The 121,896-nt window shown below is 49.6% G+C and overlaps 1 protein-coding gene across 6 annotated transcripts; it reads left to right on the forward strand.

Annotated features, from left to right (window-relative positions):
- Positions 1 to 22,001: 22,001 nt before the first annotated feature.
- Positions 22,002 to 120,907, forward strand: RAB11FIP5 (RAB11 family interacting protein 5). 6 transcript variants are annotated; one of them, XM_039540211.1, is made up of 6 exons: positions 22,009 to 22,757; positions 81,341 to 81,798; positions 83,412 to 84,156; positions 106,862 to 109,546; positions 117,311 to 117,470; positions 118,920 to 120,907. In XM_039540211.1, exons 1-6 carry the CDS (start codon positions 22,333 to 22,335, stop codon positions 119,130 to 119,132), a joined length of 4,686 nt encoding a protein of 1,561 aa, XP_039396145.1. In that variant the 5' UTR covers positions 22,009 to 22,332; the 3' UTR covers positions 119,133 to 120,907. The 6 variants fall into 6 exon arrangements, with proteins under 6 accessions (XP_039396150.1, XP_039396149.1, XP_039396145.1 ...); XM_039540216.1 differs by lacking the exons at positions 117,311 to 117,470; positions 118,920 to 120,907 and adding an exon at positions 106,595 to 106,613 and having other exon boundaries at positions 22,002 to 22,757; positions 106,862 to 107,053; XM_039540215.1 differs by lacking the exon at positions 106,862 to 109,546 and having other exon boundaries at positions 22,005 to 22,757.
- Positions 120,908 to 121,896: the final 989 nt, after the last annotated feature.

Genomic DNA, 121,896 nt, shown 5'->3' on the forward strand with positions numbered 1-121,896 from the left:
CAGGTGCCGACTCAGGCGAGAAGCTAAATCGCCTTTGAAAAATGTGTCCCCTTCATGACTAACATCATACAAAATTACCTGCATGAGTGCTTCTCTCTCTGCCTGGCTCTGTATGCAGGACGCTGTGTAAATGTATGGAGCTATATAAATGATTAATGAAGATAATATAGATCTGCCCAGAGATAACGAGAATAGAGATTATGGCTGTAGCAGGGGGGTTGCTACAGACATCTCTATGCTTCCAGAAGCTAACTAGGAGGAGGCTGTGTAAGTAGTGAGGGAGATTGAAAAGACAGTGGATGTTTGATTTAGGGAGGAGAAGGATAAGAGAAGATGTGATAGAGGTATACAAACTAATGAAAGGGACAGAGAAGGGAATTTGGGCACTTCTGTCTAACCTAAATGGGGGGAAGCGATTTCTGATTGTAGACAGCATTTTAGTATATCATGAAAGAAAGAAAGAAAGAAAGAAAGAAGGCTCCATCTGGACTATGGGAGACATGCTAAACAAGCATCGGATTAGATACCTGAGGGAGGAAAGAGAAAGCAAGGAAGGCCAAGGAGGAACGAGCAGAAGACAGTGACAGAGAAGACTGAATGCACTGGCATCACCTGGGAAGAAGCGCTACAACTAGCGAGCGACAGTAATCAATGGAGAATCCGGACTGCCTGTTGTGTCAGCGACCCGGGAGGAAATAAGAGCAGAGCGAAAGGCATAACACGAACCAGTGGATGGAAGCTGAAGCTAGACTAATTCAGACTCAAAATGAGGTGCACGTTGTTAACAACCCCCCAACCTGAAGCAAATACTCACCAGCAACCACACATCACTGAACAAAACCACTAACCCAGGAACCTATCCTTGCAACAAAGCCCAATGCCAACTCTGTCCACCTATCTATTCAAGGGACACCATCATAGGACCTAATCACATCAGCCACGCTATCAGGGGCTCGTTCACCTGCACATCTACCAATGTGATATATGCCATCATGTGCCAGCAGTGCCCCTCTGCCATGTACATTGGCCAAACCGGACAGTCTCTACGCAAAAGAATAAACGGACACAAATCTGACATCAGGAATCATAACACTCAAAAGCCAGTAGGAGAACCCTTCAATCTCTCTGGCCACTCAGTAACAGACCTGCGGGTGGCAATTTTGCAACAGAAAAGCTTCAAAAACAGACTCCAACCAGAAACTGCTGAGGTGGAATTGATATGCAAACTAGATACAATCAACTTAGGTTTGAATAGGGCCTGGGAATGGCTGAGCCATTACAAACATTGAATCTATCTCCCCTTGTAAGTATTCTCACACTTCTTATCAAACTGTCTGTACTGGGCTATCTTGATTATCACTTCAAAAGTCTTTTTCTTACTTAATTGGCCTCTCAGAGTTGGTAAGACAACTCCCACCTTTTCATGCTCTCTGTATGTGTATATATATCTCCTCAATATATGTTCCATTCTATGCATCCGAAGAAGTGGGCTGTAGCCCACGAAAGCTTATGCTGAAATAAATTTGTTAGTCTCTAAGGTGCCACAAGTCCTCCTGTTCTTTTTGTTGTTAACACTGAGGGTAATTAACCGTTGGAAGAACTTATCTAAGGACTTAGTGGATTCTCTGCCACTTGGAGTCTATGTCTCTCTAAACGATGATGCTTTAGTTCAAGTTATCGGTTTGATGCAGAAATTACTGAGTACGTTTTTATGGCCTGTGTTATGCAGGAAGTCAGAGCAGGTGCTCAAAATGGTCCCCTCTGATCTTAAAGCCTTCGAAATCTATAAAACCTGTGGCACTCATTGCCACTAGACACTAAGCCCAAGAGCTTAAGGTAATTCAGAGAGGGATCAGACGTGTCTGTGTTTGGTAGGGGGTTGGACTCTGTCGGCTGTGGAACTGCTTTTTGTTATTGTAGAAACCCAAAGGAACACTAACGTCAGTAATGAGACAGTCCACCACTGCACTGCTAGGACCAGGGGGGCTGGGGAGGCATATGTGCACTCCTGCTTCAGGGTATAAGACAATCACTGTCTGACAGGCCTAGGATGCTGCTGCCCCTAGGGAGTTCCATGTGCCGTTGTCTAAGTAGTAACTGGTCCTGGCCTCTGTCAAAGACAGGGACCCTGGTCTGCCCCAGTCTGGTGGGTCCAGTCCAGGATTGTACGAGTGGGTTGGTTGAGAGAGCAGGGGGCTGGATTTGATCACCCAGCAGGTCCCTTCCAATCTTATGTCCTATGTTCCTAGTTCCCATGCTGGAGGCAGATGGAGGGGGGTAGGTTATTGCTGTAGCTGTGTTGAGGACGGGTCTCCCTCACTGATCACCTCTTCACACCGTAGAGGATTGTTACCAAAGGAGAAAAACAGCCTGCAAGGGCCTGCTATTGACCACTGGCTGCCTGCTTTCAGGGCACAGGGAATGGTGGATGTAAACCCTGGTCATCCAAGCACTTGCTGTGGGAATTGGATCCCTAGACGTTCAATGTAATGGCCGTCTAATTGCACCAATGAGATGGGAAGCTGGGTTTCAAACCCAGAGCCTAAGAAAGGGTTTCCATCCACCTGCTACCCAGACTGTACGTCATTGTCACCAAATGGAATTAAACCCAAGCAAAGACGCCACTGCGGTGGGTGAGATTAAAGCCATCAACATTCTGAGCCCTGTGTGTGTATTACAAAAGCATCTAGAGGCCTCGACCGAGATCAGGGGCTCCATTGTGCCAGGCGCTGTGGGAGAAGAGCTGACAATCTGAATAGACAAGGCAAACAAAGTGGGGAGAGAGATGAAGTGTGTGATCGCCACATTACAGGTAGTCCAAGAAACTCAGTGACTTCCCCAAGGTCACAAGGGAGTCAGTGGTGGAGCCAGGATGTGAATTCTGATCTCCTGAGTCCCAACCCACTGCCTAAAACCCAAGGCCATCCACCCTCTTTACTGGAGCAATGTACGAAGAGACTCCTGCCAAACAAGAAAGGGGGGTTAGGGTGGGGCTGTGTCCTTAGCACCTCCCTGTGCAGCTGATACATCAGTGGCCTCACTGTAAATGAAATAGGGGCCCATTATCTACAGAGGACCTGGTCGTACATGCATGATAACTTCTCAAGGAATCCAGCGCAGGCTCAAGACGTACATGGATTCTCTCTTTCTCTCTCTCACACACACACACACACTCTCTCTCTCTCTCTCTCTCCAGTATAAGCCCCAACCAAACTTCAAGTCTACTTTGCAGGCCGACTTGGCCTGTAGGTTGGACTGTCTGCACGGCCTGGCCTCCCAAGGGATGCATCAGGAAGCTACCGAGTGGTTGTACAAACATGATGCACATGTTGTCATCAGCAAAAACAACGAGGAGTCCTTGTGGCACCTTAGAGACTAACAAATTTATTTTGGCATACACTTTTCGTGGGCTAAATCCACTTCATCAGATGCATGGAGTGGAAAATACAGTAGCAGGTATAACTACATAGCACATGAAAAGATGGGAGTTGCCTTACCAAGTTGTGTGGGGGGGTGTCAATGCTAACAAGGCCAATTCAATTAGGGTGGATGTGGCCCATTCCCAACAGTTAACAAGAAGGTGTGAGCATCAACAGAGGGGAAATTATTTTTTGTAGTGACCCAGCCACTCCCAGTCTTTATTCAGGCTTAATTTGATGGTGTCCAGTTTGCAAATTAATTCCAGTTCTGCAGTTTCTCATTGGAGTCTGTTTTTGAAGTTTTTTGGTTGAAGAATTGCCACTTTTAAGTCTTTTATTGAGTGACCAGGGAGGTTGAAGTGTTCTCCGACTGGTTTTTGAATGTTATAATTCTTGACGTCTGATTTGTGTCCATTTATTCTTTTGCGTAGAGACTGTCCGGTTTGGCCAATGTACATGGCAGAGGGGCACTGCTGGCACATGATGGCATATATCACATTGGTTGATGTGCAGGTGAACGAGTCCCTGATGGTGTGGCTGATGTGGTTAGGTCCCATGATGGTGTGCCTTGAATAGATATGCAGACAGAGTTGACTCCTTGTTGTTTTTGCTGATACAGACTAACACAGCTACCCCTCTGATGTTATGATCAATCGCTTGTTCTCTCACCTCTCTCGGCTCCTTCTCATCCCAGCTGCCTGGGAGACGGTGAGTCACTTTATCTGGGGCCTACTCGAAGGAAAACTCCCGTTGACACCAGTGAATCAAAGGAACAGAGCAGGGGTTGGGAGGGCAGGGAGTTCTCAGGGTCAGATTCCACACTGGGCCTGGGGGGTGGAGGCAAAGGTGGTTTTAAGCCCCCTGTGCACCGTCCCGATTCAGCGGTGCTTTGAATGCCAAAACAACCCTTGCCTATACCCTAGGCAACCGGGCTGAGGAGGAGAGGGGTCCCAAGCTGGCTGTGTGTGGCAGTGCTGCTCAGAATCCCCGTACCACCCGATGCTATGGGCCTGTGGCATGCCCCTGCACCCCCAGCTATCCTAGGCAATACCTGCAATGCGGCGGGGTGGGGGGATTCCCCTCTGTCTGGCTAAAGGGGCTGTCATTATTGTGGGTGCCCAGTGGCTGTGACTTGGAAGCAAGCCCTGTAGGTGCTTCAGCAGCTGGGCCTTGTCCGCAGCACTAGCCCTGGTGGGTCCCAGTAATTGCTCAGACACATGACTAAGACCTGCGCTCAGCTGTGAGGGCCGGCAGTCACAGCTGGTTCCACTCGTGGCTCTGGCCACAGTTCCTGAGGCTTCTCTCCAGCTCCCTGCTGCCATGCGGCTCCCACTCCCAAAGAGAGCCCGGTCACTGCTGGTTCAGGATGGGAGTCAGGATCTTTCCCCTTACCTGGCCAGGTAAAGGGAAGTGCAGGGGGGAGGGGAGATGATAGGAGTTGTAGCCTCCTGCTTTTCAGATCCATCACAGGACCTTTCTGGCCCCACAATGGCCTATAGGGGCTCTAGTGAGAGTAAAAATCTCATCTCTAGATTTGAGGACCGGAAGGGCCTATTCTGATGATCTGGTCTGACTTTCTGTGTAACACGGGCCATAGATTGCACCCAGCCAACTGCAGTGGAGGGGATTTTTCTTTTGCCATCATGCATTCTCAGCAGAGGCAGGAAAAAGGTTTTATCTCTAAAATTTGCCTTTGCAACACTTGATTTTCAGGGTCCCACACATACACTTTAGCTAAGGTCAGGGCCGCCCAGAGGGGGGGGGGCAAGAGGGGCAATTTGCCCCAGGCCCCGAGCCCCACAGGGGCCCCCACCAGAGTTTTTCGGGGCCCCTGGAGCGGGGTCCTTCACTCGCTCCGGGGGGGGGGGCCCGGAAAACTCTCGCGGGGCCGGGCACAGGAGCTTCTTCTGCTCCCGGTCTTCGCCGGCGGGGGGTTCTTCCGCTCCGGGGCGGAAGGACCCCCCTGCTGGCGAATTACCGCCGAAGACGGAGCGGGACCCACCGCCGAAGTGCAGCCCGGTCTTCGGCGGTAATTCGGCGGCAGGGGGGGCCCGCCGCGGGTCTTCGGGGCACTTTGGCGGCGGGTCCCGGAACGGAAGGGCCCCCCGCCGCCGAAGACCCCGGGCCCCCGGAATCCTCTGGGCGGCCCTGGCTAAGGTCATTTGTGTGCAAACATTTCAGCATTTTTTTCATGTCTTTGCTATCTGCATACACACAAAAAGGCCTTCTTGATTCATAATAAACCAAGGCATGCAGTGCGAAAGAGTGAGGAGAATCCAGGAATCATAGAACTGTGGGGCTGGAAGAGACCTCGATAGATCATCCAGTCCAGTCCCCTTCACCGAGGCAGGACTAAGTATTATCTAGACCATCCCTGACAAGTGTTTATCTTTTCCAGTCCTAAAAACCTGACGATAGCGATCCCACAACCTCCCTAGTAATTTATTCCAGTGCTTAACCACCCTGAGAGTTAAGAATTTTTTTCCTAATGTCCAACCTAAATCTCCCTTACTGCAGTTTAAGCCCATTGCTTCTTGTCCTATCCTCAGTGAATAAGAAGAACAATTTTTCTCCTTCCTCCGTGTAACAACCTTTTACATACTTGAAAACTGTTATCATGTCCTCTCTCAGTCTTCTCTAGACTAAACAAACCCAGGTTTTTTTAACTTTTCGTCACAGGCCATGTTTTCTAGACCTTTAATCATTTTTGTTGCTTTCTTCTGGACTTTCTTCAATTTGTTCACATCTTTCCCAAAGTGTGGAGCCTAGAACTGGACACAATACTCCAGTTGAGGCCTTGTCAGTGCAGAGTAGAGCAGAAGAATTACTTCTCGTGTCTTGCTTACAACACTCCTGCTAATACATCCCAGAATGATGTTTGCTTTTTTTGCAACAGTGTTACACTGTTGACTCATATTTAGCTTGTGATCCACTATGACCCCCAGATCGCTTTCCGCAGTGCTCCTTCCTAGGCAGTCATTTCCCATTTTGTATTTGTGCAACTGATTATTCCTTCCTAAGTGGAGTACTTTGCATTTGTACTTACTGGTTTTCATCCTGTTTATTTCAGCCCATTCCTCCAGTGTGTCAAGATCATTTTGAATTCTAATCCTGTCCTCCACTGCACTTGTAACCCCTCTCAGCTTGGTATTGTCCGCAAACTTTGTAAATGTACGCCCCATGCCGTTATCCAAGCCATTTATGAAGATATCAAATAGAACCAGACCCAGGACAGATCCCTGCAGGGCCCCACTCGAAATGCCCCTTCTGCTTGACTGTGAACCACTGATAACTCTCTCTGAGTACGCTTTCCAACCAGTTGTGCGCCCGCCTTATAGTAGGTTCCTCTAGGCTATATTTCTCTAGTTTGTTTATGAGAAGGTCATGTGAGACAGTATCAAGCGCCCTACTAAAGTCGAGATTTATCACATCTACTGCTTCCCCCGTAACAGGGTGCATCAGGCCTTTCATGGCCCTGGGCTAGAGACCCTATGGTCTTACCACAGCCCGCCCCAGGAAGGTGCAGCAGAGGTGGGTCCTCCAGGCTGCCTAGACAGGCCTCATGGAAACAGCCAATCAGAGTCTAGCCAACGCAGATAAAAGGAGCAATAGGGCATGAGCAGGTCAGTTCCTGGCTGGGACTTGAGGGGTGAAGATAAGGGGGCTAGGTGGGGACAGGCCCAGGGAACAGCAGCAGCGAACTAGAGGCAGCAGTACATGGCTGCTGTTTATAGGGTCACTGGGTTGGGACCTGGAGTTGTGGGTGGGCCTAGGTCTCCCAGCCAGTGCCGGGATGGGCTAAGCCCCAGAAAGGGGACACGGCTAGTTTAAAAGCCCAAGAAAAGGAGCTAGGTTTAAAGGGCCCAGAAACAGGGCTGAAAACCCTGGTGCAGGCCGATAGTTTTGCTGGACTTTTGCTATCCTGACCAGGGTTTGTCCATTTTTGATTGAGGGCTGGGCCACTGAAGACCTGCCTAGGGAAGTTGGCAGCCTACAGGGGGCACCAGGACCAAGACAAGGGTGCAGTACCACACCCCAGACACTAGGAGGCACTCAGGAGATGAGTGCACCCCATCACACACCCCGCAACCCCAAGGCTTGTTCCCCTGTCAAAGGACATGAGCTTGGTTTGACATGGCCCCACTACCACCCTGAGGCCCCGCCGCCCATTCGCTCCTCTCTGCCCCTCCCCTCCATCGCTCACACTTACAGCCAGTAAAACGTGATGGGGCCGTGGCCCTCTGGCTCCCCCTGTCTGACCTCCTGTGTATCCCCTGCTGAAATGAGACCAAAGCAGTACAGCCCACTGGAGACTAGATTGTTATGTGCCACAGGCAGCGAATAGGAGGCACTAAGGGGCACCGATGCCTGAGACCTCCATAATGGCAGGGGAATGATTGAGATATACCCAGATAATCCTGGCAAGTGACCCGTGCCCCATGCTGCAGAGAAAGGTGAAATCCCCCCAGGATCACTGCCAATCGGATGTGGGGGAATATTCCTTCCCGTTCCCACTAACTGGTGACCAGTTAGTCCCTGAGCATGTGAGCAAGAACCATCCAGCCGAGCACCTGAGAGACGGAACACTTTGTGTTACCTGAGAGCCCTGGCCCTCCACGCCCTAGCGTACCAGGATTGGAAAATGGGAGGGATCAGCAAGGAAACCTACCTTATTGAGGTCAGAGGGTGCAGGGAAGCTGTGAGAAAGGCAAAGCGACGAGTGGAGATGGATCTAGCGAAGGGGATTAAAACCAATAGCAAACGGTTTTTTAGCCATATAAATAGGAAGAAAACCAAGAAAGAAGAAGTGGGACCGCTTAAAACTATAAACGGAGTGGAGATTAGGGATAATCTTGGAATGGCACAATATCTGAACGAATACTTTGCCTCGGTCTTTAATGAGGCTAATGAAGGGCTAAGGAATAGTGATAGAGGGACCGATGGGAATGAAGATATGGGGGTAGACATTACGGTATCTGAGGTAGAAGCCAAAATTGAACAGCTTAACGGAAGTAAATCGGGGGGCCCGGATAATCTTCATCCTAGAATATTAAGGGAATTGGCGAGGGATATTGCTAGCCCGTTAGCGATAATCTTTAATAAATCCCTAAATTCAGGGATTGTACCGACTGACTGGAGATTAGCTAATGTAGTTCCTATATTCAAGAAGGGGAAAAAAAGTGACCCGGGGAACTATAGGCCTGTTAGTCTAACATCTGTAGTAGGCAAAGTCATGGAAAAAATCTTAAAAGAGAGAGTGGTTCCGGAGCATGAGGCCGATGGCAACTGGGACAGATTACAGCATGGATTTACGAAAGGTAGATCGTGCCAAACCAACCTGATCTCCTTCTTTGAGAAGGTAACAGATTTTTTAGACAAGGGAAATGCGGTGGATCTAATATATCTGGATTTCAGTAAGGCGTTTGATACGGTACCGCATGAAGAATTACTGGTTAAATTGGAAAAGATGGGGATCGAAATGAAAATCCAGAGGTGGATAAGGAGCTGGTTAAAGGAGACTGCATAGGGTAGTATTGCAGGGGGAACTGTCCAGTTGGAGGGGGGTTACCAGTGGAGTTCCTCAAGGCTCGGTTTTGGGTCCGATTTTATTCAATCTATTTATTGCTGACCTGGGAACCATGAGTAGGACTGGGCTGATAAAGTTTGCGGATGACACCAAGTTGGGGGGTATTGCCAATTCGGAAGAGGATCGGGATATTCTCCAGGGAGATTTAGATGACCTTGTAAACTGGAGTATTAGTAACAGGATGAAATTCAATAGTGAGAAGTGTAAGGTTATGCATTTAGGGATGACTAACAAGAACTTTAGTTATAAGCTGGGGACGCACCAGTTGGAAGTAACGGAGGAGGAGAAGGACCTAGGAGTCCTGGTTGATCGTAGGATGACTATGAGTAGGCAATGTGATGTGGCGTTAAAAAGCTAATGCGGTCTTGGGTTGCATTAGGCGAGGTATTTCTAGTAGGGATAAGGAGGTGCTAGTCCCGTTATATAAGGCGTTGGTGAGACCTCATTTGGAGTATTGTGTGCAGTTTTGGTCTCCCATGTTTAAAAAGGATGAATTCAAACTAGAACAGGTACAAAGAAGGGCCACTAGAATGATCCGTGGAATGGAAGGACTTTCGTATGAAAGGAGACTTGAGGAGCTCGGTTTGTTTTCCTTAACCAAAAGAAGGATAAGAGGAGATATGATTACACTCTTTAAATATATCAGAGGGATAAATACCAGGGAAGGAGAGGAATTATTTCAGCTCAGTGCTAATGTGGACACGAGGACAAACGGATATAAATTGTCAGTCAGGAAATTCAGGCTTGAAATTAGACGAAGGTTTCTAACCATCAGGGGAGTGCAATACTGGAACAGCCTACCGAGGGAAACAGTGGGGGCGAAGGACCTCCATGACTTTAAGATTAAGCTAGATAAGTTTATGGAGGAGATGGTATGATAGGATAACGGGCTTAGTCAATAGGTCAATTAAGTGCCACACTGGTAAATAGTACAATGGGTCAATGGTATGATATAACCTTTTCCAGAGGGTTTGGCTGGAGAGTCTTGCCCGCATGCTCGGGGTTCAGCTGACCACCATATTTGGGGTCGGGAAGGAATTTTCCTCCAGGGAAGATTGGCAAATGCCCTGGAGGTTTTTCGCCTTCCTCCGAAGCATGGGGCAGGGGTCGCTTGCTAAGGAGTGGGTGGATCGGCTTATGTGGCCTGCATCTTGCAGGAGGTCAGACTAGATGATCATAATGGTCCCTTCTGATCTTGAATTCTATGATTCTATGATTCTATGTCCCGTCTCCAGCCCTGGCCACAGCTGATGCTTCAAGGAGATTAATACATAGGATGGAAAATATCCCGCCCTGACCCCTGCAGGTGGCAGCTGAAACCCTGAAGCATGAGCTTTTAGGAACATAAGACAAAAACCAGAAATGAGTCCCAAGGTTGCTGAGCCCTGCCTCCTACCATCACAAGCAACCCTGTCATTATATCGGTGTTTAGACACTGTCATTCCTCCACTGCAAACTTCCTTTAATCATTATAATAATGCCTAGTTCTTATATAGCACTTCTCGTGAGTAGATTGCAGAGCACTTTACAGAGGAGGTCAGTGTATTTTATCCCCATTTTACAGATGGGGAAACTGAGGCACACGGCAGCAAAGTGACTTGCCCAAGGCCACCCAGCAGTACAGTGGAACAACCAGCAATACAACTTAGGTTCCCTAAGTCCCAGGCCAGTGCTCTATCCATTAGTCCACACAGCTATCATCCTACCTGCCAACATCCTTTGACAAAAATACATATAGAAAATTTGCATGCATCTTCTTATAGTTGCCTGAATTCAAGCAAAACCATCAAAAGCGTGTGCCTTTCCATTTTAAAGTTCTTCTATAGCAAACTGAGAAAACTGCATTCATCAATAGGGAGCATAGAATATTTGTCAGGTTTCATATGCTGTATATAAACTAATCAAAACTGTGCATGACATAGTTCCAGTATTGTTCCTACTCTTTTATGGAGATGTTGCAAGAATACAGCAAAGGATGGTTCCTACTCCTAATCTAATTTAAATTAGCTTTAAATTCTCTCTTTCTCCCTAGTCCCCACATGTGGGAAAGCAATGCAGAAAATCAAGCCACTGAAAACAGTTCTGTAGTGGTGAACTTAGAAGTGCTGTACATCTGATGGTCTCCGTCCTGCAAATATGCGGGTGCTTTGTTTTAAGGGTGGACACAAAAGCGCATTTCCACTTTTCCCCCTCTGACAAAATATGTGCTCTGTGACCTCAGGGAACAACTGCGGAAAACGGCAAGAAGTTCTCATCACCAATTCGAAAGCTGAGTAGGGGGAAAGGAGAAAGCTGAGAGGTGTGAATATTAAAAAGAAATCGAAACGTTTGCTTAGAATCATCTCCTGCAAGACAGTCCGGGGAATTTGGCTATGGGAGAATCTAAGTGATGAGAGGTATCAGACAGACAGGAGATGACGTTGACACATTGTAGTATCAAGGTTATTTCTTAACGCACACAGATTGCTCTCTGAATCTCAATCCCATACATGTACACGGGGGATGGGGCCCAACTTCAGAAAAATCAGGCGATAGTTCGAGTTTCCAAGTAGATCTGTTAAAATGGCCCAAACTCCGTAGTTTTCAGAGAAAAGTAATCTTGGCACATCTGCCTCCTATGCAACATGCTCAGCTAAATTTCTGCTACATGCCCGGAGTAACTTCCCCCCACTTTGCCTTTGGGGCATAGTAACATCTGTGGGGCCCCTTCAAAGGAGCACTCTGAGCCTGGGTAAGTGTACACAGCCTCCTGGGTGCAGCGCTTTGAGAATTCATTGCTACTTATCTCTGATAGCTACTGTTTTTCTTCAAAGGGGTTGGACCAAACATTCTTTTAGGAGGACGTCCTGTTGGTGTCTTAAGCACCTCCCCACCCCAGGGAGATACAGGCACTGGGAGACTAGAATGATTGGGGTCATAAAAGTACCTGGAGGGAGAAGGAGGGTAGAATTCGTGTGCCAGTGGGAATCAGCGGGTATGCCTAGGCCAGGGCTGGAGGCTGATTTCCAGTGTAAGTAGCCAGGCCCATAATAGCTTTGATTGAGCCAGCATGCTAAAAGCCAGACGTGTAGCCGTGACCGTGTGAGTGGTGAGCCAGGCTACCCACCCCAAATCACACCGAGGGGTCCAGACAGGATTGTACTCAGGGCAGCTAGCCCATCCCCTCCCATGCAGCCACAGCTACCCAGCTCTTTTTAGCGCATTAGCTCAATCAAAGCTCACACGGGTATGGCTACCTGAGCGGACCTCCTGCAGAAACACCGCCGAAGGCTGCCTGACTGCCACCCTCACAGCGACCGGCATGCTGCCCCCCCGGGCTTGTGGTCCCAGGCATGGGCTTGCTGCGCTGGTGCCTGGAGCCGCTCCTGAGGGCAGGTATCAGCTCAGAGGACGGGGGGAAGGAGTTTGTGACAGATTCACATGGAATATTCAAAGACTATGGTATCAATGTTAGCATTGTTACATGTATCTGTCTCCTTGTTTAATTCATGACTGGGAGGTGCTCAGATATTACAGTGAGTGTGGTATGAGAAGCTATACAGAACAGAATTGAATCTACATGGCTAGGGATTGTTTTCTGGCTCGGGAGGGGCAGGGTATGACAGGTGTTTCCTGATGGAACTGAAATCACTAGAGCATTATTCATGCAAATCCCTAGGCTGGTAACAGGTCTGGAGAATGGGAAAATTGCATAGATTGGTCTGACCTGATTCAAGAGGCCTAGCAAAGAAAGAACCGAAAGCTGTATAAAGTGACCAGCCTGTTATAGGAAGAGGGGAGGCTCACTCCCAACCCAAAAATTGCCAGGAGACTGTGACTAAGGCAGGCCCTGCACGAGGATCTGAAGTGCTTTGCAATCCATCAGGGTCTGCATATGGAAGGTGGGTGCCACCTGGGGAGCTGGACGTGGAGTTAGGCTGTTGGGGATTGGTCCTGCTTTGAGCAGGGGGTTGGACTAGATGACCTCCTGAGGTCCCTTCCAACCCTGATATTCCATGATTCTATGATTGTTTTTGAGATCTGTTTTCTCTGTCATGCTTTTATTCTGTATAAATAATACTTTGTGGAAGCTGTCTGGCCACTGGTTAACCCTGTCCTTGCCCCTGAGGGAGGAGGCTACCTGCACTGAACTACTGGGCGATCTGCTGAGGTGATCACAGCCTAAATCCTTGGCTTTGAGGAAGAGAATTGTGGGACTCCACCCTGGAAAAGATAACCTCTAGAGACCTGACACATAAGTGGCCTTCCCTCAGGATCAGAGGAGCAGTTACCTCAGGAACTGTGACAGTGGCTGAAAGGGCAGGCAAGTCTGGAGGTGTGGGGTGAAAGAAGGGTCTGTAATCACTAGGACACACTCCCTTCCACAACTTGGAATAGAACCCACGATTCCCACGTCTCAGTGTTTCTCTGCTGGCTCGCTGTGAAACCCATGGGGGAAAGCGAACGGGCCATCCACCTGCAGCAGCTGGCCCACAAGAGAGGGTATTGGCTTGCTGTCAGGTACTCTGTTAGCTGCAGAGGTTGGTGCTACCGATCGAAAGGCTCCAATCCTGCTGATGATGACTCGTTTGGGGTCAAGATGATTCCACATGCTGGAATGGCTGGTTTTTTCAGTTTAAAAAAAATCAAGGAAATGACAAAATAATAAGTGGAAAAAATAGTAATTACATGATCACATACAGAATGTATCATAGGTAAGGTTACAATTTTGTCACGGTTATTTTTAGTAAAAGTCATGGACAGGTCGCGGGCAATAAACAAAAATTCAGGGGAGCTTGTGACCTCTCTGTGACTTTTACTAAAAATAACTGGGGAGGGGGAGGAGAGGGAGGAATAATACTGCCATGGGTGGGGGGACAGCTCCTCCTCCTGCCTTGGCCGCAGCCGCTGAAAGCAAAAGCCAAAGAAGTCATGGAGGTCCAGTAAAGTCACAGAATCTGTGACTTCCGTGAATAAATCGTATCCTTAGTTACAGTGCACAGGCAGCAGGAGCCTGAATTAAGATTGCATGGAAACCTCTATTCTGGCATTTCCAAACATTTGAGTACGTGGCTTTGCAACCTCAACGTACCTTTAATGTCAATTTTTAGGGGGATGTATTTGCTTATAAACTGAGATCAAATAAAGTTGCAACAGCCTTGCACTAATCCACCACTTAATACTGCAGCTACAGCTGCAGGAACTATTTTGAAGCCCTGTCCTGGCCAGATGTTCTGTGTTTTACAACTGCCTGCCTCTGAGGGTACATAAGAACAGCCACCCAGACCCATCTGGCCCACTATCCTGTTTTCTGACAGTGGCCAATGCCGGGTGCCCCAGAGGGAATGAACAGAACAGGCAATCATCAAGTGATCCATCCCCTGTCGCTCATTCCCTGCTTTTGACAGAGGCTGGAGACACTTCAAAGCATGGTTTTGCATCATTGTCCATCCTTGCTAATAGGCATTGATGGATCTATCCTTCATGAACGTAAGCTTTTTTGATCTCTGTTTTTGAACCCTGTTATAGTCTTGGCCTTCACAACATCCTCTGGCAAAGAGTTCCACAGGTTGACTGTGTGTTTTGTGAAGAAATACTTCCTTTTATTTGTTTTTAAATGTGCTGCCTATTAATTTTATTTGGTGACACCTACTTCTTGTGTTATGAGGAGCAAATAACACTTCCTCATTTCTCCACACCAGTCATGGTTTTATAGATCTCTATCATATCCTCCCCTTAGTCATCTCTTTTCCAAGCTGAAAAGTCCCAATCTTATTAATCTGTTCTCATATGGAATCTGTTGTCCTTTTCTGTACCTTTCCCAATTCCAATATATCTTTTTTTGAGATGGGGCAACCAGATCTGTACTCAGTGTTCAAGATGTGGGCGTACCATGGATTTATACAGAGGCAATATGATATTTTGTATATGTCTTTCCTAATGATTCCCAACATTCTGTTCGCTTATTTGACTGCCGCTGCACATTGAGTGGATCAGGGCCGGCTCCACATCCCAGCGCACCAAGCGCGCGCTTGGGGCGGCATTTTGCCGGCAGGGCGGCAGACGGCTCCGGCGGACCTTCTGCAGTCATGCCTGCGGGAGGTCCACCGGAGCCGCGGGACAGGTCGACCTGCCGCAGGCATGACTGCGGAGAGTGCGCTGGTACCGCGGCTCGGGTGGACCTCCCGCAGACGTGCCGTCACAGCCCGCCCCGCGGCACGCCGCCCTGCTTGGGGCAGCGGAATTCCTAGAGCCGCCCCTGGAGTGGATGTTTCTAGAGAACTATCCACAATGACTCCAAGATCTTTCTTGAGTGGCAACAGCTAATTTAGACCCCATCAGTGTATACGTATAGTTGGGATTATGTTTTCCAATGTGCATTACTTTGCATTTATCAACATTGAATTTCATCTGACATTTTGTTGCCCCATCACCCAGTTTTGTGAGATCCTTTTGTAGCTCTTCACAGTCTGCCTGGGACTTAACTATCTTGAGAAGTTTTATATCATCCGCAAATTTTGCCACCTCACCGTTTACTCCTTTTTCCAGATCGTTTACGAATATGGTAAATAGGACTGGGCCCAGTACAGACTCCTGGGGGACACCACTATTTACCCCTCTCCATTCTGAAAACTGACCGTTTATTTCTACCCTTTGTTTCCCATCTTTTAACCAGTTACTGATCCATGAGAGAACCTTCCCTCTTACCCCATGACTGCTTACTCTGCTTAAGAGCCTTTGGCGAGGGACCTTGTCACAGGCTTTCTGAACATCTAAGTACACTATATACCAGGGGTCGGCAACCTTTCAGAAGTGGGGTGCCGCGTCTTCATTTATTCACTCTAATTTAAGGTTTCAGGTGCCAGTCATACATTTTAATGTTTTTAGAAGGTCTCTTTCTATACGTCTATAATATATAACTTAACTATTGTTGTATGTAAAGTAAATAAGGTTTTTAAAATGTTTAAGAAGCTCCATTTAAAATTAAATTAAAATGCAGAGCTCCCTGGACCGGTGACCAGGACCTGGGCAGTGTGAGTGCCACTGAAAATCAGCTCGCGTGCCGCCTTTGGCACACGTGCCATAGGTTGCCTACCCCTGCTATATACACTAGATCACCCCTGTCCACATGCGGGTTGACCCCCCACAAAGAATTTTATCAGATTGGTGAGGCATGATTTCCCTTTACAAAAACCATGTTGACTCTTCCCCAAAATACCGTATTCATCTATGTGTCTGATAATTGTTCTTTACTATAGTTTCAACCAATTTGCCTGGTACTGAAGTTAGGCTTACTGGCCTGTAATTGCCAGGGTCAACCCTGGAGCCTTTTTAAAAAAAAAAAAAAGGTTGGTGTTACATTAGCTATCCTCCAGTCATCTGGCACAGAAGCTGATTTAAATGATAGGTTACAGATGACAGTTAGTAGTTCTGCAGTTTCACATTTGAGTTTCTTCAGAACTCTTGGGTGATACCATCTGGTCCTGGTGGTTTATTACTGTTTAATTTATCAGTTTGTTCCATAACCTCCCTTCATGACACTTCAGTCTGGGACAGTTCCTCAGCTTTGTCACCAAAAACAAATGGCTTAGGCCTTGGCTACACTTGCAAATTTGCAGGGCTGCAGCAGGGTGTGAAAACACACCCTCTCCAGCGCAAGCATGCGCGCGCTAGCAGCGCCAGTGTGGTGCCCCAGCAGCTGGGCGCTGGCTCCCAGTGCTGTCCGTCCCCAGGGAGGTGAGGAGGAGGAGCGCTGGCGCTCGGAGGCTCTCTCTCTCTCGCTGCTTAGCTGACTTACTCAGCACTTCAAAGCGCGCGCAGCAGCACAGCAGTGCAAGTGCAAGTAACCTTAGATGTTGGAATCTCCCTCACGTTCTCTGCAGTGAAGACGGATACAAAGAATTCATTTAGCTTCTCTGCAATGGCCTTATCTTTCCTGAGTGCTCCTTTAGCATCTCCATCATCCAGGGGCCCCACTGATTGTTTGGAAGGCTTCCTGCTTCGGATGTACTTAATTTTTTTTTCCTGTTAGTTGTTGTTTCTTTTGCTAGCTGCTCTTTAAATTCTTTTTTTGGTCGGCCTAATTATACTTTCACACTTGACTTGCCAGAGTTTATGCCCCTTCCTATTTTCCACAGTAGGATTTCACGCCCAATTTTTTAAAGGATGCCTTTTTGCCTCTGATCACCTCTTTTACTCTGTTGTTTAGCCAGGGTGGCATTTTTTTGGTCCTGTTACTATAATTTTTAATTTGGGGTATACATTTAAATTGAGCCTCTATTATGATGTCTTTCAAAAGTTTCCATGCAGCTTACAGGGATTTCAGTTTTGGCACTGTACCTTTTAATTTCCGGTTAACTTCCTCATTTTTGTGTAGTTCTCCTTTCTGAAATTAAATGCTACCATGGTGAGCTGCTTTGGTGTCCCGCCCCCCAGGTGTTACATTTTATTATGTTATGGTCACTATTACCAAACAGTTCAGCTATATTCACTGGACCAGATCCTGTGCTCCACTTGGGACTGTATCAAGAATTGCCTCTCCCCTTGTGGGTTTCAGGACTAGCTTCTCCAACAACATTAACAAACTCGGGAAATATAACCTAGATGGAGCTACTACAAGTGGGTGCATAACTGGTTGGAAAATCGTTCCCAGAGAGTAGTCATCAATGGTTCACAGTCATGCTGGAAGGGCATAACGAGTGGGGTCCCGCAGGGATCGGTTCTGGGTCCGGTTCCGTTCAATATCTTCAACAATGATTTAGATAATGGCATAGAGAGTACACTTATGAAGTTTGCGAACAATACAAAGCTGGGAGGGGCTGCAAGTGCTTTGGAGATTAGGATTAAAATTCAAAATGACCTGGACAAACTGGAGAAATGGTCTGTGACGTTATTGATATAAATTGGGACCATATAGAACATGGGTTGCAACCAAGGTCCTGTAGTGGCACCAAATCTTAGGTAAAGGGGGTCATATAAGGTGTCTAAGACCAGGTTATGGGTTGCTGGTTATAATTATGCTGTCTGTATGTCTGTATCATTTTTAGTTGAAGTTATGAATGTTGGCTCTATGCTGTCTGTATTTCAAGTTGGTGCTGTGCTTCTGGGGGAAGCATCCCAGACAAGCTGGTGCTAGCTCTGCTTAGCCTGTTTGATGGCCCATTAAGGACCATCAGCTACACAATTGACCCATGGAGAGAAGGCAGACACGCCTTGTGACTCAGCAAGGTATGCAGAGACTTGTCCATGTGACTGCAGACTCCATTTTGCTGGGATTTTCCACAGTAAGAACAAAGAGATTCTTACACCTGGAAAAGCCTATATAAGGCTGATGCATCATCTCCATCTGGTCTTCAATCCTGCTTCTGACCTCTGGAGGGACTTTGCTACAAACTGAAGCTCTGCACAAAGGACTGAATGACCCATCCCAGCGGGGGATGTTCCAGAGACTTAACTTGAACCTGCAGTTTATGCCATCACTGCTGCAAGCCTGAACTAAGAACTTTGCCATTACTGTATGTAATTGATTCCATTTAACCAATTCTACCTCTCATCTCTACCTTTTTTCCCTTTGTAAATAAACCTTTAGATTTTAGATTCTAAAGGACTGGCAACAGCGTGATTTGTGGGTAGGATCTGATGTGTATATTGACCTGGGTCTGGGGCTTGGTCCTTTGGGATCGAGAGAACCTTTTTTCTTGTATTGGGGTGTTGATTTTCATAATCATTTATCCCCAGGACGAGTGCACTAGTGGTGATACTGGGAGACTGGAGTGTCTAAGGAAATTGCTCGTGTGACTTGTGGTTAGCCAGTGGGGTGAGACCAAAGTCCTTTTTGTCTGGCTGGTTTGGTTTGCCTTAGAGGTGGAAAAACCCCAGCCTAGGGCTGTGACTGCCCTGTTTGAGCAATTGGTCCTGATTTGGCACTCTCAGTTGGGTCCCGCCAGAATCGCTCCATCACATGGTCTGAAGTAAATAGGATGAAATTCAATAAGGACAAATGCAAAGTACTCCACTTCGGAAGGAACAATCAGTTGCACACATACAAAATAGGAAATAACTGCCTAGGAAGGAGTATTGCGGAAAGGAATCTGGGGGTCAGAGGGTATCACAAGCTAAATATGAGTCAACAGTGTAACGCTGTTGCAAAAAAAGCAAACATCATTCTGGGATGTATTAGCAGGAGTATTGTAAGCAAGACAGAAGTAATTCTTTCGCTCTACTCCGCGTTGATTAGGCCTCAACTAGAGTATTGTGTCCAGTTCTGGGTGCAACATTTCAGGAAAGATGTGGCTGAATTGGAAAGAGTCCAGAGAAGAGTAACAAAAATGATTAAAGGTCTAGAAAACACGACCTACGAGGGAAGATTGAAAAAATTGGGTTTGTTTAGCCTGGAGGAGAGAAGACTGAGAGGGGACATGATAACAATTTTCAAGTACATAAAAGGTTGTTACAAGAAGGAGGGAGAAAAATTGTTCTTCTTAACCTCTGAGGATAGGACAAGAAGCAATGGGCTTAAATTACAGCAAGGGCAGTTTAGGCTGGACATTAGGAAAAACTTCCTAATGGTCAGAGTGGTTAAGCACTGGAATAAATTGCCTAGGGAGGTTGTGGAATCTCCATCATTGGGGATTTTTGAGAGCAGGTTGGACAAACACCTGTCAGGGATGGTCTAGAAGATAATACTTTGTCCTGCCTTGAGTGTGGGGGACTGGACTAGATGACCTCTTGAGGTCCCTTCCAGTTCTATCATTCTATGATTTAAGGTGTCAATAAATTTTCTCTGCATCCTATGCTGAGGTGACATGTGCCCAGTCAATATGGGGATAGCTGAAATCCCTCATTATTAATGAGTTTTTTATTTTTATAGCCTAATCTCCCTGAGCATTTCACAGTCACTATCACCATCCTGGTCAACTGGTCTGTATTGCTATATTCTTATTAGTCAAGCATGGAATTACTAGCCCTAGAGATTCTAGGTACAGTTTGGTTCATTTAAGATTTTTATTTCATTTGACTCTATGCTTTCACATATAGGGTATGTCTACACTGCACTCTAAACGTGGTTCCATGGGTCCTGCGACTGTCGAGTCACTGTTTCCAAACCCATTCTTGAGTGTATTGTAAACCTGGGTTAACAGTTGCTGGACCTGAGTCTCACAGCTGTGCTAGTGTGTCCACACTGTGCCACCTAGATCTTCTGATCTGGTCTTGGGTTGACCTGCGTTCACACTAGGGTTGCCAACCCTCCTGGTTTCGCCGCGTGTCTCCTGGAATCATGCTCTATCTCCCGGAGGCTACTGGGAGATTTTAAGCACTAACAGTCCGGCAGGGCTAAGGCAGGCTCCCTTATCTGCCTTGGCTCTGCACCAGTCGCGGAAGCGGCCAGCATGGTCCTCTGACTCCTGGGGGGTCTCTGTGCGCTGCCCTCGCCCCGAGCACCAACTCTGCACCATTGGCCGGGAACTGTGGCCAATGGAAGCTGTGGGGGCGGTGCCTGCAGGCAGCGGCCTGCGCAGACCCCCTGGCCCCTCCGCCTAGGAGCCACTGCCAGAGGGATGTGCTGGTCACTTTTGGGAGCCATCTGAGATAAGCACGGCCCCCTCAACCCCTCCTGTACCCCAACCCGCACACAAACTCCCTCCCAGAGCCTGCATTCTGCATTACCTCCCGCACCCAAACTCCCTCCCAGAGCCTGCACCCCTCACCCCCTCCTCCAGCCCAGAGCCCAAACCCTGCACCTCCTCCCACACCCAAACTCCCTCCCAGAGTCCACACCCCCTCCTGCACCCTGCACTCCCTCCCAGAGCCTGCACCCTGCACTCCTTCTGCATCTCAACCCCATCCCAGCCCAGAGCCCGCACCCTACACACAAACTCCCTCCCAGAGCCCGACCTCTCACCCCCTCTGCACCCCAACCGTGCCCCAGTCAAGAGCCCGCGCCCAAACTCCCTCCCAGAGACTGCACCCCTTCCCCCACCCAAACTCCATCCCAAAGCCCACACTCCACAGGCAAACTCCCTTCCAGAGTCTGCACTCCTCCCCCCCAGCCCAAAGCCTGCACCCTGCACCCCCTCCTCCACTCAAACTCCCTCCAGAGCGTGCACCACACATTCCCTCCTGCACCCCAACCCCCTGCTGCACCCCATCCCCAACCCCCTTCCCCAGCCCAGAGCCCACACCCCCTGCTGCACCCCATCCCCAACCCCCTTCCCCAGCCCAGAGCCCACACCCCCAGCTGCACCCCATCCCCAACCCCCTACCCCAGCCCAGAGCCCACACCCCCTGCCCCAGCCTGGTGAAAATGAGAGCAAGCAGGCCACAGCTAGGAGGATGGAGGGGGTGGGGCCTTAGAGAAGGGGCGGGACAGGGGTGTGGCCTCAGGGAAGGGGCAGAGTTAAGGGTCTTTGGGTTTGTGCTAGCAGACAGTTGGCAACCCTAGTTCACCTGCGAAATGACAGGGCTTTGACCCGCGTCACAGCGGGACTTGGACTCTGACCCATTCTCCTAGGGGGGGTTCTAGGATCCGGGCCCCGGGTGCTTGCTGACCCCAGTCAGGCCGGCTTGTGTGTGGTTGGAAGTGGGGCTTGGCCTCCAGCCGGCGTCAGAGCCTGGCAGCGCAGCCAGACCCGGCCAGGTTGCCAGCTCCCTGTTCTCGCCACACTGTGCCTCGGGCTGTGTCCACACCAGTGAGTGACTGGCCCTTGCCTGGCCGGGGAAGGGGGGGGGCACTGATTTCTTTGCAGCCTGACTCATGATTTGGGAATGCCTGGGGTGGGCACGGCTGGTGGAGTCCAGCCCCACCCAAGGCTCGGCCACGGGGCTTCGCTTTTCCATGGCACTTCTCGGGAGCCGGAGCAAACAGCGCGCCCAGGCCCGGGGCGGGAGCGGCCTGCAGGAGGGAGGGTTTGCTGGGCCCTGGGCCCCCGGCCAATGCAGGCAGCTCCCCGGCAGGCGGAGCCTGGGCGGGGGGAGGGGATCTGGACACGGAGGGGGCGGGTCCGGTCCAGGGCCCGGTTGCAGCCGCTGTGCGAGCCGCTGAGTGACTCGGAGGCGCAGGGCGGCCCGGGGATTTGCTTTGCTGCGGCCGCTGCCTCCGTTCGCCCACCCCCTTTTCCCGGGGAGGAAAGTTACTTTGCAGCCGCGGGGCAGGGCGTTTGCAGCCGCGGGGCGCCTCCCTCTTTCCCCGGCCGGGAGTTTGCACCGCATCGTCCTCGCAGGGGGCGGGGGAGCGTCTCCCCTCTTCGCATTGCACCGTCCCGGGGCTGTGCATTGCCCTGAGCCCGAGCGAGCCGCCCTCCCGCAGGGGCGCCCCGGGGGGAGCTTCTCCCCGCCCCGCCCGGAGCCATGTCCCTGCTGCGGGTGGCGGAGCAGGAGCCGCCGCTGCAGCGCTGGCTGCCCACCCACGTCCAGGTGACCGTGCTGCAGGCCCGGGGCTTGCGGAGCAAGGGAGGCGGCGGCGGGGGGAAGCCGGGCACCAGCGATGCCTACACCATCATCCAGCTGGGCCGGGAGAAGTACAGCACCTCGGTGGCGGAGAAGAGCACGGGCAGCCCGGAGTGGAAGGAGGAATGCTCCTTCGAGCTGCCCCCGGGGGCCCTGGAGCTGGAGGAGCCGGCGGACTGGGGAGGGGGCTCCCCCCGGGGCAAGGCGGGCTGCGAGCTGGTGCTCACCGTCATGCACCGGGCGCTCATCGGCCTGGACAAATTCCTAGGCCAGGCCACCGTGCCCCTGCAGCCGGTCTTCAGGGAGAGCCGCTCCAGGGAGAGCCAGTGAGTATCCCGCCGGATCGGGCCCCCCTGCCCCCAGGCTGGGCGTGATGCTCGGCTGGGTGTCGGGGTGAGGAGTGCGGTTACCCCCTTGTTGCAACGGCATCGCCCCCCCAAATTCAAAACCCGTCCAGACTGCACCGCCTGGAGGGGCTGGCGGCCAGCCCGGGGCGCACGCACCACTTACCGCATTGCAATTTGCTAACGCGGGGTTGTAAAGTTAAGACGCCCCCCTCCCCTAGGGTGACCAGACAGCAAATGTGAAAAATCAGGACAGGGGCGGGGGTAATAGGAGCCTCTATATGAAAAAGACCCAAAAATCAGGACTGTCCCTACAAAATCAGTACATCCCCTCCCCCTCTTGGAGCTGGGCAAATCCCATGGGAGTTGAGTCACCCCAACGGGAATGGGTCTTTTCCCCATCTCCGGACCGGAGTGGGTGGGAAATGCCATGGCAAAAAGTTCCAGCAATTACATGCAAGGAACGTTCCCCAGAAACTTCCTTGGCCCCTAGGTCTACGCGGCACAGAGCGCCCCAGATCTTGTGTGCCCAGTTGCTGGAACTGGTTGGTTGCAGGAAGGTGGATGAAGTTCAGCTTTTGCAGGGCTCTCTCCCGCACTGGGAAGAGTTGGATCAACTCCTGCTTACATGGCTGCAGTGGGGTCTCCCATCCCTTCTGTGCCAAGAGGGTTTAAAAAAAAAAAGCTTTCAGGTGCTTGGCTGGCAGGCAGCAGAGTTGGAACAAGTTGAGTGTTTTTTAAGCGTGGGGTTGAATGCAAAGTCTTCTGTCCAAGGGTTGGGAGTGTTTCACGGCTTGCCTGCGCCAAATCCTAAACATCAGAGAGTCTAGCGTCCTCTGCTCACTCAAGCTTGTCTGCCTGAGTCACTGCAGAGGGACTTGGGAGGGGCTGGGCATATGCTCCAGTCTCCATCCATTGGGTAGTGTCCCTCTCCCAGGCATGTCAGGAGACAGAGTGGAGATCTTGTGGAGAGCAGGATTAACAGTGTTAAAGGGGTCAGAACATTGTTTCCCCCCAAATCCCAAACAAATCTGGTTTGTTTTTGCTCCACAGCACAGCAAGGCTCTTGGGGCTCTGGCTTGCCTAATATGGGCAGTTTTTGGTGGAAAGGGGGTGGGTTGGTAACAATTAAAAAAGGGAATAACTCTGCTCTGTGTGGTTTGACTTATTTTTCTGGGAGCATTTGCTGATCGCTTTACTCTTACATGGATGAAGAGGTCGGAAGAGTGGATGGTTCGAAAGAGAAGTCCTATTTAGGTCACAAGGCAACAGCTTATCTGCAGGCTTTAGAGGGAGACTTGATTGCTAGATCACAACCATTGGGGGGCACTCCCACTTGAGAGAGAGAGAGAGTGTGTGTGTGTGAAATTTCACTTTCAGTGCTCCTTGCAGCTTGCTCTGGGCATTGATGGATTATACTCTGGACAAGGTTGGAATGCACAAAGCTCTCCATAAGGAAAGCAGTGCCCCTTTGTCAGCGTATTTAAAGAAAGCCATTGTACAAAGGGAGAGGCCTTGCGTCCACGCCATGCTAAATATTGAATTAGGGAAACCGGGTTAAATAATCAGAGTGCGCTGGCTTTACTTTGGCTCAGATCCTGAAGTGGGTAAGTGTGTGCTTAACCCAGTGCACAGGAGTAGTCCCATTGAGTGTGGGAATGGAGCCTAAGGCTGAAAGCTCTTTGCGGCCGGAGCGATCTTTTCATTATGTGGTTGTACAGTGCCTAGCACAGTTTCCCCCTGATTTTGAGGTCCCTGGGTGCTACTTTAGCAACAATAATACTGCTGTTATCTTGTGAGCCTTTTCCACTGTTTATGTTTTGCAGGCTGGGCTATATTGCCTGCCGTTTCATCTGACTTGCTCAGGAGCTGGCAGTGATGGTGTCTCATGTGATGACTTGCATCACAGCTTTGATGCCTTGCTGTGTAACCCAAGTAGTGGGCTCCTGCCCAGGAACTCTGCTGTGCTGATCTTAACCCTTTTCTTCGCTTAGTTTTGTTTCTTTGAAGGTGTCGTATGGAGCTGTGTTTGTAACCCAGCTTAGGTTGTGGCACTGACTGAACAGACATACAGCTTTATAACGGTGATGTAGAAACACCTAAACAAAGGTTAAAGCAAACCTTGCATCTCAGGACAACGTGGAATAACCGAACACTGGCTACTTTTATTGATTGATGGCAAAAGAAACTCTTTAAGCACCAAATTGCACAAGGGAAGAGCTATTAAGCATCTGTGCCCTCACACACCTGAGATTGCCTGGGGCTAGACAGGGAGCTTTATGTGACAGTGGGATGAAAACTCAGGTGCTCCGGTACCAAAAGCATAAGAGAATCTCCATTCATTGTCAGCGGAGTAGGGGCTAAGACACATAGCTGAGCAGTTCTGCTTCTGTCTAATGTGGGGGGTTGTTGCACAAATGCTAACTCGTTCAGAGCAGTGCATTGTAATCGGGAGGTCAGCAGTGCTGGATAACAGTGGAGCCATTTGTAGATTTTCATCACAAGCATCAGATGCACAAAGTGCAGTACAGTGGATAACTGCCAAGTGACTCCTGGCCTCAGGTGCTTGCATTCTCTAGGCAAGTTGGTGCAGCTGTATACTGTCATCGAGTGAGTACTTCACAGGGCCCATATGGACCTTCGGGAGTCTCTTTGGAGGAGACAGCGGTTGCTTAGCAAACTCTCACTGGAGACTGCAAGCCTGCAGGTTGGTATGAAATGGTGCAAACCCCTACAAGTCCGAGGGGTTAGTTCAACAAGCTGTGTTACACAGTAACTTATAACTGCCTAACCTTGGAAGTAAACTTTCAACCTCTGGTTGAGTCAGCTGTAGACACTTTTGTTTGAGAGAAGTCTGCTAGTATCAGATAAAAATCAGCTCAGCTCTTTGCGGCCACATGGCTGGCTGCACTGCACTGTCTCCCCAAGGCCGTATGGGTGAAGATAGACATGGAGCCTTCAGGAATTCATTAAGAACTGAATGTCCGTATCATTATATGGTAACATAAATGCAACTGGTGCTTTGCAGTGGCAGCTCACCCTCAAGAGATTACAACCAGAGTTAGGACAGGGCCGGAGATGATTAACTGGGGGTGGGTGGGGAGAGAAGGCAAGGGTTGCAGCAGCAAGATGAAAGCCTGGTTGCATAGGTTAATAAAATGTGTTTTTTCTAAGCAACTCTCTTTTTTGAGAAAAGACACGGTCTAATGTGTTAAAGGCCTCACAGAAGCATCTTGAGGAGGAATAGCAGCGAGGCTCAAGGAAAACGTCCACAGAGTGGGGGTGGTCTGTATGGCAGGAAGCCATGGAGACAAAGCCAAGAGCATAATAAGGAATCATGCGTGGAGCAGAAACAGTGACAGTTCCTAAGTGCTCAGTCGTGGCAGAGATGAGGGCCATGTATGTGTCTGGATAGGCAGAGGTGGGGAGCAGAATGGTAAACTAGGGTTAGTCCTGGTATCTCCTGGTACAGGCTGCAAGCAGTAGGCTAGCTGGTAGTTCCTCATTGCTGCTGTAGGCCAGTTGTTGGCTTAGGAAGTGTTTCATTTGAGTGGGCAGGCACACAGCTTGTGAACTGATCACTTCCATCTCCGCTAAGCTCAGGCTCTTCATCTTGGCCAAGGAGGGCACATTTGTGCCAGTGGCTGCTTATGGTTTGGTCTTTTTTGTAAATTCATAGAGTTTAAGGCCAGAAGAGTCTGACATACCCCTGGGATAGAACCTGGAACTGTGGGACCGCTGTGCCCCCTTAACACTCCTCCCTGGGCTGTCTCTTACAGTGCTATGCAAGTGACAAGCTGCAAACACCTCCAGGTGCTGTGATCACTCAGCCAACAGCATGCAGAGGCACACCCAGTGAAGTTGCATAAATACTTTCTAAGCCACTCATGAGCTATACAGAGAGAGAGAGAGAGACACCTGTAAATATCCCCAACCTCCAGCCTTGCACCTCAGAAATGTACCATTTCACACCACTTAAGACCTTCTCTTGAACAGTGCAAACTCATTAATTAGTTCACCGCTTTGGCAAAGGATAGCAGATGCACTAGCCTTTGTAATCTGAGCAGATTCCCCAAACACGTTAGACAAACTCACTGGTAAGGATAAAACATTAAAATAAGTTTATTAACAACAGATAGATTTTAAGTGATTATAAGTGGTAGGCATATAGGTCAAAGTTGGTTACATACGAAATAAAAATAAAATCTCAGTCTAAATTCAAACGTTATCAGACTAAGCAAGATTTGAATCCAGCAATTTTTGTCACCCCACTAGGCGTTGTAAGCAGGGTACAGTTCTTGATACACAAGCTGAATTCTTTGCTCAGCCTGGGACCAATCGCTCCAGTTCAAAGTCATTTCTTCCAAATGTTCTTGTTGCCTTCAGATTAGGTGGCAGAGGAGAGAGGCATGGGGCAGATGTCACAGACTCCAATTTATACCCCCCAATCCATGGGCATGGAATGATACTGTCTTGGGCATGGAGTCCCCTGCTCAGTCACTGGGTTAAGTAGTTTCCATTGTCTGCATGCTTGGAGGGGGCTCACTGGGAGAATGGATTCTCCTTAATGGGACATCAACACGGGATGACTAGTCCAAATGTAAATCTGTTTTGCAGCTGTTTGTTGCTCCTTTGTTGCCACCAAAAGGCCAGCTGTGAGCATCTCCCACACTCTCAACATATTTCAATGACACACACACAGCAAAACGTCATAACTTCAAATACAACGATAACACACGTAATTCAACAGGCTAGTAATGTTCAACAGATCATGACTTCTCAAATGATACTCCCAAGGCATGCTTTGATATGATTGTATGTTTTGTATGCAGTGGTGAATGTGGGGGCTTCAGGGTGCTATTCTGACGTACAGAATGTCGCAAAGGGACAATTTTAGTCTAAACTTCTGTATATCAATGGCTGTTAAATTTCACCTAATTATGCCTGTGTTGAGCCCAGTCACCTGCATTTGGCTAAATCATATTTTCCAGAAAGGCACCCAGAGACGGAGAATCCACCACTTCCCTTGGTAGTGTGTTCCAATAGCTAAACACCCTCACTGTTAAGAGAAATCTGTGCCTTATTTCCAATCTGAATTTGTCTGGCTTCAGCTTTCAGCCATGGGCTCTTGTTCCGCCTTTCTGCACTGGATCACAGAGCCCTTTAGTAACCAGTATTTGCTTATACACCTGTAATAAAGTCGCCTCTCAGTCTTTTCGGTAAATGAAACAGATTCAGCTTTTTACATTTCTCCCTGTAAGGCAGTTGCTCCAGCCCTTGCATCACTCTGCGGCTCTTTACTTCAGTTTTCAACATCCTTTTAAAAATGTGGACACCAGAACTGTTTGCAGTGTTCTAGTATCTGTCTTGCCAATGCTATGTACAGAGGTAAAATCACCTCCCTACTCCCCTGTTTATACATCCAAGGATCACGTTAGCCCTTTTTGTCACAGCCAGAGCTCATGATAAATTGTTTGTCCGGGATGACCCTTAAGTCCTTTTCAGAGTCGCTGCTTTCCAGGATACAGTCCCTCATTCTGTAGTCTTGGCCTGCATTCCTTCTTCCTAGATGCATAACTTTTTGCCTTTTGCCCTAGTCAAACACATTTTGTTTGAATGGGGTCAGTTTACTAAACAAGCCGGATTGCGCTGTTGGATTGCCTTGACCACCTCGTTATGTGTCAGTCTCGTGTCATCAGCAGTGATTTTTTTTTAAAACTTCCCTCCATATAATTTGATAAAAATACTGATTGTCTTCAGCCCTAGTACTGATCCCTGTGGAACCCTAATAGAAAAGCCTCCATTTGATTTCCCTGTTGACAGCTACTTTCTGAGATCTATCAGTTAGCCAGTTCTTAATCCAGTTAACACGTGCTTGACTGATATTGTATAGAGCTAAACCTTGAATCGGAATGCCGTGCGCTTCTAGGTCAAAGTATGTTATATCTACACAGTCACGTTTATCAACCAAACTTGTATTCTTATCAAAGAATGAAATCAGACATGTTTGACAAGACCTATATTCCATAAAACCAGGTTGACCGGCATTAAATTATATTCCTATTCTTTAATCAGTTGAATTCCATGCCAGTTTTTCCATTATTTTGGCAGGGATTGTTAGGCTAACTGGCTTATAGTTACCCAGGTTGACCCATGTGCCCTTTTTGACTCTTTGCACAACATTAACACTCTTCCAGTCTTTCTGGAATTTCCCTGCTGTTCCAAGATGACTTAAAAATTAATATCCGTGGGCCAGAGGTCTCATCAGCCAACCGTGTTAGGACACCTCGGTGCACGTTATCTGGGTCTACTGATTTTTAAAATGTTCATACCTAGCTGCTGCTGATTAACATCTTCCTAATTACAAATGGACTGGAAAGGGCTTTATCATCCTTATGTGATATGAGTAGGGCCCTGCCACATTCACAGCTGTGAAAAACGCTTCACGGACCATGAAATCTGATCTCCCCCATGAAATCTGGCTATTGTAGGGGAGACCCGATTTCACAGGGTTGGGCGGCTGGAGAGTAGTGGTGGCCGTGGCCGGGAGCCCAGCTCTGAAGGCAGCGCTGCTGCTAACAGCAGTGCAGAAGTGAGGGTGGCATGGTATGTCTCAGGAGACGAAGCTGCTTCCTTTCCTGTTAGGACCCCTCCTAAACGCTGAGGCTGATTCCAGGCTTGCCAAATGGTCCCAGCTGCTTTCCATTATCTAGGTGGTCGGGGAGGTGAAATGAACTGCCTCAGTCCAGTTCCAAAAGAACAAGTGTCCGTCACGACTGCCTCCGAGACTGATGCACCCCTCTGGCCTCTGCTAAAGCTGCCATGGGAGACAAACTAGTGTCTCCAGTCGAGGTGATGCCTCCAGGTCGGGGTGGGGAGGGAGGGTGGGGAACGGACAGTGTGTATTTTTCTGTGGGTAATTGACAACTCTCAAGACTTGAAATCTGGTACCGTCGTGAGAACTGAATTTAAGGGTTTGTCATGTGTCATATCCATAATGCCGCCATCCCTGTAGTGTATAGGAAAGAACAGTGTCTCACTGCTCTGGTGACTGCATTGAGCCAGCTTGCTGGGTTCCTGCCTCAGCTTATCTGCCGCGTGGCAATAAATCACTAAATGTGCGTTACCTTAAAACTGGCCCCTCCCTCTCCCATGCACGTCTGACCATCTGTCTTGCCCTGCCACCCACTGTCCAGCTATCCTGCATCTCTGGTTGCTCCATCTGTCCTAATTGTATTTGGAAGGACCCATGCACTGAAAGGTCAAACTAATAGAGTTCTAACAGAAGCCACCTGCATTCATTCTGGTGCATACTTAGTGTTTGAGACGGGCTCAGCGGGCTTCCGACAAGTCCTGGGGCTGAGTGCCACAAGGGGTAGCTCTAAAAGAAACAGAGCTGTTCTGTGCCTGTGCAAGACTGTTCTTAGCTTGCATGGAGAGATGCTATACATCTGCAGACGCCTAAGGGAGTTACAGTAGTGCAGTTACTGAATGAAACATCTTCCTTTGCACAATATGGGATGAAACAAAAGGAGGAAAATGTCGTCTTCTGCCCCTGAAATGTGTCAGTGAAGTGGAGAGGTTGCTCCAGATGATGGGAGCTGCCCAGGCAAAGGCTGTCAAACCACCAGACTGTGTGAAAGGCCGTAGCTTAGGGAGGGGAGCAGAAGAGGGCCAGGGCAAGTCCCTAGAGGGCTTTAAACATGAAAGTCCTGTTCAGTTGTATCCTGAAAGAGATGGGGGCCGCTGGGGGTGTTTGCCGTTGATGTGGTTTTGCAGGGCTCAAAAACCCTACTTCCCAGTGGCAAGTGGAAACTCCTTCTGGCAAATGTGGCTTGAGGGCTACCTAAGCTGTTTTTATTTGGTTCAGAACTGAAGTTTTTCACTTCATTAACTTCTGTTTCTAGTCCATGTCGTTGCAAAGATGAACCCCCCACACGTGAGCTGTTGGGTCTTGCGTTGGAGTTTGCACCCCTGCTACCTCCGCTGCTCCAGCATCCTGCGTTTCCAAGCATTGGGAGAGCAAAACATCCTCCCCACGGCTGCTATTCGCAACCTTTGTGCAGCAGTCAAACTTCGTGTTCGTTGCGTGCTGCTACTGGGCAAACTTGTGAGCAGCCCGGGAGCTATTCCGCAAGAAGATGATGATTCCACAAAAGGTAGCATGTGTGAGCAGTAGTGTGGTGGCGGAGAAGCCTCTACTCTGCCCTCATGCAACAGCTAGGAGGCTGGGTAAGGAGCAGATCTAACTGAGGATAGAGCTTTTTCCTCCTTCCAGTGGCAAGGAGAAGAGAAGGGTTCAAGTGGGATGCCAACCGGCACTCGTCTCCTTAACACATGTTGAGAATGCAGCTGGTCTTATTGCCAGCGTGTTGCCATAGAAGCTTACTGGGGAGGGGGTTATCTTTCAGGCTGGCGTCCGGCTGGTAGGCGGCCAGTACATTTTTCAAGCCCTGCGGGTGTGATTCTCGGTGAGTGAAGTGCATGTCGAATTCTGGCTTCTGATCCAGAACACAGACAATAGACACGGCACGCCTGAAGTTCTGTATCCTGGACTGACTCTACAGGCTTGCCAAATCAAAGGCCTTTTGACTTGTATTAATCTGTTGTAATAACCTTGCTGGCTGTCCCAACGCTGGCAGCTGGAGTTTCTGGACTGATTTTCGAATGGGCTGTAGAAGCCACAAGAGCAATAGCGGTTAAACTCTCCCTGCGTTATACCGAGTGCTGCAGCATGAAATCAGCTGCCAACAGCAGCTCCTGTTATAATTCAGGAGAGCCGAGTGGAACGCTTCTACTGTGATACGGAGCAATTGGGCTGGTTCGCCCCCCTCTCCAATTCCAGTGGCTTTGGTGCTAAGAAAAGCCCCGCAATGCAAAAATGGAGACGCATAGTCATGGTGGGATTTGCACTCTGGGGATTTGCAGCTTCTGTCTTGCTCCAAACCCGCTGCGGAAATGCTGAGGGCTGCTGCTTAATGCTGGAAAGAGTCACTGGGCAGTGAGTGTGCATCTTTGCCTGGCCAAAGAGGTCAAGAGGATGGGAGCAGAGGCAGAGATTGCTCCTGGGAGGTGCCTCCACAATGGAGCTCGCCTTGCAGTCAGCAATAGGAACTGGGGCTAGAGCACCTTTGGGAGCTTCTAGGGAGAGGTTAGTGGCCTGCATGCGTTTGGAACCCCTGAACTCCCTGGGGTTACAAAGTCACATTTCTACAGGATCAACTCAGCCCTTCATTCTGCTCAGTGGTGCCCCGATCTTAAACAAATAAGGCAAGAACGGCTTCCTGCACTCTGGCTGCATGGCCAAGCAGCCTTGAAATGTTGGCGCCGTTTAACGGCCTTGGTTAAATAGCCTTGCAAAATTGTCATTAGAACACACCAGCCCAGCTAAGACCTACGAGCCCCCACTCTCCCCACACACCCACTGCCCCCAAGCTCCTCCATGCAATCGTTTCCTTCCCTTCGTCCCTCTACTCTTCTCCCCCTCCCCCCACCATTATAGGGAAGTAGGGAAGGGCCCCTTGCTGCTTCAGGGTTGGGTTGGTAGCTAGAGGAAGACCGTATTAGTCAGCTCTCTAATCTAGCAGAACAAGGTGCAGCTAGATCCAATGGCTGGAAGCTGAAGCTAGACAAATTGAAACACCTTACCAAGGGTCGTGGTGAATTCCCCGTCACCTGGAGTCTTTAAATCAAGACTGAGGATCTTTCTAAAAGATTCTGTAGCTCAACCAGAAGTCAGGGCTATGCGTGGGAATTACCGGGTGAGGGTCTCCAGCCTGTGAGAGGCAGGAGGTCAGACTAGATCAGCAGTTCTCAAACTGTGGGTCGGGACCCCAAGGTGGGTTGCAACCCCATTTTAATGGGGTCACCAGGGCTGGCTTAAACGTGCTGGGGCCCAGGGCCGAAGCCCGAGCTCCACCACCAGAGGCCGAAGCCTGAGGGTTTCAGTCCTGCGTGTTGGGACTCAGGTTACAGGTCCCGCTTGGGCTTCAGCTTTGTCCCACTCTCCCCGTCCCCCACCCGGGTCAGTGGGGCTCAGGCAGGCTCAAGCTTCGGTCCCCCTCCTGGGGTCATGTGGTAATTTTTAGTGTCAGAAGGGGGTCGCGGTGCAATGACGTTTGAGAACCCCTGGACTAGATGATCACAATGGTCCTTTTCTGGTCTTAAAATCTACAAAGAGGAGTTAGGCAGGTGGGAAGAGAGGCAGCCCGGTCTGCTGAAGGAAAGCAGAGAGTGGGGAGCAGCGGCCTTCATGCATGTTCTGGGAGACCAGGGAGTGAAAATCGTGTGGGTTTAGTAACCAGTTGGGCCAAAGCAATGACTTATCTCAGGTGAGGCAAGACCAGCTTTACAAGTGAAGTAGCAGAAACCTCAGCAGAAACCTCTCTCTTGTATGTCTTACAGGCTGCAATGAAATGAGCTAGTGAGGTTGCACATGCAAGCATGGTGACCCTCCCTCCCCCCCACTCCCCCAAAAATAAACCCGTGACAATTACAGCAGTGATTGTATGCCCGGCACAAACACACAAAGTCAATGCAGCTCCATAAGCTCTGCTGGGATACTGTGATGCGTTCAGAGACTCCATCACAACCTGGCTCTCGCTAGGTTCAAGGTTACAGCTGGTGTGTCAGCGGTACTGCCAAACTGCAGGCTGGGCTGGACGCGGCAGTGTTCCGATGATGCAGTGGAATAAGCGCGTGCGTCATTACGTACGTTGGCTCCCCCTCTATTGTGTTCATTAATATTATAGAATGACTTGATACATCTGACTAAACGCCTCTCAAAGCTGGGCCTGTTTGTCTTTCACTTTTAAAGGACAAGGCAGTGGATCGAATTCAGCCCTGGGGTAAACAGGTGCCAGTTCACTGGAGTTGATCCTGTTTACATCAGGGCTGTTTGGCCCATAGTCCATCTCTGTTTTCTGCGAATGGGTCGTTCCCCGTCCCCCCTTTTTTTTTCTTCTTCTTCCAGACCAGAACAAAGCTGGTCTAGCTAATCTGTAGCTTAAAGTGTGCTGGGTTATTGTACTAATCTTTCACCCCTGGAAGTGTCAATACCCAGCAAATCCATCTCTGCATGCAGCAGTGAGCCGGGATGAAAAGTACTCAGGCTTGGTCTTTCTTTAACTCTTGAAATATAGGGGGTACCAGCTGGACTGGCAGGAACTTGTCCATTAGGCTGGTTCCACCTGTTGTCTCTGCCTTCACCTCTTTCCAAGATGCAGGATCTGCTCGTGTACTGCAGCATTTATCCATCCCAAACTTCTTTCCATGATGCTGGCTCTTCCACTTGGCTCGGTAGCTGCTTAATCTGATAAAAGCATTGGGAATCCAAGCACCGATCTTAAAACCAACCCCTCCCTCCCCCCCGATTTATCTTCTGATTGCATTAAGCAGTGTCTGTGGAATAACTCGGTCACTCACTGTGGGGTTTCTGTTCTGTTACTAAAAGGGGCCGCAGTTCTCATTAGGAGAGAAGGAAAAACCACGTGGTGATGCTTGCTCTTCGAGCAGAACGATTATGTTACCCCGTTATCGGTGCTATAAGCAGGCCCTGGTGGCCATGTGCACACCTAGAGAAACTGCGTGTTTCAGTTGGCGATATGTTCTGGAGCAGCCTGTTCCTAGGTTCACTTAATGCCAGGCTATCAAAATGCTTTATGCATCTGTGGCACGCCCCTGGCATCCCTCTACATAAGTAGTAAGTATGTATGCCTGTCTTATGGAAGAATAAAGTGAGGTCTGGAGGGTAAGTGACTGTCCCAAGGTCGTGCCACAAAGCGGAATGGGGGGAAAGCTCCCCGGAGCCCCGGCTTCCTATTTTCCCCCCTCCTCTACCCACTGGCTGCTCTTTGTCTTAAGCTGTTTTGGCAAAACTTCCCGTGCTTGCAACATCAGTTCCTTGTCTCCCTTCCGTGTGGAATGAGATCTCTCAGAGAAACTTGACTGAATGCAGCGCCCCACCTCAGCTGGGACATCGTGGAAACCCTATGCTGCTCTGGGTTCAGTTCCTGGAAGCCAGGCTTCGTTCCAGGATGGGTTTCTTTTCTCCTCTTTTAAAAACTGTTGTCTGGCAAGGAGGGAGTGATATCTCAGGGCTTCCTAGGGCAAGCTGTTCCAGCAGGATCCCAAGGTTTTGATGATTGTGCTTTTGACTGACTCCAGCAGCAGGCTTGCTTTTGAGTGGGCGTTGATGTGTGAGAATAGCTAGTCTGGGGGAGAATCCTGCCTGCTCTTTAAATGGTTTATGGAGACTCTGATCTCAAGGGTGGCACTTTGAATCCAGCACAGGTCGGTTGTGACCAAAAGGGGTGCGGCTCTAGGATGGCCTGTCCAGAGTGTCTTGACTCATATACCCGGCTTCTTTCATTCTGGAGCCGTGCCCCTTCCAGTTCCCGGTCTTGCTGCAGAAATGTCTCCTCTCTCTCTTGGTGGCTCGTCCAGTCCTGAGTTACAACACTGTAGCGAAGTCTGCATGGGATCCTCTAGATCAGAGGTGGGCAAACTACGGCCTACGGGCCACATCCGGCCCGTGGGACCGACCTGCCCAGCCCTTGAGCTCCCGGCCCCTCCCCTGCAGAGCCATGCCGCCGTGCGGGCAGCGCTCTGGGCAGCGCTCTGGGCAGCGGGGTTGCGTGCTCCTGCCGAGCAGCGCGGCCACCAGACATGCTGCTCTGAGCGGCCTGGTAAAGGGGTCGGGGGGTTGGATAAGGGATGGGGAGTCCCGAGGGGCAGTCAGGGAGCAGGGAGCGGTTGGATGGGGTGGAGGTTCTGTGGGGTGGTCAGGGGACTGGGAACGTGGGGGGTGTGTGTTTGGATAAGTGTGGGAGTCTGAGGGGAAGGGGGTGTGGATAGGGGTCAGGGACGGGGAACAGGGCGGTTGGATAGGTGTGGAGTCCATGGAGGGCCTGTCGGGGGCAGGGGTGTAGCTAGGGGTCAGGCAGCAGGGGGGGATTGGATAGGGGGTGAGGTCCCAGGGGTGGTTAGGAGCGGGGGGGTCCTGGGAGGGAGCGGTTAGGGGACAAGGAGCGAGGGGGGTTGGATGGGTCAGGGGTTCTGTGGGGGGCAGTCAGTGGGAAGGGTCCAATAGGGGGCAAGGGCAGGTTGTTTGGGGAGGCACAGCCTTCCCTACCCGGCCCTCCATGCAGTTTTACAACGCCAACGTGGCCCTTGGGCCAAAAAGTTGCCCCCCCTATGGATAAACAGAGGAAGGCCGTCTAGCCAATGCAGAACACAGCCGCCGAGATTATATTCCCTGCCTGTTGCTCTGGCCATGTCACCACCCCAGAATCCCTCCAACGGCTCCCCCTCTGCGTCAAGGCCCTTCTCAACTTTGCCTCAGACCCTTCCCCTGGCCGGCTATGCCAGCCTTCATCTTCCCTCCTCACCCCGTTCATCTGCTTCACCCACAGCCGTCGCTGCAAGCCCTTCTCCCCCCACAACCCCCCCCGGCGCGTGGGACACCTTCCTGAACTGGTGCCTGACCTTGCTGTGTCCTCGCCTGTCAGATGCCTCCAAAGACCCACTTCTGTGGCGAGGCCTGAAAAGAACTGGGTAGCTACTAATGGGTTGGGAGAAGGGCGCTTGGGGGCAAGTCCAGATCTTGTATCCCTCTGCCTGTCGTGTTAGCTCGTGAGCTCTCTGGGGACGGCCCGAAGCCCTGGCATGCTGCGGGGAGCACTGCCATATCAACAAAGCAGCAGTGTGATTAGACCCTCCCGACAACTCCATGTGTGTCCTGTATTGGTAGATAAGAGTGGCTCCTATATTTGTCTTGCTCCTTTGTGTCTAGCTGAGCAGCGCAGGTTCATTCAGTGTCGTGCTGGCCTCCCTGTCCGGGGTGACATGCAGATCAGACCTAGGGTTTTGTGGTTAAGGCACAAGCCAGGGAGATCTGGGATCTGTTTCTACTTTGTTTGTAGTGCGACCCCGGATGAGTCAGTTTAAGATCTCCGTGCCTGTTTCTCCACTTCTAAAATGGGGAGTGGGAGGAAATGGAATATGACAGCTCATGAACTTCCCGTATGGCCCAGCTAGGTTTTGAAAAACAAGGTGTTGAAATGCCCTTCCCTGTGCGAGGGTGGATATCTGACTGCTGCACTGCCCAGCGTGAGCTGTGATGAAATCTTTGTTTTTGGGACTGGAAAGGCAGCTGGAAGGGGATATTTTCGTGGTAATTTGACCACACCAGGAAATGCCTGGCTGTGTTGAAACCCATGCTTAGTAAGCTGATCCTTCTGAGTGGGGGAAGGTGGAGGATATGATTATGCTGAATGCTTTGAGTGGCGGTGCATCAAATTGGATGGAATAAAAGGGCTCAAAGAGTCAGAGGTGTTACCCTGACCCTGGAACTGTGCAGCCTTAAACAGTTGTAAACAAGGTGCAGGGTTTGGTATACAGAGACCAGGGTTTGTTAATTTCATGGGAAACACACTAAGACGCTTATGCCAAAGTTTAGACATTGTGTTAACTAAGATACATAAAGAAAAGATGTTAAAACACCTTACAATGCAGTTTAAAATGGAAATGAAATGAGCGTGCAAAACAAATATCACCAACAGGGCCAGTTCTATTGTTTTCACCGCCCCAAGCAGCGTGCCGAATTGCCGCCGCGGACAGCAGGGGCAGTCCATGTGCCGTTAGGGCGGCACGTGAGTTTCCGTGGCAGCAGCAATTCGGCGGCAGCTTCTGTCTTCAGCTGGAAGACAGAAGCTACGCCGCCGCAGACAGCTGAACGTAGAAGCTGCCGCCGAATTGCCGCTGCTGCTGCGGAAACGCGTGTGCTGCCCTAAAGGCACACGCACTGCCCCCGCCGTCCGTGGCGGCAATTCGGCGCGCTGCTTGGGGCCAAAAATGCACGGCCTGCCGCCCCTTGCAGATGGCCGCCCCAAGCACCTGCTTGGGATGCTGGTGCCTGGAGCCGGCCCTTTTTCAGAGAGTATATCAGAGGTCCCTTACTGGATTGGACAATCCTTTTTGATCGGGGGAGAAAGCGCTGGTTAGTAGTGTTGCTCAGTTCTGAGGTGTGAAGGATGGTCTCTCTTGTTGCTTTAACAGACCTGGGGGGAGGAAATGCGGCTTTTGTTGATGTTCTCGGTATTGTGAGGTCAGGTCAGCCACAGTCTAATGCGCTGAGTAGACATGTCAGCCACAACAGCAGTGCTGTGGGCTCTGGGTCATCTTGGTTTGGGACATCATCCGGTTGGTCTGGTCTCTCTCGTACTGCGCAGAGCTGGATGGGCTGTTTTTTTCTCACTGTGCCGGTGCATGTGCCACAGTTGATCTCAGGATCAGCTAAGCTAGAAAGCAGAGAGGGAGAGGATAGGAGGAGAAATAGCGGGACAGAAAGGACCACACAAAGGGATGGAGACAAACAGGATTTCCTGTGTTCCCAGCGGGGGTCTCCGCTGGAGTGGTGGTGAGGACCAGGTGTCCCTGCTGGGTGCCGAGGACTGGACTTCCCGATGATGCAGTAACCGTCAGAATCCCCAGGTGAAGGACAAAGCCCCTGGAGCAGGATGGAGGCCTAACAGCCATCCCCCTCCTCCAGGAATTCCCCAGTTGGTTCACATGTCCCTGCCCCCAAAATCTCTCTGTTTAGTTTAGACTAACTCAGTCTTTGTTTTTCTTTTTCACTAACTCTTATAAACAATCTTATGCACCAATCTAAGCTGGACTTTTCTTACCCTTTCCCGTCACTGTTTGCTATGACAGGTGATTGCACCATTTTATGACCGTTCACTCAGAATGTGGGTATGTTTGTAGGCCCAGTTATCACAACAGTGGGTCTCCGTCATACTTGGCACCTCAGCTGGAAACTTTTCACATAGTTCTAGCGCATGCAGTGCTGGTAACAGGGAGGCACCAGAGATGCGGAGGCATTCGCTCTGTCTGCAGAACCATTGCAGCAATGCCAGTTCTCCTGTCCTGGAAAGAGCACTGCTCTCTGCAGAGACTTGATAAGGGGAAGGGCATGGGTTTGCCCACTGGGAACTGGACTGAGCTGCCAAATTAATGTCTCACTGGTCACCGCACAGGCTCCTGGCTACACAGAGCTATTTCTCAACCCACCACCCTTGTCTCTGTCCCTGCTCTTTTCCCCTCTCCCAGGCAGGATCTCACTGGCTCTTTGAAAGAGACATGGTTGGCTTGTGATTCCTTGCTGTTCCCCTCTGACCGAGGTGCCTTCCATCTAGAATCCCTCCACCTGCCCCAGTGACACTGTTTCCTCCTGTGTCGCCAGGTGGGGCTGAGCGGGGCTGAATCCAGCATTGGCGTTTCATGCACTACGTGCTGCCTGCAGTGCAGGGCCGGTGGAACCACTAGGTGAACTAGGCGGCTGCCTGGGGCGCCAAAAAGCCTGCTCAAGGGAGGCGGTGGAGTGGAAGTGAGCTGGGGGGCGTGGGGAGGGCTGCCTGCAGCAAGTAATGGAGGGGCGGGGGCGTGCGCTCTAATTCTCCTCCCCTCCCAGGCTTGTCCTGCCAAACAGCTGATTGATGCCGCAAGCCTGGGAGGCGGGAGAAGTGGAGCGGCACCAGCGTGCTCAGGGGAGAAAGCGGAGCGGAGGTGAGCTGGGGCGGGGAACTGCCGAAGGGGGGGTCTCCCCAGCTCTTGCCCTTGGCCCCCACCCCTGCTCCACCCCAACCCTGCCCCCAGTCCCCTGAAGACTGCAGCCAGGCCCGACCCTGCACTCACCGCATGGTAAGTGGAGTGACCTGGCCCCAGCCTGCTCCGCTCCCCTGGCTCCCAGCCGTGATGCCGGCAAGTGCTGGGGGGCGGTTCCCCCCTTCCCCCTCCCCCCAAGCCTGGGAGCCAGGGGAGCAGAGCAGGCTGGGGCCCCAGGCCTCCGCAGAGAGGAGCGGGGGGTGGGATGGCCCCAGGCCTCCATGGGGGATGGGGGGATGGCCACTTCCTGTGGGAAGTGGAGTGACCTGGCCCCAGCCTGCTCTGCTCCCCTGGCTCCCGGGCGGGGCGGGGCGGGGGGGGGCGGCTGGGAGTCAGGGGAGGGGGTGGGTCACTCCACTTCCCGCAGGAAGTGGCCTGTCCCCTTCCCTCCCCCTGTCTCCCATGGAGGTCTTGGGTCACTCCCCTTCCCACAGAGGCCTGGGGCAGGGCCCCACACAGCCCCCCCATGGAGGCCTGCCCCCCCCACCCCGCGAGGGGGCTGCGTAGGGCACCAAAAATAGCTAGGGACGGCCCTGGATCCCGGGGGTGGGGGCGAGGAGGGCTCAAGGTGGAAGTTTCGCCTAGGACGTGAAATATCCTTGCACTGGCCCTGCTGCGGTGACCTTCCTTTGTTCCTTTCCGGGCAGGCTCGTTGTTTTTCGCAGTCCCGTTTTCCTTTCCCATTGCACTTTTGGAATGTGACTTGTGAGCAAAGAACTCTCTGCTCAGCAGCCAGGTGCTGTCCTTGCCGGGTGACCTCGCGACTTCAATAAAAGCTGCCGTTGCTGTAGATGTTGGGGAAGAACATGGCCTTGGTGTGCTCCTTGTGCCACGTGGCTGTTGCACTTTTGTTACCGATCACCTGGATTAACTGGAGGCCCAGGAAGGAGATCTCCTTAGTATGGGAGCTAGTGGTCAGAGCACAAGGCTGGGGGTCAGGAACTCTCCTGTATTCTAATCCTAGCCCCAGTCTGGACGTCCCCATCCTGCAGTAGGGATGAGGTGGCCTTGCCTGTCTCCAAAAGGCCGCTGTGGGGGTTGGTTAGTGCTTTGGGCATAGTGTGAAATACGTCCTTGTTAGACATCTGAGACTGCGTGTCATAGTCACTGCAGGGCTGTGCCCATCCTCTGGCAATGACTCTTGACTCGGCTGTTACACCTGTGGGGGTGGCGCCCTGGTAGCTGCAGACTGCGCGTGGCAGTGTTTTTATTTCTGCAGGGCCCCTAATGGATGTGCGGAAGGGTGGGGTGTGGCCTGGCTTCCTCTCTGCTCCCACCCCAAACCTCTGGCCTAACTTCTGCTTCTCTGCGCTCCTTCTCTGGACATCCAGGCTGTGCCAGTGCACCTCTCGCCCTCCTCTGATGTGCTCCTCCCACAAAGCCTTTAAATGTTAATCCCGCCAGGAAAGTGTTAACTGAGCTGAAGACCTTGCTGCTTCTGTTATCCTCTTCTGACTCAGCTGGTGTGTCTGGTCCGAGTGCAAGGACCTCGGAGCAGGGTCTCCTAGACATTAAGGCCAGAAGGGACTGTCATGATCATCTAGTTTGACCTTCTGCACACCGCAGGCCACAGAACCTCACCCAGCCACTCTGGCAACAGGCCCATAGCCTCTGGCTGCGTTACTGACGTCCTCAAATCATGGTTTATAGACTTCACGTTACAGAGACTCCACCATGTCCTCTAATTTAGACCTGCAAGTGCCCCTTGCCTCATGCTGCAGAGGGAGGTGAAAAGCCCCCAGGGTCTCTGCCAATCTGAGCCAGGGGAAAATTCCTTCCTGACCCCAAATATGGCGATCAGTTAGATCCTGAGCATTTCATCAAGACCCACCAGCCAGACACCTCTCGGTAGTAACTCAGAGCCCTCCCTATCCAGTGTCCCTTCGCCAGCCACTGGGGATATTTGCTACTAGCAGCCGCAGATCGGCTGCATGCCATTGTAGGCCAGTCTCATCCTACCATCCCCTGTGGCAGGGGTGGCCAACCTGAGCCTGAGAAGGAGCCAGAATTTACCAATGTACATTGCCAAAGAGCCACAGTAACACGTCAGCAGCCCCCTCCCCCCCTCCGGCTCCCAGTGCCTCCTGCCCACCAGCATCCCTCCCCACACCTCCGGGTCAGCTGTTGTGTCCAGTGCAGAGGACACTGCAGGCTGAGGGGAGGGGGTGGGAAGGGGTGGAGTGGGGGCAGGGCCTGTGGCAGAGCCAGGGGGTGAGCAGTGAGCACCACCCGGCCCGTTGGAAAGTTGGCGCCTGTAGCTCCAGCCCTGGAGTCGGTGCCTAGACAAGGAGCCGCATATTAACTTCTGAAGAGCCGCACGTGGCTCCGGAGCCACAGGTTGGCCACCCCTGCCTATGACCTAGGCTGTGGCGGGACTGAAGGGCTTTATGTACCTGTGGGGCCCTTACAGGCTGCTGTTTTCTGATACACAAGTGAGGTTTGTGCTTCCATGTTGCTCATTATTGCGGGCTTCTGAGAAACCAGCCTTGCTGGAAGGGCTTTGTGGGCGCAAGGTCAGCTGCTTAGTTTAGCAAAGAACTAACAAATGCCCACTGGTTTCAAAGCCAGGCTTCATTAAAACAAGTTCCGCTGTTTCCTTTCATCAGCTTTTTCTCCCCCGTGTTCCTGCGAGCTCTCACCCTCCGGAGGGTGCAAGACGCAGGCGCTTGCTGCAGAGCGCTGTGTCTCTACAGGGGAGCGCTGCCTCCAGTTCAGCAGAGCACTTGATCCGTCTGGCTCTCACAATGCTGTGTTAGTCCCACAAACAGCCTTCCGATTCTCTTCAGTCACCCTGGCAGGGCTTAAAAGGCAGATCAGGTTCTGAGCAGCTGGTGCTTTCTGTTGGGTTATTGGCCACGTTGGGGTCTGACTTGCGTTCCTTGAGAGGCTGCTCACGCCAGACCGTGCGGCTGCTGAGCTGATATGGGCTAGGATGACTCAGCTGGCTTAAAACCAAGCACCCAGCGGGCGGCATGAATCCTAGGTGGCCCTGTAGGTTTGACTCGCCAGCCAGGCTAAATTTTGGAAAGCTCGCGCTTTCTGTCTTAATGACTTTTCTTCTTCTCTCCCCAGACACAGTATACCGCTTCATCCCCCGAAAGCTAACCTGGGTGTATGTGGGGAGAGGAACTGCACGAAAACGCTCCTCTCTCCAAGTGCTGTTCTCAGGGTTCGTCAGGGTTGTGTTGATTTCCGCTGCCTCCTCTGGGGAAGGAGGAACCCAGCTTTGGAGGCTGTGGGGGAACAAGCCAACGAAGTCGGGGGGGAGGGATAGCTCAGTGGTGTGAGCATTGGCCTGCTAAACCCAGGGTTGTGAGTTCAATCCCTGAGGGGGCCATTTAGGGATCTGGGGCAAAAATCTGTCTGGGGATTGGTCCTGCTTTGAGCACGGGGTTGGACTAGATACCTCCTGAGGTCCCTTCCAACCTTGATATTCTATGAAATCCTGTGACATGACTCCTGTGGTGTGACTGGCTTCAAAAGCAGATTTATTCCTCAAACATAAGGACAGGGAAAAACCTGCACTTGTGTAAATAGGGCAAAATGTCATGTGCCCCCCCCCTCCCCCCCGCAGACTACCAGCTGCCTAGGTCCATCATTGGCCTTGTCTCATCCCGCTTGCAGCTGGGTTGCTGATGACGCACAGTCTCCTGCAGGGCTGTCAGCACCGTCTCCTCTACCACCGGGGATGGGGTTTTCTGTGGATTTCTGCTTTCGAGGTCTGGCCGGGTCACGGCACAAGGAGCTCTGGCTCCAGAAGGAGGTTGTGGCAGGGATGCCTTGAATGGAGGTCGAGCGGAGTGTACCTGCTAGGAAGGAGCCTATATTCTGATCAGAGTAGCTTGGCGATGTATTGGCTGCAGTCTTGTTTCATATTCAGACTAGAGTGTGGTTTTTAAAGCCGCAAATACAGCGCTTCTGTAAAGGGTGCTTCACTGTCTTTTGAAACTGCCGCAAGCTGCTTTTTCTCTTAACAGCCACAGACAAACACTAACCATGTCTAGGACCTGCTTGTACAAAGCCTCAGACAATGGGTGTGCCTCATACTATGTTAACTTCATGTGCAGGGCTGCGAGTGGCTCCTAAGGCTGGGAGTCTCCAGGTGTGTCTGTCATTAAAGTAATTCCCTTGGGATTTGCAGTAAAGTCACCACTGGGCATGTCCTTGAAAGCGCAGCTTGAGCAGAAAAACAGGATGAGCCTCCTGGCTAATGCACCGACTAGGTGTTTGGAAATCTGGATTCTATCCCAGATCTGTTTCTGATTTGCTCTGCCACTTGCAACAAGACAGTTAATCAGCCAGTGCCTCAGTTTCCCCACCTGTAAAATGAGAGTATCTCTAGGTCTTGTCTGCCTTGATATCCCCTTTCTAGGAAGTTGATTGCCTGTTTTAGGAACAGCTTGATGCTGTGAGGTGCAGTATCCTGGCCACTGATGACTAGCGGTTGTCCTTCTGAAGAGGATGTCTGTAACTTGGGATGGGGTAGAAAATACAAGCAAGTTAATGGCAGTCATTTCTCATAGTGCTGGCGGGGAAACCATGTATTACGTTCTCGCATGGTTCTTTCTCTTCACCTTCTAGCAAAGTGCTGACAGTTAATCTCCTGTCTCTTTGAAAAAAAGCATCACTTTCTTGTTGCTGTACAAAGTGGCTGTGCAGTTCTCACAGTCAAAATACTTTGTGTCCAAGGTAAGCAAACCGGGGCAGGGGAGGAAATCTCTCTGATCTTTCCCTTCATTATTCTAGATTCTGCTTGAAATAGAAATTTTCAGACAGAAGCATGACTTTAATTATTGAGATCTGGGTCTTTTTTTCCCTCCCAGAGTCTTTGGTGATAGTTAAGGAGCATGGGTTAGTTTTGCTGTTGTATAAAGCTTTTCCACCTGACCTGTGTTCCCCCGGAATGTAAATAATCCTGAGTAGCTGCTGTGTAGGCAAGAAAGGATGGGGGTTTTGCTGAGCTAACATGGGCATAGGAGAGTTTTTTGCAAGGAGCTGAAGCTAGAAGAGAGTGAAGGCCTCTTACTCTCCAGCCTGGAGGAGCACTGACGCTGGCATGGCTTTGCGATGATGATTGTAGGGCCTCATTTTTAACCCTCTGGCTCTTCTTTGGCGTCCAGCCCAACTCTTGCTAACCCAATTCCTACACTTCTGATATTTGTCCTTCAGCTCTGGAGTCAGTAAATGCGAACACCAGGCAGACAATGTGAAGGTTGCTCTGGGCTTAATTACGGGCTGATGTTCCCAAATCTAGCACTGGGCAGAACATCACTCTTATTTTCATTGAGCTCTTAGGTCCCTCGGTCTTTCCACTTCCACCGTTGCTGTCTAACGAGGACGTCCTTTGCTCTTTGATCTAAGAGGGTTTCCAAAGCAGTGTGCCCCTTGGGATCTTCGATATCTGAGGTGTGTATGGATCCGGAGGGCTCCTACCCCAAATGGGGGAGCTGGAGTGAATTTTGGTGGTTATTAGTATTCTGTTCTCTTCCTTCCCTAGCCTAGAGTAGGTGCTCAGATGCTTAAAACTGCTTCCAGCCACTGGCCTGTAATGAACAGAGAACCTTTCTGCTGTCAGTGAAATTACGTTGTGGGTGATGTGAGTCATTTCCATCTTTTTTTATGTATTTTGCTGTTTGGATACTAGTTTTGCAACTACTATAAAATGGACAGGCCTTCAAAGTGCTCAAAAAAACTTGTTTGCCAGCAATGAGTAGAAAATGTATTTGAGCAAGTAGTAGATCTAACCCGTAACTTGTGCAGAACAGAAGCTTTCATTTTATAAAGAATCTCTTAATTGTAAAGCTAGCCTACAAATAGGGCTGTCTGTCTGAGTCTGCAGACGGACCACTCCTAGTGCCTCTGCTGTAGCTCACTGCTGCTGGGGCAAAGCTAGGTGGGTTTGAGAAGACTGGATGGCCTCATTACTGCTGTTCAGAAAACATTTGGTGGCAGTAACAGAGACAGGTGTTGGAAGCTGTTCGCAGAAGAGGAAGACTTGAAAAATGGAAAGAGGTTGGGGGTGCAGAATAGCGGCAGTTCCTCCTACCCATAAAAAGGGTAGATTGGCCCTGGGTGCTGCTGAATGGTCCCTGTTCCTTCCAATAGCCAGACTGAATTCAGACTTCAGACCCCTGCTAGCTGAAATCTGGTACAGAAAGCAGGGCTGCTGCCTAGGTTCCAGGCACGTAGGGATCCCAGCATCCTATCCCTTCCAGTAAGTCTGGTCCACTTTTTCAAGCCCGGGTATTTCAGTCGATCAGCAAGGCTGCTCATGGCTCTTGGCCTCTGATACTGGCATGAAGCTTCAGTGCCCACGACTGCTGGGCGCGCCTGCTGGGGCAGTGAGCAGCACAGAGCCTGCCGTTCCTTTTGCTTCCAATGCTTTTTGTTTCCGTGGGAAGGTCCAGGTTTCCTTGGCAGTCGCTTCTTCAGCCTGTGTGTGTTCTGGGAGGCAAACTCGGAGCTGTCAGTAACTGATGGAGAGGCGCTCGCAAGCCTTGGAGATCCTGCCAGTTCAAGTAACTCCCACAGCTTCCCAGGCCCAGGCTCTGTGGGCCTGCCTTACTAGGAAGGGGACTGTTTTCAGGTAGGCTTGTGTAAGGTTTCTCTATTCAGACCAACGAATTGCTCAGCTCAGCAAGTAACTTCTTGAGTTGATCTTGGCTGGCGAGAACAGCTGTGGCTGCGTTTCCCTCTGGGAATAGCTGGGTCTGGAGGGCCTTGTGAGAGCTGGCTCAGCAAGCTGCCTCGGCCGCACGTTAACCTTGCAGTGTGATGGCAAGGAGGACAGGGTACCTTTGTTGTCATCCTCTGATGGACTAGGCTAGTTTTGAAGAGTACTTGTCACTCTTCACCTCCAGAGCTCTTCCTTACCTCACAGGGGCACTGCAGGAATTAATTACCTAGTGCTTGAAGTGGAATTGGCCTCGCTTCGTGGTTGGGGAAACTGAGGCAGGGTGCCCAAGGCTGCACATCCTGCCAGTCTTGAGGCAGGAATAGAACCCGGTAGAGTCTCCCATTTCCTTTTCTTAACTAGTGTCTGACAACTCATTGTGTGTTGTGCATTAGATCTCTCTTTCCCACCCAAGATTTGGCAGCCACATAGCTTTTAATAAGGCCTGCAAATCAAAGCTGGCAGGTCTTCTCTTTGTGCAAAACCATGCTGTGCACTGAGCATGTAGCAGATCCTCTTGTGAAAGGAGTGTGCACATATTGTACTCATTAGAGCGTTGAGGAATCCCTTGGCAGCCCATTGAGGAGTTCGTCTGACCAGCCTCAAACCATTTGAGGCTGTGCTGTGCTAGAGAGAGAGAGAGGGATCAGTGAGGATACATGTTCTGCTAGAGAAGAGCAGTTGTTATTACCCAGACCTGGTCCAGAGGTGCAGTGTGAAATCCTGTGTAAAGTTCCTGCTGTATATTTGTGAACTGGACTCTGATTTCTGGCCACCTTGTCTCCCTTCCTAAGACCCTGTTTTCAGTTGTTTATAACTTTGCAAAACTTTAGCTGTTTGGGCTGAAATTTTCTATAGTGTTTAAGGCCAGAAGGGACCACTAGATTATCTAGTCCAACTTCCTGTATGTGACAAGCCACCAGCACCCACACACTAAACCCAGCAAAGTATGACAATCCTTGGGAGGAGATTAAGCTATTGTGAGCCACAAGTTGAGAATGAGGGACTGAAGTGCATGAATCCCCGATGCAAACTGGCAGGGGACTGATTAAGTGAGAGAGACCCATATGATTCTGGTAAGTGACCTGTGCCCCACACAGCTGAGGAAAGTTGGAAAAAACAAACAAACAAACAAAAATAACAAGGTCATGGCAGGTGTCTGCCTCTGGCTGATGGTTTTTTTAGAATGTTTCTGCCAAATGATCAAGCAGTTTCTGAGAACAAAACTAGGAGCAGGGATCTGAAATTGGGGTTGGTTTTGTGGGGGAGGGGGGAAGCTTTCTGTTGGGGATGTGCCTTTTGCCATCTCTGTGACAGTCCGCCCACATTTGGGCAAGTTATACACCTTTGAAAAACTGCTGTTTGCTTATGCTCAGCAGAGACTCCTTTGATTTTTAGCAGCTAAAATGCCTGACAGTTCTGCCCCTGTGAGCATGCTGTAATGTAGCCTCACAGCTTTTAATGTTGGCCACGCTGCACATGAGCTGTACAGACCCACAGAGCAACTCTGTCTGGTCCATCCAGCCCAGGGCTACAAGTGCAGCCAGATTCCTCCCTGCAATGGCTGTTCTGCGCTGGGGTGGGGCAGGGCCCTGGATCTGAGAGCAGGGAGCCCGTGTCTCCTTTGCTCTTAATGCTGCTCCGCCTGACACCCAGGCAGCATGGAAGAGGAAGATTTGAATGATTTGAAATGCAGAGGGGACAAAATCCAGACCGGGGGTGGAGAGGGGAGTAGATTGGGACTGGGAGTTTGAGATGAGCAGCTGGGGAGAGAAAGGGAAAAGGGGATGGGGTGATCGGAGGCGGAGCTGAGGTAATGCGGTGGGAGGGCAAAGACACTCTGACCAGGAGCCAGGGAGGGCAGACGCAGAGTTTGTATGAGGAGCCTGATGTGGGAGGCTAGTACTGGGAGCCAGTGGGAGGGAAGGGGAGAGAGATTAGCTGAGGGGCTGGATGGGGGGTACCTTGGACTGGCTGGGTAAAGAGTGTGTGAATCATAAAATATCAGGGTTGGCAGGGACCTCAGGAGGTATCTAGTCCAACCCCCTGCTCAAAACAGAACCAGTCCCCAGACAGATTTTTGCCCCAGATCCCTAAATGGCCCCCTCAATGGTTGAGCTCACAACCCTGGGTTTAGCAGGCCAATGCTAATGGGAGAGAGACTAGTAGGGTGAAGGGAGACAGAGACTGGGACAGCAAGCACAGACTGGGACTGGCTGGGCAAGGAGATTGGGGTGGGATGAGAAATCTGAGGCATGGAGACTGGGTAGCCAGGAGAATGGGCAGAAGAGCATCTGCCAACTAGAGGACACATCCCCCCAGAGCCTGAAATAGAACATTCCCAGGCTGTCAGCAAATGAAATATCTGCGAAGCCCACTGGTAGACCATCTGTCTCATCCACCTTCAGTGCTGGTCCACATACAGGATGACAACCTACTACTACCATTCTGCTAGCTCAAGTGGCTCAGCTTTGTTCGGTGGATCTAAAAATTGTTAAGGTTGCACAGTCAGCACTCAGGTTAGGAAATGCCAGATAGCCTGTGCCATCTTAATTTGGCCCCCGTGTGTGTATGCATCATGGTGCAGTCTGTAATTACACGATCACGTGATACATTTGTTTCCCCCCCTCAGGACTCCCTGCCTCATTCAGTGCACGGGCTGATGGTTCTCTGTGGATGAATCAGTATTGTGTTGTAAAGGAGCCTGTTGTATGTAGACCCCCTACCTTCATAGAACCACAGGGTTAGAAGGGACCTCAAGGGTCATCTTGTCTAACCCTCTGCCAAGGTGCAGGATTTGTTGGGTCTAAAAACCATCCATGACAGGTGGCTATCCAAACCTCTAATGAAGGAGCTTCCGCAACCCCCTTAGGTGTCTGTTCCATTGTCCTACTGTTCCTACAGTCAGGAAGTTTTTACTGAGATTTAATCTAAATCTGCTGTGCTGAAGTTTGACCCCACTGCCTCTTGTTCTGCCCTCTGTGGCAAGAGAGAACAGTTTGTCTCCAGCTTGTTTTTGGCAGCCTTTCAAGTGTCTGAAGACCACTATCATGTCCCCCCCGCAATCTCCTCGTTTCCAAACTAAACATACCTGGTTCCTTCGGCCTTTGCTCGTGTGCCTTGTATTCCATCCCTTTGATCATCTTCGTTGCTCACCTCAGATCCTTTCCAGTTTCTCTACATCCTTTTTATACTGCAGTGACCGAAATTGGACACAGTTCTCCAGCTGAGGCCTACTATCCCCTCCCATGACTTCCATGCTGTGCTTTGGTTAATGCAACCCAAAATTGCATTTGCTTATTTTGCAACAGCGTCACATTGTTAACTCATGTTGAAGTTGTGATCCTTCTCAGCAGTGCTGCTGCCAAGCCAGTTAACCCCCATTCTGTATTTGTGCGTTTGGGTTTTCTTCCCGAAGTGTAGCCCCGTACATTACATTTGTCTTTGCTGAATTTCATTTTGTTGCCTACAGCCCAGTTCTCCAATTTATCAAGATCCCTGTGAATTTTAGCTCTATCCTCCAAAGCGTTGGCAACGCCCACAGCTTTGTGTCATCTGTAAATTTGAGCACTGTGCTCTCTGTGCCTAAATCCAGGTCATTAACAAAAATGTTAAATAATGCTGCATCTGGGAAAAACTTTGTTTCTTGCTGTTAGAAGGTGTCCAGTGTTGAGGAAGGAGACAGCAGGAAGGTCTCGTAGTTAAGGAAGCTGAATGCGGCCTTGGGGAACTAGATTCCATCCCTGTTTGTACTGGAGTTCCCATGGGGTGCTGGGCAAGTCACTTACACCAGACTTTCCACAGATGGTCACTCACTGCGCATTCTTCATTTTCTGTGTACCCAGCTTGAGAAACTGCGGTCTGACTTGCAGAAGTGCTGAGCACTCTCAGCTGCAGCTGAAGTCAGTGGGAGGGATAGCTCAGTGGTTTGAGCATTGGCCTCCTAAACCCAGGGTTGTGAGTTCAGTCCTTGAGGGGGGCCACTTAGAGATCTGGGGCAAAATCAGTACTTGGTCCTGCTAGTGAAGGCAGGGGGCTGGACTCAATGACCTTCAAGGTCCCTTCCAGTTCTAGGAGATGGAGATATACCAATTATGAAATTAAAGCTGTGCTTTGGCTCTATAATGCTAAATACTCTGAAAAATCAGGTCCTAGGCATCTAAAATTGTGCACCACAAATTCATGGACACTTCTGACCTTAGGGAGCTCAGGCCCAGAGAAACTATCTGTAAAATGGGGATAATAGGCTGCTATGAAGATACATTAGTTTTTGTGAAACTCTCCGATACTATAGTGATGAGTGTCATAGAAAAGCCCATGTGGACATTAACCATTCTGTTTTCAGGGCAGAGTCTGAATGGTGTGCAGCAAATAAGGCCTGGGGCCACACGTTGACCAAGGAGGAGAAAACAAAATACTGAATCACTGCTCATTCAGTGACCATCATCCTGTGCGCTGAATGAGGCAGGGGGCCTGTGGAAACAATAATAAAAGATTGTCGTTAAAGACTGTATCAGCAATCGGATACACAAGGAGGCCAAATGAAAGGTGCATACGTTCGCTCCATTCTGGCATTTCTTACCCTTTGAGTGCTAGACCTTGCTGCCTTATTATTGTTCTTTTCATGTTCTATTTTTGTGTACAATCTGCCAGGCAAACCAAGATGAAGACTGAAACATGCAGTACTCCCAAAAAATTTCTCAGCTGCTCTATTTTTGCTAAGGTCTGCATATAGCCTACACTGAGCGTCGTCTTCCCTGTGTGAGCAACTGCAAAGGAACATCCTAAATCATGCTCAGTAATAAATACTGCATGTAATCTTCTTGGAAGTGGCCCACAACGTGTGTAGAAAGCCTGCCTGCTTTGGAATCTATTCCGCTGCAGGTGTATTGGCTGCAGGGCCATTCTGCGTGTCTGCTGCATAGCTATCAAAACGTGTTTTTACTTTTGCAATACCAGTCTGAGTTACCTTGGTTTTCCAACAGCAGCCAGTTATTAAAAGTGCCTTCAAACATTCTCCTCCCGCTGACTTGTTTGAGCTCGTATGTTAGTTGAACATGTGGAAACGACTGACTTCTTTTTGCAGGGCTCGTCAGAAGTTTGCTGCAGTTCAGGATTTGGTTGGTTGATGGGCATAATGCAGTGATCAGTTGGGCACACTTTGCCACAGGAGAACGTACTGGACTGTGATGCAAAATCATTGCATTGCAGCACAGTCCAGAGAACAAATATTGTGGAGCTACAAGAATGTCTGTGTCCCCCCGCAATTCAGGAAACATATTCATGCTTGTGGTGCACAAGCATCACCTGATGTGGCAAATCTTGCACAGGACTACAGGCTTGGAGGTGGGTAACAAACTATTAAGGGTGTAACATTGAATTTGATGGAGACCTGCTTTGGTGTCCTGGACATACGAATATAGGAAATGTTATGCTGGATTAGACCGCGATCCATCTAATCTAGTATTTTCTCGGACAGTGGCCAGAACCAGTTGCTTCAGGTGTAAGAAGGCCCATGTTGGGCAATTATGGAATAACCTATCCACCAGAGACTTCAGGCAAAGTGTAAGAGTTCCTGCATTTTGACAATGTCAGGTATGGTAGATTGAAGACCACTAATTGCCATGCTTGAAGGATCAATGAACCATTTACTCTAGTGTCCTGCCTTGGTGTCTAATACTGGATGTTTTGGAAGGAAGCGCGCAGAATTAGGCATTGCTATTACCATGATGAGGCAGAAGGGGAAGAAAAGTGGCGGAAATTCTTTTGACCTCATGTGCTGATCAATGCACCCCATGAAGCAGGGGGACTGATTAGCCCGGTGGTTCCCAAACTTTTTACCGAGGCGACCTGCAATTGCCTTTTGTCTGTTTGTGACCCACCATTTCATATATGCACCTTTCATCCCAGCACTGCAACTCTCATCCTGGCCCAGTGCATAGGGAGGGCCAGCGGCTGGAGAGCGAGCCTGCCCCATGCTTACCCCTCAGTGGCACACCCTGTCCCATGGGGCTGGCTCCAGCTCCTCACTCCGGGCATTGCAACCTGGTGCACAGGGTTGCAATGCCATCAGGTTTGGTCCAGCTGCCCCATAATCATTGGGGGTGGCCAGGCCAAATTGGAGCAAGTGGTGTTGCTGTGACAGAGGGGCGGTTGGGCCAAACCTCTGTGGTGCTGGGACCCCCATGTGTTAGGTCGCAGCCCCCAGAATGGGGAGCTGGGCCCAGCCCTGCAGGACAGGAGCCAACTTTGCAGGGTAGGTTTGTTCTCCAACACCTCCCTCCCTGCGCCCTGGCTGTCCACACCGGACTGGGAGAAATATATGTAAGCCTAGGCCAGGGCCCAGTGATTGGTTAATCTGGCCTGGTACGTGGCAAACCATCTAGAACCTTTTTGGGACCCACTGTTTGGGAAGCACTGTATTAGCCCTTGTGAACCATAACTTGGCTAGTGTAGCTGTGAATGTTGCTATGTGTCATCTAATTCACTTTTGGAATTGAAACTCATTAGCCTCTGTAATGAGGTAGTGAGTTCCACAGGCTAATTTTATAGTCCATTGAAGATACCTGGCTCATTTGGGTTGGCATGCTGTGAGCAGAGGGAATAAACTGAAAAATTCTGTCTGGGTGCAAGCTGGAACCTCCAGTCACTTGGTCTTATTTAGACAAGCTCAGTTCCCTGTGAGATTCTTCATGGTTTCAGACTTCTAAAATTCGCTCCTTTCTTGGAAGCAGGTAGGCAGAAGAAATTCATGTGCAGACTGGGTCTTCCTTTAGGTTGTTTTTATGTGGCCAAACATGGGGCTGGTGCTAAATGCAAGACGACGTTGTTTGAAACTGGAATTTGCCGATAACCTTCAGGCTTTTTCATGTTGCACAAAGAAAGTAGGCAGTAATTGTTGGAATGAAATTCTGCAAGGCAGGTTTTTCCCCCTCAGTTTTAGGATGGAGACCACTTAAATGCCCTTCCTTTGGGGGTGTCTTGCTGTCCTGGTATTTCTGCTTTGGTAAGGTCATTGGAATTGCTCCATTCATCAAACAAATAGAAACTCTGCAGCTGATTTAATTTTAACTAGAAAAGCAGCCAAGGGGAGGCGTGCATGAAAGAGAATAATTAGGGTGATTTCCTGTTGAGCTGCATATCTTCTTTTCTTTTCTTAGTTCATAGTTGTCGTAGCTCAGACTGTGGTCCAGTCAGCTGGTCTCAATCAGCTTGTCTTGGAATACAACCTGCATGATTCATGAACTAGCGCCAGTTGCAGTATTTACTGATGTTATGAATGAACAATTGCTGCATGACCTATTTATTAGCAAAGCACTGTTTTAATTTGCAGTGCTGATTTGTTTTTAAAGCTGCATTGAGCACTTTGGGTTACATTCCCTCCTAGTGAAGAGGTATTTTATTTTATATTTCATAAGATCTCTTGGGGCTAGGATTCACTTTGAGTCAGTATCTTCATATACACCATTTCTGCCTTCCTGAAGTCCTTTCTCGCTTCCAGGTGGATAAGATATTCTTACAGTGCTTTCCTGGTTTGTGCAGTGCTAGGAACATTAATCTTTTCCCCTTAAGTAACACTGCTGCATATTTTAAATAGTTACTATGCTCTTCTCCAGAGGTGGGTGCATGAGGTCATCTGTGAAGCAATTCTTTTGCAGCAGTCCAATCTGGCAGTTTCTACCTCAGGATTTCTGACTAGCAGCTGGAAAACTGACCAGCTCCCGTTAACTCGTCTCTTCAGTTTCTTGAGACAGTTGTGAGCAGCAACAGAGGCACTAGAAAGTCTGCAGACTCCCTGCAGCATTTCATGTTTGCAAAACTGTTTTGTAACCATAAATGCTGGAAGGCTGACGCTTAAAAATGGACTTGCTGGTTTAGGCATGCCACTCCCTGCAGGGCTTGAAAAGCGCACAGTGGGGCTTTGTTTGAATAGCTCTGTATTTACTGTATCGGTTTTCCAATGTGTTACTTTCCATTTTTTCTCTTCCTTTTGGAAATTCTGTTCCATAGTCAGGTCTGCCATTCCTATTGCCTAGCATCTGAGAATTGGTGGTGATTAAGGCTACAGTTTTGTCACTGAGATTGCGGAAGCTGTGGAATCCATGACTTCCAGAGACCTCTGCCCACAGCAGCTGGGAGCTGCCGGGTCCCCACACTGCCCGTGGCAGCCCAGACCTGCGGGGTACCCTCGTCACCTGAGCTCCAAGCCACCACAGGCAGTGGGGATACCCCACAGCTCCTGTCTGCTGTGGGTGGCGGGAGTGGCGCGGGAGCTTGCGGGTGGTGGTGGGGGAGGGGCCCTGCAGCTTCCCATTTGGTCATTGACTAAAAATATCAAAGTCATGGACAGGCCACGGGCTTCTGTGAAATTTTCTTTATTGCCTGTGACTTGTCCGTGACTTTGACTAAAAATATCTGTGACCAAAATCTTCGCTTTAGTGGTGATTAGGTGGAAAAGGTTGGAAATGCAGAAGTTGAACCCTGAATTCATGTAATGATGCCAGACAGTTCTGGTGTCTGTTCTCTGATATAGCGTATCGATTAGGAATCAGGATCGGATATCAACTACAATGAAACTGCCTAATGCTTAGCAGTGGTTCTGCATTAAAGATTAAGCAGCATGTAATGCCGCTGTGCTTAGTAAAGCCTGTCTGGTCAGGTGGCTTTACCAAATGGCCAGAATATGCATATGTTGGTAGTTTGCCTTGTTGGCGGGAAGAGGATGGTACTGGTAGTGTTCCCTGTCTGCTTATGCTCTTGAAAGAATATCTGAGCAACCGGTCCCTTCTGCTGCACTGGACTGCCTTGGCCAGGACAGTTAACGGCTCTGCTGATGGCAGGGGGTTCTGAAACCCGGGAATCACTCGTAGCCTTTTCTCTCCCTGGGGCAGCCAGAGATCTGTGGTCCATTCACTCGGTCTGGAAGCTGGCAAGCTTCTGCCATATGTCTTGGGGGTCAGTGGGCAGTTAGTTTCCACTTGTCCTGCTGCCTCCCTGATTCTGATTTCTCCCCCTTCCCCCCCCCCCCCAACACTTCGCTCCTGCGGGCCTGGGGTAGGGAGGAAAAAAGGCTTGGCCAGTGTCATAGGTCTCACCCCCACTTGGAGCTGTTGGGTTCCAATGTGGGGACCTGCCTGGTTTCCCTCTAAACTAAAATCCTAGTTTAGATCTAGTAAAAGCTGCCACCACTCAATCAGGAAATGTGGATTGAGACACAGTCCTTCCCCAAAATCCTAGGGGATTCCAAGAGCCCCAAATCCATGGAGTTCTTACACCCAGGAGAAATAAACCATTCCCCCCTGCTTCCTCCCCGCTCCTTTTTCCTAGGAGAGACACTGGGATTTAACTATAGAGGGAATCCTCCCCCTCCTCTTTCCCTGAGAATCCACCCAAGGAAAGACCAACCAAGTCCTTAATAGAAAAGAATTTATTAAAGAATAAAAAGAAAAGTCACTGTCTTTGTAACCAAATTGGAACAATACAGGGTCTAAACTTATCAATCTCTGGAGAGAATTCCCCCTCCTTTCTTTCTCAGTAAAAGCAATACAGTACAGACTTAAAGAAATTCTATAGCAAAACACAGAATTGCAAATACAGAAATAAAAGTATAAGAATACTAGTTCCTTGCTAATACTCACTAGCTTGAATAGAAGAATTTGTTGCAGAAACCTGGGAGGACTTGATTAAGATGTCTGGACTCTCTTAATTCCCAAGAGAGACTCTCTAAGAAAACAAAGAACAGGGAAAAAAAAACTTCCCTCCACACGGATTTGAAAATAATCTTGTCCCTCATTGGTCCTCTGGTCAGGTGTCCACAGGTACTGCTTGTTAACCCTTTACAGGTAGACAAAAACCTTAACCCTTAACTAACTGTTTATGACAGCCAGTCACTTGGAATGTCTAATGACCCACGCAAAAGTACAGTGGGGCAGAGGGCTCTGTGCGGCTGCCCTGCACCGTGCAATGCAAGCAGCTTCTGCCACTGCCTGCCTCTTTGTGTGGGTTTGTCCTGCTCCAAGCTGGGGTAAGGGCTTTGCAGGGCTCACCCCCTGGCTCCTGTATCTCACCGCTCTGTGTGCTTGGGGCGGCCTCCAGGAAATCTTTCCTTAGCTCCCCAGCGCTGGCTGCTGCCACTCCTGCCCCTGGTCGCTGATTGCTCACGCGGTGGTGGTTGAGGTTAGACTGTAAATGCCTTAGAGAGGGGATGGGGAGGAGGGCTGGTTAATATTAGTTAAATCAAGCCTCTGGTTTGCCCTCTGTCCAGGTCCAGTGACACCAGCTCTCCTGGCTAGATTAGGGAAGTAGGTGGTCCCGTGCTGACCTCTTATTAAGTTGGGGTCTCTTGCTGGGAAGCTTTTTACTCTACCTCAAGTGAAACATTAACTCTTCGAAGGGGGATTCTGGCAGGCAGTTTGCATTTACTTCACAGCTACTTCTGCCAAAGCCCTTTTTGCTCCTATGGCTGCTTGTGCTTTAGCCTGAGGCATATCCGTAGAGAAAATCCGGGGTCTGTTAGATGCGGGACAGCCTTACAAGGGGAACAAAGGAAGCACCGTGGCTTGCGTCATACAGACACAGTCACCATTTCATTCCCAGAACTATAACGCCTGGGCATGTTGGAACAGCACGGGATCATGGAATAGCGGGCGTGGGATGCCCTCGGGTGAGAGCAAGGGGCTGCTATTCCCAGGCTCGGGAATCACCTTACCTCTCTGCCACCACTTTTTCGACTATAAATGGGGATTTTATTTCAGGGTGTTGTGAAGCTTGGTTAGAAGGTGGAGTGGTCCAGCGTGAGTAGCGGAAGCTGCTGTGTTGACGAATGCTGTTCAGTGATCATGCTCCTTTCCTGGGTTGGCGCTTTTGGCTCATTCACATAGATTCTAAGTGACTGCAACAGCAGGGGAATCTGGCGCTCGTCATCTTTCGTGTTTGGCTCTCCTGGGTACATGCGGTAGCACGTTCTCTTCCCTCTGTTTGGTTACTCCTGCCCAGCAGAGGAGTGACCCCTTTAAAAAAAGAGCCCATCTCCTCATCCACTTCCATTGTCTGAGCTGCACAGGCACGTCCATAGCTCACGCTTGCAGGAACCTGTAGGATGAGTGGGCTGGTACCAGTCAAGAGCAGAGTTGTCCCTGAAGCTTTTTGGCTCTTGCTCAGTCTCCTGAAGTAGAGGTGGAAGGTGCACTGTCTTCTGGACCGGTAGGCACTTGGCGGCGAGTCCTGTGGGATTTAATAAATAATGCAGGAAAGCACTTGATACCGTCCTAAGCCTCTGTACTGTGCTCATCTTACACACATGTATACATACCCTTGCCATGTGAGCCTGTGTAGGGGGTGTGTGCTTTCTTCCTTGCTTTCCCCGGGGGCAGTCCAGTTTTTGGGGGGTTTTGTCTCTTCTCTCTTGTTTTCATGTGTCTGGGTTTATGGGGAGGCTAAGTGGAGCAGTGAAATTTGGGGTTCTGCTCATTTGCAGCAGCAAGCAGCACTGCCTTGGCTGGCTGCTTGAGAAAGCTTGGTCTCCCGCTTTCAAAAATTCACTGTTCTGGGGTTTGGTGAACTTAGGGCTTGTCTATATGAACACTTAGTTCACAGCAAGCTGGAGTGCAAGTCTACCCCGCACTAGCTGGTTGCACACTAAATGTCTGTGTGCACCCAGCTGCCGTGCACTGAAAGTTCCTTGGTGCGCTTGAATCCACTCCTGTTTCAAGTGGGACAGATCACAGTACACCGTGGAACCTCTAGCATGCAGAGGCAGGATCTGCACGGGCAGTTAGTGCAGAGCAGATTTACACTCCAACTTGTAGTGAACTAGGTGTTCGTACAGACAAGCCCTTAGTCCTGGCACCATCCCTGCACAGGGAAAGCTTGATACAGATGGCAAAAGGCTCAGAGTTGCTAAGTATTTTGTCTGAGGTCAGTGCAAATCAGTGACAGCGTTGTGTGTAGTCTCCAGAATTGGTTCCCACTCACTGGCCACTGGGACAATGCTCCCTCCCTAGATCGCTGGGTGTAATTGGGGTGGGTTCTTGTGCTTCAGGGATTTGGCATTTAATAGCCTTGACCCAGGCAGCTGTTAATGTCCTATAGAAATGGAGGGCTGGCTGAAACTCTCTTCAGCTAGCTGTGTCACCAGGGTATGGTACGCCTCCTGCCCACTCACCGTAGTAAGACAGCGCCAGTACACTCCGTGTGCTCTTTCCACATCCATATCCTGCAACCTGCACCTGGACACCGTTCCTGCTTTAAACCTGTCAGACTGAAAAGCAGCGAGTAGTGGCCTAGGCAGATCAAAGCTGGAGATGAATAGCGTCCCCTCATGCCTCTAATCCGCTCAGAGTACACTGGAATCCGCCGCCACCTAATGCTTTCTAAAAAGAATCGTATTTCAGCCATTCTCGAAGGAGTGTTCAGAGAGACAAACCTCTTTCCATCTGGTATTCCCTTCCCATTGCTTTCCTATCTACGAAGAGTGGCTTCTGCTGAGCAGCAAGAGCCTATATTTCTGTCCCTTCCATGCTTTCTGCAGCACCAGAGGTTTGACTTGCAAAAAGGGTGTCTCTTTAAGAAAGGCACTCAGTCACTCTCTCTTCCCAGCAGCAGCTGGCGTCCTGAGCCAGGCTGTATCCCTCTGCCCTGCTCTGCGCCGATGGGGGACGGGGAGGGGGATACCCTGACATCAGCAGCCTCCTACCCCTCTCCCCATGCTCTGGAGCAGCTGCAGGACGGAGCAATGTGGGGGGGGAGCGGTACCTGAACACATGCTGCCAGCTGAAAGGGGACCCGCAGAAGAGTCCTTTTAAATTGGGGTTGGGCCAGTTTTGCTTTGTCCTTTTGTCTTGTACAAAGAATTGAAACCTGTATTTAAAGGAAAAAAGCAGAAAACGTGGTTTTTAACTTGCAAATGATCTAGTCTGGTCTGTTTTGGGAGATGTGACCTCTGAGTCTTTAACAGTCTTTCTGTGCCCGGTGTCAATTAGGCATAGGAGTTAGATGTTAAAAGAACCAGGTGAAGTGGTTTTAAGATTTTGACTAGAAGTCCCATGTCTTCCTGTCTCTTGGGATGTCCTAGTTGTCTGGCAGCCAGAAATTCAGAGCTTGCCTGTGCCGTGATGATGTAGCTGGGTTGGTCCCAGGATATTAGAGAGACAAGGTGGGTGGGGTAATATCTTTTATTGGACCAACTTCTGCTGGCGAGAGAGAGACGCTTTCGAGGGCTCTTCTCCAGGTCTGGGAAAGGTGCTCTGAGTGTCGCAGTTTGTCTGTGTCAAAGGTAAAAAAACAAGCAGGAATTTGCTTCTTCGACCAACCTGCCCCACCTTTTCTCTGTCCTACGGAAACGCAATAGGGCACATGCCCAATTTTTTTTTCCTTCCGTTGCAGGCCCTCTTTAAATTGAGCGTCTGACTCAACACTTCTGCAGCGCTAGCCTAGCTAGTGAGATCTGAAGAGACTCCACGAGGTCTATTTAATGCCTGAAGTAGTTGCTAGCAGTGGTCTCAGAACGCTCATGCCTGAAGAGAAGCTTAGTAAGGGGGCAGCAGAATGGGTGTCCAGCTTCACAGCCTTGCAGTGTGGCTTTGGTCTTAGGGCTGTATCTAGCCAACTGCTCGTGTCCATAAAGACAGTGTAGAGCAGGGCTTTTCAAAAGTCGGGTGGCGGCATGTCAGGCACTGGGTCGCCCTGATCAGCACCGCTGACTGGGCCATTAAAAGTCCTGTCGGTGGTGCTGCCCAGCTAAGGCAGGCTACTGCCTACCTGCTCTGACACTGCGCTGCGTCCCGGAAGCTGCCAGCAGTGGGTCCGGCTTCTAGGCAGGGGGACCGCGGGGATCCACGCGCTGCCCCCATCCCGAGCACTGGCTCCGCACTCCACCGGCCAATGGGAGCTGGGGAGGGGGGAGGGCGTGCCTGCGGGCATAGGTGCCAACTTTCCCCGGCACCGGTGAATGTTCGCACCCCATCCCGACTCCACCCTTTCCCTGTCCCACCCCCTTTCCAACTCCTTCCTCAAAGTCCCCGCCCCCTCCCTGCCCCTGTTGGACTCCTTCCCCAAATCCCTGCCCCGGCTCTGCCTCTTTTCCAGAGCGAGCTGCGTTCCCCCTCCTCCCCACTCCTTCTCAGTGCTTGCCACTCAAAACAGCTGTTTTGTGGTGCAAGCGCTGGGAGGGAGGGGGTGTGTGCTCAGGGGAGGAGGCAGAGGTGAGCTGGGGTGGGGTGGGGAGGGGAGCTGCCGGTTGGTGCAGAGCACCCACCAATTTTTCCCTATGGGTGCTCCAGCCCTGGCACCTATACCTGTGGGCGAGAGCTGCTGCTCAGAGCCACTTGTGTGCCTTCACCTAGGAGCTGGATCTGCTGCTGGCCACTTCAGGCACAGCGCAGTCTGCAGTGCCAGGACAGGTCGGGGAAGTCTCCCTTAGCACCCCTCCTGTGCCGCTGACCGGGAGCCGCCAGAGTTAAGCCTGCGGCCCCAACCCCGTGCCCCAATCCCCTGCCTGAGCTCCCCCCCAAACCTGGAGCCCCTCCTGCACCCCAGACTCCTCATCCCCAGCTCCGTTGGGTTGAGGGCATCAACAGTTTTCTTCAGCTGAAATTTTTCTTCTCCAGAAAAAAAGTTAGAAAACCGCTGGTGTAGAGGGCATGAACCTGGCACTCCTGGAAGTGAAGAAGGAAGCCATGGTGCGATCATGTGCTGTGCCGGTCCCCTTTCCCCAGACAGGGCACTTAGGATCTGACCAGCAGCTCCCTGTACTTGTGTTATTGGCCAAGAACTTAAATGTACGAAGTTCTGGTTTCCACAGGCTGTTCCCCATCGCTCAGGGGCTTGATTCTCAGCCATGTCAATAGGGGAGACTGGTTCTCATCACCTCTGAAAATCAGGCTGTAAGAATTACACTTAGGACTTCACTGACGACCAGATCCTCTCCATGTCCTTGTGAGGTAGATGGTATCTTGGCTTTATAGCCGGGGAAACTGAGGCACTGAGTTGAAGTGACTTTCCTGAACTCTCTCCATGAACCTAATTGAGCTGAAAATAGAACCCAGGAGTCCTGTGTCCCCATCCCCCTACTCTGGGATGACCATGCTTGTTGCATAATCAAATACTTGTGCAAGGAAAAAATTATAGTTTCCTTGAATTTATTATGGTGAGCACTTAAGAGCACTCTTGCCTTGATAACTTGATGTACTGTCTGGTTTGTCTGCCGGGGTACTTAGCAATAAGGGGAAAGCATTGATCCGTGTCTGTGTCACTCCCAATTCAACAAGCCTCTCTGCTTCACTTGGCACCTTTATCTAGGTCACTTACGTAAAGCAGAAACATGGCAGTGATCCAGATGCTGACCCTTGGGGAAACCTGTGCTCTCAGCACCCTCCCCGGCTTAGATCCCCTTATTACACAGCGTCTTCTTTTGCCAGCTGTTTGTTCTGCGTTAGGCTTTGAACACTTGGCTTTGTCGGAGACCACAGCGCCAGTGCAGCGTGGGGAAAGCAAGGCCTGCTGCTTCTCTGGGAATGAATAAGGCTTGAAATGTCCAGAGTTGTCAGCTCACAGCACTGAATTTCGTACTTTCTTGTCCATCTCCCCTCCCCACACAACTGGGCTCCTTTAAAATAACTTGGTGCTTGAAAATAGCTTCGGTGGGGTCCTTGGGGCTTTGAAAGGTGGGCTTTGACCCTGTCCCTTTATATCCCTTCTGTCCTGTGCATGGTCCGCTCTGGGTCGGGTCAGGTGGGAAGAGTGGAAGCTGATTGCAGAGCAGCAGGGAAAGGGAGGTGATCAGGCAGGAAAGGCAGAGATGGTTCGGTGGGGGTTGGTAGTGTGAGCTGCTCATGCCTTGGGGGTTTACGAGCTGTCAGCTGGATGAATTGCACTCTGGCTACCCATTCACTGGCGTCCATAGCAATGTAAGGAGAGTGTTTTTCAGTAGAGACGTGTGCGGGTGTCCTGCTAGCGGGGCATGGACATGAGACACCATGGCACGTCTGATGGCAGGAGGTGTTTGGTCTGTTCTCCATGGCCAAACTGACCCTCTCTCAAGTCCCGTCCCGTCCTGTCCCAGCAGTGACAGCATCTCGCCGGTGGCTAAACTGATCTCCACACGGGGTTTGTAAAGCCTTCTGGGATGAAAGGTGCTGTGTAAATGACTAGCTCGTTACTGCAGTACATGGGCCTGTTACGATAGCAGGTGCGTGGAGGGGCACCATGGAAGCAGCTTGCCAGCACATGGGATGGTGTCATGCCCTGGAGAGGTGGGAGGTTTGCAATTGTGGTACCGCTGACTTGCCTTGCTCGGCAGATCTGAGTGCCCCCGACTGGTGGTTCCGTTGGTCTCTAGTTCCCTTCTGCAGCCTCCTCCCCTAGTAGTTTGTCCTTAAAACAGCCCACCAAACGGGAGCTCCGTTGTGAAGTGCCAGGTCCTTGCAGGTAGCCCAAGGCCTTCAGGGGAAGAGCTTTGGAATCCAGAACTGCAACATGGGGAGGCAGAGGCTTTCCCACCATCCTGCCTGAGTCTCTGTCACAGCGACTCCTTGGTCTCCAGAATCCCACTGCTGCAGTGAATGGACTGGGCTGTCTTTTAGACACCACCGTGAGCTGCTTACTGTGTCACCCAGCTTCTCTTCCCTTCGGCTCGCCTCCGCCCATCCCTAGCTCTCCTCTCCCCTGTGTCTCTGCCATCGGTGCCTCAGTTTCTCCTCTCAACCGCTCCATCCCACCACTGTTGCTACTGACAGCCACCCCCGCCCCCAGACAAACGTAGGAAAGAAAACAGAACAAAAGGCAGAAGGTTGGGGGAAGAATAAAGGCCCAAGAGGGTCAGAAATGGGCTGAGGATTAAAAGAAATGAAATAAAAAGTTAGTGAATGGGCAGCTGTTAGGCTGGTATGAAGAGAAACGGGTTAGGCAAGGGTTCAGACGAGCAATTTATTAACCGACCCGGACCCATCCGCTTGTGCCCCTACTGAACATGTCTGTCATGTCAACACGCAGACTGTCCTGCTGTTGTTTCACCCATTGCATCTTAGCCTGGGAACTCTTCAGGGCAGGGCCTGTCTTGCTGTACGTTTGTGCAGCCCCCAGCACGATGGGGCCATGATTGTGGCTGGAGTGTCTGGGCACTACGGGAATGCTCAGTCACAGGGTGCCAACTTTCCTTGGTGCCTGTGGGTGCTCGCCCCTGCCCCAACTCTGCCCCCTCCATACCCCTATTGGATCTCTCCCCAAATCCCTGCCCCAGCCCCGCCTCTTCCCTGAGTGCGCCACGTTCTTCCTCCTCCCTCCCAGCGCTTGCTGCGCTAAACAGCTGTTTTGTGGCGCAAGCGCTGGGAGGGAGGGGGAGAAGCAGGATGCGGCAGCACGCTCAGGGGCGGAGGAGGAGTGGAGCCAGAGGTGAGCTGGGGAGGCTCGGGGAGCTGCCAGTGGGTGCAGAGCACCCACCAATTTTTCCCCATGGGTGCTCCAGCCCCGGAGCACTCACGGAGTCAGCACCTATGTGCTCATAACTGACCCTGACTAGGGTAGGAAGGGTGAGTTAGGCCGGGTATGTCCAGACAGCGAAGGTCTCCTGCCAATATAGCACTGTCTACGCCGGCGCTTAGGTCAGCGTAACTACATTGCTCAGGGGTGTGGGTTATTCACGCCCCTCAGTGACGACGTCATGTCGACCAGGGCTTGCTTAGGTCGCAGTCGCCGAAGCAGAGTGAGCGCGTGAGCTGTGATTCTCCGTATCTGATGCAGTCAGAGTGGGCCTGTGCGTTTTCCTTCCCCGAAACACTCTTCCCGGCACATCACAGCTCATTCTGGCAGATCCCAGCTGCAGTAAGTGCAGAATAGAGGCTGCTCTGTTTCTATTTCCCCTCCAAACCTGCCTTTTACCCACTGTTCTGCAGTCTGCTCTTCCCATTGACTTTCAGCCAAGGGGTATCTCTGGGGAAAACGGCAGTGGTTGGACAGGAAATGGGCTTTCATTGTAGCTGGTGAGTGTATGTTGTGGGATTGCTGCACCTGTTCATTTAGGTGACAGTGATCCTGTGGGGCTCGAAGGGGGTTGCAAATGGAGCGGGCGGCCCTCTGGATCAGTGCTAATAACGGCTGTTGACTGGGCGAGATGGCGTGTGGGCCGCTTACAAAGCAAAGCAATAGATTGGTCCTTGGAAAGCCACTCCCTTGGGAGACAAACCGCGTGATTCAACAGGCCTCCTGTCACCTTCAGCTTTGCATTCTTTTGTCTCTCTCTCCCCTCCTCTCTCCTAGCTGTGCGGGCTCTGAAGTGGGTTCACTGGGGCAGAGAGCTCGCATCATTTTATCCTAGGGGAGAACCACGTGGGTCTGTTTCTAGCAAGTCTCCAGCTTCCTAGCCAGGGAGCAAGATTGCCATCTGCTCCCGAGGTGGAGGGTAGGCGGCAGCTTTCCCAGCCCTTGGAAGGGGAATAAAGCCGGTTCTCCATTGCAGCGTGCCCAGCAGAAGTCTCTCTCCTCTGAAAAATGGAAGACCTGCTGCCCTTTCATTGTATAAATACATGAAAGGGTAAAGGCAACCCCTACCAAGGGTGAGGCCAGTCTAATGAGATAAATCAATTAACAGCAGGATACCAAGGGAGGAAAAATAACTTTTGAGGCGGTAAGAGAGTGGCTCATTACAGACAATTGACAAGAAGATGTGAGTAACAGTAGGGAGAAATTGGAGCCTTCCGATAAGGGATCTGCGTCAGCTGAGAACTCTCCAGCCTGGCCTTGCTCTGGGTCAGGGAAACTTCCCAACAGCTGCGTTCTCTGGGTTCCTGGGCCTCGCACATTCCTTTGCTGACTCTTTGTTCAGCCTGGTGGAACCAGCCATTCCCCGTGTGAGAAAAGGAGCTTTGACAGGTCCTCGCACTGGCTTTAATTAAGCGCCTGTGTTGTGCTGCAGAAGGCTGCCCTGTGGGGTATTTTGGGGGAGGGTCACCCACTGGGCCAGCTTTGTGGTTATACAGAGCCTCAAGCCAGCAAAGGGGGCAGAGGGCTGTGAACAAAGAATGAGTTTCCCAGACTGCAGGTCCCGGTGAAGGAGGGGATTAGCACGGGCCCAGTGCGCATGGATGGAACCAAGGGGAATTTGGACATAAGCTCGGTCCCTAAGGGTTCAGTTGCTGGTCTCGCTTGGCAGCTGTTTGCCCTGGGAAAGATACAAGCCAGGATTGGTTTTCAAAAGTTGCAGGGATTGGATTCCTGGGAGGCGAGGGGAAGGGGTGCAGCGTAGATGTGGGTAGCTCTGCTGTCTGGCTGATGGCAAACACGCTGCTTCCCAGGCTCCGACAGGAACTTCAGAGACTGGCTTGAACAGGAAACCTGTCCGGCTTTGGTTTTTAAGGACTGTCTGTGCTCTGCTCTCCCCAAGACATTAGGGAAGGTGTGGAGAGGGAGGCAAGTAATGGTCCCAGGAGGTGGACGAAGCATGGCCAGCTAACTGCCAGCTGACTAGCGTGGCTGGCTAACTGACAGAGCTGTGTTGTGTTGGTAACACTGCCTGTAGCAGTGGGAATTCATCCCAGAATGCATCTGGTTTAGCCCGTATGCCCAGCAAATGAGGGTGCATGGTGGGATATATGAACTTGCCTCCACAAACTTGTTTTGGACCCAGGTTTGCTGCCTGAGCAGGTGAAAAGCCTGTTTTTTAAACTCGCTCCTGAGGGGAGACTTATTTGGGGAAGCTGGCAACTCCCAAACCCCATCCTGGGATGGCTAATCTGGGCACACGGGGGTTTTGAGCATCGATTGGCGTCTTTCCTATCTCTCTAATGGTCAAGCATGGAAGAGAAAAGGGGCCCACTGACCTCCCTGGCACTCCTCGCGCCAAGTGGGGGGGACCCCTGGACCCCCTTAAGTAGTTTCAGGTCACTCATCTGGGCACCACACACTGGGGGGGGGGGTGGGGGGGTGGGAGTGGCAGGAGGGGAGGACAGGGCTGTCCCCTCAGAAGCTGTCAAGCCTGCAACTGCTGTGCCCACAGTGCCCTGAGGAGGGGGGGAGAGAGAGGGGCATAAGGCAGGATGGGGGCTGGAATTCCTGCTGGAAATGGCTTGTCACTGAAAATAAAGCCATTCTGCAAGGTTTGGAGCCAGGTTTGGAGGGGTGGGAGACTGATCTGGGGGGGGGGGAGGGCCTGCTGGGGGGCCGAACTCCTTAGGGTGGCCCTGGTGAGGCATGTGGGAGCCGTGATCACATCCTGCACAGACCACACACTGATCAGACAAGATCTCCCTCCATTCCACTGTTTATTCCCACCAGACGAGGTTGGACGTGGCAGATGGAATGGACTCCTGGATGAATGGACCATGAGAGGAGAGAAGAGAGCAGAGCAGAGATCAAAGAGCTTAAGACTGACGACCTGTCCCTGTCAAGCTGTCGCACCTTCTCCCTGCCCTGGACTGCTGCCTGGCTGGGCCCTGCCCTGCGGGTCTGCGGCCTGCTGCCTGTCTCACCTCTCTCTGTCAACCGGAGCCCGCACTGTGCACCTGTCTTGCACACACTTGCCACACGCGGTGAACACTGGGGTGCAGGGTTGGGGCGGCAGGAACCTGAACAGGAGAGACTGTTGGCCTCTGAACAGCTCCTGGCGTCACGATGTTCCAGCCTTACCCAGGAACCACTGACTTCATCCTGGAGGCTCCGTGTCCTATCAACACCTTGTGTCTGCAGGTCCCTTGGAGATGCCCTTATTCATTTCTGTGATGCCACATGGGGATGGTGCTCTGCAAAAAGAGGGGCAGGGAACTTTTAATCTAAACTAGACCAAATGCAGACAAGGGTAGAGAGAGGCTGGCACACCAACTCGGTGAGAATTGGGTCCTCTCTGGGTGGCGCCAAGGTGATGACAGCGTCGAGGGCTAGGGCACGGCACAAGGGCAGGGATGAGTGGTGGTGATGGGGGAACTTGTGAGGTTGCTTGTGGTGTTGGGTGAGGAAGTTGCTCTAGGCATAGCGGAATAAGAGGCGTGGAGAGATGCGTGGGAGGTGACGTAGGTGGTGCTGCTGGGAGAAGGCAGCACGTGAGTTGGGCGAGGGTGAGTAATGGGAAGTGAGGGACGAGATTAGATTTTGTGTGTGAAGCAAACTATTAAAGGGCTGGGCGCGCGTTGCGGGGAATGCTGCTGGACGTGCTGATAAATATCCTGAAAAGACGAAGGAACCACGTAGCCTGCACCGCCTGAGCTGTTTGTTGGGCCGCGCAAATCTCAGTCAAGCGCTGACTCGCGGCTCCTGCGCTGGCCCTAGAAGATCCTTCCACTGCAGCATTTCAAATCGACCCGAATTCAGAGCTGTGTGTGTGGAGTCCGGTTTCTGGCAGGAGGGAGGGGTGGATGGTCTTGAAAAACATCCGCTTTCTTGTTACATTGCAGTGGCTCTTAGATGCCCCAGTTGGGGATTAGGGCCCCACTGTGCTAGGCGCTGCACAAACACACCCGCCGGCCCTACCCGAGAGAGCTCACAGTCTCCAATTGAAAAGATGCCAAAGGGAGAAGAAATGGACAAAAGTGGTGGGAGGAGGGGTGAGCGAGAGGACAAAGTAGTAATAAAAAGGCTCTTGTGAAAATGACAGACCCCTGCTTTTATCTTTGCTGCTGTAGGCCAGGAAATCTGTCCTGATCCCAGAAACAGAGACCAGCCAGGTTCACACACTTCGAGTTGGTGTCTCCTTTAGATTCTCTAGCAGGATTCTGTAGCATCCTGGTTGCAAACGCTCTACAGAAGTGTTTGCTCAAGAACTGTTTCCACTGGAATTTTGTAAAAAGGCATGGAAATGTTTAACACTCCTCATCGTTCATAGGGTGCCAGCGGTTTACAGAGCACTTATACACACAGTGCTCAGATGCACCAGTTCCTTCTTGCAGGATTAATCCTTACCGATGGGAGAGGAAGTGTATAGGGAGATGTCCCCTCTTCCAAAATCTTTCTAAACTAAACCAAGGCACTTCCATTCATCTTAGGTATTAATGGAAGCTTTTTAAAAAAACTTAAGGCTGAAGTTTGAGCCATATTTGACTTAACGTTGCCCCTTTTAAATATGCCTGCTAGTCATTGGGATGCAAGCCAGGTTTTACCTCCGAGATTGCCAGTTTATTTCATAATCTACTATTTACGGTGAAATAGTAGATTATTAAATGTGTACAAGTCTCATTAATGACAAGTGCCCTCCTTTGATAGCTAGAGCAGTTGTTTTGCTAGGAGTATATTTATATTTTGTAAAAACATACCTCTTGTTTGAGTTTCAAAAATACCTGCATCTGATCTCAGATTAATTTTAAAGGACCATGATATGAGAGACACAATGGGAGAAGATAACTTGTTACTATACGGTTAGCAAGGTAAAAACGTGAGCCATATTTTAACAGGATATTAGGTTCTTTCTTATAGTCTGTTTCCCCTCAAGCTGACATATCTAATCTCTTTAAATGATGTAATATTTAAAAATTACTTGTTAATTCTTTTCCTGGTGTTGTAAAACTAATCAATCCACCATTCCTCTGCCTTCATTTGCTGCATCCTTTCCATTTGTCTGCACTTTTTCCAGTTCCTGCTCTCAACTGAGCTACAGGCTAATAAAAATTATTTGTTTTGGCTGCAGTTTATTCCAAACAGTGTTTCCACCACCCTCTTAATGGAAAGAATCTGCCTGAGTCACCTGTCACTGGTTTCTTAATATCTTGTTGGCATCAAACTGAGCAGTTTTAGGGCTCTGTGTACATCTGCGAGCTCCATGCAGGGGGTGGTTATTTCTCTAATACATTCTCACCCCTGCTCCGTTATTTGCCAGCACAAGCACTGCGTGGGATGGATTCTAACCTGCAGGAATTTGATCCAAATCTGTTGCAAGACTGGAACTCTGGAGCGACCGGGCACTAGTGAAGCCTGCTCGCAGCAATGGGCGGGGAGTGCAGGTATCCACAAAGGAGAGGCATTGAATCAAGAGTGCAGAGGAAGAGCAGTGGAAATGATTAAGGTGATCCAGTCGATTGACTGAAGCCCCAGCCTTGTTCCTGCGGAACTCAGTAAGAGTTTTTCCCGTTGTGTTCACTGGGAGATGAATTTGGGGCCCTGAATTAGGAGACATTAAGAGCTCTCCGCTAAATGACAACTAAAGATCTGTGGACATAGTGAAGTGTATGGAGCTGCGGAACAGCCTCCCACAGAAAATGCCGGGAGCCTTGTTGGTTGTCACTTTAAAATTAGACCAGAGGAGTTGCTGGAGGATAGATGGGGAATTCAGTCCTGCGCTGGCTGTGCGGCTTGCACTGGGTGATCTTGCGCTGTAGTGAGAGCGCTCCACCTCCCGAAGAGAGCCCTGGGATTGGAAGCCAGGAATTCCTGAGATTCCATAATCCTGGCGCTGCTGCATGGCCCTGGGGAAACTGTGATCTGCCTCTATGCCTAATGGCCACAAGAACACTGCTCCCTCCCCGGGCTGTTGGGAGGGTTCCTTGAACTAGTGTGTGCCCCACGTGTGTCAAGTGCTATCCGAACGGAAGACTTTGCATAACGTAATCCCCAGCACCAACTTCTGTGCGCTGAAAAATCACAATTGAAGAAAACCTTCACATTACCTCTGAACTCTCACCATCCTCACCCTGCCTCTAACACAGCGCATTGCAGCTGCAGATGTGGAGGTTCGCGAGAGGGTAGTAAACCTAGGAAACCGAGTCACAGAGGTAAAGTGACTTGCTTGGGGTCATGCATCAGGGTAGTAGCAAAGCTGGGAATAGACCCCAGATCTCCTGAAAAGTCCCTCCACTAAGTTTAATTAGTGAAGGTATTTTTGTTGCACGGCCAGAGCGCTGTGCTTTGATAACAGGAGGCCTGTCTGCCCTGGGGCCAGTACCTCTTTAAGTCTTGTTGATGCTGCATCAACTTCTTTGCTGCCAGCCTGGAAAGGGTGTAGTCCCCTTGCAAGTTCTCTTTCCACAGGGGCTTTCCGTAACTATGGCTTTAAAAAAAAAATCTTTGCAAATATCCTATCAGTAGGAAGGAGGCATTGGTCAGTTTGCTTCCTTTTGGTGTGGGCTGCCCAGCGTGTTGAGATAGCTGCTGTTCTGTCGGACTGGTCCTGTGGTGGTGAAATATACCTGACTTCTAGAGATCTCACACGAATCCTAAATGCTGGACCTGATCCTGTACCAAACTAAATTTTTTTTCTCTACTGTGCCTAGTCATCTAATGTAATGTTTCTCAACCTTTCTGATACCAGGGATTGGCTCGTTGCCTTCCTAAACTGTGTCAGGGAGATCTCAGCAACCGTCGCTGGTCCACAGACCGGTCGTTGAGAAACACTGATCTAGTGCATTTCCCTTGGCCAATACAGGATGGTTCCTTACAGATAATTTTCTAGTGCTTTGTCCAGTCTAGCTTTTAAATTTCTCAAACAATGGGGCTTCCACCCCTTCCCTTGGGGTCATGTTCCACAGGTTGATGATCTCCCAGTCAGGAACCTAATAGCTTCATATTCAGCCGAAATTCCTTCCTTTTCTTCATCCCATTACTTCTGGTTACACCCTGGGACTATTTCTAAATTTCGCTCCCTTCTTGGTGATTATGTTCTTTCTCTAAATAGCTTGTAACAAACTGATGCATGATACAGTTGGGATATGTTTTTTCCCATGAAACGTTGGGGAACGTATTTGCAATTTTATGTCTTGACTTCTTTGTGCAAAACTTGGCAGTAAGAATTGGTCTAGCCTATGTTCCTGAAGGTCCCAAGCAAATGTTTGTGTGCTATAAAGCTTTCAGATTTCCTCTTGACTTCTCAAAACAGAATTTAATAGTTCGAAAATTAATCTTTTTGCTCAAATGAAGATAATTTGAGAGCGAGCAACTTTTTGTAAAGTCCGAATAAAATGTGAAAACAATATTGAGACTTAGACTTTCTGTAAAAATTTCCCATACAGCACCACCTCTAGTGTCTTGCTGTGGATTTGAACTCAGGACTGAATTGATAATAGTTGGATGGAAGACCTCACTATAGCAAGTACTGTACCAGTTTGACCCTTCTGAGCTTGTGTGATCTAATGGGATTACATCTTCTGACTGCAATTTTTTTGACTGAACTTGGCAGTGGCTGTTTAAAAATAGGTTAGTGAAATTTGTAGGTGAGGGTGTCTGTCTGTTTCAACATGATGCTAATTATGCTACTTCACACTTAATGACTTTCATAGCAATATCTCAGAGCATCTTAATTCTTTCAAAGACACCAACTTCCTTATGAGGTAGACAGAATTCTATGTAGTTTATGAAGGGGCAAACTAAATAGGTTATTAAGTGACTTGCCCAAGGTCACAAGAGGTCAGTGGCAGAGCTGCGGCTATAACTAGCTGTCTGAGTGGGCCATAAGCGCACACTCTGCTGCTTTGCTTGTAGCAGCTTTGGATTGCGGTGGGGCCTCTGATACGGCTGATATTACACTGGAATGTTTGTGCAGTTGTTGTTTCTTTCACCCACTGAAATAGTCTCCCATGCAATAAGACAAGCCAGATGTGACTCCCAGTTAACAGTTGCCTTGTGATATTGCTCTCTTTAAAGGGACCATCTGCCACAGAAAACACCTCTAGTATTTTAATATAATCTAAGCAATGGATTTTAAAGTTGGCCATGCAAAGAAGTGTGTACAGCTGGGGTGCCCACGGCACTCTAAGGTGTGGGGTTTCAGTCCAAAAGCACTGTAACAAAGTGGAATAATTAGCCATCTTTCAAGTGTGATATTAAGTAGCTTGCCTAAAGGATGCCGCACTGCAGGACAGTATCCAAGTCAGGAATGGTACCAGGGTATCCTCCCTCCAACCCACATGCTCAGTCCACTAAATAAACCATATGTGATAAACTTTTGTCCTAGAGGTGGGTGAAACATTTCCGCAGCAGTTTGAGAGGTCGATAAATACAATCACAATCCTACCTGCATTTCCGATACCAGGTATGGTCTTCACTGACCATCCCTTTAGAGCCACACAAACAGTGACGCCAAAGAATTTTGTGACTAACTCTAGAATGTGTTTTGAATGGAGAAGGTGAGGGGTAGGGAGAGTAGTCCGGACTCAGTTGCTGTGTGCTTTACATATCTGTCCGGGGCCTGGTCCGTCTCATCCTCATGGGCGTTGATGTGTCCACGTCAGTGCGCTAACCTCTGTTGCATGGAGCCACCTCTCACGCTGTCTGGAGTGGCTCACAGCTGTGAGCGGGCCAGAAAGTTTGCCACCCCTGCTTTAGACACTCCAGTCAATCTTGCCACCCAGACAACTGGGCTTTTGTGACAGTGGTTACTTACACCAGCAATCACACCACACCAGGTTGCTCCCAGTCCCAAGGCACCAGTCACTTACCTCAGATCGGTTGGTACTCCAGATCTTACACCAAGGACCATGCTGATAGACAATCTATAGTAAATGAACTAAAGGGTTATTAGCTAAGAAAAGGAAATGAGTTATTACGAGGTTAAAGTAGGTAAATAATATATGTACAGGTGGGTCACGGTTTGTAATTCCAACTGGTGGCAGTGATGTATTAAACAGCCAGTTGCCCAAAAGTGTTTTCGGGGTACCCGGATTGTGTCTGGGGATCTCCTCTTTGCCTCTGATACACTTCCCTGTAAGGGTTCAAACAGTCCAGAGACCAGGATCTTTCCCTGAACCCCTACTCACAGCTTCTCAGCAGTGGGAGGAGGAACGCCGCTTTAAAATAAGGCTGTTCTATGGTATGATGTCACTAGCGCGTCTCTGAGTGCTGCCGTGGCTGGCAAGGCATGAGATGGGAAGCCGCTCAGACCCTAAGTAGCCTGTGGCTCTGAGCGAGGCCTGGTTGGTATGGACTGAACGTTAATATCCACTATGAACAAATGCCCTTTGAGGCAGGGGCGATGCTTGATACCCTATCTGAGAGGTGCCTAGCACACAGTGCTATAGAACGGGTAGCTGGGAGCATTGGCCTTTGCAAGGAATTCTGGTCTTAACAGTCGATCAGCGAGTCGTCTGATTTCAGACAGGGACTAAGCGTGATCCCCTGTGTTACGGATGCCTGGACCGTTTCCCTCTTCGCTGCTCCCCGAGGCTGGTGGGTTTTGTGGTATTTAAATAGCCCCTTCAGCAGATTTAATTTTTTATTGGCACTCGTTATGCTTTTGGCGAGTTGCTTTAGCACCCTGTCGTGGCAGGATCGCAGCCACGTGGGAGTCTGCCATTCATGGGCCATTACCCCACATGCCTTTCAAGGATGTTAGCTGCTCGGTGCCATGCTCGTTATAGCCATGGGCCAGACTACCTGCTTGTAATGTAGCATGACAGGCGTTTGAGGGGAAGACGCATGCTCGTCCTCTGTTAGCAGAGGGTTCTGCTGTTATGGCTGAGTCTTGAAGTGAATCTTGGTGCTGCTGCAAATAGGCAGCCCCAGAGGCTGAAGCCAAAGAACAGGTACAGCGTGGTTAACGCTAGTGCAGGCCCGTCAGCACGGCCTTGCCAGTATCCCTGGGTCTCTGAGCTGGAAGCCCCTCTAGGCAGGAGATGGCAGCTCAGACTCTCAGCATGTCTAGCCCTTTGACTTCCTCTGAGCTGCGGCAAGGCAGCCAGTTGGGTTTCTTTGTGAAGTAGTCCGGTTCCTCGTGGACTGGTACCTAAGGGCAAATGGGGAGTGACCAGTGCCCTAGGGGAGAAGGGTGCATTGTGCTCCAGTTTACTAGTCAGCCTAGTCCTGGTTGTTAGGAGAGATCAAATCAGTCTCCTGTGAATAAAGGCACTGCAAGTCTGCTAACTTGCTGCTAGTGTGCTAGTGAGCAAGGCTGCTTTACATGTTCAATAGCCCCTAAGTATGTAATTGGAAGCCTCTCCTACTCTTGGAAATACCCTTATAGGGTAGGCGGGTGGTTTTTACCATTGCATCAGGAAAACCAGCCACACCTCGCTGAGACCTCCGAGCCCTATCCCAGCCTGCAGCTTAGCACCTGTGCAGCCATCCCATTGTCGAAGGACAGGAGTGCCCCTTTCTGTGTAGCGGCCCCCTTCCTGGACACGTTATGCCCATGAGCTCTCGCTGGTGCTTGCTCCTTCTGAGCAGAGTCAGCAGATGTTAGGGAAAATACAGTGCTGATGTTTTGAGGCTGTAGGCTCCATTTGCATTTCTGCCCCTGTAAGGTCAAAATGCAGCTCAGTTACATTTTAACCGGGTAATTTTACTTCAATCTGTGGCATAAAATTAGAAACTTACATGACTCCCCCCGAAACGTTTTTGTATTATTTCATGCAGACCCATATTTCATTTGGATCTTAAATTTTACCAATGAGGCTTCCCTGGATAAATCAGGACAGTCTCAAGTGGGGAGTCAGGACTCCTGAGTTCTATGCCCAGTTTTCTCACTGTGGCATTGGCCAAGTCACTGCACCTCTCTGCCTCTATTTCCTGATCTGTAAAATGGGGATAATTACGCTGACCTGTAAAATACTCAAGATCTATGGGTGAGACGTGCTATGTAATTAGGTGGTGGTGGTGATAAACTTTCCTTTATAATACAGGAAGCTCCTCTGCTCACACACGATTAAAAGAATGAAGTAATAGTTACAAGACTCCTCCTTGCTTTTCTCCAGAATTCTCTGATAGGACACATCATGTTTTGCATGGTGCTCTCTGTCATGTATCTCAGAATGTTTTGCAGTAAAATAAAGGTGAATTCCCCTCTTCTTCTAGAAGGCACCAGCTGCAGCAAGATATTTCAGCTGAGATTTTAAATGGAGGGTGAGGAGATGGGGCAGAGCGATGCAGGGCAGCGGTGCCAGATGGCAATGTGCTCGCTTGGCTCTCTGGTGCGTTATCTGCTTGCAGAACCTGCAGTGGCTGGAGCCATCCGAGTAGTGGGGATAGACTTGATCCAGTGACTTCTCACTTACTCTATACGTACCACTGGAGGCCCAGCTGTAGTATAAGCCCTGGTGACTCTGCATTTCTCTGGATCTGTCCGGGGGTGCGGAGGGGGGATATCTTTCGCAAGTGGGTGGTTTGTGCTGACTTCCATCATTAGCATATCTCTGGGGATTTCACTGCCTCTCTTTCTGATGTGGCAGCCAGCAGCCCGGGGAGAAATGTTGCTGGCAATTGGAGGGGGCAGAAGGAACCACATGTATCCTTGTTGGGGATAGGTGGGCTGGGGGTGGGAGGAAAGGGTCTAAATGCTTTCCCTCCCTACCTTGCAGGAGATGCAGGTTCCAGAAACTCATCTCTCAGTTCTGCTACTCATGTCTATAGTGGGTCCAGCCATTGATGGAGGATGAGTCCATCAATGGGTATTAGCCAGGATGGGCTAGGATGGTGTCCCTAGCCTCTGTTTGCCAGAAGCTGGGAATGGGCAACGGGATGGATCACTTGGTGATTCCCTGTTCTGTTCATTCCCTCTGGGGCACCAGGCACTGGCTGCTGTCGGAAGACAGGACACTGGGTTAGATGGACCTTTGGTCTGACCCAGTACAGCTGGTCTTATGTTCTTATGTCTCTCTTACTATGAATTACTCTCAACCTAACACACTTGTGAGCTAGGTAGGGGATTAACTGCCACCACCACTGAAACTCAACCACCTCTTGGGTGGAACATGGCAATGGTCTAACAGCAGCCATGCAAGACGTGAAGAATGCTCCATCCAACCTCAACTGCAAGAGAGACTGAGGGACTGAACAGAGTTCGGCGTTTGACCAGCAATTTGTTTACCATCACCTCTTTAAAGATATCATTGCACCACTTAAATGGTCATCAGAACCTCTCTGGATTTCCTCTGAAAAGACAGAGCCATCAGCAGCACAGCCCCCTTAATAAAATGCTGTTGGCATTGGACAAACGCCAAGCTAGAAGATTGCAGCCTAACCAATTCGCAGCACTTCTGCAGCGTCTCTTAGTTTGGTCTCATTCAAGTGCTGGTCCACTTGTCTCACGTTTACTCTTGCTGCACTGGCAGACTTACAGACATGGATGGTTTTCAAAGGCAGGTCTCCTTCACTTTGCCCAAGATGCTGAAGGCAGTGAGCAAGCTGCAGTTGCCGCCATCAGTCTTCAACTGTGTAAAATCTTGTTACAAAGAGGACTGTGATCAATTGTTCTCCATGTCCACTGAGGGCAGGGCAAGAAGTAATGGGCTTGATTGGCAGCAAGGGGACTCTGGGTTACATACTGGGGAAAACTTCTAGCTATAGGGATAATTAAGCACTTGGAACAAGTTACCTAGGGAGGTTTTGGAGTCCCAGTCATTGGAAATTTTTAGGAGCAGGTTGGACAAGGGAGGGTCTGATTTACTTATTCCTGCCTCATTGTGGGGGGCTGGACTAGATGGTCTCTTGAGGTCTTTCCCACCCTACGTTTCTGTGATCAGAAGCGGTGCAGAGAGATACTTTCCCTCTGTTTTTCATACTGCGTTGAGTAACCTCACCCAGCCTTAAGCAAAACACAGACCAGATACTATGATCTCTACTCCGAGCAGTTATAGTAAAGCTTTACATTCGCATTAACAGCTCATGTCCTACTGCAAACATTTCACTGGCAGCCTCCCTTAGAGGGTTTGCAGATGCTGGGACCTGAGTTGTTACAGCCCTGATGTCACAGGTTGTCCCGTCACTTGCTGATGGCATTGTGTGGTATACACCCCGCAGGAATGGCGCAGGGGGGCCCTGCTTGTATTTTAGGTTTGAAAGACTTACCAGATTTTTGTTTGCATAAAAACAGCAATAAATGGCTGCTTATTGTCCTGTTTTAACAGGAAAGCTGAACCGCCAAAGTTGTGTGCACCTAGTTGTGAAACTCAAACTGATGGGGCACTGTGGTGCGGGAAGGGGTGGTGCCTGTGACTTATTGCAGAGCGTGGGATCTTATTTGATTTGCAGGATGTGCTCCTGGATACATTGGGCGTGGATGCTGCATGTCTGTAGGTACCTTCCCTGTAATCTGACCAACAGGAGGTGCTATGGCTAGAACAAAGCAATGTATCTGACACGCAGGGTGGTGTTTTGTTGTCTTATGCTCCTGAAGTGCCCCCGGAGGAAATTACGCAGCATAAACCCGGCATGGGAGCTGGCGTGGAGACACTTCAGCTGCAGGACTTCTTGGAGGGAAGTAGGTGTGTACCCAGCACTTTCCTCCTGCTTGCTGGGATAGTTTTCCTAAGCAGCATTGCGGAGCTGCTGTTCTTGGCCGCATCCATCCAGGAAGGCACCGACCACGAGTCTGTAGGTATCCTTGTTTGGACGCCGAGGGCAGATGGGGCCTGGTCCTGAGCTGCTCCCATTGAAATCAGCGAAAGTTGGCAGTGCTCAGGGTGTCAAGGCCAAAGCTGGGCTGGGCTGAAGGAGCGTTCCCCCCCTCCCAGGTGTGAAAGGGCAGCCCTGCGGGGCCAGTGTTCGGCGGCTGTCCCAGTGCAGACGGTGCCGTTTGGCACTGTGACCTGGGAAAATGTTCCAGGTGGGCTCTGAAGCTAGCCAGTCACTTGACAGAGATGCCAAGTTTCTAGGGTGACCAGACAGCAAGCATGAAAAATCGGGACAGGGGGTGGGGGATAATAGGAGCCTATATAAGAAAAAGACCCAAAAATCAGGACGATCGCTATAAAATCGGGACATCTGGTCACCCTATAAGTTTCTGTTAATTACTTTGTATTATGGTAGCACTCAGATGCCCTGCTTGGGGTCATGGCCGCATGGTGCTGGGTGCTGTACAGAGGCATAAAGACAAGGGCCTGCCCAAAAGACATTCTCATCTGATTTTGTAACCAGACTCGAGGGAGGACCAGCTGGTAGGAGGGAGGGGGAGGGTAATACGATCAGGCTGGCAGCCGGATGGCTCTGAGTTGTGAGGGTTTAACCCTAGAAACACCAGCTTCTCCCACTACCCCACTGTCATTGGCAGGCTGGCTGGAGGGATTTGAAGGAGATATCGGGGTAGTGGCCTTAAGGGCGCCATGGCATCTTTCATCCCCAGGGATCCCAGAAAGCTTCACAAACTGCACAGGAATCATTTCAAATGCTGTTGAAATTCAGCCATCTGTGGGGCCGCCCAGAAACCCTCCACAGCAGTTTAGGATGGGAAATGAAGACAGTGGCTGGGGCAGTAGTGGTCGGTCTGTTGTCGCTCTGCAGTTTAGGTCTGGGTTCTGTTGAACTAGATGCTGTGCAAACACACACAGACCGGTCCCTGCCCCAAGGAACTTGCAGCCTAATGGATACTGCAAGAGACTTTCCCCAGGAGACTGGGATTAAGGTCCCCCTTGTACGTAGGTTCCATAGTATCTGAGCACCGTCCAGTAGTGTGATACGTGCACTTCACATCTGTCACCTGTTTGTTCCCTCGTCCTCGCCCAAGGGGGCGGGGTGTGTGCACTGGAGCCAGGATTGGAATAAAGAAACTCTTGGCTTCCAGATATGTGCTTGGACCATGCAGCTATCCTGCCTCTCCCATACCGCAATGGTTTTCTAATAGACACTCCTTAGGGCAAAATCAAATTCAGGCACAGGGCAGGCGGGTTGGGAGAGCTAGTCAGTTACAGTTTGGGCACGGGGGGCATCTGCTTTTCAAGTCGAGCCTTAATTTTGAATTTCCAAGCTCTTCTTTTAACCACAATCTTCTTTTAGAAGGTCTGAATTGACTTTGCAGTGTAGTTGTAGCCATGTTGGTCCCAGGATATTAGAGAGACAAGCTGGGTGAGGTAATATCTTTTATTTTCTGTTCTCTCTCACCAATAGGACTTGGTCCAATAAAAGATATTACCTCATCCATCTTGTGTCTGTTTGATGGGATGGATTGCACCCTCAGCAAGTTTGCAGGTGAGACTAAGCTGGGGGGAGCGCTAGATATGCTGGAAGGTAGTGATAGGGTGCAGAGAGGGACCTAGACAAATTGGAGGATTGGGCCAAAAGAAATCTGATGAGGTTCAACAAGGACAAGTGCCGAGTCCTGCACTTAGGACAGAAGAATCCCAGGCACCGCTACAGGCTGGGGACCGACTGGCTAAGCGGCAGTTCTGCAGAAAAGGACTTAGGGGTTACAGTAGATGAGCAGCAGGAGATGCGTCAGCAGTGTGCCCTTGTTGCCAAGAAGGCCAACGGCATATTGGGCTGCATTAGTAGAAGCACTGCCAACAGATTGAGGGAAGTGATTATTCCCCTCTATTCGGCACTGGTGAGGCCACACCTGGAGTACTGTGTCCAGTTTTGGTCCCCCCACTACAGAAAGGGTGTGGACAAATTGGAGAGAGTCCAGCGGAGGGCAACAAAAATGATCGGGAGGCTGGGGCACATGACTTATGAGGAGAGGCTGAGGGAACTGGGATTGTTTAGTCTGCAGAAGAGAAGAGTGTGGGGGGGTTGATAGCAGCCTCCAGCTACTTGGCTGTTCTCAGAGGTGGCAGATGACAGAACAAGGAGTAATGGTCTCAAGTTGCAGTGGGGGAGGTTTAGGTTGGATATTAGAAAACCCTATTTCACTAGGAGGGTGGTGAAGCACTGGAATGGGTTCCCTAGGGAGGTGGTAGAATCTCCATCTTTAGAGGTTTTTAAGGCCTGTCTCAACAAAGCCCTGGCTGGGATGATTTAGTTGGTGTTGGTCCTGCTTTGAGCAGGGGGTTGGACTAGATGACCTCCTGAGGTCTCTTCCAACCCTAATCTTCTATGATTCTATTCTATGTTAATAGACTAGTAATTTTTAAAATGTGATCAGTTAGGGCCTTCCTCTGGAATGCACATGTAGTATTACTATGGAGGGTAATTTGTCTTAATGTGGACAAGTTACTTAGTGGAAATAGGGTGAGAACTGAATGTAGGAATATGCCTTAAAATATGGTATGCATCGGTAAAAGGTCTGTTTACAAATGGCACCTTCATGCCCTGAGTTGTGTGCATATATGAATCTCATCAACCCACTGACCCCACATGAGCCCTGGGGGACACACTGTCCCATAGCCAGCCCCGGATTCTGGGCTGGCTCAGACGTTGCCAGAAAGCTTGTAACGTCCTGATTGCAGCATCTTTGTCCCTGGTGGTGACCGAGCTCTGGTTGAGGTGGGAGGCCTGCCAGCCAGTTTCTTGTCTATCAGCTTTTTGTAGCATAACTGAGTCTCATGTGGAATCCCCCAACATCCTATGTAGAGCCCCTTGTCCACGATTAGCCTCCATTAGTGTCTGGAGGAAATCCTTGCTGCGCTTGTACCTACTGGGCTCTGGCCTGCTGCCCTTATCAGATCAAAGCTGTCATGTGTCCTGTCTGTGTGTGGTCTGAGAGCCTGGGCCTCCTTCATGCGTAAGGTCAGTGGTCCATTAGAACACTTAGCTAGCCAGACAGCAAGCAAAGCCGGCTAGGCTAACAGCACACTGTGTTCATACAGCATGTAGGCCTGAAGAGAATCCTAGGCACTTTGCAGTAAAACATGGTCCTTAAAAATTCGGCCTTTCGCTTTATTAGCCTGGAGTGGTGGAGAAGTCGACACCGGGTAGGGTAGCAGCAGCTGGGAAGTGTGGGGGAGGAGATACCTAAAGCAGGAGGAGGGAGCCAGAGCATGGGAGGAAGGAGATACCACAAGCCAGTTGTCCAGAGAGCTTGGCTTCCTCTCACCAGACCACTTAAGCTGTGTCAACGGAGATCCACCCTCTGGCTGTGGGATGGAACTTCAGTCCTTTGTGGAGAGATGGTCCAGGACTGGGGGGTCAGGAGACCTGTGTTCTGTTCTCATCTCTGCCAGCGAGTTGCCATATGACCTTGGGGAAGTCACTTTTCCTCTCTGGGTCTCTACGTCTCCATTTTTGGAATTGGGATCCTAAAACTTGCCTCACCTCATGAGGAGGGTGGAGAGAATTAATTCACTAGCTTGTCCAGTGCTCCAAGTTCCTTGGACAGAGGGTGCTGTGGCAGTGCAGGTTGTGTCCTGGGAGTGAGCTCGGACCACACCCGCTCCAAGGAGAACCCCCCGCGCCCGCTCTGAGGGATGTAACAAAACTGATGGCAGCTAAGCCTCCATGCACCAGGGCTCCCTGGCTTGTGAGAAGCAGCAAATGAAATCATTTGAAGAGCAGGCTGTTTGCATTGTCTTAGTGACTAGGTGCTCTCCCCCGTGCAGTAATGTCAGCTAATTCCCCGAGCAGCCGCGCAGACCTGATGGGTTCTGTTTTCCTTCTCTCTCTTGCCCTCTGAGCTCAGTCCTTTCTGGCTCATTGTTCTTGGAAATAACAGACTCTTCTCCCCTCTTCTCTCAAACTCCAGGTGGCACAAGCTACATTCCAAGGCCGGGAAAAAGGAGAAGGAGCGAGGAGAGATCCAGGTCACCATCCAGTTTACCCGCAACAACCTGACGGCCAGCATGTTCGACCTTTCCATGAAGGACAAGCCCCGGTCTCCCTTCGGCAAGCTGAAGGACAAAATGAAGGGGAAGAAGAAATACGACTTGGAATCTGCCTCTGCTATCATCCCCAGCAGCACAGGGGCCCTCGACATGGAGGAGGACTACGAGCTAGGGCGCAAGAAATCCAAAGGCAAGGGTGGTTTCTTCAAGAACAAGCTCCGCAAGTCCTCCCTGACCCAGTCCAACACCTCGCTGGGCTCCGACAGCACCGTCTCCTCAGCCAGCGGTAGCCTGGCGAACAACTTTGGCATAACCGTCAACGTTCCTGAGGGAACCAAATCCCCGAGCAGACACAGCAGTCTGTCCACAGAGCACTCTGGTAAGAGGACACTGATTTTAATCACTAAATAAGGGCCTGCCTAGGGTACTTCGGGTACTAAAAGCGCTGCTAAACAATAATAGAATACCATTTATTTACGTATTTTTGGATGTTTTCTACATTTTCAAATATATTGATTTCAATTACAATACAGAATACAAAGTGTACAGTGCTCACTTTATATTTTTTTATTACAAGTACTTGCACTGTAAAAAAACAAAAGAAATAGTATTTTTCAATTAGCCTCATACCATTCCTGAAGTGCAATCTCTTTATCGTGAAAGTTGAGCTTACAAATGTAGAATTATGAACAAAAAGAACTGCATTCAAAAATAAAACCATGTAAAATTTTAGAGCATGCAAGTCCACTCAGTCCTACTTTTTGTTCAGCCAATTGCTCAGACAAACAAGTTCGTTTACATTTGTAGGAGATAATGCTGCCTGCTTCTTGTTTACAATGTCACCTGAAAGGGGCAATGTGTATTTCTCTCTCTCTCTCTCTCTCTCTCTCTCTCTCACACACAAGGTGTGTGTCTGTCTCTGTCTGCTATGCTGTCTCCCCTCCCTCCTGCTTGTGTTGCTTTGATGAGAGGCTACCATTAACAACGTGTTAACCCTTGAGGGCCCAGCCGAGTGCTAGTTCATCGTTTAGCAGCAAGGCATTCCCTGGGAAATATCCCACCCTCTGACTCCACCACCTCAACCAAGCTTCACAGTCATCATAGCTGTGAACAGTATTAAATTGTTTGTTTAAAATGTATACTGTGTGTATATCTATATAATATATAGTTTTTTTGTCTGGTGAAAAAAATTCCCCTGGAACCTAACCCCCCAGTATTTACATTAATTCTTATGGGGAAATTGGATTTGCTTAACATTGTTTCGCTTAAAGTCGCATTTTTCAGGAACATAACTACAATGTTAAGTGAGGAGTTACTGTATATGCATCCGCGGGGAAAAACCAAATCACATAGCGTGGGAAGGTCTAATCTGATGTGCACCATTTAATGTCAGGCAATTCTGCAGATTGGACTCTACAACTAATTGCAAAAAGCTGTTGTGTGTCTTCAGGCACTATATGACCTGGAAATGGGAATGAATGCAGGGAAAACTTAAGTCACATTTTCCCATCCGCCCTAATGTCCTCAACTAAATTGACTGTTCTTCACAAAGCAGTATGTTTGCATAGTCGTTGTAGTGAATCTTAGAGGAGCAGTCCTTCCCCATGTAAAATTTGAAGCCATGCTTCAGCACAAATCCACATACCACTATGATCTTTTCAGATAGTAATAGAGGCAAGAAACTAACTCTGAGATTTATTTCAAAGGAAGGTTTTATCCTCCTCCCTTGATCCTTCAGTGAGATCATATTGCTACTCTTGGCGAGACAACTATCGCTTCCATAGCAGTGTGTTCATGCCCTAGTCTCAGTATTTATTGTAATTACATTATGTGATCAGGAGAAGCCACAGCTGGGGTTGTGAGGGTGGGAGTTGGAGCAGTTTCACTGATACCTTCAGCATTGGCAGGTGGTAGAAGGCCATGTTGCTGTGTGAAATATCGGGGTTCAAGGCAGATGGTCTCATTTGGTGCTGTTTTTTTTCCCCCTTCTAGTTAAAGACTATCTGCCTTCGCCAAAATTAACCCACAAGAGAGCATTCAGTGATGAGATCTCCCAGGTTAATGTGGCAGCGGAGCCGAAAGCAATCCAAAGCCTGAAACCAAAGAATGACCCTGTCTCCAGATCCTCTCTGTGTGTCAATGGAAGCCATGTTTACAGTGATGAACCTGCACCAAAGAGCCCGATGTCTGGCCTACCGAGCTCCTCGCCGCTGTCCCTGCCTCTACAGAATATCGCCAGAAAGTCCGAGGAGGGTTTCCATGCTGGCTTCCCTCCTCCTAACTCTGAAGACCTGCCATGGGGAGCCAGCAGCTTTGAGAAGGGGCAGCAGAAGGACGAGCCCAGATTCCTTCCCTCTCCTCCCAGCTTAGCAGTACAAGAGGAGAACAAGGTCTCAACCAAAGCTGTAACCCTCAGCAACCATCTAGGCAGAGCCAAGTTGGAAGAAGGCAGCCGCTTAGAGACCAAACCCATGCAGATCGCAACTCCGATGGTCTTCTCCATGGAGGTGACGAAAGACAAGCCCCTTGAGGAAACCAGAAAGGAAGACAAGAAGTCCAAGGTCAGCCTCTTCCACCACGGGGGCACCAAAAGTGATGCCGGGAACAAGAGCTTGGGAGAGAAGCTGGGATCATCCCTGACCGTATCTCCACAAGTAACAGCTGCTGGAGATGAGAAGAGTAAGAGCAGCAGCTGGTTTGGATCCAAGGACACCAAAGAACATTCTCAGAAACCCAGGTCAGTAAAACCAGGATTCTGGGCTATGCTGAACTGCTCCCTACAGTCACATTTCAGAGGCCGCTGTAGATCTTTAACCAAGCTGCCCCAAGATACAATCTAAAAAGCTGTGCCGTTACGACGTTGCTCCACAGTGTAAATGGAACGGTGATCCTCAATTAGATGTACTTTCCAAACCTATTTTCTAGCCATGCTGTGATGGGAAAAAATACTTCCAAGGGGCTATAAATGTCCGTCGGTGTCTCCTGTAAGGGGAAGGCTGGTCTTGTGGCTAAAGCACAGGACTGGGAGTTAGGAGCTCTGGGTTCTGTTCCTGCTTCTGCCACAGATCCACCATGTGAGCTCAGGCAAGGCAGTTCCCCCTTCTGGGCCTTTGGGATGATACAATTCTCTCCGGGATGGAGGTTTAACTCAGTAATGTTTGCAAAGCATATTTGAAATCCTTGGTAGGAAAGTGCTATTAAAATATTATTCCTAGGTAGCTAACATTCCCTTTGTAGTTCCTGTTGCACCCAGTTGGGATCTTGGGGATCAAGGTAGCTAGTGACCGGTGCATTGCTTATAAGAACATAAGAAAGGCCGTACCGGGTCAGACCAAAGGTCCATCTAGCCCAGTATCTGTCTACCAACAGTGGCCAATGCCAGGTGCCCCAGAGGGAGTGAACCTAACAGGCAATGATCAAGTGATCTCTCTCCTGCCATCCATCTCCATCCTCTGACGAACAGAAGCTAGGGACACCATTCTTACCCATCCTGGCTAATAGCCATTTATGGACTTAGCCACCATGAATTTATCCAGTCCCCTTTTAAACATTGTTATAGTCCTAGCCTTCACAACCTCCTCAGGTAAGGAGTTCCACAAGTTGACTGTGTGCTGTGTGAAGAAGAACTTCCTTTTATTTGTTTTAAACCTGCTGCATATTAATTTCATTTGGTGACCCCTAGTTCTTGTATTATGGGAATAAGTAAATAACTTTTCCTTATCCACTTTCTCAACATCACTCATGATTTTATATACCTCTATCATGTCCCCCCTTAGTCTCCTCTTTTCCAAGCTGAAGAGTCCTAGCCTCTTTAATCTTTCCTCATATGGGACCCTCTCTAAACCCCTAATCATTTTAGTTGCTCTTTTCTGAACCTTTTCTAGTGCTAGAATATCTTTTTTGAGGTGAGGAGACCACATCTGTACACAGTATTCGAGATGTGGGCGTACCATGGATTTATATAAGGGCAATAATATATTATTATAATATATATAAAGGAGGATGCACTCCCTGATCTTTGATTCAGGGTGGCACTGTGCTGCCCAGGAGGGTGATAGGTGGGTAACTCTGGGTAATGTGAGTGAACCCTTTTGAAGTGGCTGATCCCAGCTCTGCTGTTTCCCCCTTTCTTCCTGCTTATGCATCTCTGATTGCTCTAGCATAGCGTGGTGATTCATCCTCTACACAGGTGCAGGAGTCTGTGGCACATGGAACTATTTCAACCTTGTGCCCCTTATATGCTGGTTATATCATGGAGATGCAATCCCACCCCCATCCTCCTCATTCTTCTTAATTGTTGAGTTCTTGTGGGGGTGCTGAGAACCACTGAACCAAACGGTAAACCCCGTGTCTGATGGAAACCACTTAAAGCCAGGGGGTGCAGCAGCATCCCGAGTTCCATGACCTGTGCATTCTTGTCTGCCGTTTTCAGTCCAATCTTCCTGCTGATATTGTAGGGAGCGAACCCACTCACCTCAGCATTCACTGACTTTAATAAAAAGGATGACTGCTCTAACGCTAACCGGTCGCTTATCCCTGGTCCATCAAGGAAAATAAATTCTGAAGTACATTTGCTTTGCTGTGCCTTTAGCTCTGCATGGATCCTGCTGTTTTTAGGAATTTGTTTAGGTTTGTAACATTGCCTGGAGTGGAAGCAGGAGGAAAAGTTTGTTTGTTCTTTGGAGACTCAGGTTTTAAAAGAAATAAGAGGGAGTTTTGAGAGTGCTGGTCTAGGGCTGCCTAAGAGGAAAAAACCCTGGTTTGTTTGAGGTAAGGGCCTGGGGTGCTGGAACAATTGGTTCAAATACGAAAAGGGTTTCTTACAATGTTATCAGAGCGCAACAGGTTTTGCTTCCTGCAGCCTGAACAAGGATGATAAAGTGTGGCTACCTTGCATGCTCATTATGAAGGGGAAAAAATAACTCTCTTCCCTTGTACCCCTGTGGAAAATGCTACAGTTGCAGAAGGCCGTGGACACATGGAACCAGATTAAAGGGGGGAAATTATAAAAGGAAAAAATAAAATCACTTTTCAAAGACATTCCTCACCCCACAGACTTCCACCTTACATTATCAGAGCGTCGCTCCCATGGCAGTTTGGGGCAGGGAGCTGCTACATCTGACCATCAAGTCAGATGTTACAATTAAAGTCTTACTCCTTGCTAATTGATGGGCACTTTTAAAAGAGTTTTACCCACTAAATGACTTCCTGAGATCCCAACTCCTATTAAATGTCTATGAGACTTGGGCAGCTAGGTTACTTTTGAAATTTTTACCCAGTATGTTCACATCTTATATTTCTTTCATCTTGGAGCAGGAAACTAAACTAGTCAGTTTTTAGTTAATTTCACTTTCTGCTTCGGAATTGCTAATTCTATGCTGACTATACAGTAGAACCTCAGAATTACAAGCACCTTGGGAATGGAAGTTGTTCCTAACTCTGAACAAAACGTTATGGTGGTTCTTTCAAAAGTTTACGACTGAACAGAGACGTAATACAGCTTTGAAACTTTACTGTGCAGGAGAAAAATGCTGCTTTTAACCATCTTAATTTAAATGAAACAAGCACAGAAACAGTTTCCTTATCTTGTCAAATCTTTTTTTAAACTTTCCCTTTATTCTTCAGTAGTTTACGTTTAACAGGGCCCTGTACTGTATTTGCGGGTGGTTGTTTTTCCTCTGCCACTACATGATTGCATCCTTCTGGTTCCAAATGAGGTGGGTGGTTGACCAGTCAGTTTGGTTTTGTCTACCTGTAAAGGGTTAACAAGCAGTACCTGTGGACACCTGACCAGAGGACCAATGAGGGACAAGATTATTTTCAAATCCGTGGAGGGAAGATTTTTTCCCTGTTCTTTGTTTTCTTAGAGAGTCTCTCTTGGGAATTAAGAGAGTCCAGACATCTTAATCAAGTCCTCCCAGGTTTCTGCAACAAATTCTTCTATTCAAGCTAGTGAGTATTAGCAAGGAACTAGTATTCTTATACTTTTATTTCTGTATTTGCAATTCTGTGTTTTGCTATAGAATTTCTTTAAGTCTGTACTGATATTGCTTTTACTGAGAAAGGGGGAGGGAGAATTCTCTCCAGAGATTGATAAGTTTAGACCCTGTATTGTTCCATCTTGGTTACAGAGACAGTGACTTTTCTTTTTTAATCTTTAATAAATTCTTTTCTATTAAGGACTTGGTTGGTCTTTCCTTGGGTGGATTCTCAGGGAAAGAGAAGGGGGAGGTATCCCTCTGTAGTTAGATCCCGGTATCTCTCCTAGGAAAAGGGAGGGGGGAGGAAGCAGGGGGAATGGTTTATTTCTCCTGGGTGTAAGAACTCCATGGATTTGGGGCTCTTGGAATCCCCTAGGATTTTGGGGAAGGACTGTGTCTCAATCCACATATCTGATTGAGTGGTGGCAGCTTACTAGATCTAAACTAGGATTTTAGTTTAGAGGGAAACCAGTGCAGGTCCCCACATTGGAACCCAACAGCTCCAAGTGGGGGTGAGACCTATGACAGTAACGCTGGGGTTCTATCTCTGTGCAGACTGATTTGCCAGCACCCTTGTGCTCTATGGGTAGGGCAGTATTAGCCACATTTTACAAGTGGGGCTACTGAAGCAGGCAGGTTTAGTGAAGTGTCCAGGGCCGTGTGGTCAGTCAGTGGCAAGCTCTTCCCGCTTCACTTCTGATGTAGTCTTCAGGAACCACAGCACTTCTCCATTCAGTAACCAAGAAGCAGCTGAGCAAGTCAGCAGCAGGTGTCTTTCTGAGAGAAAACCTCCATCCAAGCTTTCCTTAGAATGGTGATTTCCTTTCTGCCGCCTCTTTTTGAAGCAGAGGAACCCCAGCTAGTCAACTGAGTAAACAAGTAGAACTTAACATGGGTATTTTAAAGAGCCTAGGAGCATCCTGGACTAACCTGATTACAGGCAACTTGACAATGTCACAAGTGAAGGCCTTGGCTTGTAGTTAATGTGTGGGTGGCTCCTAGGTTTGGTAATGGAACACCAGACCCTCTGAACTCACCAGCACCTAGTTTCTGTAGCAGTCATGGAATTCTGAGCCAGGTGCAGATAAATTTAAACTTTCAGGTTTTATTGAATTCAGTAAGAAAATTAAATCACTATTGGGTCCTTCTGTGTCAGGTTTAAATATTAACAATGTACAGTGTCCCTCCATTTTCAGCATGCAACTTATTTTTGGCTCAGGTAGACGTTGACAGGGATGAAGTTGGCGGTTTCAGTGTCTGGGTGGGGTACTGTTGGGAGCTGGGAAGCCATGGGGGAAGGGCAGTTTAGAATTGGGGGAATAAGCACAGTGGCTGGAGGATTTTTGATTAGTTATTTTTGTTGATGACAAAAAATAGGGGAAACCCTCCAAGTAATGCAACCTTGCCCAGTTGTCCTGAAAGCTTACCAGGCCAGGTCTGAGATCTATTCACCCACTTTTTTCTTGGATCATCATGGGTTAGGACAGTGGTTTTCAACCTTTTTTCATATGCGGACTCCTAAAAAAATATCAAATGGAGGTGCAGACTCCTTTGGAAATGTTTGACATAGTCTGTGGACCAGCAGGGGTCTGCGGACTACAGGTTGAAAGCCACTGGGTTAGAATGATCAAATGAGTATATTTTAGTGACCAAGGGCCAACAGAATAGTGAAAGATGTCATTAAATAGGATTAATTTGGCAAATAGAGAAACTCAACCCATTAACCCTAAAGTGAGGTTATGGTAAAAACACCCACCACTTTATATCTTCAAAGGGCTTTAAAAACCCCTAACTACAAACAAACTCAATTAGCCTAAAGAGAGACCACCCTGAGCTATTGACTAATAGCTGGTGACAGCTCTGTCCAATTTGAAGTCTGCTGCACACAGCTTCTGCCAGCTCTGTGACTCTCCTGACCTAATTTGGCCAACCTGCTCAGCTGGACATGTTAAGGTGTTGGATTCAGCACTGCCATACACCTTCTGTAGCCATTTACACCTGTGCAAATCGGGTGTAAAATGCTACCGCTGGTGAGAGAGGGAAGTGCTGCCAGGTAACATTTTGTACCCACCTTGCGTCCATGTGACACAGAGGTAAGTGACATCATGCCATGGAGGGTAGTAGAGAATCGGGCCCCATTGTTTGGCCCGTGTCGCTGCCAGTCTCATTGTGCAGTCCCACTTCAGTGAAATGTGTCACCACCCCAGCACTGGAGATGGCTCCAGGGCAGATGATGGAAGCAGCCCTGAAATAAAGCCTTACAACATCCCTGGGAGGTGTGCCCCTCCCACTTCCCAGGTGGGGGAGACAGCCAGATTTTCAAGAGTGGCCACTGAGTGGTGGGGGTACCCCTTTTTTGGGGTGCCCCGTTAGAGACAGCTGGGGCCCGGTTTTCAGAAGTGCTGATCACCTGGAGCGCCCCTCGGCCTCAGGTGGAATTGGGAGCGCTCAGCACCTCTGAAATTCAGGCCCAAGGTGTGTCACGTCAGGTACTGCAGATCAGTGGTTCCTCCTTTCTGCTTGGGCCAAAGCGACTTGCCCAGGGGCCTGGCTGGGGTCGGTAGCAGAGGTTAGACCCGCCTCTTGCCCACAGCCTAGGAGACTGCAGAGGGGTGAGGGATGACTCCGCTTCCTCACGGCTGACTTCCTGTTTCCTGCCGGGCCTGCCTTTCCCAGCCAGCCTGGGAAGGGCTGGGATGGCCTAGGCCAGCCGGCACCAGCTTTCCCCAGCCGCCGCACGGAGTAGCCACCGCCCTGAGGTGGGTGGCTTGGCTGACGCTGTGTGCAGGCCCTCGCCTAGGCCAGAGCTAGCATAGCCCCTGCTGGGGAGGGGGAGGGGGGAGAGATGGGAGATGTCCAGGCCTGAGGAGACGATCAAATGGGTGGGGGGGCTCCCTCGCTGCCCTGAGGAGGAGGCGAGCTCCAGCCCGCCGATCTGAGAACAGAGCTGGGGGGCGTTGCCACAGAAAGGCCTCGTTCCCTTCCCCTCCCTGCCTTGGCGACGGATTTCCCTGGGACACCGAACGCTGAATGGCCGGTGGGTGGTTCTTCGCTGCCTGCTTATGTAACAGCTCCCAAGGCCCCGTTCAGAAACGGAGGCTCAGCATTGGGCTGCTCAGGTTAGCTCTGTGCTCTAATGGCGCCGATGTTTTTAACGCCCTTATTAAAAATGCCCGTAGCGCCCCTCCGATCCCTTAACACTCACTCACGCCTCCCCTCGGAGAAGGACTGGGAGCTCTTCGATTGTATGCAGTGTAGTTGCAGCTCTTAGATTGACTTTTGTTTCACCCCTTCTGCATAGACTGTTTCCTCCCCACCCCTTATGTTTAAAACACTAAAGACTCCCTCGGACGTGGGGCCTCTGGGGTGCTCACTCTGCTGCTCCCAAGGGGAGCGGGGGGAGGGTCCCTCCAGGTGTGTGTTGGGAGAGCAGAAATCCCATTGATCAGATGTGCGGCATATGCTCTGAAGTCTTTGCCAGTGAAAGTGATCCGGAGACCTACCTGTAACTAATCCCCACTCCGATTACTGCTCTTTCCCTCATCCCCAGCCCTGCAACACGGCTCAGAGTCCCTTGGGGTGCTGCTGGGCTGGGTGGCCTCAGAAGTCTTGGCTTGGCCCTGGGAAATTATATAGCTGCTGCCTCTGGTCTCTCCCTAGAGGATTCAAAGGCATTCAAGTGCTAGTTTTCCTAGGGTATGGGTGCTGCTGGCAGAGTTCTGACTCTATTAATGCCCACAGCAGCACAGGGAGCAATTTTTCCACTGTTATTTGAGGGGAAAACGCCTGATCTTTGTTTCTATTATGGTTGGAATTTGAGCCTTGACCTCTGTGCCTCAGCTTTTCCATATGCATGTGGTTTTATTTCTCTTCTAATACAGATTTGCACTCCTTTTGCAAAGGAGGGGAGGGATAGCTCATTAGTTTGAGCATTCGCCTGCTAAATCCAGGCTTGTGAGTTCAGGCCTTGAAGGGGCCACTTAGGGATCTGGGGCAAAATCAGTACTTGGTCCTGCTAGTGAAGTCAGGGGGCTGGACTTGATGACCTTTCGGGGTCCCTTCTGGTTCTATGAGACAGGTATATCTCCATATATTATCGTCTCTGGATTGTGAGTGCCTGTTGAACATAGTGCAGTGTTGCTGTACTCGCTCTGAAGAGCAGACTGGGAACTGTAGGAGAAATCCAACTGATTATATGTTGGATCAAGATGAGGCACTCGAGTTGCTCGTATTTTTTTTTTTAATCAAGAGAGAGGCCAAGATATACAAAAGACTGCCAGACAGTGGATTCCTTTCTCCCCGCATTTATTTATTTATTTTGACTCATTGATCTGTATGTGCCTTTTATGGGAGTAGCTGGGTTAGTCAGTATTTTCAAAGAGTGGTTCTCAACCAGGGGTATGTGTGCCCCTGGGGGTATGCAGAGGTCTTCCGGGGGTACATCAGCTCATCTAGATATTTGCCTAGTTTTACAACAGGCTACAGGAAAAGCACTAGCTAAGTCAGTACAAACTTAAATTGCATACAGACAGTGACTTGTTTATACTCCTCTATATACTATACATTGAAATGTAAGTACAATATTTATATTCCAATTGGTTTATTTTATAATTATAGTAAAAATGAGAAAGTCAGCAATTTTTCAGTAAAGGTGTGGCTGTGACACTTGTATTTTTGTCTGATTTTGTAAGCAAGTAGTTTAAGTGAGGTGTAACTTGAGGGTACGCAAGACAATTCCCAAGAGGGGTACAGTAATCTGGAAAGGTTGAGAGCCACTGTTTTGAAAAACAGTGCAGACCTGTGCGTCCAGGCTGTTGCAAATGTATGCTTTCCCCCCCTCCCCCGAGCCCCTGGCCTCAGATCATAGTCTGACAAATAGCTGATATGGTAGGAAGAATTGGGATGCGTTTCTTGGAATGTTTTCTACAGCTGGCTATGCCATGAGAATGTGAGTGGGGGAGGAAGAGGGCTGGGGCTAGGGAAGGGAAATCTAAACTCTGATGCAAAAACTTGCCTGGTAATTGCTCAAGCAAGAGACTCAAGGGAGAAGGTTTGTTGCTGATTGAATTCTGACTGTGTACTCTGTGCTCTGCAGACCTAGAGAAACTCCTGGTCCCTGCTGCAAGGAGCTTACAATCGAAAGACACAGGCAGCTTGCCTGTAATAGAAGAAAATCCACAGACTGTGAAGGAAGCCCTGTTGGGTATCAGCAAAGGGCTTTGAGGGGTGTTTTATGGTGGGGGTAGTTTAGTCAGTGGACAGACAAGAAGGGGGGAGTTTCAGGAGAAGGGGTGGTTTGGAAGAAGGCACAAAGGGGAGAATGGAAGGGCTAGTTTAATAGAGGCTCTGGGGGAGTGTAGGCAGCATGACTGCTTTTAACAGGCTTGCTGGGAGCTCATCTTACTGTGGATGCTGTAGACTGACAGGCCTTGTCCTTTGCTCTGCCACTGGCTCACTGTAAGACCTTGGGCAAGCCACTTGACAGTGTGCCTCAGTTTCCTTATTGCCAAAATGAGGATGATGCCTCCACCTTAGAGGAAGGGAGGTGTATATAAACTGCTAAGTGCTATTATTATTCCTGAGTCTGATGACTTGAGGTGTTGGAATTGGAGTACTGTAGAGAGAGAGAGAGAGCGGAGACTTAGCCTTGACAAACTATCTGTCCTGCTAGAGCAAAGTGTAGTCCTGACACCAGGACACTGGCTCTTCTCCGAAAGTCTAGGGAGGGAAGCTAAAGGAAGCGGATTGACTGGCTGCTGGGGAAAGGAGGTAGTTACTGAGTGCCTGTTAGGTGCCTGGAACTGTTTACTGCTGTCCTGCAGGAGGGCCCAAAGACCCCAATCCGATTGGGCTCTCTTTGTGGATGGGTACAGTGCCCAGCCCAGTCAGAGAGGCTCTTGCCTCAAAGAGTCTGCGATCTGGATGCAAGTGACTCAGTGAGTGATTTGTTTCAGAGTAGCAGCCGTGTTAGTCTGTATCCGCAAAAAGAACAGGAGGACTTGTGGCACCTTAGAGACTAAGGCTATGGCTACACTGGCGATTTGCAGCGCTGGAAAGCCTCCACCAGCGCTGCAGTTAGTTGTGGCACACCTGCACCACTCCAGGCGCTGCAACTCCTGGCCTGGCTGGGCGGCTGTACACTCTCACTCATGGGGAATAAGGATTCCAGCGCGCTGGCTGCGCTGGTCATCAAGTGTGGCCACACACACACCAGCTGATTTGGCCTCCAGGGAGTGTATCCCCCAGAATGCTTTTATAAATTTTTCTTTTTGTTTTTGTCTTTTTTTCTCTTTTTTTTGTTGTTGTTGTTGCTCGCCGATCGCTCCTCTCTACACCTGGCTGTAAACAAAAAATGAGAGAAGAGGCAGAGGCAGAGTGAATGAAACAGAAATCAGAAACGATCGCGAACTGCTGCTTGAAAAACAAACACTGAAACAGCAACAGATCACAGCAACAGGAGCTACCTGGCTGTGAGAGAGAGAACAGAAAGGCAGGGAAACAGTGTTGTTGGCAGGCTGTTAGGGTTTTTGAACATTTTGTGATTTTTTTTCTCCTCTCTCCTCTCTCTGTCACAGTACACCCACAGGAGGAGGGCAGTCAGGGCAGGAGGCAGGGTTGGCAGAGGCAGGTTTGATTAGAGTTAAGACTAAGGGCTCATGAACATTTTTTGATTTTTTCACACAGTGAGCTCAAACACACATCCTCTCAAAAAAATTCACTCTCTACTCTCCCCGCTGTCACACACCCCCACCACCCTCCTCACCCTCCTGAACCCACTTGACTGCTGGTGAGCACTAGTGCTAGCTTGAATGCTGCAGCACCAGTGCTGCAGCAATCAAATGCTGCAAATGTGGCACCACACCAGTGGCTGTGACTGTGGTGGGCCACACACTGCAGCGCTCACAGCTGGATGACCAGCTGCAAACTACCAGCAGCAACCAAACCTACCAGCTGCCCTAACACATTTATTTGAGCATAAGCTTTCGTGGACTACAGTCCACTTCATCGGATGCATAGAATGGAGCATATAAGAAGAATATATATATATATATATATATATATATATATATACATATATATATATATATATATATATATATATATATATATATATATATATATATATATATACACACACATACAGAGAAGATGCCATACCAGCTCTAAGAGGCTAATTAATTAAGATGACCTGTTATCAGCAGGAAAAAACTTTTGTAGTGATAATCAAGATGGTCAATTACAGACAGTTGACAAGAGGTGTAAGGATCGTTATCATAAGGAAATAGATTCAAGTTGTGTAATGACTCAGCCATTCCCAGTCTCTCTTCAAGCCAGAGTTAATGGTATCTAATTTGCAAATCAATTCAAGCTCAGCAGTTTCTTGCTGGCGTCTGTTTTTGAAGTCTTTCTGTTGCAAAATTGCCACCTTCAGGTCTGTTACTGAGTGGCCAGAGAGATTGAAGGGTTCTCCTACTGGCTTTTGAGTGTTATGATTCCTGATGTCAGATTTGTGTCCGTTTATTCTTTTGCGTAGAGACGGTCCAGTTTGGCCAGTGTACATGGCAGAGGGGCAGTGAGTGTGTGGCAAATGAGGACAAGTGAATGCCAACAGGAAGGTGTGTTAGGTAAGCGAGCCGTGTGTGTGGTTTGCGGGGTTTTGTAACAAAGCCAGATGAGGAACTAGTATTGCTAGACCTTGCTGGCCCCATCTCAGTTTGACACTTAAATAATTTCTAGTGTTGTCATGCTTCAGGATCTAAAATCATGAGCCGCCAAAATATTAGGGTCTTACAGAACCTATTAGGAAAAGAGTGTGGTGAAAGGGGCTGTGCTGTCATGTGTCTCTTTCCTCTTGGGTTTATAGGGGAAATCTGGAAAAGCCTCCACTATGTCCAGCCAGGTACGTCCCCATGGTCCAATCCCTTTCAAGGTATGTTGATTTCCAGTGGCAAGGACAGGGATTTTGCATGCTGAAGAGCCCAGTATCAAGGGTGTACATAAAAACAGCCATATTAGGTCAGACCAAAGGTCCATCAAGCCCAGTATCCTGTCCTCTGACAGTGGCCAATGGCAGGTGCCCCAAAGGGAATGAATAGACAGATTATCATCAAGTGATCCATGCCCTGTCGCCCAATCCCAGTTTCTGGCAAACAGAGGCTAGGGACACCATTCCTGCCCATCTTGGCTAATAGCCGTTGATGGACGTAGCCTCCATGAATCTATCTAGCTCCCTAATGAATCCCATTATAGTATTGGCCTTCACAACACCCTCTGACAAGGAGTTCCAGAGGTTGACAGTGCGTTGTGTGGAAAAAATACTTTCTTGTGTTTGTTTTAAACCTGCTACCTATTGATTTCATTTGGTGGCCCCTGGTTCCTATATTATGAGAAGGGGTAAATAACACTTCCTTATTTACTTTCTCTACACCACTCATGATTTTATAGACCTCTATCATATCGCCCCTCAGTCGCCTCTTTTCCTAGCTGAAAAGTCCCAGTCTTATTAATCTCTCCTCATACGGAAGCCGTTCCATACCCCTAATCATTTTTGTTGCCCTTTTCTGAACCTTTTCCAATTCCAATACATCTTTTTTGAGATGGGGCGTCCCCATCTGCACGCAGTATTCAAGGTGTGGATGTACCATGGATTTATAGAGAGGCAATATGATATTTTCTGTCTTCTTATCTATCCCTTTCTTGATGATTCCCAACATTCTGTTCGCTTTTTTGACTGCTGCTGCACATTGCGTGGATGATTTCAGAGAACTATCCACAATGACTCCAAGATCTTTCTTGAGTGGTAACAGCTAATTTAGACCCCATCATTGTATACATATAGTTAGGATTATGTTTTCCAATGTGCGTTACTTTGCATTTATCAACATTACATTTCATCTGACATTTTGTTGCCCGGTCACCCAGTTTTGTGAGATCCTTTTGTAGCTCTTTGCAGTCTGCCTGGGACTTCACTATCTTGAGTAGTTTTATATCATCTGCAAATTTTGCTACCTCACCGTTTACCCATTTTTCCAGATCGTTTATGAATATGTTGAATAGGACTGTGCCCAGTACAGACCCCTGGGGGACACCACTAGTTCCCTCTCTCCGTTCTGAAAGCTGACCACTTATTTCTACCCTTTGTTTCCCATCTTTTAACCAGTTACCAGTCCATGAGAGAACCTTCCCTCTAATTCCATGACTGCTTATTTTGCTTAAGAGCCTTTGGTGAGAGACCTTGTCAAAGGCTTTCTGAAAATCTAAATACACTATATCCACTGGATCTCCTTTGTCCGCATGCTTGTTGACTCCCTCAAAGCATTCTAGTAGATTGGTGAGGCGTGATTTCCCTTTACAAAAACCACGTTGACTATTTTCCAACAAATTATGTTCATCTATGTGTCTGACAATTTTCTTCTTTACGATAGTTTCAGCCAGTTTGCCTGATACTGAAGTGAGGCTTACTGGCCTGTAGTTGTCAGGGTCACCTCTGGAGCCCTTTTTAAAAATTGGTGTCACATTAGCTATCCTCCAGTCATTTGGTACAGAAGCTGATATAAATGATAGGTTACAGATGAGTTAGTAGTCCTGCAATTTCACATTTGAGTTCCTTCAGAACTCTTGGGTGATACCATCAGTCCTGGAGACTTATTACTGTTTAGTTTATCAGTTTGTTCCAAAACCTCCTCTAATGACACCTCAATTTGAGACAATTCCTCAGATCTGTCACCCAAAAAGAACGGCTGAGGTTTGGGAATCTCCCTCACATCCTCAACAGTAGAGACCGATGCAAAGAATTCATAATGTCTGTGACTAAATATTTGATGGGAAACATTTTCTTTAGCCTTTATTCCCCCCATGTCCCACAGGAGCAATAATTTATAGCTGACTACACCTATGAATGGTTTGTCTCAGGTAAACACCTTGACTTCCCAGGGGGCATAGTGAAGAGAAGACAACCTACGAGCGGATGTCTAGGAAGCTAGCATAACCTCTTTTTGTTCCAGTAGCAACCTGGTTTGAATTGATGTGACTGGGCTGCCAGTGTCTAGTTAGAAAGACTAATACACTGAAGTCAAGGATGCTCAGCTTTACCCAACTGATTTTTTTTTCCTGGGTTCTCACTGTGCAGCTCTTAACTGGAGAGCTGAAAATATTTGGGGAATAATGGAGGAAAAAGCTTCAGCTGAATTGGTGCCCATGTGCTGAGGAGAAGGTGTTGTTCGGGGATTAGATCTGGGGGTTGGGAGCCAAGTCTCCTGGATTCTTTTCCCAACTTTGCCACAGATTTGTTGCAGGACTGGGCACCTGGCTCTCTGTGCCTTATTATCCCAATTTTGCAGGTGGGGTAAATCTGGGGGTGGATGCGAGATCCATTAACTTTGGTAATAGCTTTGAGATCCTTGGACTGTAAAGTGCTATATCGGTTATTGCTTTTCCTAGTTTTGTGAGAACAGCTCTCTGGTGTAGCATGGCTTTGTCGAGGCACTCTCCTTTACAGTCAAGCACTGTCGCAGTTACTGGGAAAGGATTTTAGCTCAGTACAGTTCTGAAGCTTTGAAAGGGCTTTTAGTCTGGGTGTTTCATTTACTTCTCTGGGAGGGCAGGCACCGAAATTTAACATCTGGGAAACGGGAAGATTTTTTTCCTCCACATGCCAGAATTGTTGTTTTTTTATGTTTGTTTGTTTTTGTTCTTTAAGTTCAAACAGGAGTAAAAAATAATTGATTGAATCCCTACCCCACCACAGAGGCTGTAGGAGGAGTTTCAGGTTCTTGGGTTCTCTGGCAAATACCTATCCTTCCATCACCTTACACTCCCGGGGACGGGAAATGCCTGTTTGCATTCCGATGTTCACAGGAGTGGTCATCATACAAGTTCTTTTTTTCCCACTGTCAAAAACAGGTATTGAGCAGAATCTCTAGAATGGGAGTTCAGCCCCTCCTTTCCTGTATTTAAAGAGGTGTGGCTGAGAGTGGCAGTTGTAAAAGGAGCTGGTGGTCAGGACTCCTGGGTTCTAGTGCTGACTTGATGCATTTTACTGGTTAGTTAATCTCTGTCTGTCCCCTGTAAAAGGGGGACAGAAATACAATGTGTTCAAACTCCTGCCAAGCTGCATGTGCTTTAAGTGCAAGGTGATGGTGTTAATGTGTTCTTGACGTCAGGGCTTCAAAAAACCTGTTTCCCGCAGGGGAGGGAGAAGTTTCCTCTGGCAAGTGAAGGGACCTGCGTAATGCAGCACTTTTTAAAAGGAGTTTTAACCCTCTTGGTTGTGAAGATATATTTTCCGAATGTGAGTAGAAACTTGCACCGATTCAGTGTCGCCTCCCTGAGCCAGCAGCCCTGTCTGCTGCGCAGATCTTTGCCAGCTGCTTCAGAGTGAAATTAACACCACTCTGGTTACTTTCACTGCTGTATAGAGCATAAGAACATACATAAGAACGGCCATATTGGGTCAGATCAAAGGTCCCTCAAGCCCAGTATCCTGTCCTCTGACAGTGGCCAATGGCAGGTGCCCAAGGGGAATGAACAGACAGATTATCATCAAGTGATCCATGCCCTCTCACCCAATCCCAGCTTTGGCAACCAGAGCTGGGGACACCATTCCTGCCCATCCTGGCTAATAGCCATTGATGGACCTAGCCTCCATGAATCTATCTAGCTCCCTAATGAATCCCGTTATAGTATTGGCCTTCACAACACCCTCTGACAAGGAGTTCCAGAGGTTGACAGTGCGTTGTGTAGAAAAAATACTTTCTTGTGTTTGTTTTAAACCTGCTGCCTATTGATTTCATTTGGTGGCTCCTGGTTCCTATATTATGAGAAGGGGTAAATAACACTTCCTTATTTATTTTCTCTACACCACTCATGATTTTATAGACCTCTATCATATCGCCCCTCAGTCGCCTCTTTTCCTAGCTGAAAAGTCCCAGTCTTATTAATCTCTCCTCATATGGAAGTCGTTCCATACCCCTAATCATTTTTGTTGCCCTTTTCTGAACCTTTTCCAATTCCAGTATATCTTTTTTGAGATGGGGCGACCACATCTGCACGCAGTATTCAAGGTGTGGGTGTACCATGGATTTTTTCTTCTTTACGATAGTTTCAACAAATTTGCCCGATACTGAAGTGAGGCTTACTGGCCTGTAGTTGCCAGGGTCACCTCTGGAGCCCTTTTTAAAAATTGGCATCACATTAGTTATCCAGTCATTTGGTACAGAATCTGATTTAAATGATAGGTTACAGATGGCAGTTAGTAGTCCTGCAATTTCACATTTGAGTTTCTTCAGAACTCTTGGGTGATACCATCAGGTTCTGGAGACTTATTACTGTTTAGTTTATCAATTTGTTCCAAAACCTCCTCTAATGACACCTCAATTTGGGACAATTCCTCAGATCTGTCACCCAAAAAGAACGGCTGAGGTTTGGGAATCTCCCTCACATCCTCAACAGTAAAGACTGATGCAAAGAATTCATTTAGTTTTTCTGCAATGGCCTTATCATCTTTGAATGCTCCTTTAGCATTTCAGTCGTCCAGCGGGCCCACTGGTTGTTTGGCAGCTTCCTGCTTCTGATGTATTTTAAAAAAATGTTTGCTATTACTTTTGGAGTCTTTGGCTAACTGTTCTTCAAATTCTTTTTGGGTCTTTCTAATTATATTTTTACACATCATTTGCCAGAGTTTGTGTTCTTTTGTATTTTCCTCATTAGGGTTTATCTTCCACTTTTTAAAGGCTGCCTTTTTGCCTCTCACTTCTTCTTTTACTTTGTTGTTTAGCCACGGTGGCTCTTTTTTGGTTCTCTTACTATGTTTTTTAATAGGGGTATACATTTAAATTGAGCCTCTATTATGGTGTCGTTAAAAAATTTCTACGCAGCTTGCAGGGATTTTACTTTTGGTGCTGTACCTTTTAAATTCTTTTTCACTAACCTCCTAATTTTTGTGTAGTTCCCCTTTCTGAAATTAAATGCTACAGTGTTGGGCCGCTGTGGAGTTTTCCCTGCCACAGGGATGTTCATAATATAATTAAATTTGTCAGTACAGACGCTCCCCCGGTTACGCAAACCTGACTTACACAAATCCGCACTTATGGAAAAAGTTCCGTAAGCTAGAAAGTTGTTGTGGGGTTTTTTTTGCGTAATGGTCGGGGATATGTTCCTGACTTACGCAAAATTCAAGTTACGGAAGGTGTTCCAGAACGGAACGCTTGCGTAAGTCGGGGAGTGTCCATATTACCGAGCGGACTAGCTATATTCACCTCTTGGACCTGATCCTGTGTTCCACCTAGGACTAAATTAAGAATTGACTCTTCTCTTGTGGGTTCCAGGGCCAGCTTCTCCAAGAAACCGTCATTTAAGGTGTCAAGAAACTTTATCTGAGCATCCCTTCTTGAGGTGATATGTACCCAGTTAATATGGGGATAGTTGAAATCCCCCATTATTATTATTGAGGTTTTTTTATTTTAATAGCCTCTCTAATCTCCCTGAGCATTTCAGAGTCACTAACACCATCCTGGTCAGGTGGTCTGTAATATTGCCCTCCTGCTATATTCTTGTTTTTCAAGCATGAAATTACTATCCATAGAGATTCTGTAGTACAGTTTAGTTCATTTAAGATTTTTACTTCATTTGATTCTACGCTGGTAGGCAGAAGCCATGCTCTCAAGAATCGTGTCAGTTTCATGCAGCTGGTGGAGCTGGGTGCAGCAGTGGAGGCAGGCATGGGAACTGATCACAGGGGTGGACCATCCGAATAATGGAGACAGGAGATGGGGATAGAGTAGTGTAGCCCTAGAAGGGGTCACTTCTTCTTTTCAGCATCCAGAACTTACTGCTTGGAGGCTCTTTCATATTGTCTATGGGTAGCACTGTAGCAGAAAATGCAACTCCCACTGAATTCTTACAGCCCTCTGTTCTTCAGAACTCTCTACAAACATTCATCTACTAGTCCCCAGCAGCCCTGTGGGATAGGCAAGTATTATCGCAATGTTACGCATGGGAAATATGGGACACAGAGTGGCTAAGTGACACCGACAAGATCCCAGGGGTTGCTGGTGTCAGAGCTTGGGTTAGAACTTGGGCATTCCTGGCTCCCAGCTCTTTGATCAGACCTCTGCCTGCACAGTGCTCCGTTATGCATGAGCCATACTCAAACTCCCAGCCAGGGCTGCTCTTCTGACAGGAGAGGGAAGCAGGGGCCAGCGAGGGAGAGAAATGGAATGTATGTGGGAGAGGTGAGGAGACTGACAAAAGTGAAAGCAAGATCAAGTCAGTTAACCTCCTCCAGATGTAAAAGCGGCAGAGACAATCAATGGAAATGCTGTGCGTCGGAGGCGTGATGCCAGAGAAGTCAGAAACCGGGAATGTTGGGTGTCGGGCTCTGCAAAGCAGGCAGGGTGGGAGTGTAGCTCTGATCCTAATACATCAAACATCAGCGATGTTTTCAGGACCGCTCCTTGACCTCAGAATTACAGTGAAAACGGGTGATTTTTTTTTTTGGCTTTTATTTTATTTTATTTTATTTTAAAGTGGGAGTTTACTTTCCACTGAGGCAATGCAGAGCACGCACGCCCCCTAGTGTAAAGTTCCTTTATTTCAGTGGAGTAAAACAGAAGCAGGAATTCTGCTTTCTGGAGGATTTCTAAAGACTGTGACCAGCCTCTTGGGCCACAGCTAAAAATGCTGTTCTAAAGTGGATCCCTTCATAGCTATATCGCTGAGAGCTGGAAGGATGCCCTGGGTGCTGGGGACAGGTCACACTCTTATTTTCAGGGTGGGAAGGATTTTGGCTTTATCGCTAAAATCTGGTGTGGCCAAGCGTAAAGTGACTAGATCAGGAGGCTGAGCAGTGGCTGGCAGATCCTTCTCAGAAGGGTGTACATGGATATACTTCCAGTAACTCCTGTTCTTCCAGCAGAAATCTAGTTCTCGCAATCCACAGGGAGAAATGTACAGGTCTTTGTAGCTAATGACAGAGAGTTGCACACTTCGCTGCTCATGTTGACCGAGCTCTGTGCCTTGTTCAACCTTTTAAGTGCAAATGTAGGTCGGGGTGGAGGTGGGGCTGGCCAGAGTGTGAGGGGTCTGGCTGGAGATTGGGGCCAAGAGCCCAGGAGGGCAGGATAGCTGCATGGGGAGCGGGTAAGGGTCAGTTTGGAGCCACCTGGCTGGAACGGGGAGAAGGGCCTTGTGTGGGTATACAGCTCAGCCTACATTCTAGTAAGCTGCTGCCTGTGATGTGTAGATAGCAGCAAGAGGGTGCCAGAGAGCTTCCTCTGCTGGCATCACAAAATGGGCAGTTTATGGGTTAATTTCAGGCTCTTTTAGTTTCTGCCGAAATCAGCAGGGCTCTGCCTGGTGCTCCCTTGAACGTTCTCCGACGTTCTACCATCGCTCGGGGGCGGTTTTCGGAAGTTGTCGTATTAGAGATGTACGAATGGAGAAATGCCATCAAGGTGAGCGTAGGGCCTTGCTTTGCTTGGCCAAAAATACCGAAACCAATTCAGAGCTAGCACTGCAGGTGCAAGGCCGCGTACCCTGGGCCAGGTATTGCTGGTGTATTTAGCCATGGAGCATTGTAGAGCTGGAAGGTCAAGAGAAAAATCCAGATGTGCTTTACAACTCCCTGAGCGAAGGTGGATTGGAGGCAGCAATTGCAGCACTAGAGGCGATTAAACAAACATGACAGTGGCTCTGTGGGATGAGGGGATGGGCTTGTGGTTAAAGCCATGGCCCCAGAACACTGGAGAGCTGGGTCCTCTTCCTGGCCTTTCCACAGACTTTCTGTGGGATATCCCTGGGTCTCCACCACTTGGTTCCTTGTGTGGTCACTTACTCTGTGCCAAGGGGAGGTAAAATGGTCCCAAATCCAAATTCTCTACTCACACCCTGGTGGTGGTTTTACATTTGCTGTGCACAGGTGTGAATGGCAACACAAGGTGCCAGGCAGTGGGGAATTTGGGTCACCTGTCCGAGTTTCCCATCTGTAAAGCAGGGGTGTTGCTAGGCGTTTGCATGTTTCAGTACCGAGTGCCACTGAAAGGCTTGTGACTAATTCAATAAAATGGCTCTCTCATGTAATGCCATTGTCTTCCATGGAATTACACAGAGAGGGCCCATTATACGCTTCCTGTAGCAGCACTCTGTCTTCCACCCAAGGACGATTAATGCTCGGTCTGTGAAAGATGGTTGCAGTGGACCCTGGAAGAATGTGCCCGAAGTTTGGTTTCAATGTCAAGTTTATGTTGGGCCATATTCATCAATCTTAGTGAAGGTTCACGGGCTGGGACTGTCTTATGGTTTGGGGCACAAACCACATGTGTGAAATTCAGAGGCTTTATCTGTCCCAGTGAGTCCTTAGTTTCATTGTAAAGAAATCTGGTCTTGATTTTCAACACTGCACCTGGATAGCTTTCTTTTCTGTCGCATTAAAAAATAAGTAATTTGCAGGGAGGTTGCTGATAGTGGAAGGCTTATCTGAGTTTCACCAGAACTGCATTTAGACTCAGACTCATAGACTTTAAGGTCAGAAGGGACCATTATGATCATCTAGTCTGACCTCCTGCACAATGCAGGCCACAGAATCTCACCCACCCACTTCAATAACAAACCCCTAACCTATGTCTAAGTTACTGAAGTTGATTGCTCTCGTTGTCTAGTGTGGATCTTAGCTGGAACTGCTGTTAAGAGGAGGAAGAGATGGATCCTTTCCTCCATCAACAGAATGGATGGGGCCATGTAAAAACGAATTCATGTTACACTCCTGTTCCAGGGACACAGACAACTTGAAATCCAGTCCACTATGCAAAAGTAACATAATTTCAGGCACTGCATTTTCCCCCCAAACTCCGCCCCTTGTCTCAAAATGACATTTTTTTCCTTTAAAAAAAAAAAAAAGAGGGGAGTTTCTCTTCCGGTTGTTGTAGGACAGATCCACAAACAGCAGGTGAAACTGACTAGCCAGAAGGTAAAATGGGTCAAACGCAAAGTAAATGGTGTGGGTGGGTGTGTGTGTATTTTTTCAGCCTAAGTGGCATGAGATATGTACCAATAATATCCCCCAAAAATCCAGAGATTGATTTAGTTGGGATTGGTCCTGCTTTGAGCAGGGGGGTTGGACTAGATGACCTTCCAACCCTGATATTCTGTGATTCTTTGAGTTGTCTTCGCTGTGTTCCCCCCAAAGCAGCTCTGCTGAGGTTTTTGAGACCAGCCTTTTGGCCTTTGCTGCAGCTTTCCCCCATTCCATCTAAACTCTTACGTATAGGTCTGGTTTTGAAAACCTGCATCCATGCTGTGTTTGTTTCCTACCCTGGAAATCTATCGGCGTACCTGGCACAGCCTGGCTTTGGGCAACAACCTGGCAGTACCAGATCCGCCTAGAGGCATGCCATGACTGAAATTTACTCAGGAAGCGAGCTCGGTTTACAGCCTTCATGGAGAAGTTTATAAATCACAAAAAAAGGGAGCAGGGGAAGAGAATTTCGATTGGAAATTTATTTTAAAATACCTTGATGGCACGAGAAGTCAGGTGGTGCCTATAAGCACCAGTGAGGTTATGCAGCCTCGTGTTCTTATGTAAACTGTCTCTGTGAGAGAAGGCTGAAGGGGGATGGAAGAGAAGGTGCTTTTTGCATTTCCTCCTAGCTGAACTTTACCTACACACAGAGAGACGCTGGCTCAGTGGCTGCTGTGACTAGTGAGGGCCCAACCGCCCCTCTACCTGCTGTCGGGGGACAGGGGTGGATCTTTGCAGGGGCCAGAGGGCAATAATCCCACTGATTGGCATATGATCTGAAGTCTGGGGCAGGGAAGATGCCACCAGTGTGTGTTGGTTACCTCCCTGTTCTAACATCTCTGAGTCTGGAGCTGCTGGGAGGGTGCTGCCCCAGGTGCTGCTGGAAATGGGGGGCTGTTGGGATAAATGTGCCCCCAAAGCACTAGCCTCTAGGGAGTATGGGAGCAAGGGATTCAGCTATCCCTTGTGCTTCTCACTGCTGAGTCTTGGAGGAAAGGGTTTGAGGGGAAGGATTGCCTTGTGGTTCAAATACTGGCTGGGAGTGGGAATTCCTGGCTGCACCAGGGACTCCCGTGTGACCTCATGCAAGTTTGTTAAATTCTGTGTCTCAGCCCAGGGGTAAACCTGCTGCCGGGGCCTCATGCGGCTCCACTCCAGAGGTTTGTGAAATGGGTTGAGTTGAGCTGGCAACGCTCCATAAAGGAGGAGGAGGGATAGTCTCTGACCCATTGTAAAGGTGGGGATGGATCTGCATCTCTATTGGTACAGCCAGGGAAACTGAGCCGCAGAGGGGGTGTTAATGGCCTGTTTCTTGGTGGTGCTGAGATCCCTGCAGCTTCCTGTTGAGTGGGCTGAGGGATAGCTCAGCGCCTCGGAGGCATGGAACGGGAGTGGCTTGCCCAAAGATCACACAGGGAACCAGCGGCAGAGGTAGGAACAGAACCCGGGTCTCCTGACTCCCTGCCCAGTGCCCTGGCCACATGCTGCCCCCTGTTGTTCATCATTTGTTTTCTCTTTCGCTATAACTGCAGTTCCTATGCTGACTTCGGTATTCAGGGGGTTCTGGGGGAGGAGGGGAAAAGGAGGATTTAGAGAGCCTCTCTCTGCTGACCTGATGTGAAACCAAGCAAATGACCAGACACTGGAGTAAGTCACTACGGGCTTGGGCTCGCAACCCTGACTCACGTGAGTCAGCCTTACTTATTCCAGGAGTCGTCCTGGATTCAGTGGGACTACTCAGGTGAGAAGGGGACTTGGAAAATTGGCATCCAGTACAAGTTATCAATCAATGAACAGGGAGTTTGGGCCACAGGCATTGGATTGGGGCCCCTCTCCAGGTCTGCGTTCCTCTAAGGTCATTAGTTACCCCCTCACCCTGTGGTTCAGAGCTTCAGGAATTCTGCACGTTGTAAAGAAATGGGGCGGGGGGTGGTTACAAGAGCTGCATTGAAACAAGGGTTTCCCTTTCCTTCATACCAGCGCATGCACTGTCCATGCATCTCTGTCTTAATCATTGCTCTGCTTAACAGGAAGGAATGTGTGATCCCTGCAGCACTGCACAGCTTTGACCATAAGTGTTGGTGGGGTGGGGTCGGTGGGTGGCGGGGTGGGGTGAGGTGAATATACTTAAGCGCTGTCATAGTATTAACCAGGAGGACTATTTTGTCTTCCCTCCACAGCCTGGAAGTGTCTCCTAAGGTAGAAACCAGCTCAGATGCAGCTTCTCACTTTTCCCCTTGGTCCCCTGTCCAGTGTCCTCCTGCTGGTATAGTCCATCCTGCTCGCATGCTAAGCACTAACCTTTTAACTGCTACTGAAGAAAGCCAGTTTGGATGCCTGTCCCCTACCAACCCATTCCTCCACTCCCTGCACAGCAACCCTTTCTTTGAGGACCTCCTTGCTGACCGGGTACTAAACTCTCCTTCCCCTACTCACTTTTTCTCTAGTTTCCAGTCTGGGTCGCATGCTACCAAAGAGGTCGTTGGGCACCTTTATTCCTCTGAGGATTACAATCCCTCTGCCTCCATAGGACTTAACAAACCACAGCAGGAGTCTTCAACCCAAAGCGCTGGCGCCCCTATTCCAGAAGCCACTCCCACATCCCAAGGACTCCGCTCTCCTCAAGAACAGACTCCTGCTGCTCCTCCTGTCTTTGACTGGGATGACACCTTTGATGCCTTTGCAACGAGTAGACTCAAACCAGAAATTCGGGAGGAAAGCCTTTTGGCTTCTGTAGTTATGGAGGGCATGGCCTACGTCGATGATCCAAGTCCAACAGAAAGCCCAGCTGAACTGGTTCAGGAAAACAAGTCTGAGATAGCTAATGATGAAGTGTCTCTAGGTCCAGGGTCCTGGGCAGATGTCACGATCTTAAAAGGAATGGAAGCAAACTTACTGAAGACAGCGCAGGAAGCTACACTGAGAGAAGATGGTGTGTTGGGTCATTTGCCTTTAAGTTCTTCGTTGGAGAGTGAGAAAACTAGCACCACTCCACCTTTGTCAGCCTGGTCTGCAGTGGGAGCTTTGGGGAAGGAGGAGGATGCAGCAGCACTGACTACTCAAAATAGTGTCAGAGCGAAATGGGACAGAGAAATGGTGCATGTAGAAAAACCGACTGTAGCATACAATGAGGAGGAGCCCAGTAGTGCAGGGGAAGACGAATGGACGACCACAGGCTCAGAAACAATTGGTGGTCTATCGGAAAGTGACAGAACCGTCGCCGAGAAGGAACCCGAGGTTCAGGAGAGCAGGTTCAGGCCATGTCCACCTTCCGATGAGGGCATCTTCAGAGAGGAAAGCAGCCCTGTGAGTGCCCCAGATCTGTTGACCAAAAGCAGTTTAGTCTTGCAGAAACCCAGTGAGGCCCTTCCTGGGAATAACGCTGCCCTACCATCGTTGGTGTCAAACCTGGAAGCAGCAGAGAAGCTGTCAGCTGTAGTCGACATCGGTGATGGTCAGGATTCTAGTAACACAGAGGGGATGATTGATATAAAGCCACCCGGAGGTGGGCTTCAGATTACTGCACAAGTGGAGGCAGATGAAGCCAGCATGAATCTAGGTTCTGACTTTCAGGAGAAACCCGTCCCCTCTGCTGCATGGACTGAGACCCCAGAGAGAGAGGAGGAGAGCAGCGGGGCAGCTGGTTTGGAGATGACCATGGGGACACCGCCGCCAAAGCCGCGGAGATGGTTCACTCCCGGGGATTTCAGAGAGGAAGGTGATGAGGCCAATTTGGAGAGACAGAGGAGCCAGCAAGGCAACGAATATCAGCGTGAAAATGAGGAGGGCCCAGAGGTGGCAATTCACCCGCAATATACCCCTGTAAGCCGAGAGAACGTTTCCCCAGTGGCTCCCAGCCCACCTGCGCTGGGAGCAGTGATAATTGAAGCAAAAGCGAGGTATGTCCCTTCGGTCGCTGGAGCTGCTGATTCCGCCACAGAGGACTGGGTGGCTAATTTGAAGGCAAGAGCTAATGAGTTCACAGAACGGGACACCTCTTCTGGGGAAAACCTGCTAGAGATAAATGAGGAGACTGGGGCTGAGCAGTTCGAGACTTGCCCTTCGAAATTCCCACTAGACAGATTAGGCCTGCCAGATGCTGAAGAAGACGCAAACAAATTGGAAATGGTAAAGCCAGGCTTCCCTCCCCAGTCACAAAAGCTCACCGAGCGATGCTCCGGCTCCGGGTGGGGCTTGTCGGAAACTGCACCGGCGTTCCCAGAGAGGAACAAAATACTCCCTGAGCAACTGATTCCTTCAGAGCCCAATACTCCCAGAGAACCAGAATCCAGCCAATCGGTGCTGTTCTGCACGGCTGTGGAGGAGCAGCGGCCAGCTACGCCCTACCCAAGCCCCAGCCCAGCTAACCAGCTTGAAAGGTCAGCTCTGCAAGAGCATCCCTCGCAGCCAAGGCCTAAATCGGGACAGGAAGATGAGCAGGGCCACCCTAGCAAAGCATCAGCCCAGCCAGCTGAATGGGAGCCTCAAACCCCAGCAGCGTTAGTGAGCCCGACCAGGGCGTCGGAGCAGGGTGGCTGTTCAGCTGACAGGCCCGAGCCATTGTCAAGTCAGCGGCTTAGCTGGTCAGCAGATCGAGTGATAGACTTCAAAAAGGCTGACTTCTGGAGGCCAGTGAGTGGGGAGGAGAGCAGAGAGCAGGATGACATTTCAACCCTGGGCAACCCTTTCACCCCCAGAGTCAGCCCCTCTTCCCCAAACAATCCCTTTGTGGAAAAGCCACCAGATGTGCTCCCAATTCAGGCCACATCACCTGAAATGCCTGGTCAGGGAGGCTTAAACTTCAAAGACCTTCATGAGGAAGCTGCTCCACATGGCTTCCAGCCTGCTAACCTCCCAGGGGACCAGCTAGTTGAGCTTCCTTTCTTGCATGGCAACCAGCCCTTGGCCTTCTCCACACCTTCCCTTGTGGCCGCGACTAACCCCCAGCAGTTCAATTTCCCTTCCCCCATCGTGTGCCCTACAACTGTTGGGGTGCCTGCAGTGACCAGCCGGGCAGCAGCCCAGTCCTCCTGCCCTTTGCTGCAGACCGGTGGCATGAAAGTCTCAACGCTCACGGTTTTGCCCAAGGAGACACAGCCGGCTGAGAAGCCCTCTTTCCATCAGACAAGCAGGTGAGCACTCCGGGGGAGGCGAAGGGTGTGTCCCTGAGGGAAAATAGCCCCCTTCTTCCCTTCCACTGTTGGGCCTTTAGGTAGCACCTGCAGATAGGGCATCCGTTGGCCAAAGCTGTCAAGTAATTCATGCAGCAAAGGAAACTGCCTGAGCCTGCCGCTGTTCTCCCGCCCCGTCCCCCAGATCTTTATCCGCTTCCAAAGTGAAGTGTGCTAATCCCATTTTCAAATAAAACCCTATAGGCCCCTGAGAGTTTCATTGGATTGACTTAAATCCTCAGCTCTATCGGACTGGGATTGGGAGTCTCCACGGCCGTCCTGTGCTTGCTCAGAGCTAGTGGTGCAAATGTTCCCCAGATTTGCCCCAGTTAAAAATTGAGCCCCCGCAGAACTGTGAAGGCTGTTGGTGCTCAGTGTGTTGCACTAACTTCAGCTCCCCACAAAGTTTCCCTTGTCCTTCATGCACTGCTCTTGCAAAATACGTACCTTCTTATATGTGTCTGGCAAGGGGGAGTCCCCAAACTTCTGCCCATTAACGCTTCATGGCATGTTAGCAGCTGTTTCTTCCTCATTCATTCAGCTTTGGTTTCTTTCTTTTTTTTTTCTTTTTTTTGTAGTGGCCTTCAGGTACTAAACTTCTCTTCTCTCCCTAGCTAAAGCATAACTGCAGCTGAGACCAGCCTCTTCTGAGGAATCCTGGTGGTAGACAGACGAACAGACTTTGGCCCTGAAATATTTGGGGGTGTGGGGAGTATCGAGAGAAGGTCTAGTCCAGTCCTAACCACGGGTCAGAGGTTTTTTTAACTTGTAGAAGCCGAGGGAGATTCTGGAGATAGAGGTGTGTTCTGTGGCTGATCCTGTTTTCCTGACGCACTTTTGTGCCGTTTGACTGGGAGAAGAAGGGAACATTATATGGATCTGTCTCTACTCATAGCACATCAATTCTGCTCCCAGGTTTGAGGTGCCTGTTGATTTCAGGGTGAACTGTGAGGACCCATCTGAGAGCTATCTTAGGCCCTGATGGATCGTCTTTACTTCTGCTACACCCGGGCAAACATAGTTCTAAGGGGCTGGTAGGGATTTCAACAGCCAGCTCATGATGGGGTGCAGTAGAATTCCCTTTTCCTTTTAGGCCTTGTACTTAGTCCTTTCACATGCAAAGCTCTCCTTGACTTCAGTGGGAGGTCTGCATGCTAAATGACCTCAGGATCAGTCCATTATTTTTTCCATTTAATGGCTCCACGTTGGCCAGAGCCTTGGATCGTGCTGTCTTTAACTGAATTATTCATGCTCTAACAGGTAAACTGGCTCAAAACCTGCAGGTAAAAAAATCATTGTGTACAGATAAGTGCTACTGGGCTTCATGGAAAGAGATGTGTCCTGCAAATCCAAAGAGGGTAATGCTGGGCAACAGGCAGTGTGTGGTCCAGTCAGACTCTGTGTGTACAATACACACTGATTGGTTAGTCGCCATCTTCAAACTGACTGTACAGACAGTCCAGGGCAGGTCCCTTCTGAGGGAAGAAAGATGGTTTCTGGTTGAGGCCCAAGACTGGGATCCGGGAGATTTGGATTCTGTTCTCATCTCTACCACCGATTCCTTCAATAGTATGAAGCTGGGCAAGTCACTTAACCTCCAGATGCTTCAGTTTTTCCATCTGTAAAATGGGGATACTTGCCTCATGGAGCTGTAGTGAGGCTTAACTCATTAATATGTGTAAAGTTCTTTGAGCTCCCCAGGTGCACGAAGCTGTAGAAGGACACACGACGTGACAAAGGAGGGACTTCAGATCTAGAGCAGGAGCGAAAGATTTATTTGGGAAACAAGTGACACATCCAGCAGATAGAGAAACATAGGGCTGGTGCCTGGGGTGGCTGTTCCAGGGAAGGCTGGGGGGCAGAGGGAGGCCGGAAGTCATTGAGGAAGGGCTGGCTCTGGTGGAAAGAACTCTTCACCAGATTTCTGCTCTCAGGCAGCGTGGTGACTTGTGTACTGCCCCAAGGATAGACAGAGCAGGTCTCAGCCAGTCACAGCTGGAGTGGTGTCAGTAGGAATGGAAGAGAGACATTTGGCTTAGGTCTGTAACTTGGACTCTCCAGGCTCTTCTGCGTCAGAGCTGGGAGAGTGGGAGGGTGTGGAGCAGGCAGGAGGGGGTGATCGAAGCCTCCTGGAGGTTCTGCTCATACGCCAGTTTGGAAGGGTGAATTGAAGATCGAGTCAGAAAGTTCTGAGGAAGGCTCCACTGAGATGAGCGGAGGCAGCTCGCCTCTCTGGGGCCAATTCCGTCACCGTCCTGCAGCCAGGGCGGGCTCTTGTCATTAAACCAGTGTGGTTGGGGTGAGGCAGGACGGGAGTCACACGCAGTGCATGCCGGAGAGGCCGCCAGTGCAGGGACTCCCTGTTCCTCTGCTCAGCGAGGACTTGGAGCTGGGGGCAGCGGATGTACAACTGGAATGCATCCACAGGCCACTCCCTGCTGTGGAGTAGGGGCACGGGAGGCATGGAGGCTACTCTAGCCATGAAGGTGGAGTTGCAGCCATGGAACAGGTCTGGGTAGGAAAACATTCCTACGCGCCCCCCTCCCTCCTGCCCCTGGAGAAACTCCCCCATTTGCAGCAGCTTGACTTCGGTAAGATGCTGAGTAAGTATGTGTGGGACTATTGTACAAGCATGTGCAGGAACGGGGACTGGAGAACGGTCCTCGGCAGACTTCCCCAACTACTTTCCACTAGTCCAGCCTCAGAGAGCCAGGAGCAGGACTCCTGTGCCTTCCCCTTCCTCACTGTAATGAGAGCGATTCCAGCACTGGGTGTTTTGCTTGCCAGGTGGTGGCGGTTGGTCACAGTAGCAATGCTAGAGCTTTTCAGCTGTCCCACTCTGCTTTAACATTCCACCTACGCAAACAGAAACGGGTGCAAACCGGACAGGTGGCCAGCCGGTGAAACAGGGAGGTAAGCACTTTGGTATCTGCTAAAACTGCTTCCAGGTCAGTTCACACAAGGAAAACCAAGATGGTGCAGGAGAAGATCTTCTGCCCAGAACACGGTGGGATGTTTTATGTTAGCTGTTCATGGTGACTGCAGCAGACCCAGGCCTGGTTTCATATAGGTTCAGAGATTTTAAAAATATTGTTAGCTAATCTGACCTCCTGCGTAACACAGGCCATAAAGTTTCACTCAGTAACTCTTGTACATAGACTGTCTCATGAAAGAACCAGGCTGATATTCAACTTACTAACTTGTAGGCAAAAATGTCCTATTCTGGATTTAATTTTCAGCCGCTGCTTAAGTCCGTCTTCCCTCAGTTACTGATCTAATTGCCTGTAAATTTGAGGTTTATATGAATTTGCCTAGAAGTTTGCACCCTAGATTTTAAACCCCAGAGTTAATTTTACGCTCCCATAAAGCACTGCTAATGGAACTGAGTCAGAAAATAGCTTCTCCCATGTCATTGCAGGTCAGCTGCACCCAGTGTTGAGAAAACTCAAATGGGAGCGGCATTTCTCACAATACCTCTGATCTCTCTGCTCCTTGGAGTCGCACAATACTGCTGAACGGAAACCTCATTGGTGATACCAGCAGATTGCGGGGCTAGATCTGGGTGTTACTTAGAATTAACTGCCCCCAAAAGTTGTTAATGCAAAGTTCAGCTTCCCCAGCCCTACTTTGTGTCCCAGCAGGACATGGAGGGTGGCTAAACTTAAACCTCTGCAAACCAGGAAATACAAATGGTCTCCCCTGCAATGCCGCAACCGTCTCCCCAGGGCCATCCCTACCCATACGCAAAGTACGCAGCTGTGTAGGGCACCAGGAAATTTGGGGCAGTCCCTTCTTCCCCCAACTTAAGCCTGGGAGCCAGGGGAGCAGTACAGGCTGGAGCTGGGTCACTTCACTTCCCGCAGGAAGTGGCCACCCCCTCCCCCCTGCCCTGAGGAGGCCTGGGGCCCCACACAGCCCCTCCCCCCCCCACAGGGGGGGGCTGCGTAGGGCACCAAGATTGCTAGGGACTGCCCTGTGTAGCTCTGTCCCTTGGAGCTGGCAGCACCATGTGAACCGCATTAACCATCTGGAAGAAAAACTTGTAAGGAGTGTGGCAGTGATCATGCTGAGTATTCTTCTCCACTTCCCTGGCACGGTACTTCTTCAAAGCATGTTACAGGCGAACTGGAACGACACCTAGGGAATCAATTTGACTTCGGTGTTCCTGGCTCCCAGGCCTGTTCTCAGATTCCTCTGGACTTTAGATAGCGATGTTCAAACTCCTGGATTTCCAAGTAATTGTCTAGAAATACCTGTGACTGTGACTGCATTGTCTTGGCCTCTCACTGAGAGCTGCAGCTTCCCATAGGAAATCTCACCTGACATGGTATGTGGCCCAGGAAGCGCTGCTCAGTAGTTGGGGCGGGAGAAGTTGTAGTGAAGACTGACAACTAGGCCATTGCTCTATTGTTGTTAATCTTAAACTGCTGTGAAATTCACGAAAACTGACCCTTGCGGGAGCCTCCAGGTGCTTAGCAACTGAAATGCAATCTCCATGATACCTCTGTGATGGAGGCCATTAGAAATCCAGTTCGTCAGGGAAACTGAGGCACGGAGATTTGTCTGAAACTGCATGACGAGTCACTAGACAAAGCTGGGATTAGAACTGGAGACTGCTGATGCTAGTCTTGTGCTGTAACCACTAGACCACACTCTCTCCCTATTGCTAGTATAACAAAAATGCCACTTACCAACAGTATGGCAGCTGCCACCTTGGAAAGATGCGTAGATTTTAAGCCAGCAGGGACCATTCTGATCATCTAGTCTGAGCTGTACTGCACAAGCCAGAGAACCTCAGCCACTGCTTTCACTTTGAGCTAGGGTGAATCTTCTAGAAAGACCTCCAGCCTTGACTTAGACTCCAAGTGGTGGAGAACCCACCGCCCCCTGAGGTAAGTTGTGCCAATGGTTAATTACCCTCAGCGCTAAGTGTATAAAAACTCAGCAGTTTAACATATCAGCTGCCTCTTACATGTGCCAAATGCTTCTGCCATTAATCTGCTGTGCTGATCAAATCCAGTGCAACTTTTTAAAAAGCCCTTTGGGATTTCAGAGACAGGCCTACAAAATGCTGTTTTTCTGTTCAGTAAGTCTCTCGCCCAGAACATGCTGGAGGGAAAGTGCCTTGGGGCTGGTCCCTTACCCCCAATCTTTGTGTATCCCTCACCTTCTGGACCTTGCAAACAAGGAGCTGGATACTAGTAATAAGGTAACTTGGTAAGGCAAATGCAACCCCTGCTGTCTGTTCATAGTAGCTCTTTCCCCACAGTCCTGGCTGCAGACACCTCTTCTATTGATGGGGGGATAGTGGACAGAAATGAGGCACTGCTGGAAAAATAAAAATACTTTTGCCAGCTTGTTTTGGGTCGGGGGGAAGAATCTCTCCCAAAATTCCACAGCAGGCAAATGCTATAATGCATCCCCTGCCGAGCAGGAGAACTAAGAAACCGCACGCAAGCTGAGCTGGGGGAGAAGTGAACTTTCTTCTGACAATATCTGTGGCAACTCTTGATCATCCCTCCGTGGGCCCAGCTTGCATCTAGAGGCTGTCTCTCAGCGGCTTCAGTGAGCCCGGGCCAGAGAAAGTGCCGTCAAGGTCTAAAATGTTCCTGTAGGCAGAGGAGCTGTGTCTTCTGGGATACTTATTTCTGCCAATCAGTCCCCATGTGAACCTTTTTGGTAGAGGTTTCAACCTCTTCCTTTCCCCTTCCACCGTGTTTTTCTCTCTTGGGCTGGCTGGGTGTGTATCGTGTGCTCTCAAATGATGAGTGGGAAGCCTTTGCCCAGACTGACGTCCATGTGAGGGTGCTGTGGAATTTGGGGCCGATTATGTTTAGGTCTGACTGCTCAGCTGTCCTGCCTCGCCCTCCTAGCTGGAAGGCTTGCTCAGAGGGGAGCTGTAGCTGTAGGACTAAAATCTCCCGCAGCGATCAGTAACCAGATCATGTGGAGCATCCTTGCTGGCCCACCAACAAGTTGGAATAGGAAGGAAGCGTCCAGAAAGGGCCAGGTAAGGGCCAAGGATGTCCTTTGTGTTGCATGAAGCTGGAATTCAGGAGTTCAGAGTTTCTGATCCGTTCTCTCTTCATTCACAGCTTTTAGCTAGAGGAAGCTTCGTAACTTATCTGCGTTGTAAATGGCTTTGGGCTGAACCCCAGTTAACCTTTTTGAGGCACAAGTTTCAAGCCTGGTATTCCCTGTGCTCAGTTAGAAATTGAGGGGGAACGTGGTCTAGTGGTTAGAGCACAGGCCTGCAACAGGAGGAGAGAAGAGGTTCTGGTCCCAGCCCTGCCAGTGACCTTGGCCAATGCAGTTCTCTTCTGCGCAGCCATTGTGCCATCTGTAAATGCAGCGGCTTGCCTGCGTCCCTGGAGTTTTGTGAGAACGGATGCATGCTTGCAAAGCACTTTGAGTTCCTCGGATGGAACGCGGGATGGGATACGTAATGTGTTAGCTTGTGTATGCATCAGCTGTGGTTACAATTCTTTGCAGCGTGGCTGCTGCGTATGCAGAGTAAATCTGTTTCATGGCATTTCGGTTTGTGTTTATCACTAAATGTCACGACACAGATTTCACGTATAACCTACACATCACCTCCTCTCTTCCCCATTAGGAGTTGGCAGCGCAATTTGCCTCGGGACGCTTCTCTGTTTTGTGGGGAGCCCAGACTTCAGCCCAAAGGACAAACACCCCCTGGCTGAGGCCAGGAATGCACCCTGCAGCCTTGCTTGTGACTGCAGGAGGCGGAGTGGGGCAGCAGCTGGCAGAAAAGCAATAGCCCTCTTGCCTGTCAGGGAAGGTGCTTGCGCCTATGCAGTTTGGGTCGTGTATTTTGGTGCAAATTTGGTGGTGCTCTTAGCCACCATGGCCAACTGCCAGGAGCCCATCTAGTGCAGTCGTGCTGGCCTTGGGGCATGGGGCCAGGGGGTGGGGTGGGGGGCGTGCATGGTGTATCCTCGCTGTAATCCCCAAAGTGGGCAAGTCACACAATCTTTTCCAGGATACTACGGTTCCCCTTTGAGTCTGAAACGCACCAAGACAAACCAGACTCTTAGGGTTAACTGTGTATGTTTACACCCTAAAATAGGGCACTTATGACTTGGTGGAGTCAGCAGATCTGCAGTGTTCTCACAGATGGGGAAATAGTCAATAGGCAGCCCACCAGCTGTGGGTCATAGTGGTACCTAACTCCCCAGCCAGTCAGGAATGGCTCCAAACGCTATCCCGGGGGGGGGCCCAGGACTTGGTCAACAAGGTCCTTAGCTGGGCAAAGAGCCCTGAGCCTCAGAGCTATGCCTAACTTACCCAAAATGGAGCAGATTGAAACACTGTCACTAAGGTGTGGCTGTCAGACTGCAGGCCCCAGCATGCAATGCTGCCATCTTGGTTAGAGCAGCCCACAGAGACCGTGGGTGCCAGCAAGCAGTGGGGCCTGACTCCCTGTATCGAGGAAGATTTGCATTCTGGGATTTGTAGTCTCCAGGGGTCCCCTCTCTCTCATAGAACTTTCGGGCTGCATTGCAGTGCTCTGTGGGCCATCTGCCCCCCCGAAAGAGCAGGTAAACATTCAGTGCGGTGCCTGGTGGAGGATGCAGCTGTGTGGAACCCACTGACTCTGATGTGCTGCTGACTTCCCCCACAGGCAGGGAATCCAAAGGGCAGACGTGCTTCTCCGTCCCCCAGCTCTGTGTGGCGCTAACTCTCTGACTTCCTTGCTCCCTTTAGTCCTCATCCAGTGAAGCCCATAAGTGCTGCCGTGGCAGAGGTCTCCGGGGAGAAGAAGCAGCACAGGTCCACCCTGACCACTGCCCTGAGCAGCGGCCTGGAAAAGCTGAAGACCGTCACCACGAGTAGTGTGGAGAAAGTGGAGTCCAAGAAGCTAAAGGTAGGGTCACCGCCACTGACCAATAGCACGTATTCTCCTCCTGCACCGATTTGTCTCATATTGGTGCTTAGTTACAGTGATGATTGGAGGCCTAGAAACACCTAGCAGAGATCCCGTTGTGTGTGGGAACCCGTTACACCACTGAATCAGCAGAGCAGCAGATACTACCCCAGACTCCAGCCACCAGTCCCTGTTCTGAGCACTGGGCAGGACCCTGCTCTGATTAGGGAGGGTGAGCAAGTTATCCGCTCTTTCCCCTTCGCCGTCTGGACTCTGCCGTTTCCTTGTCTCTCTCCTGCTGAGCTGGGTTTCACAGTGCATGTTCAGCCGCACGGAACCAGCAGGGTAACGACAAGACGCTGCACTGCCTCTGAATTTACAATCTCTGGGGAAATCTAAGGCCATGTCGATAGTGCAGCTGGGTGCGTCCTTCCCAGCCCTGGTAGACAAACTCACGCTAGCTCCGTTTGAACTAGCGTGCTAAGAACCGCGGCGTGGGGGTGAGGCATTGGCGGTGGCGAGTCCACGCCTGCCCGCCCCCCTGTGTCCGAGCTCAGGTGGCTAACCCGTGCTAACATCTGGACTGCTGTTCTTAGTGTGCTAGTGCGAGTCTCCCCGTGCTGCATAGACATATCCCAAAGGGTTCTGCCTGCTGGTGAGGGTGGGAAGGAAACACTTCCTGGAGCACTGGCTCTGCCATAGTTTCTAATGAGGCAGTGCTGGCTGACCGCATTCGAAAGCCAGTGTGCGCTGACGGGCAAACCACAAAGTCTCTTGATGAGTTCATGGTTGCTTTCCTCTCTCTTTCCTATGGCTATTGCAATTCCTTGCTCTTTGCTTCCCCCAATTCCAGTTCTCCAGACTGTACTGTGTGTACGTTGCTGTGTCAGCGCAGGGGGCTGGACGTGGATGGCTTCTCGAGGCCTCTTCCAGCCCTACACTTCTGTGATTCACGCGAACACAGAAATGCCACCACGTCACCATCACGCTCAAACACCCCCGCTGATGCTCCCTGTGCATCTCCGGATCCAGCCAGCAACCACCTGTCTTAAATTCTTCCGCACCCAGCTCGCAGATCTTATCCGTGGCTACTCCCCTGTGCTCATCTACCTGCAGTCTCCTCTCCATCCCTTCACTGCCTCCTCGCAGCTCCCTCACTGTTCAGGCTCCATTACTCCGCGGGTCTCTGCTCTACACTGAATTTGTCACCCTCTTACAATTTAGCCCTATAACTGTACAGTGCTTTAGGGCGCCACTTACACGAAAGCTGCTATGCAAAATACACAGAACTAAAACATGCACAGATTATTTTCTCGTGCACACGGATCAGTCTGAATCACAAGCTGGGTTCAGTTACTTACCGTGCATACAGTTTGCAGGTGTATTTTGCAAGGTACAGAGAGGGTCATTTAAGCTCACCAGGCCTGCTTCCTTTTGTTCCTGCTGTAGGATGCTGCTCTGCCGGACCAGTCTGCCAAGTATTATCACCTGACCCATGACGAACTCATCCAGCTGCTGCTGCAGAGGGAGAAAGAGCTGAGCAGGAAAGAGGAGCACGTCCATGAACTGGAGAACTACATTGACCAGCTGCTAGTGCGCATCATGGAACAGTCTCCTACCCTCCTTCAGATCCCCCTGGAAAAAAACACCACCAGCAAGTAACCTCTGCTCAGAGATCTCCTTGGCATCACTTGCCCACAGCACTCCTGGAATGAACACGCCAAAAACACCTGATTCTGCCCCTGCACACACACAAACCCAAGAGGGCTCTGGTGGCCCATACAAATTCCCCGAGGGTCTTTCAGTAAAGACTAGCTGTATCGCCTAACAAATGTGCTCTAGCTCCAGGAAACGACTGCAGCGGGGCATAGAACACTGCAGTGCCCAGCCCAGGAACTGGACTTCTCCCCCACGGCCTGGCAGCATGGTTCAGGAACATCTCCTGCCAAAGCCGTAAGGAGTCCATGGAACTGGATGTCTGAGAACTGGAAATGTGCCATCTAGCTCCTGACTTCAAGCTACCGCCCCTGCCCGTGTTCCCAAATGACCCTGGTCTCTCAGAAATGGGGTGTCCTGGCTTGCTAGAAAGTTCTCTGAATTGCTGCTGCCACAGCTGAGGAACCTTACGTGTGGCACCTGAAAATCACAAGTGTGTGGCTCTTCCCCGTGTTGCTGTGCATGCCAGTGTGGCAAAGGGCGAGAGGGAGGTCTAGCTTCACCTCTCTTTTTGTATTTCGATGGGAACCGTTTCTTTGCCAGCCCAAGGGAAAGGGTTCCCCATCCAATTAGCAAGCTCCTCTCTGAGCACTAAGTCCCTGGCCATATGGGAGATGAGACAAAAAGTGACACTGGTGAAATTGGCTGAGTGTGACTAAGCATGTGTCAGTGCTGGAGCACGAGCTGCGTTGGTAACTTTACTGCACGTTTGCCTCTGTGACACAACCAACTCTTCCTTCCCCAGCTCACAACAGAAATTCATCCCCAGGGCTTCCGGGGAAGGAGTCTGTTGATGTTCGTGCAGCATCTGTCCCATAGAACTTCCTTCACAAAGCCACCTTATCCATCACCGATATGTATGCTGCAGGCACACGCTGCGGACTCTTGTTGGCATCAGTCACAGCTGATATTTCAGCACAGTATTATCTCATGATACGCCTCTTTCCGTGTTTACAGGGAGTGTTTGAAACCACCATGGCCCTTGACACTACCTGCCTACTTCTTTGTATGTGTCTTTTTTTTTAATGTGCCTGGAAGATGCCGTAAGAAAGAGAAGCTAGAGTATGACTGCCCAGCCCTGTCTGCGTGCATGACAGCCCTTTTAGCCAGACACCAGACAGATACAATCTGTAATAACTAGCAGTTCACCACTCTAAAATACCCCCAGGATTAACATTATGCCTAGGGCTTTCTCCCATCTATCTCGAGATCAAGATTCTTAAATCTTGTGCCAGTGCCTAGATGTTTCACTGGGTCAGCACTCTCAGGAGGTGTATATGTAGCGCTAGATTTTGGGGCCTCAATGAACAAGGTCCTCGTTGGCTGGTTGGTTTAGTAGCTGCAAATGTGGTGAGTCCGAGGCTTGACTATGAGTGGTACCCCTGGCCACAGGAGAAAAGAGCATAGTTGCTGGTTCTGGTATGCACTTGGGCGGGGCCAGAAGTTGCTGTTGTCTTCCATTTTGGCTTTTAACTCTTGTCAGTTTCTTCTCTCTGCTCCATCAAGGCGTTGGGTGGCAGGTCCTCTTGCAGGTGAAGAAGCGGCCATGTTATCCCATCGAGACAGTGAGGACAGGGCCTGGCACCTAACTCAACTTGGACTTCAGTGTCCTCAGCCTGGCAAAGGGGCATTGTTTCCACTGGAGCCCCTGGAGTTTTTGCTGGAGTTTTTCAGCCTTTTTCACATTCTTTCACTGTTACCTGTTTAAATGTATTAAAAGCGACGTCGGAAAGTTGTGCCTTTTGTAATAGAATAAGGGCCGTTTCCTGCTAAAATGGTTGATTCTTTAAACCCAACCTGCAATCCAATGTATTATTGTCCTTACCTAGCCCAGCCTTGCAAAATTCTACTTGCCCGCCAGGCTCAGGTAAGTTGGGGGTGGTTTTGTTTGTTAAAACCGACCATCCTGGGCAAAGGGTGGGCAAGTCGCTTTGTGTCAGGCTGGTGTAAATGAGGTTTTCTAGAAGGATAGTAATACGGGGTGTATGTGCCAAGGCCAAGGTGCCTGGGTTAAGCCAGTGCTAGAGCCTGTTAGGGAGTCATGCCCAGTGGAAGCGTGAGTCTGCCAGGGAGGAGAGAGCTATTGGAACAGGAGGCAGCATGTTGATGGGAGGAGAGGTTTTAAAAGGGGATCTGATATTACAATAATTGAGGATTTCTGGCCATATCCAGTCTGTAAAATATCATATAAGGAGGAGGGTCTTAGTCCCTTGAAAACACTGGCCATGAGCATTTTGGTCCTATTTGCCTTTGTTCCTAATAGGAAAGAAGTCCAGGGTTCGCACTTGTCTGCCTGCATTGTTGTTGTTTGTGTGCATGTGTCTCGGGGAGGGGGGTTATGTTTATATTGTACAGTTTAGGGTTTTAAGAAATGTATCCAGCTTTTTTTCTTCATACAAGCTCAAGTACCAAGAGCTTCTCTTTGCACGTACAATCAAAAGGTTCCCCTGGAGTGAGAGCCAGGTCCCTTTCCTGGTTGTGTGCCTCTTGGAAAAGGTCTTCCTTTTATTGGAGGAGGAGTTGCATCCGGTCTGGTTTAAGGAGGCAAAACTTGCGTAAAAACAATTGTGCAACTAAACCTACCACACCAGGGTGTGGAAGGGAGGGCATGATCAGACAGGTGAGCTGGAATATGGAGTGTCAGATGGGCATTATGAAGGAGGGAAGTCGGTAGTATTTCATCTCTATGAGAATAAATGTGTCCACACTG

The sequence above is a fragment of the Mauremys reevesii genome, linkage group 5 (assembly GCF_016161935.1).
Source record: "Mauremys reevesii isolate NIE-2019 linkage group 5, ASM1616193v1, whole genome shotgun sequence".
Classification (NCBI taxonomy): Eukaryota; Metazoa; Chordata; order Testudines; family Geoemydidae; genus Mauremys; species Mauremys reevesii.

Bases quoted from the DNA above. Each gene is read 5' to 3' on its own strand.
- RAB11FIP5 (XM_039540211.1), top strand. From the start codon at position 22,333: ATGTCCCTGCTGCGGGTGGCGGAGCAGGAGCCGCCGCTGCAGCGCTGG. The intron at 81,799-83,411 runs GTAAGAGGACAC...TCCCCCTTCTAG, and splicing joins TCTGTCCACAGAGCACTCTG to TTAAAGACTATCTGCCTTCG. The intron at 109,547-117,310 runs GTGAGCACTCCG...TGCTCCCTTTAG, and splicing joins TCTTTCCATCAGACAAGCAG to TCCTCATCCAGTGAAGCCCA.